Source organism: Heterodontus francisci, chromosome 22 (assembly GCF_036365525.1).
Source record: "Heterodontus francisci isolate sHetFra1 chromosome 22, sHetFra1.hap1, whole genome shotgun sequence".
NCBI lineage: Eukaryota > Metazoa > Chordata > Chondrichthyes > Heterodontiformes > Heterodontidae > Heterodontus > Heterodontus francisci.
This window is the reverse complement of record NC_090392.1, coordinates 7,670,324-7,814,502: the sequence shown is the minus strand read 5'-3', so window position 1 is coordinate 7,814,502 and position 144,179 is coordinate 7,670,324.

Genomic DNA, 144,179 nt, shown 5'->3' with positions numbered 1-144,179 from the left:
TACCAGGTGAACAGTATAAGTGAGGAGAGTGTGTTCCCCTGATTGTTTAATACACACGGGACATGTTACCAGGTGAACAGTATAAGTGAGGAGAGTGTGTTCCCCTGATTGTTTAATACACACGGGACATGTCACCAGGTGAACAGTATAAGTGAGCAGAATGTTATCCCCTGATGGTTAAATATGCAAAGGACATGCCACCAGGTGAACAGTATAAGTGAGGAGAGTGTGTTCCCCTGATGGTTTAATACTGACGGGACATGTTACCAGATGTACAGTATAAGTGAGGAGAGTGTTTTCCCCTGATTGTTTAATACACACGGGACATGTCACCAGGTGAACAGTATAAGTGAGCAGAATGTTTTACCCTGATGGCTAAATATACACGGGACATGTTACCAGGTGAACAGTATAATTGAGGAGAGTGAGTTCCCATGATTGTTTAATATACACGGGACATGTCACCAGGTGAACAGTATAAGTGAGGAGAGTGTGTTCCCATGATTGTTTAATATACACAGAACATGATACCAGGTGGACAGTATAAGTGAGGAGAGTGTGTTCCCCTGATGGTTTAATATACAAGGGACATGTTCCCAGGTGAACAGTATAAGTGAGGAGAGTGTGTTCCCCTGATGGTTTAATATACACTGGGCATATTACCAGGTGAACAGTATAAGTGAGGAGAGTGTGTTCCCCTTATGGTTTAATGCACACAGGACATTTTACCAGGTGAACAGTGTAAGTGAGGAGAGTGTGTTCCCCAGATGGTTTAATATACACGGGATATGTTACCAGGTGAACAGTATAAGCGAGGAGATTGTGTTCCCCTGATGGTTTAATATACACAGGACATGTTACCAGGTGAACAGTATAAGTGAGGAGAATGTGTTCCCCTGATGGTTTAATATACACGGGACATTTCATCAAGTGAACAGTATAAGTGAGGAGAGTGTGTTCCCCTGATGTTTTAATATACACAGGACATGTTACCAGGTGAACAGTATAAGTGAGGAGATTGTATTCCCTTTGATGATTTAATACACACGGAAAATGTTACCACGTGAACAGTATAAGTGAAGAGAATGTGTTCCCCTGATGGTTTAATATACACGGGACATGTTTCCAGGTAAACAGTATAAGTGAGGAGAGTGTGTTCCCCTGATGGTTTAATATACACAGGGCATGTTACCAGGTGAACAGTATAAGTGTGGAGATTGTGTTCCCCTGATGGTTTAATATACACAGAACATGATACCAGGTGGACAGTATAAGTGAGGAGAGTGTGTTCCCCTGATGGTTTAATATACACGGGACATGTTCCCAGGTGAACAGTATAAGTGAGGAGAGTGTGTTCCCCTGATGGTTTAATATACACTGGGCATATTACCAGGTGAACAGTATAAGTGAGGAGAGTGTGTTCCCCTTATGGTTTAATACACACGGGACATGTTATCAGGTGAACAGTATAAGTGAGGAGAGTGTGTTTCCCTGATTGTTTAATGCACATGGGACATGTTACCAGCTGAACAGTATAAGTGAGGAGAGTGTGTTCCCCTGATGGTTTAACACGCACGGGACATGTTACCAGGTGAACAGTATAAGTGAGGAGAGTGTTTTCCCCTGATTGATTAATATACCCAGGACATGTTACCAGGTGAACAGTATAAGTGAGGAGAGTGTGTTCCCCTGATTGATTAATATACACAGGACATGTTACCAGGTGAACAGTATAAGTGAGGAGAGTGTGTTCCCCTGATGGTTTAATATACACAGGACATGTTACCAGGTGAACAGTATAAGTGAGGAGAGTGTGTTCCCCTGATTGTTTAATACACACGGGACATGTTACCAGGTGAACAGTATAAGTGAGGAGAGTGTGTTCCCCTGATTGTTTAATACACACGGGACATGTCACCAGGTGAACAGTATAAGTGAGCAGAATGTTATCCCCTGATGGTTAAATATGCAAAGGACATGTCACCAGGTGAACAGTATAAGTGAGGAGAGTGTGTTCCCCTGATGGTTTAATACTGACGGGACATGTTACCAGATGTACAGTATAAGTGAGGAGAGTGTGTTCCCCTGATTGTTTAATACACACGGGACATGTCACCAGGTGAACAGTATAAGTGAGCAGAATGTTTTACCCTGATGGTTAAATATGCAAAGGACATGTTAGCAGGTGAACAGTATAAGTGAGGAGAGTGTGTTCCCCTGATGGTTTAATGCACACAGGACATGTTACCAGGTGAACAGTATCAGTGAGGAGAATGTGTTCCCCTGATGGTTTAATATGCACAGGATATGTTACCAGGTGAACAGTATAAGTGAGGAGAGTGTGTTCCCCTGATGGTTTAATTTACACGGGACATGTTACCAGGTGAACAGTATAAGTGAGGAGAATGTGTTCCCCTGATGGTTTAATATACACGGGACAGGTGACTAGGTGAACAGTATAAGTGAGGAGAGTGTGTTCCCCTGATGGTTTAATATACACGGGACATGTTACCAGGTTTGCAGTATAAGTGAGGAGAGTGTGTTCCCCTGATGGTTTAATATACATGGGACATGTCACCAGGTGAACAGTATAAGTGAGGAGATTGTGTTCCCCTGATGTTTTAATACACACGGGACATGTTATCAGGTGAATGGTATAAGTGAGGAGAGTGTGTTCCCCTGATTGTTTAATGCACACAGGGCATGTTACCAGGTGAACAGTATAAGTGTGGAGATTGTGTTCCCCTGATTGTTTAATATACACAGAACATGATACCAGGTGGACAGTATAAGTGAGGAGAGTGTGTTCCCCTGATGGTTTAATATACACGGGACATGTTCCCAGGTGAACAGTATAAGTGAGGAGAGTGTGTTCCCCTGATGGTTTAATATACACTGGGCATATTACCAGGTGAACAGTATAAGTGAGGAGAGTGTGTTCCCCTTATGGTTTAATACAGACGGGACATGTTATCAGGTGAACAGTATAAGTGAGGAGAGTGTGTTCCCCTGATGGTTTAACACGCACGGGACATGTTACCAGGTGAACAGTATAAGTGAGGAGAGTGTTTTCCCCTGATTGATTAATATACCCGGGACATGTTACCAGGTGAACAGTATAAGTGAGGAGAGTGTGTTCCCCTGATGGTTTAATATACACAGGACATGTTACCAGGTGAACAGTATAAGTGAGGAGAGTGTGTTCCCCTGATTGTTTAATACACACGGGACATGTTACCAGGTGAACAGTATAAGTGAGGAGAGTGTGTTCCCCTGATTGTTTAATACACACGGGACATGTCACCAGGTGAACAGTATAAGTGAGCAGAATGTTATCCCCTGATGGTTAAATATGCAAAGGACATGTCACCAGGTGAACAGTATAAGTGAGGAGAGTGTGTTCCCCTGATGGTTTAATACTGACGGGACATGTTACCAGATGTACAGTATAAGTGAGGAGATTGTGTTCCCCTGATTGTTTAATACACACGGGACATGTCACCAGGTGAACAGTATAAGTGAGCAGAATGTTTTACCCTGATGGTTAAATATGCAAAGGACATGTTAGCAGGTGAACAGTATAAGTGAGGAGAGTGTGTTCCCCTGATGGTTTAATGCACACAGGACATGTTACCAGGTGAACAGTATCAGTGAGGAGAATGTGTTCCCCTGATGGTTTAATATACACGGGACATGTTACCAGGTGAACAGTATAAGTGAGGAGAGTGTGTTCCCATGATTGTTTAATATACACGGGACATGTCACCAGGTGAACAGTATAAGTGAGGAGAGTGTGTTCCCCTGATGGTTTAATATACACGGGACATGTTACCAGATGAACAGTATAAATGAGTCGAGTGTGTTCACCTGATGGTTTAATACGCACGGGACATGTTACCAGGTGAACAGTATAAGTGAGGAGAATGTGTTCCCCTGATGGTTTAATATACACGGGACAGGTGACTAGGTGAACAGTATAAGTGAGGAGAGTGTGTTCCCCTGATGGTTTAATATACACGGGACATGTTACCAGGTTAGCAGTATAAGTGAGGAGAGTGTGTTCCCCTGATGGTTTAATATACACAGGGCATGTTACCAGGTGAACAGTATAAGTGAGGAGATTGTGTTCCCCTGATGTTTTAATACACACGGGACATGTTATCAGGTGAATGGTATAAGTGAGGAGAGTGTGTTCCCCTGATTGTTTAATGCACACGGGCCATGTTACCAGGTGAACAGTATAAGTGAGGAGAGTGAGTTCCCATGATGTTTTAATATACACAGGACATGTTACCAGGTGAACAGTATAAGTGAGGAGATTGTATTCCCCTGATGGTTTAATATACACGGGACATGTTTCCAGGTAAACAGTATAAGTGAGGAGAGTGTGTTCCCCTGATGGTTTAATATACACAGGGCATGTTACCAGGTGAACAGTATAAGTGTGGAGATTGTGTTCCACTGATTGTTTAATATACACAGAACATTATACCAGGTGAACAGTATAAGTGAGGAGAGTGTGTTCCCCTGATGGTTTAATATACACGGGACATGTTCCCAGGTGAACAGTATAAGTGAGGAGAGTGTGTTCCCCTGATGGTTTAATATACACTGGGCATATTACCAGGTGAACAGTATAAGTGAGGAGAGTGTGTTCCCCTTATGGTTTAATACACACGGGACATGTTATCAGGTGAACAGTATAAGTGAGGAGAGTGTGTTCCCCTGATGGTTTAACACGCACGGGACATGTTACCAGGTGAACAGTATAAGTGAGGAGAGTGTTTTCCCCTGATTGATTAATATACCCGGGACATGGCACCAGGTGAACAGTATAAGTGAGGAGAGTGTGTTCCCCTGATGGTTTAATATACACAGGACATGTTACCAGGTGAACAGTATAAGTGAGGAGAGTGTGTTCCCCTGATTGTTTAATACACACGGGACATGTTACCAGGTGAACAGTATAAGTGAGGAGAGTGTGTTCCCCTGATTGTTTAATACACACGGGACATGTCACCAGGTGAACAGTATAAGTGAGCAGAATGTTATCCCCTGATGGTTAAATATGCAAAGGACATGCCACCAGGTGAACAGTATAAGTGAGGAGAGTGTGTTCCCCTGATGGTTTAATACTGACGGGACATGTTACCAGATGTACAGTATAAGTGAGGAGAGTGTTTTCCCCTGATTGTTTAATACACACGGGACATGTCACCAGGTGAACAGTATAAGTGAGCAGAATGTTTTACCCTGATGGCTAAATATACACGGGACATGTTACCAGGTGAACAGTATAATTGAGGAGAGTGAGTTCCCATGATTGTTTAATATACACGGGACATGTCACCAGGTGAACAGTATAAGTGAGGAGAGTGTGTTCCCATGATTGTTTAATATACACAGAACATGATACCAGGTGGACAGTATAAGTGAGGAGAGTGTGTTCCCCTGATGGTTTAATATACAAGGGACATGTTCCCAGGTGAACAGTATAAGTGAGGAGAGTGTGTTCCCCTGATGGTTTAATATACACTGGGCATATTACCAGGTGAACAGTATAAGTGAGGAGAGTGTGTTCCCCTTATGGTTTAATGCACACAGGACATTTTACCAGGTGAACAGTGTAAGTGAGGAGAGTGTGTTCCCCAGATGGTTTAATATACACGGGATATGTTACCAGGTGAACAGTATAAGCGAGGAGATTGTGTTCCCCTGATGGTTTAATATACACAGGACATGTTACCAGGTGAACAGTATAAGTGAGGAGAATGTGTTCCCCTGATGGTTTAATATACACGGGACATTTCATCAAGTGAACAGTATAAGTGAGGAGAGTGTGTTCCCCTGATGTTTTAATATACACAGGACATGTTACCAGGTGAACAGTATAAGTGAGGAGATTGTATTCCCTTTGATGATTTAATACACACGGAAAATGTTACCACGTGAACAGTATAAGTGAAGAGAATGTGTTCCCCTGATGGTTTAATATACACGGGACATGTTTCCAGGTAAACAGTATAAGTGAGGAGAGTGTGTTCCCCTGATGGTTTAATATACACAGGGCATGTTACCAGGTGAACAGTATAAGTGTGGAGATTGTGTTCCCCTGATGGTTTAATATACACAGAACATGATACCAGGTGGACAGTATAAGTGAGGAGAGTGTGTTCCCCTGATGGTTTAATATACACGGGACATGTTCCCAGGTGAACAGTATAAGTGAGGAGAGTGTGTTCCCCTGATGGTTTAATATACACTGGGCATATTACCAGGTGAACAGTATAAGTGAGGAGAGTGTGTTCCCCTTATGGTTTAATACACACGGGACATGTTATCAGGTGAACAGTATAAGTGAGGAGAGTGTGTTTCCCTGATTGTTTAATGCACATGGGACATGTTACCAGCTGAACAGTATAAGTGAGGAGAGTGTGTTCCCCTGATGGTTTAACACGCACGGGACATGTTACCAGGTGAACAGTATAAGTGAGGAGAGTGTTTTCCCCTGATTGATTAATATACCCAGGACATGTTACCAGGTGAACAGTATAAGTGAGGAGAGTGTGTTCCCCTGATTGATTAATATACACAGGACATGTTACCAGGTGAACAGTATAAGTGAGGAGAGTGTGTTCCCCTGATGGTTTAATATACACAGGACATGTTACCAGGTGAACAGTATAAGTGAGGAGAGTGTGTTCCCCTGATTGTTTAATACACACGGGACATGTTACCAGGTGAACAGTATAAGTGAGGAGAGTGTGTTCCCCTGATTGTTTAATACACACGGGACATGTCACCAGGTGAACAGTATAAGTGAGCAGAATGTTATCCCCTGATGGTTAAATATGCAAAGGACATGTCACCAGGTGAACAGTATAAGTGAGGAGAGTGTGTTCCCCTGATGGTTTAATACTGACGGGACATGTTACCAGATGTACAGTATAAGTGAGGAGAGTGTGTTCCCCTGATTGTTTAATACACACGGGACATGTCACCAGGTGAACAGTATAAGTGAGCAGAATGTTTTACCCTGATGGTTAAATATGCAAAGGACATGTTAGCAGGTGAACAGTATAAGTGAGGAGAGTGTGTTCCCCTGATGGTTTAATGCACACAGGACATGTTACCAGGTGAACAGTATCAGTGAGGAGAATGTGTTCCCCTGATGGTTTAATATGCACAGGATATGTTACCAGGTGAACAGTATAAGTGAGGAGAGTGTGTTCCCCTGATGGTTTAATTTACACGGGACATGTTACCAGGTGAACAGTATAAGTGAGGAGAATGTGTTCCCCTGATGGTTTAATATACACGGGACAGGTGACTAGGTGAACAGTATAAGTGAGGAGAGTGTGTTCCCCTGATGGTTTAATATACACGGGACATGTTACCAGGTTTGCAGTATAAGTGAGGAGAGTGTGTTCCCCTGATGGTTTAATATACATGGGACATGTCACCAGGTGAACAGTATAAGTGAGGAGATTGTGTTCCCCTGATGTTTTAATACACACGGGACATGTTATCAGGTGAATGGTATAAGTGAGGAGAGTGTGTTCCCCTGATTGTTTAATGCACACAGGGCATGTTACCAGGTGAACAGTATAAGTGTGGAGATTGTGTTCCCCTGATTGTTTAATATACACAGAACATGATACCAGGTGGACAGTATAAGTGAGGAGAGTGTGTTCCCCTGATGGTTTAATATACACTGGGCATATTACCAGGTGAACAGTATAAGTGAGGAGAGTGTGTTCCCCTTATGGTTTAATACACACGGGACATGTTATCAGGTGAACAGTATAAGTGAGGAGAGTGTGTTTCCCTGATTGTTTAATGCACATGGGACATGTTACCAGCTGAACAGTATAAGTGAGGAGAGTGTGTTCCCCTGATGGTTTAACACGCACGGGACATGTTACCAGGTGAACAGTATAAGTGAGGAGAGTGTTTTCCCCTGATTGATTAATATACCCAGGACATGTTACCAGGTGAACAGTATAAGTGAGGAGAGTGTGTTCCCCTGATTGATTAATATACACAGGACATGTTACCAGGTGAACAGTATAAGTGAGGAGAGTGTGTTCCCCTGATGGTTTAATATACACAGGACATGTTACCAGGTGAACAGTATAAGTGAGGAGAGTGTGTTCCCCTGATTGTTTAATACACACGGGACATGTTACCAGGTGAACAGTATAAGTGAGGAGAGTGTGTTCCCCTGATTGTTTAATACACACGGGACATGTCACCAGGTGAACAGTATAAGTGAGCAGAATGTTATCCCCTGATGGTTAAATATGCAAAGGACATGTCACCAGGTGAACAGTATAAGTGAGGAGAGTGTGTTCCCCTGATGGTTTAATACTGACGGGACATGTTACCAGATGTACAGTATAAGTGAGGAGAGTGTGTTCCCCTGATTGTTTAATACACACGGGACATGTCACCAGGTGAACAGTATAAGTGAGCAGAATGTTTTACCCTGATGGTTAAATATGCAAAGGACATGTTAGCAGGTGAACAGTATAAGTGAGGAGAGTGTGTTCCCCTGATGGTTTAATGCACACAGGACATGTTACCAGGTGAACAGTATCAGTGAGGAGAATGTGTTCCCCTGATGGTTTAATATGCACAGGATATGTTACCAGGTGAACAGTATAAGTGAGGAGAGTGTGTTCCCCTGATGGTTTAATTTACACGGGACATGTTACCAGGTGAACAGTATAAGTGAGGAGAATGTGTTCCCCTGATGGTTTAATATACACGGGACAGGTGACTAGGTGAACAGTATAAGTGAGGAGAGTGTGTTCCCCTGATGGTTTAATATACACGGGACATGTTACCAGGTTTGCAGTATAAGTGAGGAGAGTGTGTTCCCCTGATGGTTTAATATACATGGGACATGTCACCAGGTGAACAGTATAAGTGAGGAGATTGTGTTCCCCTGATGTTTTAATACACACGGGACATGTTATCAGGTGAATGGTATAAGTGAGGAGAGTGTGTTCCCCTGATTGTTTAATGCACACAGGGCATGTTACCAGGTGAACAGTATAAGTGTGGAGATTGTGTTCCCCTGATTGTTTAATATACACAGAACATGATACCAGGTGGACAGTATAAGTGAGGAGAGTGTGTTCCCCTGATGGTTTAATATACACGGGACATGTTCCCAGGTGAACAGTATAAGTGAGGAGAGTGTGTTCCCCTGATGGTTTAATATACACTGGGCATATTACCAGGTGAACAGTATAAGTGAGGAGAGTGTGTTCCCCTTATGGTTTAATACAGACGGGACATGTTATCAGGTGAACAGTATAAGTGAGGAGAGTGTGTTCCCCTGATGGTTTAACACGCACGGGACATGTTACCAGGTGAACAGTATAAGTGAGGAGAGTGTTTTCCCCTGATTGATTAATATACCCGGGACATGTTACCAGGTGAACAGTATAAGTGAGGAGAGTGTGTTCCCCTGATGGTTTAATATACACAGGACATGTTACCAGGTGAACAGTATAAGTGAGGAGAGTGTGTTCCCCTGATTGTTTAATACACACGGGACATGTTACCAGGTGAACAGTATAAGTGAGGAGAGTGTGTTCCCCTGATTGTTTAATACACACGGGACATGTCACCAGGTGAACAGTATAAGTGAGCAGAATGTTATCCCCTGATGGTTAAATATGCAAAGGACATGTCACCAGGTGAACAGTATAAGTGAGGAGAGTGTGTTCCCCTGATGGTTTAATACTGACGGGACATGTTACCAGATGTACAGTATAAGTGAGGAGATTGTGTTCCCCTGATTGTTTAATACACACGGGACATGTCACCAGGTGAACAGTATAAGTGAGCAGAATGTTTTACCCTGATGGTTAAATATGCAAAGGACATGTTAGCAGGTGAACAGTATAAGTGAGGAGAGTGTGTTCCCCTGATGGTTTAATGCACACAGGACATGTTACCAGGTGAACAGTATCAGTGAGGAGAATGTGTTCCCCTGATGGTTTAATATACACGGGACATGTTACCAGGTGAACAGTATAAGTGAGGAGAGTGTGTTCCCATGATTGTTTAATATACACGGGACATGTCACCAGGTGAACAGTATAAGTGAGGAGAGTGTGTTCCCCTGATGGTTTAATATACACGGGACATGTTACCAGATGAACAGTATAAATGAGTCGAGTGTGTTCACCTGATGGTTTAATACCACGGGACATGTTGCCAGGTGAACTGTATAAGTGAGGAGATTGTGTTCCCCTGATGGTTTAATATACACGGGACATGTTACCAGGTGAACAGTATAAGTGAGGAGAATGTGTTCCCCTGATGGTTTAATATACACGGGACAGGTGACTCGGTGAACAGTATAAGTGAGGAGAGTGTGTTCCCCTGATGGTTTAATATACACGGGACATTTCATCAAGTGAACAGTATAAGTGAGGAGAGAGTGTTCCACTGATGGTTTAATACTGACGGGACATGTTACCAGATGAACAGTATAAGTGAGGAGAGTGTGTTCCCCTGATGGTTTAATACGCACGGGACATGTTACCAGGAGAAAAGTCTAAGTGAGGAGAGTGTGTTCCCCTGATGGTTTAATACTGACGGGACATGTTACCAGATGAACAGTGTAAGTGAGGAGAGTGTGTTCCCCTGATGGTTTAATACACACAGGATATGTTACCAGGTGAACAGGATAAGTGAGTAGAATGTGTTCCCCTGATGGTTTAATATGCACGGGACATGTTACCAGGTGAACAGTATAAGTGAGGAGAGTGTGTTCCCCTGATGGTTTAATACACACGGGACATGTCACCAGGTGAACAGGATAAGTGAGTAGAATGTGTTCCCCAGATGGTTGAATATACACGGGACATGTTACCAGGTTAGCAGTATAAGTGAGGAGAGTGTGTTCCCCTGATTGTTGAATATACACAGGGCATGTTACCAGGTAATTGGTATAAGTGAGGAGATTGTGTTCCCCTGATGTTTTAATACACACGGGACATGTTACCAGGTGAACAGTATAAGTGAGGAGAGTGTGTTCCCCTCATGTTTTAATATACACAGGACATGTTACCAGGTGAACAGTATAAGTGAGGAGATTGTATTCCCCTGATGATTTAATACACACGGCAAATGTTACCAGGTGAACAGTATAAGTGAAGAGAATGTGTTCCCCTGATGGTTTAATATACACGGGACATGTTTCCAGGTAAACAGTATAAGTGAGGAGAGTGTGTTCCCCTGATGGTTTAATATACACAGGGCATGTTACCAGGTGAACAGTATTAGTGTGGAGATTGTGTTCCCCTGATGGTTTAATATACACAGAACATGATACCAGGTGGACAGTATAAGTGAGGAGAGTGTGTTCCCCTGATGGTTTAATATACACGGGACATGTTCCCAGGTGAACAGTATAAGTGAGGAGAGTGTGTTCCCCTGATGGTTTAATATACACTGGGCATATTACCAGGTGAACAGTATAAGTGAGGAGAGTGTGTTCCCCTTATGGTTTAATACACACGGGACATGTTATCAGGTGAACAGTATAAGTGAGGAGAGTGTGTTTCCCTGATTGTTTAATGCACATGGGACATGTCACCAGGTGAACAGTATAAGTGAGGAGATTGTGTTCCCCTGATGTTTTAATACACACGGGACATGTTATCAGGTGAATGGTATAAGTGAGGAGAGTGTGTTCCCCTGATTGTTTAATGCACACAGGGCATGTTACCAGGTGAACAGTATAAGTGTGGAGATTGTGTTCCCCTGATTGTTTAATATACACAGAACATGATACCAGGTGGACAGTATAAGTGAGGAGAGTGTGTTCCCCTGATGGTTTAATATACACGGGACATGTTCCCAGGTGAACAGTATAAGTGAGGAGAGTGTGTTCCCCTGATGGTTTAATATACACTGGGCATATTACCAGGTGAACAGTATAAGTGAGGAGAGTGTGTTCCCCTTATGGTTTAATACAGACGGGACATGTTATCAGGTGAACAGTATAAGTGAGGAGAGTGTGTTCCCCTGATGGTTTAACACGCACGGGACATGTTACCAGGTGAACAGTATAAGTGAGGAGAGTGTTTTCCCCTGATTGATTAATATACCCGGGACATGTTACCAGGTGAACAGTATAAGTGAGGAGAGTGTGTTCCCCTGATGGTTTAATATACACAGGACATGTTACCAGGTGAACAGTATAAGTGAGGAGAGTGTGTTCCCCTGATTGTTTAATACACACGGGACATGTTACCAGGTGAACAGTATAAGTGAGGAGAGTGTGTTCCCCTGATTGTTTAATACACACGGGACATGTCACCAGGTGAACAGTATAAGTGAGCAGAATGTTATCCCCTGATGGTTAAATATGCAAAGGACATGTCACCAGGTGAACAGTATAAGTGAGGAGAGTGTGTTCCCCTGATGGTTTAATACTGACGGGACATGTTACCAGATGTACAGTATAAGTGAGGAGATTGTGTTCCCCTGATTGTTTAATACACACGGGACATGTCACCAGGTGAACAGTATAAGTGAGCAGAATGTTTTACCCTGATGGTTAAATATGCAAAGGACATGTTAGCAGGTGAACAGTATAAGTGAGGAGAGTGTGTTCCCCTGATGGTTTAATGCACACAGGACATGTTACCAGGTGAACAGTATCAGTGAGGAGAATGTGTTCCCCTGATGGTTTAATATACACGGGACATGTTACCAGGTGAACAGTATAAGTGAGGAGAGTGTGTTCCCATGATTGTTTAATATACACGGGACATGTCACCAGGTGAACAGTATAAGTGAGGAGAGTGTGTTCCCCTGATGGTTTAATATACACGGGACATGTTACCAGATGAACAGTATAAATGAGTCGAGTGTGTTCACCTGATGGTTTAATACCACGGGACATGTTGCCAGGTGAACTGTATAAGTGAGGAGATTGTGTTCCCCTGATGGTTTAATATACACGGGACATGTTACCAGGTGAACAGTATAAGTGAGGAGAATGTGTTCCCCTGATGGTTTAATATACACGGGACAGGTGACTCGGTGAACAGTATAAGTGAGGAGAGTGTGTTCCCCTGATGGTTTAATATACACGGGACATTTCATCAAGTGAACAGTATAAGTGAGGAGAGAGTGTTCCACTGATGGTTTAATACTGACGGGACATGTTACCAGATGAACAGTATAAGTGAGGAGAGTGTGTTCCCCTGATGGTTTAATACGCACGGGACATGTTACCAGGAGAAAAGTCTAAGTGAGGAGAGTGTGTTCCCCTGATGGTTTAATACTGACGGGACATGTTACCAGATGAACAGTGTAAGTGAGGAGAGTGTGTTCCCCTGATGGTTTAATACACACAGGATATGTTACCAGGTGAACAGGATAAGTGAGTAGAATGTGTTCCCCTGATGGTTTAATATGCACGGGACATGTTACCAGGTGAACAGTATAAGTGAGGAGAGTGTGTTCCCCTGATGGTTTAATACACACGGGACATGTCACCAGGTGAACAGGATAAGTGAGTAGAATGTGTTCCCCAGATGGTTGAATATACACGGGACATGTTACCAGGTTAGCAGTATAAGTGAGGAGAGTGTGTTCCCCTGATTGTTGAATATACACAGGGCATGTTACCAGGTAATTGGTATAAGTGAGGAGATTGTGTTCCCCTGATGTTTTAATACACACGGGACATGTTACCAGGTGAACAGTATAAGTGAGGAGAGTGTGTTCCCCTCATGTTTTAATATACACAGGACATGTTACCAGGTGAACAGTATAAGTGAGGAGATTGTATTCCCCTGATGATTTAATACACACGGCAAATGTTACCAGGTGAACAGTATAAGTGAAGAGAATGTGTTCCCCTGATGGTTTAATATACACGGGACATGTTTCCAGGTAAACAGTATAAGTGAGGAGAGTGTGTTCCCCTGATGGTTTAATATACACAGGGCATGTTACCAGGTGAACAGTATTAGTGTGGAGATTGTGTTCCCCTGATGGTTTAATATACACAGAACATGATACCAGGTGGACAGTATAAGTGAGGAGAGTGTGTTCCCCTGATGGTTTAATATACACGGGACATGTTCCCAGGTGAACAGTATAAGTGAGGAGAGTGTGTTCCCCTGATGGTTTAATATACACTGGGCATATTACCAGGTGAACAGTATAAGTGAGGAGAGTGTGTTCCCCTTATGGTTTAATACACACGGGACATGTTATCAGGTGAACAGTATAAGTGAGGAGAGTGTGTTTCCCTGATTGTTTAATGCACATGGGACATGTTACCAGCTGAACAGTATAAGTGAGGAGAGTGTGTTCCCCTGATGGTTTAACACGCACGGGACATGTTACCAGGTGAACAGTATAAGTGAGGAGAGTGTTTTCCCCTGATTGATTAATATACCCGGGACATTGGCACCAGGTGAACAGTATAAGTGATGAGAGTGTGTTCCCCTGATGGTTTAATATACACAGGACATGTTACCAGGTGAACAGTATAAGTGAGGAGAGTGTGTTCCCCTGATTGTTTAATACACACGGGACATGTTACCAGGTGAACAGTATAAGTGAGGAGAGTGTGTTCCCCTGATTGTTTAATACACACGGGACATGTCACCAGGTGAACAGTATAAGTGAGCAGAATGTTATCCCCTGATGGTTAAATATGCAAAGGACATGTCACCAGGTAAACAGTATAAGTGAGGAGAGTGTGTTCCCCTGATGGTTTAATACTGACGGGACATGTTACCAGATGTACAGTATAAGTGAGGAGAGTGTGTTCCCCTGATTGTTTAATACACACGGGACATGTCACCAGGTGAACAGTATAAGTGAGGAGAGTGTGTTCCCCTGATGGTTTAATGCACACAGGACATGTTACCAGGTGAACAGTATCAGTGAGGAGAATGTGTTCCCCTGATGGTTTAATATACACGGGACATGTTACCAGGTGAACAGTATAAGTGAGGAGAGTGTGTTCCCATGATTGTTTAATATACACGGGAAATGACACCAGGTGAACAGTATAACTGAGGAGAGTGTGTTCCCCTGATGGTTTAATGCACACAGGACATGTTACCAGGTGAACAGTATCAGTGAGGAGAATGTGTTCCCCTGATGGTTTAATATACACGGGACATGTTACCAGGTGAACAGTATAAGTGAGGAGAGTGTGTTCCCCTGATTGTTTAATACACACGGGACATGTCACCAGGTGAACAGTATAAGTGAGCAGAATGTTATCCCCTGATGGTTAAATATGCAAAGGACATGTCACCAGGTGAACAGTATAAGTGAGGAGAGTGTGTTCCCCTGATGGTTTAATACTGACGGGACATGTTACCAGATGTACAGTATAAGTGAGGAGATTGTGTTCCCCTGATTGTTTAATACACACGGGACATGTCACCAGGTGAACAGTATAAGTGAGCAGAATGTTTTACCCTGATGGTTAAATATGCAAAGGACATGTTAGCAGGTGAACAGTATAAGTGAGGAGAGTGTGTTCCCCTGATGGTTTAATGCACACAGGACATGTTACCAGGTGAACAGTATCAGTGAGGAGAATGTGTTCCCCTGATGGTTTAATATACACGGGACATGTTACCAGGTGAACAGTATAAGTGAGGAGAGTGTGTTCCCATGATTGTTTAATATACACGGGACATGTCACCAGGTGAACAGTATAAGTGAGGAGAGTGTGTTCCCCTGATGGTTTAATATACACGGGACATGTTACCAGATGAACAGTATAAATGAGTCGAGTGTGTTCACCTGATGGTTTAATACCACGGGACATGTTGCCAGGTGAACTGTATAAGTGAGGAGATTGTGTTCCCCTGATGGTTTAATATACACGGGACATGTTACCAGGTGAACAGTATAAGTGAGGAGAATGTGTTCCCCTGATGGTTTAATATACACGGGACAGGTGACTCGGTGAACAGTATAAGTGAGGAGAGTGTGTTCCCCTGATGGTTTAATATACACGGGACATTTCATCAAGTGAACAGTATAAGTGAGGAGAGAGTGTTCCACTGATGGTTTAATACTGACGGGACATGTTACCAGATGAACAGTATAAGTGAGGAGAGTGTGTTCCCCTGATGGTTTAATACGCACGGGACATGTTACCAGGAGAAAAGTCTAAGTGAGGAGAGTGTGTTCCCCTGATGGTTTAATACTGACGGGACATGTTACCAGATGAACAGTGTAAGTGAGGAGAGTGTGTTCCCCTGATGGTTTAATACACACAGGATATGTTACCAGGTGAACAGGATAAGTGAGTAGAATGTGTTCCCCTGATGGTTTAATATGCACGGGACATGTTACCAGGTGAACAGTATAAGTGAGGAGAGTGTGTTCCCCTGATGGTTTAATACACACGGGACATGTCACCAGGTGAACAGGATAAGTGAGTAGAATGTGTTCCCCAGATGGTTGAATATACACGGGACATGTTACCAGGTTAGCAGTATAAGTGAGGAGAGTGTGTTCCCCTGATTGTTGAATATACACAGGGCATGTTACCAGGTAATTGGTATAAGTGAGGAGATTGTGTTCCCCTGATGTTTTAATACACACGGGACATGTTACCAGGTGAACAGTATAAGTGAGGAGAGTGTGTTCCCCTCATGTTTTAATATACACAGGACATGTTACCAGGTGAACAGTATAAGTGAGGAGATTGTATTCCCCTGATGATTTAATACACACGGCAAATGTTACCAGGTGAACAGTATAAGTGAAGAGAATGTGTTCCCCTGATGGTTTAATATACACGGGACATGTTTCCAGGTAAACAGTATAAGTGAGGAGAGTGTGTTCCCCTGATGGTTTAATATACACAGGGCATGTTACCAGGTGAACAGTATTAGTGTGGAGATTGTGTTCCCCTGATGGTTTAATATACACAGAACATGATACCAGGTGGACAGTATAAGTGAGGAGAGTGTGTTCCCCTGATGGTTTAATATACACGGGACATGTTCCCAGGTGAACAGTATAAGTGAGGAGAGTGTGTTCCCCTGATGGTTTAATATACACTGGGCATATTACCAGGTGAACAGTATAAGTGAGGAGAGTGTGTTCCCCTTATGGTTTAATACACACGGGACATGTTATCAGGTGAACAGTATAAGTGAGGAGAGTGTGTTTCCCTGATTGTTTAATGCACATGGGACATGTTACCAGCTGAACAGTATAAGTGAGGAGAGTGTGTTCCCCTGATGGTTTAACACGCACGGGACATGTTACCAGGTGAACAGTATAAGTGAGGAGAGTGTTTTCCCCTGATTGATTAATATACCCGGGACATTGGCACCAGGTGAACAGTATAAGTGATGAGAGTGTGTTCCCCTGATGGTTTAATATACACAGGACATGTTACCAGGTGAACAGTATAAGTGAGGAGAGTGTGTTCCCCTGATTGTTTAATACACACGGGACATGTTACCAGGTGAACAGTATAAGTGAGGAGAGTGTGTTCCCCTGATTGTTTAATACACACGGGACATGTCACCAGGTGAACAGTATAAGTGAGCAGAATGTTATCCCCTGATGGTTAAATATGCAAAGGACATGTCACCAGGTAAACAGTATAAGTGAGGAGAGTGTGTTCCCCTGATGGTTTAATACTGACGGGACATGTTACCAGATGTACAGTATAAGTGAGGAGAGTGTGTTCCCCTGATTGTTTAATACACACGGGACATGTCACCAGGTGAACAGTATAAGTGAGGAGAGTGTGTTCCCCTGATGGTTTAATGCACACAGGACATGTTACCAGGTGAACAGTATCAGTGAGGAGAATGTGTTCCCCTGATGGTTTAATATACACGGGACATGTTACCAGGTGAACAGTATAAGTGAGGAGAGTGTGTTCCCATGATTGTTTAATATACACGGGAAATGACACCAGGTGAACAGTATAACTGAGGAGAGTGTGTTCCCCTGATGGTTTAATATACACGAGACATGTTACCAGATGAACAGTATAAATGAGTCGAGTGTGTTCACCTGATGGTTTAATACGCAGGGGACATGTTACCAGGTGAACTGTATAAGTCAGGAGAGTGTGTTCCCCTGATGGTTTAATGCACACAGGACATTTTACCAGGTGAACAGTGTAAGTGAGGAGAGTGTGTTCCCCAGATGGTTTAATATACACGGGATATGTTACCAGGTGAACAGTATAAGTGAGGAGATTGTGTTCCCCTGATGGTTTAATATACACGGGACATGTTACCAGGTGAACAGTATAAGTGAGGAGAATGTGTTCCCCTGATGGTTTAATATACACGGGACAGGTGACTCGGTGAACAGTATAAGTGAGGAGAGTGTGTTCCCCTGATGGTTTAATACTGACGGGACATGTTACCAGATGAACAGTATAAGTGAGGAGAGTGTTTTCCCCTGATTGATTAATATACACAGGACATGTTACCAGGTGAACAGTATAAGTGAGGAGAGTGTGTTCCCCTGATTTATTAATATACACAGGACATGTTACCAGGTGAACAGTATAAGTGAGGAGAGTGTGTTCCCCTGATGGTTTAATATACACAGGACATGTTACCAGGTGAACAGTATAAGTGAGGAGAGTGTGTTCCCCTGATTGTTTAATACACACGGGACATGTTACCAGGTGAACAGTATAAGTGAGGAGAGTGTGTTCCCCTGATTGTTTAATACACACGGGACATGTCACCAGGTGAACAGTATAAGTGAGCAGAATGTTATCCCCTGATGGTTAAATATGCAAAGGACATGTCACCAGGTGAACAGTATAAGTGAGCAGAGTGTGTTCCCCTGATGGTTTAATACTGACGGGACATGTTACCAGATGTACAGTATAAGTGAGGAGAGTGTGTTCCCCTGATTGTTTAATACACACGGGACATGTCACCAGGTGAACAGTATAAGTGAGCAGAATGTTTTACCCTGATGGTTAAATATGCAAAGGACATGTTAGCAGGTGAACAGTATAAGTGAGGAGAGTGTGTTCCCCTGATGGTTTAATGCACACAGGACATGTTACCAGGTGAACAGTATCAGTGAGGAGAATGTGTTCCCCTGATGGTTTAATATGCACAGGATATGTTACCAGGTGAACAGTATAAGTGAGGAGAGTGTGTTCCCCTGATGGTTTAATTTACACGGGACATGTTACCAGGTGAACAGTATAAGTGAGGAGAATGTGTTCCCCTGATGGTTTAATATACACGGGACAGGTGACTAGGTGAACAGTATAAGTGAGGAGAGTGTGTTCCCCTGATGGTTTAATATACACGGGACATGTTACCAGGTTAGCAGTATAAGTGAGGAGAGTGTGTTCCCCTGATGGTTTAATATACATGGGACATGTCACCAGGTGAACAGTATAAGTGAGGAGATTGTGTTCCCCTGATGTTTTAATACACACGGGACATGTTATCAGGTGAATGGTATAAGTGAGGAGAGTGTGTTCCCCTGATTGTTTAATGCACACAGGGCATGTTACCAGGTGAACAGTATAAGTGTGGAGATTGTGTTCCCCTGATTGTTTAATATACACAGAACATGATACCAGGTGGACAGTATAAGTGAGGAGAGTGTGTTCCCCTGATGGTTTAATATACACGGGACATGTTCCCAGGTGAACAGTATAAGTGAGGAGAGTGTGTTCCCCTGATGGATAATATACACTGGGCATATTACCAGGTGAACAATATAAGTGAGGAGAGTGTGTTCCCCTTATGGTTTAATACACACGGGACATGTTATCAGGTGAACAGTATAAGTGAGGAGAGTGTGTTCCCCTGATGGTTTAACACGCACGGGACATGTTACCAGGTGAACAGTATAAGTGAGGAGAGTGTTTTCCCCTGATTGATTAATATACCCGGGACATGGCACCAGGTGAACAGTATAAGTGAGGAGAGTGTGTTCCCCTGATGGTTTAATATACACAGGACATGTTACCAGGTGAACAGTATAAGTGAGGAGAGTGTGTTCCCCTGATTGTTTAATACACACGGGACATGTTTACAGGTGAACAGTATAAGTGAGGAGAGTGTGTTCCCCTGATTGTTTAATACACACGGGACATGTCACCAGGTGAACAGTATAAGTGAGCAGAATGTTATCCCCTGATGGTTAAATATGCAAAGGACATGTCACCAGGTGAACAGTATAAGTGAGGAGAGTGTGTTCCCCTGATGGTTTAATACTGACGGGACATGTTACCAGATGTACAGTATAAGTGAGGAGATTGTGTTCCCCTGATTGTTTAATACACACGGGACATGTCACCAGGTGAACAGTATAAGTGAGCAGAATGTTTTACCCTGATGGTTAAATATGCAAAGGACATGTTAGCAGGTGAACAGTATAAGTGAGCAGAGTGTGTTCCCCTGATGGTTTAATACTGACGGGACATGTTACCAGATGTACAGTATAAGTGAGGAGAGTGTGTTCCCCTGATTGTTTAATACACACGGGACATGTCACCAGGTGAACAGTATAAGTGAGCAGAATGTTTTACCCTGATGGTTAAATATGCAAAGGACATGTTAGCAGGTGAACAGTATAAGTGAGGAGAGTGTGTTCCCCTGATGGTTTAATGCACACAGGACATGTTACCAGGTGAACAGTATCAGTGAGGAGAATGTGTTCCCCTGATGGTTTAATATGCACAGGATATGTTACCAGGTGAACAGTATAAGTGAGGAGAGTGTGTTCCCCTGATGGTTTAATTTACACGGGACATGTTACCAGGTGAACAGTATAAGTGAGGAGAATGTGTTCCCCTGATGGTTTAATATACACGGGACAGGTGACTAGGTGAACAGTATAAGTGAGGAGAGTGTGTTCCCCTGATGGTTTAATATACACGGGACATGTTACCAGGTTAGCAGTATAAGTGAGGAGAGTGTGTTCCCCTGATGGTTTAATATACATGGGACATGTCACCAGGTGAACAGTATAAGTGAGGAGATTGTGTTCCCCTGATGTTTTAATACACACGGGACATGTTATCAGGTGAATGGTATAAGTGAGGAGAGTGTGTTCCCCTGATTGTTTAATGCACACAGGGCATGTTACCAGGTGAACAGTATAAGTGTGGAGATTGTGTTCCCCTGATTGTTTAATATACACAGAACATGATACCAGGTGGACAGTATAAGTGAGGAGAGTGTGTTCCCCTGATGGTTTAATATACACGGGACATGTTCCCAGGTGAACAGTATAAGTGAGGAGAGTGTGTTCCCCTGATGGATAATATACACTGGGCATATTACCAGGTGAACAATATAAGTGAGGAGAGTGTGTTCCCCTTATGGTTTAATACACACGGGACATGTTATCAGGTGAACAGTATAAGTGAGGAGAGTGTGTTCCCCTGATGGTTTAACACGCACGGGACATGTTACCAGGTGAACAGTATAAGTGAGGAGAGTGTTTTCCCCTGATTGATTAATATACCCGGGACATGGCACCAGGTGAACAGTATAAGTGAGGAGAGTGTGTTCCCCTGATGGTTTAATATACACAGGACATGTTACCAGGTGAACAGTATAAGTGAGGAGAGTGTGTTCCCCTGATTGTTTAATACACACGGGACATGTTTACAGGTGAACAGTATAAGTGAGGAGAGTGTGTTCCCCTGATTGTTTAATACACACGGGACATGTCACCAGGTGAACAGTATAAGTGAGCAGAATGTTATCCCCTGATGGTTAAATATGCAAAGGACATGTCACCAGGTGAACAGTATAAGTGAGGAGAGTGTGTTCCCCTGATGGTTTAATACTGACGGGACATGTTACCAGATGTACAGTATAAGTGAGGAGATTGTGTTCCCCTGATTGTTTAATACACACGGGACATGTCACCAGGTGAACAGTATAAGTGAGCAGAATGTTTTACCCTGATGGTTAAATATGCAAAGGACATGTTAGCAGGTGAACAGTATAAGTGAGGAGAGTGTGATCCCCTGATGGTTTAATGCACACAGGACATGTTACCAGGTGAACAGTATCAGTGAGGAGAATGTGTTCCCCTGATGGTTTAATATACACGGGACATGTTACCAGGTGAACAGTATAAGTGAGGAGAGTGTGTTCCCATGATTGTTTAATATACACGGGACATGTCACCAGGTGAACAGTATAAGTGAGGAGAGTGTGTTCCCCTGATGGTTTAATATACACGGGACATGTTACCAGATGAACAGTATAAATGAGTCGAGTGTGTTCACCTGATGGTTTAATACGCACGGGACATGTTGCCAGGTGAACTGTATATGTGAGGAGATTGTGTTCCCCTGATGGTTTAATATACACGGGACATGTTACCAGGTGAACAGTATAAGTGAGGAGAATGTGTTCCCCTGATGGTTTAATATACACGGGACAGGTGACTCGGTGAACAGTATAAGTGAGGAGAGTGTGTTCCCCTGATGGTTTAATATACACGGGACATTTCATCAAGTGAACAGTATAAGTGAGGAGAGAGTGTTCCACTGATGGTTTAATACTGACGGGACATGTTACCAGATGAACAGTATAAGTGAGGAGAGTGTGTTCCCCTGATGGTTTAATACGCACGGGACATGTTACCAGGAGAAAAGTCTAAGTGAGGAGAGTGCTTTCCCCTGATGGTTTAATATTCACGGGACATGTTTCCAAGTGAACAGTGGAAGTGAGGAGAGTGTGTTCTCCTGATGGTTTAATATACACGGGATATGTTACCAAGAGAAAAGTCTAAGTGAGGAGAGTGTGTTCCCCTGATGGTTTAATATTCACGGGACATGTTACCAGCTGAACTGTATAAGTGAGGAGAGTGTGTTCCCCTGATGGTTTAATACTGACGGGACATGTTACCAGATGAACAGTGTAAGTGAGGAGAGTGTGTTCCCCTGATGGTTTAATACACACAGGATATGTTACCAGGTGAACAGGATAAGTGAGTAGAATGTGTTCCCCTGATGGTTTAATATGCACGGGACATGTTACCAGGTGAACAGTATAAGTGAGGAGAGTGTGTTCCCCTGATGGTTTAATACACACGGGACATGTCACCAGGTGAACAGGATAAGTGAGTAGAATGTGTTCCCCTGATGGTTTAATATACACGGGACATGTTACCAGGTTAGCAGTATAAGTGAGGAGAGTGTGTTCCCCTGATGGTTGAATATACACAGGGCATGTTACCAGGTGAACAGTATAAGTGAGGAGATTGTGTTCCCCTGATGTTTTAATACACACGGGACATGTTATCAGGTGAATGGTATAAGTGAGGAGATTGTGTTCCCCTGATGTTTTAATACACACGGGACATGTTACCAGGTGAACAGTATAAGTAAGGAGAGTGTGTTCCCCTCATGTTTTAATATAGACAGGACATGTTACCAGGTGAACAGTATAAGTGAGGAGATTGTATTCCCCTGATGATTTAATACACACGGAAAATGTTACCAGGTGAACAGTATAAGTGAAGAGAATGTGTTCCCCTGATGGTTTAATATACACGGGACATGTTTCCAGGTAAACAGTATAAGTGAGGAGAGTGTGTTCCCCTGATGGTTTAATATACACAGGGCATGTTACCAGGTGAACAGTATAAGTGTGGAGATTGTGTTCCCCTGATGGTTTAATATACACAGAACATGATACCAGGTGGACAGTATAAGTGAGGAGAGTGTGTTCCCCTGATGGTTTAATATACACGGGACATGTTCCCAGGTGAACAGTATAAGTGAGGAGAGTGTGTTCCCCTGATGGTTTAATATACACTGGGCATATTACCAGGTGAACAGTATAAGTGAGGAGAGTGTGTTCCCCTTATGGTTTAATATACACGGGACATGTTATCAGGTGAACAGTATAAGTGAGGAGAGTGTGTTTCCCTGATTGTTTAATGCACATGGGACATGTTACCAGCTGAACAGTATAAGTGAGGAGAGTGTGTTCCCCTGATGGTTTAACACGCACGGGACATGTTACCAGGTGAACAGTATAAGTGAGGAGAGTGTTTTCCCCTGATTGATTAATATACCCGGGACATTGGCACCAGGTGAACAGTATAAGTGATGAGAGTGTGTTCCCCTGATGGTTTAATATACACAGGACATGTTACCAGGTGAACAGTATAAGTGAGGAGAGTGTGTTCCCCTGATTGTTTAATACACACGGGACATGTTACCAGGTGAACAGTATAAGTGAGGAGAGTGTGTTCACCTGATTGTTTAATACACACGGGACATGTCACCAGGTGAACAGTATAAGTGAGCAGAATGTTATCCCCTGATGGTTAAATATGCAAAGGTCATGTCACCAGGTGAACAGTATAAGTGAGGAGAGTGTGTTCCCCTGATGGTTTAATACTGACGGGACATGTTACCAGATGTACAGTATAAGTGAGGAGAGTGTGTTCCCCTGATTGTTTAATACACACGGGACATGTCACCAGGTGAACAGTATAAGTGAGCAGAATGTTTTACCCTGATGGTTAAATATGCAAATTACATGTTAGCAGGTGAACAGTATAAGTGAGGAGAGTGTGTTCCCCTGATGGTTTAATGCACACAGGACATGTTACCAGGTGAACAGTATCAGTGAGGAGAATGTGTTCCCCTGATGGTTTAATATACACGGGACATGTTACCAGGTGAACAGTATAAGTGAGGAGAGTGTGTTCCCATGATTGTTTAATATACACGGGACATGACACCAGGTGAACAGTATAACTGAGGAGAGTGTGTTCCCCTGATGGTTTAATATACACGAGACATGTTACCAGATGAACAGTATAAATGAGTCGAGTGTGTTCACCTGATGGTTTAATACGCAGGGGACATGTTACCAGGTGAACTGTATAAGTCAGGAGAGTGTGTTCCCCTGATGGTTTAATGCACACAGGACATTTTACCAGGTGAACAGTGTAAGTGAGGAGAGTGTGTTCCCCAGATGGTTTAATATACACGGGATATGTTACCAGGTGAACAGTATAAGTGAGGAGATTGTGTTCCCCTGATGGTTTAATATACACGGGACATGTTACCAGGTGAACAGTATAAGTGAGGAGAATGTGTTCCCCTGATGGTTTAATATACACGGGACAGGTGACTCGGTGAACAGTATAAGTGAGGAGAGTGTGTTCCCCTGATGGTTTAATACTGACGGGACATGTTACCAGATGAACAGTATAAGTGAGGAGAGTGTGTTCCCCTGATGGTTTAATACGCACGGGACATGTTACCTGGAGAAAAGTCTAAGTGAGGAGAGTGCATTCCCCTGCTGGTTTAATATTCACGGGACATGTTTCCAAGTGAACAGTGTAAGTGAGGAGAGTGTGTTCTCCTGATGGTTAAATATACACGGGATATGTTACCAAGAGAAAAGTCTAAGTGAGGAGAGTGTGTTCCCCTGATGGTTTAATATTCACGGGACATGTTACCAGGTGAACTGCATAAGTGAGGAGAGTGTGTTCCCCTGATGGTTTAATACTGACGGGACATGTTACCAGATGAACAGTGTAAGTGAGGAGAATGTGTTCCCCTGATGGTTTAATACACACAGGATATGTTACAAGCTGAACAGTATAAGTGAGGAGAGAGTGTTCCCCTGATGGTTTAATATGCACGGGACATGTTACCAGGTGAACAGTATAAGTAAGGAGAGTGTGTTCCCCTGATGGTTTAATACACACGGGACATGTCACCAGGTGAACAGGATAAGTGAGTAGAATGTGTTCCCCTGATGGTTTAATATTCACTGGACATGTTACCAGATGAACAGAATAAGTGAGGAGAGTGTGTTCCCCTGATGCTTTAATATGCACGGGACATGTCACCAGGTGAACAGGATAAGTGAGTAGAATGTGTTCCCCTGATGGTTTAATATTCACTGGACATGTTACCAGATGAACAGTATAAGTGAGGGGAGTGTGTTCCCTTGTTGGTTTAATATTCACTGGACATGTTACCAGGTGAACAGTATAAGTGAGGAGAATGTGTTCCCTTGTTGGTTTTATATTCACTGGACATGTTACCAGGTGAACAGTATAAGTGAGGAGAATGTGTTCCCCTGATGGTTTAATATTCACTGGACATGTTACCAGGTGAACAGTATAAGTGAGGAGAGTGTGTTCCCTTGTTGGTTTAATATTCACTGGACATGTTACCAGGTGAACAGTATAAGTGAGGAGAATGTGTTCCCCTGATGGTTTAATATTCACTGGACATGTTACCAGGTGAACAGTATAAGTGAGGAGAGTGTGTTCCCTTGTTGGTTTAATATTCACTGGACATGTTACCAGGTGAACAGTATAAGTGAGGAGAGTGTGTTCCCCTGATGGTTTAATATTCACTGGACATGTTACCAGGTGAACAGTATAAGTGAGGAGAGTGTGTTCCCCTGATGGTTTAATATTCACTGGACATGTTACCAGATGAACAGTATAAGTGAGGAGAATGTGTTCCCTTGATGGTTTAATATTCACTGGACATGTTACCAGGTGAACAGTATAAGTGAGGAGAGTGTGTTCCCCTGATGGTTTAATATTCACTGGACATGTTACCAGATGAACAGTATAAGTGAGGAGAGTGAGTTCCCCTGATATTTTAATATACACGGGACATGTTACCAGGTGAACAGTATAAGTGAGGAGAGTGAGTTCCCCTGATGGTTTAATATACACAGGACATGTTACCAGGTGAACAGTATAAGTGAGGAGAGTGTGATCCCCTGATTGTTTAATACACACGGGACATGTCACCAGGTGAACAGTATAAGTGAGGAGAGTGTGTTCACCTGATTGTTTAATACACACGGGACATGTCACCAGGTGAACAGTATAATTGAAGAGAGTGTGATCCCCTGATTGTTTAATACACATGGGACATGTCACCAGGTGAACAGTATAAGTGAGGAGAGTCTGTTCCCCTGATTGTTTAATACTGACGGGACATGTCACCAGGTGAACAGTATAAGTGAAGAGAGTCTGTTCCCCTGATGGTTTAATGCACACGGGACATGTTACCAGGTGAACAGTATAAGTGAGGAGAGTGTGTTCCCCTGATGGTTTCATATACACGGGACATGTTACCAGGAGAACAGTATTAGTGAGGGGAGTGCTTTCCCCTGATGGTTTAATATTCACGGGACATGTTACCAGGTGAACAGTATAAGTAAGGAGAGTGTGTTCCGCTGATGGTTTAATATACACAGGACATGTCACCAGGTGAACAGTATAAGTGAGGAGAGTGTGTTCCCCTGATTGTATAATACACACGGGACATGTCACCAGGTGAACAGTATAATTGAGGAGAGTGTGTTCCCTGATTGTTTAATACTGACGGGACATGTCACCAGGTGAACAGTATAAGTGAGGAGAGTCTGTTCCCCTGATTCTTTAATACTGACGGGACATGTCACCAGGTGAACAGTATAACTGAGGAGAGTCTGTTCCCCTGATTCTTTAATACACACGGGACATTTCACCAGGTGAACAGTGTAAGTGAGGAGAGTGTGTTCCACTGATTGTTCAATACACACGGGACATGTAACCAGGTGAACAGTATAAGTGAGGAGAGTGTGTTCCCCTGATGGTTTAATGCACACGGGACATGTTACCAGGTGAACAGTATAAGTGAGGAGAGTGTGTTCCCCTGATGGTTTCATATACACGGGACATGTTACCAGGAGAACAGTATAAGTGAGGGGAGTGCTTTCCCCTGATGGTTTAATATTCACGGGACATGTTACCAGGTGAACAGTATAAGTAAGGAGAGTGTGTTCCCCTGATGGTTTAATATACACAGGACATGTTACCAGGTGAACAGAAGAAGTGAGGAGAGTGTGTTCCCCTTGTGGTTTAATAAAAACAGAACATGTTACCAGGTGAACAGTATAAGTGAGGAGAATGTGTTCCCCTGATGGTTTACTATACACTGGACATATTATCTGGTGAACAGTATAAGTGAGGAAAGTGTGTTCCCCTGATTGTTGAATACTCACTGGACATGTTACCAGGTGAACAGTATAAGTGAGGAGAGTGTGTTCCCCTGATGGTTTAACACGCACGGGACATGTTACCAGGTGAACAATATAATTGACGAGAGTGTGTTCCCCTGATTGTTAAATACACACGGGACATGTCACCAGGTGAACAGTATAAGTGAGGAGAGTGTGTACCCCTGATTGTTTAATACACACGGGACATGTCACCAGGTGAACAGTATAAGTGAGGAGAGTGTGTTCCCCTGATTGTTTAATACACACGGGACATGTCATCGGGTGAACAGTATAAGTGAGGAGAGTGTGTTCCCCTGATTGTTTAATACACACGGGACATGTCACCAGGTGAACAGTATAAGTGAGCAGAATGTTTGCCCCTGATGGTTAAATATGCAAAGGACATGTTACCAGGTGAACAGTATAAGTGAGGAGACTGTGTTCTCCTGATGGTTTAATACTGACGGGACATGTTACCAGATTGACAGTATAAGTGAGGAGAGTGTGTTCCTCTGATGGTTTCATGCACACAGGACATGTTACCAGGTGAACAGTATAAGTGAGGAGAGTGTGTTCCCCTGATGGTTTAATGCACACGGGACATGTTACCAGGTGAACAGTATAAGTGAGGAGAGTGTGTTCCCCTGATGGTTTCATATACACGGGACATGTTACCAGGAGAACAGTATAAGTGAGGGGGTGCTTTCCCCTGATGGTTTAATATTCACGGGACATGTTACCAGGTGCACAGTATAAGTAAGGACAGTGTGTTCCCCTGATGGTTTAATATACGAGGGAAATGTTACCAGGTGAACAGTATAAGTGAGGAGAGTGTGTTCCCCTGATGGTTTCATATACACGGGACATGTTACCAGGAGAACAGTATAATTGAGGGGGTGCTTTCCCCTGATGGTTTCATATACACGGGACATGTTACCAGGAGAACAGTATAAGTGAGGGGGTGCTTTCCCCTGATGGTTTAATATACACAGGACATGTTACCAGGTGAACAGCATAAGTGAGGAGAATGTGTTCCCCTGATGGTTTAATATGCACTGGACATATTATCTGGTGAACAGTACAAGTGAGGAGAGTGTGTTCCCCTGATGGTTTAACACGCACGGGACATGTTACCAGGTGAACAGTATAATTGACGAGAGTGTGTTCCCCTGATTGTTAAATACTGACGGGACATGTCACCAGGTGAACAGTATAAGTGAGGAGAGTGTGTTCCCCTGATGGTTTAATACTGACGGGACATGTTACCAGATGAACAGTATAAGTGAGGAGAGTGTGTTCCTCTGATGGTTTCATGCACACAGGACATGTTACCAGGTGAACAGTATAAGTGAGGAGAGTCTGTTCCCCTGATTCTTTAATACACACGGGACATTTCACCAGGTGAACAGTGTAAGTGAGGAGAGTGTGTTCCCCTGATGGTTTAACACGCAGGGGACATGTTACCAGGTGAACAGTATAAGTGAGGAGAGTGTCTTCCCCTGATGGTTTAATATACGAGGGAAATGTTACCAGGTGAACAGTATAAGTGAGGAGAGTGTGTTCCCCTGATGGTTTAATACACACAGGACATGTTACCAGGCAAACAGTATAAGTGAGGAGAGTGTGTTCCCCTGATTGTTCAATACACACGGGACATGTTACCAGGTGAACAGTATAAGTCAGGAGAGTGTGTTCCCCTGATGGTTTAATGCACACGGGACATGTTACCAGGTGAACAGTATCAGTGAGGAGAGTGTGTTCCCCTGATGGTTTCATATACACGGGACATGTTACCAGGAGAACAGGATAAGTGAGGGGAGTGCTTTCCCCTGATGGTTTAATATTCACGGGACATGTTACCAGGTGAACAGTATAAGTAAGGAGAGTGTGTTCCCCTGATGGTTTAATATACACAGGACATGTTACCAGGTGAACAGTATAAGTGAGGAGAGTGTGTTCCCCTTGTGGTTTAATACAAACAGGACATGTTACCAGGTGAACAGTATAAGTGAGGAGAATGTGTTCCCCTGATGGTTTAATATACACTGGACATATTATCTGGTGAACAGTATAAGTGAGGAGAGTGTGTTCCCCTGATTGTTTAATACTCACTGGACATGTTACCAGGTGAACAGTGTAAGTGAGGAGAGTGTGTTCCCCTGATGGTTTAATATACACTGGACATGTTACCAGGTGAACAGTATAAGTGAGGAGAGTGAGTTCCCCTGATTGTTTAATGCACACGGGACATGTTACCAGGTGAACAGTATAAGTGAGGAGAGTGTGTTCCCTTGTTGGTTTAATATTCACTGGACATGTTACCAGGTGAACAGTATAAGTGAGGAGAGTGTGTTCCCCTGATGGTTTAATATTCACTGGACATGTTACCAGGTGAACAGTATAAGTGAGGAGAGTGTGTTCCCCTGATGGTTTAATATTCACTGGACATGTTACCAGATGAACAGTATAAGTGAGGAGAATGTGTTCCCTTGATGGTTTAATATTCACTGGACATGTTACCAGGTGAACAGTATAAGTGAGGAGAGTGTGTTCCCCTGATGGTTTAATATTCACTGGACATGTTACCAGATGAACAGTATAAGTGAGGAGAGTGAGTTCCCCTGATATTTTAATATACACGGGACATGTTACCAGGTGAACAGTATAAGTGAGGAGAGTGAGTTCCCCTGATGGTTTAATATACACAGGACATGTTACCAGGTGAACAGTATAAGTGAGGAGAGTGTGATCCCCTGATTGTTTAATACACACGGGACATGTCACCAGGTGAACAGTATAAGTGAGGAGAGTGTGTTCACCTGATTGTTTAATACACACGGGACATGTCACCAGGTGAACAGTATAATTGAAGAGAGTGTGATCCCCTGATTGTTTAATACACATGGGACATGTCACCAGGTGAACAGTATAAGTGAGGAGAGTCTGTTCCCCTGATTGTTTAATACTGACGGGACATGTCACCAGGTGAACAGTATAAGTGAAGAGAGTCTGTTCCCCTGATGGTTTAATGCACACGGGACATGTTACCAGGTGAACAGTATAAGTGAGGAGAGTGTGTTCCCCTGATGGTTTCATATACACGGGACATGTTACCAGGAGAACAGTATTAGTGAGGGGAGTGCTTTCCCCTGATGGTTTAATATTCACGGGACATGTTACCAGGTGAACAGTATAAGTAAGGAGAGTGTGTTCCGCTGATGGTTTAATATACACAGGACATGTCACCAGGTGAACAGTATAAGTGAGGAGAGTGTGTTCCCCTGATTGTATAATACACACGGGACATGTCACCAGGTGAACAGTATAATTGAGGAGAGTGTGTTCCCTGATTGTTTAATACTGACGGGACATGTCACCAGGTGAACAGTATAAGTGAGGAGAGTCTGTTCCCCTGATTCTTTAATACTGACGGGACATGTCACCAGGTGAACAGTATAACTGAGGAGAGTCTGTTCCCCTGATTCTTTAATACACACGGGACATTTCACCAGGTGAACAGTGTAAGTGAGGAGAGTGTGTTCCACTGATTGTTCAATACACACGGGACATGTAACCAGGTGAACAGTATAAGTGAGGAGAGTGTGTTCCCCTGATGGTTTAATGCACACGGGACATGTTACCAGGTGAACAGTATAAGTGAGGAGAGTGTGTTCCCCTGATGGTTTCATATACACGGGACATGTTACCAGGAGAACAGTATAAGTGAGGGGAGTGCTTTCCCCTGATGGTTTAATATTCACGGGACATGTTACCAGGTGAACAGTATAAGTAAGGAGAGTGTGTTCCCCTGATGGTTTAATATACACAGGACATGTTACCAGGTGAACAGAAGAAGTGAGGAGAGTGTGTTCCCCTTGTGGTTTAATAAAAACAGAACATGTTACCAGGTGAACAGTATAAGTGAGGAGAATGTGTTCCCCTGATGGTTTACTATACACTGGACATATTATCTGGTGAACAGTATAAGTGAGGAAAGTGTGTTCCCCTGATTGTTGAATACTCACTGGACATGTTACCAGGTGAACAGTATAAGTGAGGAGAGTGTGTTCCCCTGATGGTTTAACACGCACGGGACATGTTACCAGGTGAACAATATAATTGACGAGAGTGTGTTCCCCTGATTGTTAAATACACACGGGACATGTCACCAGGTGAACAGTATAAGTGAGGAGAGTGTGTACCCCTGATTGTTTAATACACACGGGACATGTCACCAGGTGAACAGTATAAGTGAGGAGAGTGTGTTCCCCTGATTGTTTAATACACACGGGACATGTCATCGGGTGAACAGTATAAGTGAGGAGAGTGTGTTCCCCTGATTGTTTAATACACACGGGACATGTCACCAGGTGAACAGTATAAGTGAGCAGAATGTTTGCCCCTGATGGTTAAATATGCAAAGGACATGTTACCAGGTGAACAGTATAAGTGAGGAGACTGTGTTCTCCTGATGGTTTAATACTGACGGGACATGTTACCAGATTGACAGTATAAGTGAGGAGAGTGTGTTCCTCTGATGGTTTCATGCACACAGGACATGTTACCAGGTGAACAGTATAAGTGAGGAGAGTGTGTTCCCCTGATGGTTTAATGCACACGGGACATGTTACCAGGTGAACAGTATAAGTGAGGAGAGTGTGTTCCCCTGATGGTTTCATATACACGGGACATGTTACCAGGAGAACAGTATAAGTGAGGGGGTGCTTTCCCCTGATGGTTTAATATTCACGGGACATGTTACCAGGTGCACAGTATAAGTAAGGACAGTGTGTTCCCCTGATGGTTTAATATACGAGGGAAATGTTACCAGGTGAACAGTATAAGTGAGGAGAGTGTGTTCCCCTGATGGTTTCATATACACGGGACATGTTACCAGGAGAACAGTATAATTGAGGGGGTGCTTTCCCCTGATGGTTTCATATACACGGGACATGTTACCAGGAGAACAGTATAAGTGAGGGGGTGCTTTCCCCTGATGGTTTAATATACACAGGACATGTTACCAGGTGAACAGCATAAGTGAGGAGAATGTGTTCCCCTGATGGTTTAATATGCACTGGACATATTATCTGGTGAACAGTACAAGTGAGGAGAGTGTGTTCCCCTGATGGTTTAACACGCACGGGACATGTTACCAGGTGAACAGTATAATTGACGAGAGTGTGTTCCCCTGATTGTTAAATACTGACGGGACATGTCACCAGGTGAACAGTATAAGTGAGGAGAGTGTGTTCCCCTGATGGTTTAATACTGACGGGACATGTTACCAGATGAACAGTATAAGTGAGGAGAGTGTGTTCCTCTGATGGTTTCATGCACACAGGACATGTTACCAGGTGAACAGTATAAGTGAGGAGAGTCTGTTCCCCTGATTCTTTAATACACACGGGACATTTCACCAGGTGAACAGTGTAAGTGAGGAGAGTGTGTTCCCCTGATGGTTTAACACGCAGGGGACATGTTACCAGGTGAACAGTATAAGTGAGGAGAGTGTCTTCCCCTGATGGTTTAATATACGAGGGAAATGTTACCAGGTGAACAGTATAAGTGAGGAGAGTGTGTTCCCCTGATGGTTTAATACACACAGGACATGTTACCAGGCAAACAGTATAAGTGAGGAGAGTGTGTTCCCCTGATTGTTCAATACACACGGGACATGTTACCAGGTGAACAGTATAAGTCAGGAGAGTGTGTTCCCCTGATGGTTTAATGCACACGGGACATGTTACCAGGTGAACAGTATCAGTGAGGAGAGTGTGTTCCCCTGATGGTTTCATATACACGGGACATGTTACCAGGAGAACAGGATAAGTGAGGGGAGTGCTTTCCCCTGATGGTTTAATATTCACGGGACATGTTACCAGGTGAACAGTATAAGTAAGGAGAGTGTGTTCCCCTGATGGTTTAATATACACAGGACATGTTACCAGGTGAACAGTATAAGTGAGGAGAGTGTGTTCCCCTTGTGGTTTAATACAAACAGGACATGTTACCAGGTGAACAGTATAAGTGAGGAGAATGTGTTCCCCTGATGGTTTAATATACACTGGACATATTATCTGGTGAACAGTATAAGTGAGGAGAGTGTGTTCCCCTGATTGTTTAATACTCACTGGACATGTTACCAGGTGAACAGTGTAAGTGAGGAGAGTGTGTTCCCCTGATGGTTTAATATACACTGGACATGTTACCAGGTGAACAGTATAAGTGAGGAGAGTGAGTTCCCTTGATTGTTTAATGCACACGGGACATGTCACCAGGTGAACAGTATAAGTGAGGAGAGTGTGTTCCCCTGATTGTTTAATACACACGGGACATGTCATCGGGTGAACAGTATAAGTGAGGAGAGTGTGTTCCCCTGATTGTTTAATACACACGGGACATGTCACCAGGTGAACAGTATAAGAGAGCAGAATGTTTTCCCCTGATGGTTAAATATGCAAAGGACATGTTACCAGGTGAACAGTATAAGTGAGGAGACTGTGTTCTCCTGATGGTTTAATACTGACGGGACATGTTACCAGATGAACAGTATAAGTGAGGAGAGTGTGTTCCTCTGATGGTTTCATGCACACAGGACATGTTACCAGGTGAACAGTATAAGTGAGGAGAGTGTGTTCCCCTGATGGTTTAATGCACACGGGACATGTTACCAGGTGAACAGTATAAGTGAGGAGAGTGTGTTCCCCTGATTGTTAAATACTGACGGGACATGTCACCAGGTGAACAGTATAAGTGAGGAGAGTGTGTTCCCCTGATGGTTTAATACTGACGGGACATGTTACCAGATGAACAGTATAAGTGAGGAGAGTGTGTTCCTCTGATGGTTTCATGCACACAGGACATGTTACCAGGTGAACAGTATAAGTGAGGAGAGTGTGTTCCCCTGATGGTTTAATATACACGGGACATGTTACCAGGTGAACAGTATAAGCGAGGAGAGTGTGTTCCCCTGATGGTTTAACACGCAGGGGACATGTTACCAGGTGAACAGTATAAGTGAGGAGAGTGTCTTCCCCTGATGGTTTAATATACAAGGGAAATGTTACCAGGTGAACAGTATAATTGAGGAGAGTGTGTTCCCCTGATGGTTTAATACACACAGGACATGTTACCAGGTAAACAGTATAAGTGAGGAGAGTGTGTTCCCCTGATTGTTTAATACACACCGGACATGTTACCAGGTGAACAGTATAAGTGAGGAGACTGTGTTACCCTGATGGTTTAACACGCACGGGACATGTTACCAGGTAAACAGTATAAGTGAGGAGAGTGTGTTCCCCTGATTGTTTAATACACACCGGACATGTTACCAGGTGAACAGTATAAGTGAGGAGAGTGTGTTCCCCTGATGGTTTAATATACGAGGGATATGTTACCAGGTGAACAGTATCAGTGAGGAGAGTGTGTTCCCCTGATTGTTTAATACTCAAGGAACATGTTACCAGGTGAACAGGATAAGTGAGGAGAGTGGGTTACCCTGATGGTTTAACACGCACGGGACATGTTACCAGGTGAACAGTATACGTGAGGAGAATGTGTTCCCCTGATGGTTTAATATGCACTGGACATATTACCAGGTGAACAGTATAAATGAGGAGAGTGTGTTCCCCTGATGGGTTAATATACACGGGACATGTTACCAGATGAACAGTATAAGTGAGGAGAGTGTGTTCCCCTGATGGTTTAACACGCACGGGACATGTTACCAGGTGAACAGTATAAGTGAGGAGAGTGTGTTCCCCTGATGGTTTTATACTCACGGGACATGTTACCAGGTGAACAGTATAAGTGAGGAGAGAGTGTTCCCCTGATGGTTTAACACGCACGGGACATGTCACCAGGTGAACAGTATAAGTGAGGAGAGTGTGTTCCCCTGATTGCTTAATACACACGGGACATGTTACCAGGTGAACAGTATAAGTGAGGAGAGTGTGTTCCCCTGGAGGTTTCATATACACGGGACATGTTACCAGGAGAACAGTATAAGTGAGGGGAGTGCTTTCCCCTGATGGTTTAATATTCACGGGACATGTTACCAGGTGAACAGTATAAGTGAGGAGAGTGTGTTCCCCTGATTGTTTAATACAAACAGGACATGTTACCAGGTAAACAGTATAAGTGAGGAGAATGTGTTCCCCTGATGGTTTAATATACACTGGACATATTATCTGGTGAACAGTATAAGTGAGGAGAGTGTGTTCCCCTGATTGTTTAATACTCACGGGACATGTTACCAGGTGAACAGTATAAGTGAGGAGAGTGTGTTGCCCTGATGGTTTAACACGCACGGGACATGTTACCAGGTGAACAGTATAATTGACGAGAGTGTGTTCCCCTGATTGTTTAATACAGACGGGACATGTCACCAGGTGAACAGTATAAGTGAGGAGAGTGTGTTCCCCTGATGGTTTAATATACACAGGACATGTTACCAGGTGAACAGTATAAGTGAGGAGAGTGTGTTCCTCTGATTGTTTAATACACACGGGACATGTCATCGGGTGAACAGTATAAGTGAGGAGAGTGTGTTCCCCTCATTGTTTAATACACACAGGACATGTTACCAGGTGAACAGTATAAGTGAGGAGAATGTGTTCCCCTGATGGTTTAATATACGAGGGACATGTTACCAGGTGAACAGTATAAGTGAGGAGAGTGTGTTCCCCTGATTGTTTATTACTCACGGGAAATGTTACCAGGTGAATAGTATAAGTGAGGAGAGTGTGTTCCCCTGATGGTTTAACACGCACGGGACATGTTACCAGGTGAATAGTATAAGTGAGGAGAGTGTGTTCCCCTGATTGTTTAATACACACGGGACATGTTACCAGGTGAACAGTATAAGTGAGGCGAGTATGTTCCCCTGATGGTTTAATATACGAGGGAAATGTTAACAGGTGAACAGTATAAGTGAGGAGAGTGTGTTCCCCTGATTGATTAATACACACGGGACATGTTACCAGGTGAACAGTATAAGTGAGGAGAGTGTGTTCCCCTGATGGTTTAACACGCACGGGACATGTTACCAGGTGAACAGTATAAGTGAGGAGAGTGTGTTCCCCTGATTGTTTAATATACCCGGGACATGTCACCAGGTGAAGAGTAGAATTGAGGAGAGTGTGTTCCCCTGATGGTTTAAGGCACACAGGACATGCTACCAGGTGAACAGTATAAGTGAGGAGAGTGTGTTCCTCTGATGGTTTAATGCACACGGGACATGTTACCAGGTGAAGAGTATAAGTGAGGAGAGTGCTTTCCCCTGATGGTTTAATATTCACGGGACATGTCACCAGGTGAACAGTATAAGTGAGGAGAGTGTGTTCCCCTGATTGTTTAATACACACAGGACATGTTACCAGGTGAACAGTATGAGTGAGGAGAGTGTGTTCCCCTGATGGTTTAATATACTCAGGACATGCTTCCAGGAGAACAGTTTTAGTGAGGAGACTGTGTTCCCCTGATGGTTTAATATACACGGGACATGTTACCAGGTGAACAGGAAGGCGAGGAGAGTGTGTTCCCCTGATTGTTCAATTTACACGGGACGTTTTACCAGGTGAACAGTATAAGTGAGGAGATTGTGTTCCCCTGATGGTTTAATATACACGGAACATGTTACCAGGTGAACAGTATCAGTGAGGAGATTGTGTTCCCCTGATGGTTTCAAACACATGGGACATGTCACCAGGCGAACAGTATAAGTGAGGAGATTGTGTTCCCCTGATGGTTTAAGACACACGGGACATGTTAGCAGGCGAACAGTATAAGTGAGGAGAGTGTGTTCCCCTGATGTTTTAATACACACGGGACATGTTACAGGTGACAGTATACGTGAGGAGAGTGTGTTCCCCTAATGTTTTAATAGACACGGGACATGTTACCAGGTGAACAGTATAAGTGAGGAGAGTGTGTTCCCCTGATTGTTTAATACAAACAGGACATGTTACCAGGTGAACAGTATAAGTGAGGAGAATGTGTTCCCCTGATGGTTTAATATGCACTGGACATATTATCTGGTGAACAGTATAAGTGAGGAGAGTGTGTTCCCCTGATTGTTTAATACTCACGGGACATGTTACCAGGTGAACAGTATAAGTGAGGAGAGTGTGTTCCCCTGATGGTTTAACACGCACGGGACATGTTACCAGGTGAACAGTATAATTGACGAGAGTGTGTTCCCCTGATGGTTTAATACTGACGGGACATGTTACCAGATGAACAGTATAAGTGATGAGAGTGTGTTCCTCTGATGGTTTCATGCACACAGGACATGTTACCAGGTGAACAGTATAAGTGAGGAGAGTGTGTTCCCCTGATGGTTTAATATACACGGGACATGTTACCAGGTGAACAGTATAAGCGAGGAGAGTGTGTTCCCCTGATGGTTTAACACGCAGGGGACATGTTACCAGGTGAACAGTATAAGTGAGGAGAGTGTCTTCCCCTGATGGTTTAATATACAAGGGAAATGTTACCAGGTGAACAGTATAATTGAGGAGAGTGTGTTCCCCTGATGCTTTAATACACACAGGACATGTTACCAGGTAAACAGTATAAGTGAGGAGAGTGTGTTCCCCTGATTGTTTAATACACACCGGACATGTTACCAGGTGAACAGTATAAGTGAGGAGAGTGTGTTACCCTGATGGTTTAACACGCACGGGACATGTTACCAGGTAAACAGTATAAGTGAGGAGAGTGTGTTCCCCTGATTGTTTAATACACACCGGACATGTTACCAGGTGAACAGTATAAGTGAGGAGAGTGTGTTCCCCTGATGGTTTAATATACGAGGGATATGTTACCAGGTGAACAGTATCAGTGAGGAGAATGTGTTCCCCTGATTGTTTAATACTCACGGAACATGTTACCAGGTGAACAGTATAAGTGAGGAGAATGTGTTCCCCTGATGGTTTAATATGCACTGGACATACTACCAGGTGAACAGTATAAATGAGGAGAGTGTGTTCCCCTGATGGGTTAATATACACGGGACATGTTAGCAGATGAACAGTATAAGTGAGGAGAGTGTGTTCCCCTGATGGTTTAACACGCACGGGACATGTTACCAGGTGAACAGTATAAGTGAGGAGAGTGTGTTCCCCTGATGGTTTTATACTCACGGGACATGTTACCAGGTGAACAGTATAAGTGAGGAGAGAGTGTTCCCCTGATGGTTTAACACGCACGGGACATGTTACCAGGTGAACAGTATAAGTGAGGAGAGTGTGTTCCCCTGATTGTTTAATGCACACGGGACATGTCACCAGGTGAACAGTATAAGTGAGGAGAGTGTGTTCCCCTGATTGCTTAATACACACGGGACATGTTACCAGGTGAACAGTATAAGTGAGGAGAGTGTGTTCCCCTGGAGGTTTCATATACACGGGACATGTTACCAGGAGAACAGTATAAGTGAGGGGAGTGCTTTCCCCTGATGGTTTAATATTCACGGGACATGTTACCAGGTGAACAGTATAAGTGAGGAGAGTGTGTTCCCCTGATTGTTTAATACAAACAGGACATGTTACCAGGTGAACAGTATAAGTGAGGAGAATGTGTTCCCCTGATGGTTTAATTTACACAGGACATGTTACCAGGTGAACAGTATAAGTGAGGAGAGTGTGTTCCCCTGATGGTTTAACACGCACGGTACATGTTACCAGGTGAACAGTATAATTGACGAGAGTGTGTTCCCCTGATTGTTTAATACTGACGGGACATGTCACCAGGTGAACAGTATAAGTGAGGAGAGTGTGTTCCCCTGATGGTTTAATATACACAGGACATGTTACCAGGTGAACAGTATAAGTGAGGAAAGTGTGTTCCCCTGATTGTTTAATACACACGGGACATGTCATCGGGTGAACAGTATAAGTGAGGAGAGTGTGTTCCCCTGATTGTTTAATACACACAGGACATGTTACCAGGTGAACAGTATAAGTGAGGAGAGTGTGTTCCCCTGATGGTTTAATATACGAGGGAAATGTTACCAGGTGAACAGTATAAGTGAGGAGAGTGTGTTCCCCTGATGGTTTAATATACGAGGGAAATGTTACCAGGTGAACAGTATAAGTGAGGAGAGTGTGTTCCCCTGATTGTTTAATACTCACGGAACATGTTACCAGGTGAACAGTATATGTGAGGAGATTGTGTTCCCCTGATGGTTTAACACGCACGGGACATGTTACCAGGTGAACAGTATAAGTGAGGAGAATGTGTTCCCCTGATGGTTTAATATGCACTGGACATGTTACCAGGTGAACAATATAAGTGAGGAGAGTGTGTTCCCCTGATTGTTTATTACTCACGGGACATGTTACCAGGTGAATAGTATAAGTGAGGAGAGTGTGTTCCCCTGATGGTTTAACACGCACGGGACATGTTACCAGGTGAATAGTATAAGTGAGGAGAGTGTGTTCCCCTGATTGTTTAATACACACGGGACATGTTACCAGGTGAACAGTATAAGTGAGGCGAGTATGTTCCCCTGATGGTTTAATATACGAGGGAAATGTTAACAGGTGAACAGTATAAGTGAGGAGAGTGTGTTCCCCTGATGGTTTAACACGCACGGGACATGTTACCAGCTGAACAGTATAAGTGAGGAGAGTGTGTTCCCCTGATTGTTTAATATACCCGGGACATGTCACCAGGTGAAGAGTAGAATTGAGGAGAGTGTGTTCCCCTGATGGTTTGAGGCACACAGGACATGCTACCAGGTGAACAGTATAAGTGAGGAGAGTGTGTTCCTCTGATGGTTTAATGCACACGGGACATGTTACCAGGTGAAGAGTATAAGTGAGGAGTGTGCTTTCCCCTGATGGTTTAATATTCACGGGACATGTCACCAGATGAACAGTATAAGTGAGGAGAGTGAGTTCCCCTGATTGTTTAATACACACAGGACATGTCACCAGGTGAAGAGTATAAGTGAGGAGAGTGTGTTCCCCTGATTGTTTAATACACACAGGACATGTTACCAGGTGAACAGTATGAGTGAGGAGAGTGTGTTCCCCTGATGGTTTAATATACTCAGGACATGCTTCCAGGAGAACAGTTTTAGTGAGGAGACTGTGTTCCCCTGATGGTTTAATATACACGGGACATGTTACCAGGTGAACAGGAAGGCGAGGAGAGTTTGTTCCCCTGATTGTTCAATTTACACGGGACGTTTTACCAGGTGAACAGGATAAGTGAGGAGAGTGTGTTCCCCTGATGGTTTAATATACACGGAACATGTTACCAGGTGAACAGTATCAGTGAGGAGATTGTGTTCCCCTGATGGTTTCAAACACATGGGACATGTCACCAGGCGAACAGTATAAGTGAGGAGATTCTGTTCCCCTGATGGTTTAAGACACACGGGACATGTTAGCAGGCGAACAGTATAAGTGAGGAGAGTGTGTTCCCCTGATGTTTTAATACACACGGGACATGTTACCAGGTGACAGTATACGTGAGGAGAGTGTGTTCCCCTAATGTTTTAATAGACACGGGACATGTTACCAGGTGAACAGTATAAGTCAGGAGAGTGTGTTTCGCTGATGTTTTAATACACACGGTACATGTTACCAGGTGAACAGTATAAGTGAGCAGAGTGTGTTCCCCTGATTGCTTAATACACACGGGACATGTTACCAGGTGAACAGTATAAGTGAGCAGAGTGTGTTCCCCTGATTGTTTAATACACACTGGACATGTTACCAGGTGAACAGTATAAGTGAGGAGAGTGTTTTCCCCTGATAGTTTAATACACACGGGACATGTTACCAGGTGAACAGTATAAGTGAGGAGAGTGTGTTCCCTGATGGTTTAATACACACGGGACATGTTACCAGGTGAAGAGTATAAGTGAGGAGAGTGTGTTCCCCTGATTGTTTAATACACACAGGACATGTTACCAGGTGAACAGTATAAGTGAGGCGAGTGTGTTCACCTGATGGGTTAATACAGACGGGACATGTCACCAGGTGATCAGTATAAGTGAGGAGAGTATGTTCCCCTGATTGTTTTATACTCACGGGACATGTTACCAGGTGAACAGTATAAGTGAGGAGAGAGTGTTCCCCTGATGGTTTAACACGCACGGGACATGTTACCAGGTGAACAGTATAAGTGAGGAGAGTGTGTTCCCCTGATGGTTTAATGCACACGGGACATGTCACCAGGTGAACAGTATAAGTGAGGAGAGTGTGTTCCCCTGATTGTTTAATGCACACGGGACATGTCACCAGGTGAACAGTATAAGTGAGGAGAGTGTCTTCCCCTGATGGTTTAATATACGAGGGAAATGTTACCAGGTGAACAGTATAAGTGAGGAGAGTGTGTTCCCCTGAAGGTTTCATATACGCGGGACATGTTACCAGGAGAACAGTATAAGTGAGGGGAGTGCTTTCCCCTGATGGTTTAATATTCACGGGACATGTTACCAGGTGAACAGTATAAGTGAGGAGAGTGTGTTCCCCTGATGGTTTAACACGCACGGGACATGTTACCAGGTGAACAATAAAATTGACGAGAGTGTGTTCCCCTGATTGTTTAATACTGACGGGACATGTCACCAGGTGAACAGTATAAGTGAGGAGAATGTGTTCCCCTGATGGTTTAATATACACTGGACATATTATCTGGTGAACAGTATAAGTGAGGAGAGTGTGTTCCCCTGATTGTTTAATACTCACGGGACATGTTACCAGGTGAACAGTATAAGTGAGGAGAGTGTGTTCCCCTGATTGTTTAATACTCACGGGACATGTTACCAGGTGAACAATAAAATTGACGAGAGTGTGTTCCCCTGATTGTTTAATACTGACGGGACATGTCACCAGGTGAACAGTATAAGTGAGGAGAGTGTGTTCCCCTGATTGTTTAATACTGACGGGACACGTCACCAGGTGAACAGTATAAGTGAGGAGAGTGTGTTCCCCTGATGGTTTAATATACACAGGACATGTTACCAGGTGAACAGTATAAGTGAGGAGAGTGTGTTCCCCTGATTGTTTAATACACACGGGACATGTCACCAGGTGAACAGTATAAGTGAGGCGAGTATGTTCCCCTGATGGTTTAATATACGAGGGAAATGTTAACAGGTGAACAGTATAAGTGAGGAGAGTGTGTTCCCCTGATGGTTTAACACGCACGGGACATGTTACCAGCTGAACAGTATAAGTGAGGAGAGTGTGTTCCCCTGATTGTTTAATATACCCGGGACATGTCACCAGGTGAAGAGTAGAATTGAGGGGAGTGTGTTCCCCTGATGTTTTAAGGCACACAGGACATGCTACCAGGTGAACAGTATAAGTGAGGAGAGTGTGTTCCTCTGATGGTTTAATGCACACGGGACATGTTACCAGGTGAAGAGTATAAGTGAGGAGAGTGCTTTCCCCTGATGGTTTAATATTCACGGGACATGTCACCAGGTGAACAGTGTAAGTGAGGAGAGTGAGTTCCCCTGATTGTTTAATACACACAGGACATGTCACCAGGTGAAGAGTATAAGTGAGGAGAGTGTGTTCCCCTGATTGTTTAATACACACAGGACATGTTACCAGGTGAACAGTATGAGTGAGGAGAGTGTGTTCCCCTGATGGTTTAATATACTCAGGACATGCTTCCAGGAGAACAGTTTTAGTGAGGAGACTGTGTTCCCCTGATGGTTTAATATACACGGGACATGTTACCAGGTGAACAGGAAGGCGAGGAGAGTTTGTTCCCCTGATTGTTCAATTTACACGGGACGTTTTACCAGGTGAACAGTATAAGTGAGGAGAGTGTGTTCCCCTGATGGTTTAATATACACGGAACATGTTACCAGGTGAACAGTATCAGTGAGGAGATTGTGTTCCCCTGATGGTTTCAAACACATGGGACATGTCACCAGGCGAACAGTATAAGTGAGGAGAGTGTGTTCCCCTGATGTTTTAATACACACGGGACATGTTACCAGGTGACAGTATACGTGAGGAGAGTGTGTTCCCCTAATGTTTTAATAGACACGGGACATGTTACCAGGTGAACAGTATAAGTCAGGAGAGTGTGTTTCGCTGATGTTTTAATACACACGGTACATGTTACCAGGTGAAGAGTATAAGTGAGGCGAGTGTGTTCCCCAGATTGTTTAATATACACGGGACATGTTACCAGGTGAGCAGTATAAGTGAGCAGAGTGTGTTCCCCTGATTGTTTAATACACACGGGACATGTTACCAGGTGAACAGTATAAGTGAGGCGAGTGTGTTCCCCAGATTGTTTAATATACACGGGACATGTTACCAGGTGAGCAGTATAAGTGAGCAGAGTGTGTTCCCCTGATTGTTTAATACACACTGGACATGTTACCAGGTGAACAGTATAAGTGAGGAGAGTGTTTTCCCCTGATAGTTTAATACACACGGGACATGTTACCAGGTGAACAGTATAAGTGAGGAGAGTGTTTTCCCTGATGGTTTAATACACACGGGACATGTTACCAGGTGAAGAGTATAAGTGAGGAGAGTGTGTTCCCCTGATTGTTTAATACACACAGGACATGTTACCAGGTGAACAGTATAAGTGAGGCGAGTGTGTTCACCTGATGGGTTAATACAGACGGGACATGTCACCAGGTGAACAGTATAAGTGAGGAGAGTATGTTCCCCTGATTGTTTTATACTCACGGGATATGTTACCAGGTGAACAGTATAAGTGAGGAGAGAGTGTTCCCCTGATGGTTTAACACGCACGGGACATGTTACCAGGTGAACAGTATAAGTGAGGAGAGTGTGTTCCCCTGATGGTTTAATGCACACGGGACATGTCACCAGGTGAACAGTATAAGTGAGGAGAGTGTGTTCCCCTGATTGTTTAATGCACACGGGACATGTCACCAGGTGAACAGTATAAGTGAGGAGAGTGTCTTCCCCTGATGGTTTAATATACGAGGGAAATGTTACCAGGTGAACAGTATAAGTGAGGAGAGTGTGTTCCCCTGAAGGTTTCATATACACGGGACATGTTACCAGGAGAACAGTATAAGTGAGGGGAGTGCTTTCCCCTGATGGTTTAATATTCACGGGACATGTTACCAGGTGAACAGTATAAGTCAGGAGAGTGTGTTCCCCTGATTGTTTAATACAAACAGGACATGTTACCAGGTGAACAGTATAAGTGAGGAGAATGTGTTCCCCTGATGGTTTAATATACACTGGACATATTATCTGGTGAACAGTATAAGTGAGGAGAGTGTGTTCCCCTGATTGTTTAATACTCACGGGACATGTTACCAGGTGAACAGTATAAGTGAGGAGAGTGTGTTCCCCTGATTGTTTAATACTCACGGGACATGTCACCAGGTGAACAGTATAAGTGAGGAGAGTGTGTTCCCCTGATGGTTTAATATACACAGGACATGTTACCAGGTGAACAGTATAAGTGAGGAGAGTGTGTTCCCCTGACTGTTTAATACACACGGGACATGTCACCAGGTGAACAGTATAAGTGAGGAGAGTGTGTTCCCCTGATTGTTTAATACACACGGGACATGTCATCGGGTGAACAGTATTAGTGAGGAGAGTCTGTTCCCCTGATTGTTTAATACACACGGGACATGTCACCAGGTGAACAGTATAAGTGAGCAGAATGTTTTCCCCTGATGGTTAAATATGCAAAGGACATGTTACCAGGTGAACAGTATAAGTGAGGAGACTGTGTTCTCCTGATGGTTTAATACTGACGGGACATGTTACCAGATGAACAGTATAAGTGAGGAGAGTGTGTTCCTCTGATGGTTTAATGCACACAGGACATGTTACCAGGTGAACAGTATAATGAGGAGAGTGTCTTCCCCTGATTGTTTAATACACACCGGACATGTTACCAGGTGAACAGTATAAGTGAGGAGAGTGTGTTCCCCTGATTGTTTAATACTCACGGAACATGTTACCAGGTGAACAGGATAAGTGAGGAGAGTGTGTTCCCCTGATGGTTTAACACGCACGGGACATGTTACCAGGTGAACAGTATTAGTGAGGAGAGTCTGTTCCCCTGATTGTTTAATACACACGGGACATGTCACCAGGTGAACAGTATAAGTGAGAAGAATGTGTTCCCCTGATGGTTTAATATACACGGGACATGTTACCAGGTGAACAGTACAAGCGAGGAGAGTGTGTTCCCCTGATGGTTTAATATACACGGGACATGTTACCAGATGAACAGTATAAGTGAGGCGAGTGTGTTCACCTGATGGGTTAATACAGACGGTACATGTCACCAGGTGAACAGTATAAGTGAGGAGAGTATGTTCCTCTGATTGTTTTATACTCACGGGACATGTTGCCAGGTGAACAGTATAAGTGAGGAGAGAGTGTTCCCCTGATGGTTTAACACGCAAGGGACATGTTACCAGGTGAACAGTATAAGTGAGGAGAGTGTGTTCCCCTGATGGTTTAATATACACGGGACATGTCACCAGGTGAACATTATAAGTGAGGAGAGTGAGTTCCCCTGATTGTTTAATACACACAGGCATGTCACCAGGTGAAGAGTATAAGTGAGGAGAGTGTGTTCCCCTGATTGTTTAATACACACAGGACATGTTAACAGGTGAACAGTATGAGTGAGGAGAGTGTGTTCCCCTGATGGTTTAATATACTCAGGGCATGCTTCCAGGAGAACAGTTTTAGTGAGGAGACTGTGTTCCCCTGATGGTTTAATATACACGGGACATGTTACCAGGTGAACAGGAAGGCGAGGAGAGTGTGTTCCCCTGATTGTTTAATACTCACGGAACATGTTACCAGGTGAACAGTATATGTGAGGAGATTGTGTTCCCCTGATGGTTTAACACGCACGGGACATGTTACCAGGTGAACAGTATAAGTGAGGAGAGTGTTTTCCCCTGATTGTTTAATACACACGGGACATGTTACCAGGTGAACAGTATAAGTGAGGAGAGTGTGTTCCCTGATGGTTTAATACACACGGGACATGTTACCAGGTGAAGAGTATAAGTGAGGAGAGTGTGTTCCCCTGATTGTTTAATACACACAGGACATGTTACCAGGTGAACAGTATAAGTGAGGCGAGTGTGTTCACCTGATGGGTTAATACAGACGGGACATGTCACCAGGTGAACAGTATAAGTGAGGAGAGTATGTTCCCCTGATTGTTTTATACTCACGGGACATGTTACCAGGTGAACAGTATAAGTGAGGAGAGAGTGTTCCCCTGATGGTTTAACACGCACGGGACATGTTACCAGGTGAACAGTATAAGTGAGGAGAGTGTGTTCCCCTGATGGTTTAATGCACACGGGACATGTCACCAGGTGAACAGTATAAGTGAGGAGAGTGTGTTCCCCTGATTGTTTAATGCACACGGGACATGTCACCAGGTGAACAGTATAAGTGAGGACAGTGTCTTCCCCTGATGATTTAATATACGAGGGAAATGTTACCAGGTGAACAGTATAAGTGAGGAGAGTGTGTTCCCCTGAAGGTTTCATATACACGGGACATGTTACCAGGAGAACAGTATAAGTGAGGGGAGTGCTTTCCCCTGATGGTTTAATATTCACGGGACATGTTACCAGGTGAACAGTATAAGTGAGGAGAGTGTGTTCCCCTGATTGTTTAATACAAACAGGACATGTTACCAGGTGAACAGTATAAGTGAGGAGAATGTGTTCCCCTGATGGTTTAATATACACTGGACATATTATCTGGTGAACAGTATAAGTGAGGAGAGTGTGTTCCCCTGATTGTTTAATACTCACGGGACATGTTACCAGGTGAACAGTATAAGTGAGGAGAGTGTGTTCCCCTGATTGTTTAATACTCACGGGACATGTCACCAGGTGAACAGTATAAGTGAGGAGAGTGTGTTCCCCTGATGGTTTAATATACACAGGACATGTTACCAGGTGAACAGTATAAGTGAGGAGAGTGTGTTCCCCTGACTGTTTAATACACACGGGACATGTCACCAGGTGAACAGTATAAGTGAGGAGAGTGTGTTCCCCTGATTGTTTAATACACACGGGACATGTCATCGGGTGAACAGTATTAGTGAGGAGAGTCTGTTCCCCTGATTGTTTAATACACACGGGACATGTCACCAGGTGAACAGTATAAGTGAGCAGAATGTTTTCCCCTGATGGTTAAATATGCAAAGGACATGTTACCAGGTGAACAGTATAAGTGAGGAGACTGTGTTCTCCTGATGGTTTAATACTGACGGGACATGTTACCAGATGAACAGTATAAGTGAGGAGAGTGTGTTCCCCTGACTGTTTAATACACACGGGACATGTTACCAGGTGAACAGTATAAGTGAGGAGAGTGTGTTCCCCTGATGGTTTAATATACACAGGACATGTTACCAGGTGAACAGTATAAGTGAGGAGAGTGTGTTCCCCTGACTGTTTAATACACACGGGACATGTCACCAGGTGAACAGTATAAGTGAGGAGAGTGTGTTCCCCTGATTGTTTAATACACACGGGACATGTCATCGGGTGAACAGTATTAGTGAGGAGAGTCTGTTCCCCTGATTGTTTAATACACACGGGACATGTCACCAGGTGAACAGTATAAGTGAGCAGAATGTTTTCCCCTGATGGTTAAATATGCAAAGGACATGTTACCAGGTGAACAGTATAAGTGAGGAGACTGTGTTCTCCTGATGGTTTAATACTGACGGGACATGTTACCAGATGAACAGTATAAGTGAGGAGAGTGTGTTCCTCTGATGGTTTAATGCACACAGGACATGTTACCAGGTGAACAGTATAATGAGGAGAGTGTCTTCCCCTGATTGTTTAATACACACCGGACATGTTACCAGGTGAACAGTATAAGTGAGGAGAGTGTGTTCCCCTGATTGTTTAATACTCACGGAACATGTTACCAGGTGAACAGGATAAGTGAGGAGAGTGCGTTCCCCTGATGGTTTAACACGCACGGGACATGTTACCAGGTGAACAGTATAAGTGAGGAGAGTGTGTTCCCCTGATTGTTTAATACTCACGGGACATGTTACCAGGTGAACAGTATAAGTGAGAAGAATGTGTTCCCCTGATGGTTTAATATACACGGGACATGTTACCAGGTGAACAGTACAAGCGAGGAGAGTGTGTTCCCCTGATGGTTTAATATACACGGGACATGTTACCAGATGAACAGTATAAGTGAGGCGAGTGTGTTCACCTGATGGGTTAATACAGACGGGACATGTCACCAGGTGAACAGTATAAGTGAGGAGAGTATGTTCCTCTGATTGTTTTATACTCACGGGACATGTTGCCAGGTGAACAGTATAAGTGAGGAGAGAGTGTTCCCCTGATGGTTTAACACGCAAGGGACATGTTACCAGGTGAACAGTATAAGTGAGGAGAGTGTGTTCCCCTGATGGTTTAATATACACGGGACATGTCACCAGGTGAACATTATAAGTGAGGAGAGTGAGTTCCCCTGATTGTTTAATACACACAGGCATGTCACCAGGTGAAGAGTATAAGTGAGGAGAGTGTGTTCCCCTGATTGTTTAATACACACAGGACATGTTAACAGGTGAACAGTATGAGTGAGGAGAGTGTGTTCCCCTGATGGTTTAATATACTCAGGGCATGCTTCCAGGAGAACAGTTTTAGTGAGGAGACTGTGTTCCCCTGATGGTTTAATATACACGGGACATGTTACCAGGTGAACAGGAAGGCGAGGAGAGTGTGTTCCCCTGATTGTTTAATACTCACGGAACATGTTACCAGGTGAACAGTATATGTGAGGAGATTGTGTTCCCCTGATGGTTTAACACGCACGGGACATGTTACCAGGTGAACAGTATAAGTGAGGAGAGTGTTTTCCCCTGATTGTTTAATACACACGGGACATGTTACCAGGTGAAGAGTATAAGTGAGGAGAGTGTGTTCCCCTGATTGTTTAATACACACAGGACATGTTACCAGGTGAACAGTATAAGTGAGGCGAGTGTGTTCACCTGATGGGTTAATACAGACGGGACATGTCACCAGGTGAACAGTATAAGTGAGGAGAGTATGTTCCCCTGATTGTTTTATACTCACGGGACATGTTACCAGGTGAACAGTATAAGTGAGGAGAGAGTGTTCCCCTGATGGTTTAACACGCACGGGACATGTTACCAGGTGAACAGTATAAGTGAGGAGAGTGTGTTCCCCTGATGGTTTAATGCACACGGGACATGTCACCAGGTGAACAGTATAAGTGAGGAGAGTGTGTTCCCCTGATTGTTTAATGCACACGGGACATGTCACCAGGTGAACAGTATAAGTGAGGACAGTGTCTTCCCCTGATGATTTAATATACGAGGGAAATGTTACCAGGTGAACAGTATAAGTGAGGAGAGTGTGTTCCCCTGAAGGTTTCATATACACGGGACATGTTACCAGGAGAACAGTATAAGTGAGGGGAGTGCTTTCCCCTGATGGTTTAATATTCACGGGACATGTTACCAGGTGAACAGTATAAGTGAGGAGAGTGTGTTCCCCTGATTGTTTAATACAAACAGGACATGTTACCAGGTGAACAGTATAAGTGAGGAGAATGTGTTCCCCTGATGGTTTAATATACACTGGACATATTATCTGGTGAACAGTATAAGTGAGGAGAGTGTGTTCCCCTGATTGTTTAATACTCACGGGACATGTTACCAGGTGAACAGTATAAGTGAGGAGAGTGTGTTCCCCTGATTGTTTAATACTCACGGGACATGTCACCAGGTGAACAGTATAAGTGAGGAGAGTGTGTTCCCCTGATGGTTTAATATACACAGGACATGTTACCAGGTGAACAGTATAAGTGAGGAGAGTGTGTTCCCCTGACTGTTTAATACACACGGGACATGTCACCAGGTGAACAGTATAAGTGAGGAGAGTCTGTTCCCCTGATTGTTTAATACACACGGGACATGTCATCGGGTGAACAGTATTAGTGAGGAGAGTCTGTTCCCCTGATTGTTTAATACACACGGGACATGTCACCAGGTGAACAGTATAAGTGAGCAGAATGTTTTCCCCTGATGGTTAAATATGCAAAGGACATGTTACCAGGTGAACAGTATAAGTGAGGAGACTGTGTTCTCCTGATGGTTTAATACTGACGGGACATGTTACCAGATGAACAGTATAAGTGAGGAGAGTGTGTTCCTCTGATGGTTTAATGCACACAGGACATGTTACCAGGTGAACAGTATAATGAGGAGAGTGTCTTCCCCTGATTGTTTAATACACACCGGACATGTTACCAGGTGAACAGTATAAGTGAGGAGAGTGTGTTCCCCTGATTGTTTAATACTCACGGAACATGTTACCAGGTGAACAGGATAAGTGAGGAGAGTGTGTTCCCCTGATGGTTTAACACGCACGGGACATGTTACCAGGTGAACAGTATAAGTGAGGAGAGTGTGTTCCCCTGATTGTTTAATACTCACGGGACATGTTACCAGGTGAACAGTATAAGTGAGAAGAATGTGTTCCCCTGATGGTTTAATATACACGGGACATGTTACCAGGTGAACAGTACAAGCGAGGAGAGTGTGTTCCCCTGATGGTTTAATATACACGGGACATGTTACCAGATGAACAGTATAAGTGAGGCGAGTGTGTTCACCTGATGGGTTAATACAGACGGGACATGTCACCAGGTGAACAGTATAAGTGAGGAGAGTATGTTCCTCTGATTGTTTTATACTCACGGGACATGTTGCCAGGTGAACATTATAAGTGAGGAGAGAGTGTTCCCCTGATGGTTTAACACGCAAGGGACATGTTACCAGGTGAACAGTATAAGTGAGGAGAGTGTGTTCCCCTGATGGTTTAATATACACGGGACATGTCACCAGGTGAACATTATAAGTGAGGAGAGTGAGTTCCCCTGATTGTTTAATACAAACAGGCATGTCACCAGGTGAAGAGTATAAGTGAGGAGAGTGTGTTCCCCTGATTGTTTAATACACACAGGACATGTTACCAGGTGAACAGTATGAGTGAGGAGAGTGTGTTCCCCTGATGGTTTAATATACTCAGGACATGCTTCCAGGAGAACAGTTTTAGTGAGGAGACTGTGTTCCCCTGATGGTTTAATATACACGGGACATGTTACCAGGTGAACAGGAAGGCGAGGAGAGTGTGTTCCCCTGATTGTTTAATACTCACGGAACATGTTACCAGGTGAACAGTATATGTGAGGAGATTGTGTTCCCCTGATGGTTTAACACGCACGGGACATGTTACCAGGTGAACAGTATAAGTGAGGAGAATGTGTTCCCCTGATGGTTTAATATGCACTGGACATGTTACCAGGTGAACAATATAAGTGAGGAGAGTGTGTTCCCCTGATTGTTTATTACTCACGGGACATGTTACCAGGTGAATAGTATAAGTGAGGAGAGTGTGTTCCCCTGATGGTTTAACACGCACGGGACATGTTACCAGGTGAATAGTATAAGTGAGGAGAGCGTGTTCCCCTGATTGTTTAATACACACGGGACATGTTACCAGGTGAACAGTATAAGTGAGGCGAGTATGTTCCCCTGATGGTTTAATATACGAGGGAAATGTTAACAGGTGAACAGTATTGGTGAGGAGAGTGTGTTCCCCTGATTGATTAATACACACGGGACATGTTACCAGGTGAACAGTATAAGTGAGGAGAGTGTTTTCCCCTGATGGTTTAATGTACACGGGACATGTTACCAGGTGAACAGTATAAGTGAGGAGTGTGTGTTTCCCTGATGGTTTAATACACACGGGACATCATACCAGGTGAACAGTATAAGTGAGGAGAGTGTCTTCCCCTGATTGTTTAATACTCACGGGACATGTTACCAGGTGAACAGTATAAGTGAGGAGAGTGTGTTCCCCTGATGGTTTAACACGCACGGGACATGTTACCACGTGAACAGTATAAGTGAGGAGAGTGTGTTCCCCTGATTGTTTAATATACCCGGGACATGTCACCAGGTGAAGAGTAGAATTGAGGAGAGTGTGTTCCCCTGATGGTTTAAGGCACACAGGACATGTTACCAGGTGAACATTATGAGTGAGGAGAGTGTGTTCCTCTGATGGTTTAATGCACACGGGACATGTTACCAGGTGAAGAGTATAAGTGAGGAGAGTGCTTTCCCCTGATGGTTTAATATTCACGGGACATGTCACCAGGTGAACAGTATAAGTGAGGAGAGTGAGTTCCCCTGATTGTTTAATACACACAGGACATGTCACCAGGTGAAGAGTATAAGTGAGGAGAGTGTGTTCCCCTGATTGTTTAATACACACAGGACATGTTACCAGGTGAACAGTACTAGTGAGGAGAGTGTGTTCCCCTGATGGTTTAATATACTCAGGACATGTTTCCAGGAGAACAGTTTTAGTGAGGAGACTGTTTTCCCCTGATGGTTTAATATACACGGGACATGTTACCAGGTGAACAGGAAGGCGAGGAGAGTGTGTTCCCCTGATTGTTCAATTTACACGCGACTTTTTACCAGGTGAACAGTATAAGTGAGGAGAGTGTGTTCCCCTGATGGTTTAATATACACGGAACATGTTACCAGGTGAACATTATCAGTGAGGAGATTGTGTTCCCCTGATGGTTTCAAACACATGGGACATGTCACCAGGCGAACAGTATAAGTGAGGAGATTGTGTTCCCCTGATGGTTTAAGACACACGGGACATGTCAAGAGGCGATCAGTATAAGTGAGGAGAGTGTGTTCCCCTGATGTTTTAATACACACGGGACATGTTACCAGGTGAACAGTATACGTGAGGAGAGTGTGTTCCCCTAATGTTTTAATAGACACGGGACATGTTACCAGGTGAACAGTATAAGTCAGGAGAGTGTGTTTCGCTGATGTTTTAATACACACGGTACATGTTACCAGGTGAACAGTATAAGTGAGCAGATTGTGTTCCCCTGATTGTTTAATACACACGGGACATGTTACCAGGTGAACAGTATAAGTGAGGCGAGTGTGTTCCCCAGATTGTTTAATATACACGGGACATGTTACCAGGTGAGCAGTATAAGTGAGGAGAGTGTGTTCCCCTGATTGTTTAATACACACTGGACATGTTACCAGGTGAACAGTATAAGTGAGGAGAGTGTTTTCCCCTGATAGTTTAATACACACGGGACATGTTACCAGGTGAACAGTATAAGTGAGGAGAGTGTGTTCCCTGATGGTTTAATACAAACGGGACATGTTACCAGGTGAAGAGTATAAGTGAGGAGAGTGTGTTCCCCTGATTGTTTAATACACACAGGACATGTTACCAGGTGAACAGTATAAGTGAGGCGAGTGTGTTCACCTGATGGGATAATGCACACGGGACATGTCACCAGGTGAACAGTATAAGTGAGGAGAGTGTGTTCCCCTGATTCTTTAATGCACACGGGACATGTCACCAGGTGAACAGTATAAGTGAGGAGAGTGTGTTCCCCTGATTGTTTAATACACACGGGACATGTTACCAGGTGAACAGTATAAGTGAGGAGAGTGTGTTCCCCTGAAGGTTTCATATACACGGGACATGTTACCAGGAGAACAGTATAAGTGAGGGGAGTGTGTTCCCCTGATTGTTTAATACACACGGGACATGTTACCAGGTGAACAGTATAAGTGAGGAGAGTGTGTTCCCCTGAAGGTTTCATATACACGGGACATGTTACCAGGTGAACAGTATAAGTGAGGAGAGTGTGTTCCCCTGATGGTTTAATATTCACGGGACATGTTACCAGGTGAACAGTATAAGTGAGGAGAGTGTGTTCCCCTGATTGTTTAATACAAACAGGACATGTTACCAGGTGAACAGTACAAGTGAGGAGAATGTGTTCCCCTGATGGTTTAATATACACTGGACATATTATCTGGTGAACAGTATAAGTGAGGAGAGTGTGTTCCCCTGATTGTTTAATACTCACGGGACATGTTACCAGGTGAACAGTATAAGTGAGGAGAGTGTGTTCTCCTGATGGTTTAACACGCACGGGACATGTTACCAGGTGAACAGTATAATTGACGAGAGTGTGTTCCCCTGATTGTTTAATACTGACGGGACATGTCACCAGGTGAACAGTATAAGTGAGGAGAGTGTGTTCCCCTGATGGTTTAATATACACAGGACATGTTACCAGGTGAACAGTATAAGTGAGGAGAGTGTGTTCCCCTGATTGTTTAATACACACGGGACATGTCACCAGGTGAACAGTATAAGTGAGGAGAGTGTGTTCCCCTGATTGTTTAATACACACGGGACATGTCATCGGGTGAACAGTATTAGTGAGGAGAGTGTGTTCCCCTGATTGTTTAATACACACGGGACATGTCACCAGGTGAACAGTATAAGTGAGCAGAATGTTTTCCCCTGATGGTTAAATATGCAAAGGACATGTTACCAGGTGAAAAGTATAAGTGAGGAGACTGTGTTCTCCTGATGGTTTAATACTGACGGGACATGTTACCAGATGAACAGTATAAGTGAGGAGAGTGTGTTCCTCTGATGGTTTAATGCACACAGGACATGTTACCAGGTGAACAGTATAAGTGAGGAGAGTGTCTTCCTCTGATTGCTTAATACACACCGGACATGTTACCAGGTGAACAGTATAAGTGAGGAGAGTGTGTTCCACTGATGTTTTAATATACGAGGGAAATGTTACCAGGTGAACAGTATAAGTGAGGAGAGTGTGTTCCCCTGATTGTTTAATATTCACGGAACATGTTACCAGGTGAACAGGATAAGTGTGAAGAATGTGTTCCCCTGATGGTTTAATATACACGGGACATGTTACCAGGTGAACAGTACAAGCGAGGAGAGTGTGTTCCCCTGATGGTTTAATATACACGGGACATGTTACCAGATGAACAGTATAAGTGAGGCGAGTGTGTTCACCTGATGGGTTCATACAGACGGGACATGTCACCAGGTGAACAGTATAAGTGAGGAGAGTATGTTCCCCTGATTGTTTTATACTCACGGGACATGTTGCCAGGTGAACAGTATAAGTGAGGAGAGAGTGTTCCCCTGATGGTTTAACACGCAAGGGAAATGTTACCAGGTGAACAGTATAAGTGAGGAGAGTGTGTTCCCCTGATGGTTTAATATGCTCTGGACATGTTCCCAGGTGAACAATATAAGTGAGGAGAGTGTGTTCCCCTGATTGTTTATTACTCACGGGACATGTTACCAGGTGAATAGTATAAGTGAGGAGAGTGTGTTCCCCTGATGGTTTAACACGCACGGGTCATGTCACCAGGTGAAGAGTAGAATTGAGGAGAGTGTGTTCCCCTGATGGTTTAAGGCACACAGGACATGCTACCAGGTGAACAGTATAAGTGAGGAGAGTGTGTTCCCCTGATGGTTTAATGCACACGGGACATGTAACCAGGTGAAGAGTATAAGTGAGGAGAGTGCTTTCCCCTGATGGTTTAATATTCACGGGACATGTTACCAGGTGAACAGTATAAGTGAGGAGAGTGTGTTCCCCTGATGGTTTAATATACACGGGACATGTCACCAGGTGAACATTATAAGTGAGGAGAGTGAGTTCCCCTGATTGTTTAATACACACAGGACATGTCACCAGGTGAAGAGTATAAGTGAGGAGAGTGTGTTCCTCTGATGGTTTAATGCACACGGGGCATGTTACCAGGTGAACAGTACTAGTGAGGAGAGTGTGTTCCCCTGATGGTTTAATATACTCAGGACATGTTTCCAGGAGAACAGTTTTAGTGAGGAGACTGTTTTCCCCTGATGGTTTAATATACACGGGACATGTTACCAGGTGAACAGGAAGGCGAGGAGAGTGTGTTCCCCTGATTGTTCAATTTACACGCGACTTTTTACCAGGTGAACAGTATAAGTGAGGAGAGTGTGTTCCCTTGATGGTTTAATATACACGGAACATGTTACCAGGTGAACAGTATCAGTGAGGAGATTGTGTTCCCCTGATGGTTTCAAACACATGGGACATGTCACCAGGCGAACAGTATATGTGAGGAGATTGTGTTCCCCTGATGGTTTAAGACACACGGGACATGTCAAGAGGCGAACAGTATAAGTGAGGAGAGTGTGTTCCCCTGATGTTTTAATACACACGGGACATGTTACCAGGTGAGCAGTATACGTGAGGAGAGTGTGTTCCCCTAATGTTTTAATAGACACGGGACATGTTACCAGGTGAACAGTATAAGTCAGGAGAGTGTGTTTCGCTGATGTTTTAATACACACGGTACATGTTACCAGGTGAACAGTAGAAGTGAGCAGATTGTGTTCCCCTGATTGTTTAATACACACGGGACATGTTACCAGGTGAACAGTATAAGTGAGGCGAGTGTGTTCCCCAGATTGTTTAATATAGACGGGACATGTTACCAGGTGAGCAGTATAAGTGAGGAGAGTGTGTTCCCCTGATTGTTTAATACACACTGGACATGTTACCAGGTGAACAGTATAAGTGAGGAGAGTGTTTTCCCCTGATAGTTTAATACACACGGGACATGTTACCAGGTGAACAGTATAAGTGAGGAGAGTGTGTTCCCTGATGGTTTAATACAAACGGGACATGTTACCAGGTGAAGAGTATAAGAGAGGAGAGTGTGTTCCCCTGATTGTTTAATACACACAGGACATGTTACCAGGTGAACAGTATAAGTGAGGCGAGTGTGTTCACCTGATGGGATAATACAGACGGGACATGTCACCAGGTGAACAGTATAAGTGAGGAGAGTATGTTCCCCTGATTGTTTTATACTCACGGGACATGTTACCAGGTGAACAGTATAAGTGAGGAGAGTGTGTTCCCCTGATGGTTTAATGCACACGGGACATGTCACCAGGTGAACAGAATAAGTGAGGAGAGTGTGTTCCCCTGATTCTTTAATGCACACGGGACATGTCACCAGGTGAACAGTATAAGTGAGGAGAATGTGTTCCCTGATGGTTTAATACACACGGGACATGTTACCAGGTGAAGAGTATAAATGAGGAGAGTGTGTTCCCCTGATTGTTTAATACACACAGGACATGTTACCAGGTGAACAGTATAAGTGAGGCGAGTGTGTTCACCTGATGGGTTAATACAGACGGGACATGTCACCAGGTGAACAGTATAAGTGAGGAGAGAGTGTTCCCCTGATGGTTTAACACGCACGGGACATGTTACCAGGTGAACAGTATAAGTGAGGAGAGTGTGTTCCCCTGATGGTTTAATGCACACGGGACATGTCACCAGGTGAACAGTATAAGTGAGGAGAGTGTGTTCCCCTGATTCTTTAATGCACACGGGACATGTCACCAGGTGAACAGTATAAGTGAGGAGAGTGTGTTCCCCTGATTGTTTAATACACACGGGACATGTTACCAGGTGAACAGTATAAGTGAGGAGAGTGTGTTCCCCTGAAGGTTTCATATACACGGGACATGTTACCAGGAGAACAGTATAAGTGAGGGGAGTGTGTTCCCCTGATTGTTTAATACACACGGGACATGTTACCAGGTGAACAGTATAAGTGAGGAGAGTGTGTTCCCCTGAAGGTTTCATATACACGGGACATGTTACCAGGTGAACAGTATAAGTGAGGAGAGTGTGTTCCCCTGATGGTTTAATATTCACGGGACATGTTACCAGGTGAACAGTATAAGTGAGGAGAGTGTGTTCCCCTGATTGTTTAATACAAACAGGACATGTTACCAGGTGAACAGTACAAGTGAGGAGAATGTGTTCCCCTGATGGTTTAATATACACTGGACATATTATCTGGTGAACAGTATAAGTGAGGAGAGTGTGTTCCCCTGATTGTTTAATACTCACGGGACATGTTACCAGGTGAACAGTATAAGTGAGGAGAGTGTGTTCTCCTGATGGTTTAACACGCACGGGACATGTTACCAGGTGAACAGTATAATTGACGAGAGTGTGTTCCCCTGATTGTTTAATACTGACGGGACATGTCACCAGGTGAACAGTATACGTGAGGAGAGTGTCTTCCCCTAATGTTTTAATAGACACGGGACATGTTACCAGGTGAACAGTATAAGTCAGGAGAGTGTGTTTCGCTGATGTTTTAATACACACGGTACATGTTACCAGGTGAACAGTATAAGTGAGCAGAGTGTGTTCCCCTGATTGTTTAATACACACGGGACATGTTACCAGGTGAACAGTATAAGTGAGGCGAGTGTGTTCCCCAGATTGTTTAATACACACTGGACATGTTACCAGGTGAACAGTATAAGTGAGGAGAGTGTTTTCCCCTGATAGTTTAATACACACGGGACATGTTACCAGGTGAACAGTATAAGTGAGGAGAGTGTGTTCCCTGATGGTTTAATACACACGGGACATGTTACCAGGTGAAGAGTATAAGTGAGGAGAGTGTGTTCCCCTGATTGTTTAATACACACAGGACATGTTACCAGGTGAACAGTATAAGTGAGGCGAGTGTGTTCACCTGATGGGTTAATACAGACGGGACATGTCACCAGGTGAACAGTATAAGTGAGGAGAGTATGTTCCCCTGATTGTTTTATACTCACGGGACATGTTACCAGGTGAACAGTATAAGTGAGGAGAGAGTGTTCCCCTGATGGTTTAACACGCACGGGACATGTTACCAGGTGAACAGTATAAGTGAGGAGAGTGTGTTCCCCTGATGGTTTAATGCACACGGGACATGTCACCAGGTGAACAGTATAAGTGAGGAGAGTGTGTTCCCCTGAAGGTTTCATATACACGGGACATGTTACCAGGTGAACAGTATAAGTGAGGAGAGTGTGGTCCCCTGATGGTTTAATATTCACGGGACATGTTACCAGGTGAACAGTATAAGTGAGGAGAGTGTGTTTCCCTGATGGTTTAATATTCACGGGACATGTCACCAGGTGAACAGTATAAGTGAGGAGAGTGTGTTCCCCTGAAGGTTTCATATACACGGGACATGTTACCAGGTGAACAGTATAAGTGAGGAGAATGTGTTCCCCTGATGGTTTAATATACACTGGACATATTATCTGGTGAACAGTATAAGTGAGGAGAGTGTGTTCCCCTGATTGTTTAATACTCACGGCACATGTTACCAGGTGAACAGTATAAGTGAGGAGAGTGTGTTCCCCTGATGGTTTAACACGCACGGGACATGTTACCAGGTGAACAGTATAAGTGAGGAGAGTGTGTTCCCCTGATTGTTTAATACAAACAGGACATGTTACCAGGTGAACAGTACAAGTGAGGAGAATGTGTTCCCCTGATGGTTTAATATACACTGGACATATTATCTGGTGAACAGTATAAGTGAGGAGAGTGTGTTCCCCTGATTGTTTAATACTCACGGGACATGTTACCAGGTGAACAGTATAAGTGAGGAGAGTGTGTTCTCCTGATGGTTTAACACGCACGGGACATGTTACCAGGTGAACAGTATAATTGACGAGAGTGTGTTCCCCTGATTGTTTAATACTGACGGGACATGTCACCAGGTGAACAGTATACGTGAGGAGAGTGTCTTCCCCTAATGTTTTAATAGACACGGGACATGTTACCAGGTGAACAGTATAAGTCAGGAGAGTGTGTTTCGCTGATGTTTTAATACACACGGTACATGTTACCAGGTGAACAGTATAAGTGAGCAGAGTGTGTTCCCCTGATTGTTTAATACACACGGGACATGTTACCAGGTGAACAGTATAAGTGAGGCGAGTGTGTTCCCCAGATTGTTTAATACACACTGGACATGTTACCAGGTGAACAGTATAAGTGAGGAGAGTGTTTTCCCCTGATAGTTTAATACAAACGGGACATGTTACCAGGTGAACAGTATAAGTGAGGAGAGTGTGTTCCCTGATGGTTTAATACACACGGGACATGTTACCAGGTGAAGAGTATAAGTGAGGAGAGTGTGTTCCCCTGATTGTTTAATACACACAGGACATGTTACCAGGTGAACAGTATAAGTGAGGCGAGTGTGTTCACCTGATGGGTTAATACAGACGGGACATGTCACCAGGTGAACAGTATAAGTGAGGAGAGTATGTTCCCCTGATTGTTTTATACTCACGGGACATGTTACCAGGTGAACAGTATAAGTGAGGAGAGAGTGTTCCCCTGATGGTTTAACACGCACGGGACATGTTACCAGGTGAACAGTATAAGTGAGGAGAGTGTGTTCCCCTGATGGTTTAATGCACACGGGACATGTCACCAGGTGAACAGTATAAGTGAGGAGAGTGTGTTCCCCTGAAGGTTTCATATACACGGGACATGTTACCAGGTGAACAGTATAAGTGAGGAGAGTGTGGTCCCCTGATGGTTTAATATTCACGGGACATGTTACCAGGTGAACAGTATAAGTGAGGAGAGTGTGTTTCCCTGATGGTTTAATATTCACGGGACATGTCACCAGGTGAACAGTATAAGTGAGGAGAGTGTGTTCCCCTGAAGGTTTCATATACACGGGACATGTTACCAGGTGAACAGTATAAGTGAGGAGAATGTGTTCCCCTGATGGTTTAATATACACTGGACATATTATCTGGTGAACAGTATAAGTGAGGAGAGTGTGTTCCCCTGATTGTTTAATACTCACGGCACATGTTACCAGGTGAACAGTATAAGTGAGGAGAGTGTGTTCCCCTGATGGTTTAACACGCACGGGACATGTTACCAGGTGAACAGTATAATTGACGAGAGTGTGTTCCCCTGATTGTTTAATACTGACGGGACATGTCACCAGGTGAACAGTATAAGTGAGGAGAGTGTGTTCCCCTGATGGTTTAATATACACTGGACATGTTACCAGGTGAACAGTATAAATGAGGAGAGTGTGTTCCCCTGATGGTTTAATACACACAGGACATGTTACCAGGTGAACAGTATAAGTGAGGAGAGTGTGTTCCCCTGATTGTTTAATACACACGGGACATGTCACCAGGTGAACAGTATAAGTGAGGAGAGTGTGTTCCCCTGATTGTTTAATACACACGGGACATGTCATCGGGTGAACAGTATAAGTGAGGAGAGTGTGTTCCCCTGATTGTTTAATACACACGGGACATGTCACCAGGTGAACAGTATAAGTGAGCAGAATGTTTTCCCCTGATGCTTAAATATGCAAAGGACATGTTACCAGGTGAACAGTATAAGTGAGGAGACTGTGTTCTCCTGATGGTTTAATACTGACGGGACATGTTACCAGATGAACAGTATAAGTGAGGAGAGTGTGTTCCTCTGATGGTTTAATGCACACCGGACATGTTACCAGGTGAACAGTATAAGTGAGGAGAGTGTCTTCCCCTGATTGTTTAATACACACCGGACATGTTACCAGGTGAACAGTATAAGTGAGGAGAGTGTGTTCCACTGATGGTTTAATATACGAGGGAAATGTTACCAGGTGAACAGTATAAGTGAGGAGAGTGTGTTCCCCTGATTGTTTAATATTCACGGAACATGTTACCAGGTGAACAGGATAAGTGAGAAGAATGTGTTCCCCTGATGGTTTAATATACACGGGACATGTTACCAGGTGAACAGTACTAGCGAGGAGTGTGTGTTCCCCTGATGGTTTAATATACACGGGACATGTTACCAGATGAACAGTATAAGTGAGGCGAGTGTGTTCACCTGATGGGTTAATACAGACGGGACATGTCACCAGGTGAACAGTATAAGTGAGGAGAGTATGTTCCCCTGATTGTTTTATACTCACGGGACATGTTGCCAGGTGAACAGTATAAGTGAGGAGAGAGTGTTCCCCTGATGGTTTAACACGCAAGGGACATGTTACCAGGTGAACAGTATAAGTGAGGAGAGTGTGTTCCCCTGATGGTTTAATATACGAGGGAAATGTTACCAGGTGAACAGTATAAGTGAGGAGAGTGTGTTCCGCTGATGGTTTAATATGCACTGGACATGTTCCCAGGTGAACAATATAAGTGAGGAGAGTGTGTTCCCCTGATTGTTTATTACTCACGGGACATGTTACCAGGTGAATATTATAAGTGAGGAGAGTGTGTTCCCCTGATGGTTTAACACGCACTTGACATGTCACCAGGTGAAGAGTAGAATTGAGGAGAGTGTGTTCCCCTGATGGTTTAAGGCACACAGGACATGCTACCAGGTGAACAGTATAAGTGAGGAGAGTGTGTTCCCCTGATGGTTTAATGCACACGGGACAAGTTACCAGGTGAAGAGTATAAGTGAGGAGAGTGCTTTCCCCTGATGGTTTAATATTCACGGGACATGTTACCAGGTGAACAGTATAAGTGAGGAGAGTGTGTTCCCCTGATGGTTTAATATACACGGGACATGTCACCAGGTGAACATTATAAGTGAGGAGAGTGAGTTCCCCTGATTGTTTAATACACACAGGACATGTCACCAGGTGAAGAGTATAAGTGAGGAGAGTGTGTTCCTCTGATGGTTTAATGCACACGGGACATGTTACCAGGTGAAGAGTATAAGTGAGGAGAGTGCTTTCCCCTGATGGTTTAATATTCACGGGACATGTTACCAAGTGAACAGTATAAGTGAGGAGAGTGTGTTCCCCTGATGGTTTAATATACACGGGACATGTCACCAGGTGAACATTATAAGTGAGGAGAGTGTGTTTCGCTGATGTTTTAATACACACGGTACATGTTACCAGGTGAACAGTATAAGTGGCAGAGTGTGTTCCCCTGATTGTTTAATACACACGGGACATGTTACCAGGTGAACAGTATAAGTGAGGCGAGTGTGTTCCCCAGATTGTTTAATATACACGGGACATGTTACCAGGTGAGCAGTATAAGTGAGGAGAGTGTGTTCCCCTGATTGTTTAATACACACTGGACATGTTACCAGGTGAACAGTATAAGTGAGGAGAGTGTTTTCCCCTGATAGTTTAATACACACGGGACATGTTACCAGGTGAACAGTATAAGTGAGGAGAGTGTGTTCCCTGATGGTTTAATACACACGGGACATGTTACCAGGTGAAGAGTATAAGTGAGGAGAGTGTGTTCCCCTGATTGTTTAATACACACAGGACATGTTACCAGGTGAACAGTATAAGTGAGGCGAGTGTGTTCACCTGATGGGTTAATACAGACGGGACATGTCACCAGGTGAACAGTATAAGTGAGGAGAGTATGTTCCCCTGATTGTTTTATACTCACGGGACATGTTACCAGGTGAACAGTATAAGTGAGGAGAGAGTGTTCCCCTGATGGTTTAACACGCACGGGACATGTTACCAGGTGAACAGTATAAGTGAGGAGAGTGTGTTCCCCTGATGGTTTAATGCACACGGGACATGTCACCAGGTGAACAGTATAAGTGAGGAGAGTGTGTTCCCCTGAAGGTTTCATATACACGGGACATGTTACCAGGTGAACAGTATAAGTGAGGAGAGTGTGGTCCCCTGATGGTTTAATATTCACGGGACATGTTACCAGGTGAACAGTATAAGTGAGGAGAGTGTGTTTCCCTGATGGTTTAATATTCACGGGACATGTCACCAGGTGAACAGTATAAGTGAGGAGAGTGTGTTCCCCTGAAGGTTTCATATACACGGGACATGTTACCAGGTGAACAGTATAAGTGAGGAGAATGTGTTCCCCTGATGGTTTAATATACACTGGACATATTATCTGGTGAACAGTATAAGTGAGGAGAGTGTGTTCCCCTGATTGTTTAATACTCACGGCACATGTTACCAGGTGAACAGTATAAGTGAGGAGAGTATGTTCCCCTGATGGTTTAACACGCACGGGACATGTTACCAGGTGAACAGTATAATTGACGAGAGTGTGTTCCCCTGATTGTTTAATACTGACGGGACATGTCACCAGGTGAACAGTATAAGTGAGGAGAGTGTGTTCCCCTGATGGTTTAATATACACAGGACATGTTACCAGGTGAACAGTATAAGTGAGGAGAGTGTGTTCCCCTGATTGTTTAATACACACGGGACATGTCACCAGGTGAACAGTATAAGTGAGGAGAGTGTGTTCCCCTGATTGTTTAATACACACGGGACATGTCATCGGGTGAACAGTATTAGTGAGGAGAGTGTGTTCCCCTGATTGTTTAATACACACGGGACATGTCACCAGGTGAACAGTATAAGTGAGCAGAATGTTTTCCCCTGATGGTTAAATATGCAAAGGACATGTTACCAGGTGAAAAGTATAAGTGAGGAGACTGTGTTCTCCTGATGGTTTAATACTGACGGGACATGTTACCAGATGAACAGTATAAGTGAGGAGAGTGTGTTCCCCTGATGGTTTAATGCACACGGGACAAGTTACCAGGTGAAGAGTATAAGTGAGGAGAGTGCTTTCCCCTGATGGTTTAATATTCACGGGACATGTTACCAGGTGAACAGTATAAGTGAGGAGAGTGTGTTCCCCTGATGGTTTAATATACACGGGACATGTCACCAGGTGAACATTATAAGTGAGGAGAGTGAGTTCCCCTGATTGTTTAATACACACAGGACATGTCACCAGGTGAAGAGTATAAGTGAGGAGAGTGTGTTCCTCTGATGGTTTAATGCACACGGGACATGTTACCAGGTGAAGAGTATAAGTGAGGAGAGTGCTTTCCCCTGATGGTTTAATACTCACGGGACATGTTACCAAGTGAACAGTATAAGTGAGGAGAGTGTGTTCCCCTGATGGTTTAATATACACGGGACATGTCACCAGGTGAACATTATAAGTGAGGAGAGTGTGTTTCGCTGATGTTTTAATACACACGGTACATGTTACCAGGTGAACAGTATAAGTGGCAGAGTGTGTTCCCCTGATTGTTTAATACACACGGGACATGTTACCAGGTGAACAGTATAAGTGAGGCGAGTGTGTTCCCCAGATTGTTTAATATACACGGGACATGTTACCAGGTGAGCAGTATAAGTGAGGAGAGTGTGTTCCCCTGATTGTTTAATACACACTGGACATGTTACCAGGTGAACAGTATAAGTGAGGAGAGTGTTTTCCCCTGATAGTTTAATACACACGGGACATGTTACCAGGTGAACAGTATAAGTGAGGAGAGTGTGTTCCCTGATGGTTTAATACACACGGGACATGTTACCAGGTGAAGAGTATAAGTGAGGAGAGTGTGTTCCCCTGATTGTTTAATACACACAGGACATGTTACCAGGTGAACAGTATAAGTGAGGCGAGTGTGTTCACCTGATGGGTTAATACAGACGGGACATGTCACCAGGTGAACAGTATAAGTGAGGAGAGTATGTTCCCCTGATTGTTTTATACTCACGGGACATGTTACCAGGTGAACAGTATAAGTGAGGAGAGAGTGTTCCCCTGATGGTTTAACACGCACGGGACATGTTACCAGGTGAACAGTATAAGTGAGGAGAGTGTGTTCCCCTGATGGTTTAATGCACACGGGACATGTCACCAGGTGAACAGTATAAGTGAGGAGAGTGTGTTCCCCTGAAGGTTTCATATACACGGGACATGTTACCAGGTGAACAGTATAAGTGAGGAGAGTGTGGTCCCCTGATGGTTTAATATTCACGGGACATGTTACCAGGTGAACAGTATAAGTGAGGAGAGTGTGTTTCCCTGATGGTTTAATATTCACGGGACATGTCACCAGGTGAACAGTATAAGTGAGGAGAGTGTGTTCCCCTGAAGGTTTCATATACACGGGACATGTTACCAGGTGAACAGTATAAGTGAGGAGAATGTGTTCCCCTGATGGTTTAATATACACTGGACATATTATCTGGTGAACAGTATAAGTGAGGAGAGTGTGTTCCCCTGATTGTTTAATACTCACGGCACATGTTACCAGGTGAACAGTATAAGTGAGGAGAGTATGTTCCCCTGATGGTTTAACACGCACGGGACATGTTACCAGGTGAACAGTATAATTGACGAGAGTGTGTTCCCCTGATTGTTTAATACTGACGGGACATGTCACCAGGTGAACAGTATAAGTGAGGAGAGTGTGTTCCCCTGATGGTTTAATATACACAGGACATGTTACCAGGTGAACAGTATAAGTGAGGAGAGTGTGTTCCCCTGATTGTTTAATACACACGGGACATGTCACCAGGTGAACAGTATAAGTGAGGAGAGTGTGTTCCCCTGATTGTTTAATACACACGGGACATGTCATCGGGTGAACAGTATTAGTGAGGAAGTGTGTTCCCCTGATTGTTTAATACACACGGGACATGTCACCAGGTGAACAGTATAAGTGAGCAGAATGTTTTCCCCTGATGGTTAAATATGCAAAGGACATGTTACCAGGTGAAAAGTATAAGTGAGGAGACTGTGTTCTCCTGATGGTTTAATACTGACGGGACATGTTACCAGATGAACAGTATAAGTGAGGAGAGTGTGTTCCTCTGATGGTTTAATGCACACAGGACATGTTACCAGGTGAACAGTATAAGTGAGGAGAGTGTCTTCCCCTGATTGCTTAATACACACCGGACATGTTACCAGGTGAACAGTATAAGTGAGGAGAGTGTGTTCCACTGATGTTTTAATATACGAGGGAAATGTTACCAGGTGAACAGTATAAGTGAGGAGAGTGTGTTCCCCTGATTGTTTAATATTCACGGAACATGTTACCAGGTGAACAGGATAAGTGAGAAGAATGTGTTCCCCTGATGGTTTAATATACACGGGACATGTTACCAGGTGAACAGTACAAGCGAGGAGAGTGTGTTCCCCTGATGGTTTAATATACACGGGACATGTTACCAGATGAACAGTATAAGTGAGGCGAGTGTGTTCACCTGATGGGTTCATACAGACGGGACATGTCACCAGGTGAACAGTATAAGTGAGGAGAGTATGTTCCCCTGATTGTTTTATACTCACGGGACATGTTGCCAGGTGAACAGTATAAGTGAGGAGAGAGTGTTCCCCTGATGGTTTAACACGCAAGGGAAATGTTACCAGGTGAACAGTATAAGTGAGGAGAGTGTGTTCCCCTGATGGTTTAATATGCACTGGACATGTTCCCAGGTGAACAATATAATTGAGGAGAGTGTGTTCCCCTGATTGTTTATTACTCACGGGACATGTTACCAGGTGAATAGTATAAGTGAGGAGAGTGTGTTCCCCTGATGGTTTAACACGCACGGGTCATGTCACCAGGTGAAGAGTAGAATTGAGGAGAGTGTGTTCCCCTGATGGTTTAAGGCACACAGGACATGCTACCAGGTGAACAGTATAAGTGAGGAGAGTGTGTTCCCCTGATGGTTTAATGCACACGGGACATGTAACCAGGTGAAGAGTATAAGTGAGGAGAGTGCTTTCCCCTGATGGTTTAATATTCACGGGACATGTTACCAGGTGAACAGTATAAGTGAGGAGAGTGTGTTCCCCTGATGGTTTAATATACACGGGACATGTCACCAGGTGAACATTATAAGTGAGGAGAGTGAGTTCCCCTGATTGTTTAATACACACAGGACATGTCACCAGGTGAAGAGTATAAGTGAGGAGAGTGTGTTCCTCTGATGGTTTAATGCACACGGGGCATGTTACCAGGTGAACAGTACTAGTGAGGAGAGTGTGTTCCCCTGATGGTTTAATATACTCAGGACATGTTTCCAGGAGAACAGTTTTAGTGAGGAGACTGTTTTCCCCTGATGGTTTAATATACACGGGACATGTTACCAGGTGAACAGGAAGGCGAGGAGAGTGTGTTCCCCTGATTGTTCAATTTACACGCGACTTTTTACCAGGTGAACAGTATAAGTGAGGAGAGTGTGTTCCCCTGATGGTTTAATATACACGGAACATGTTACCAGGTGAACAGTATCAGTGAGGAGATTGTGTTCCCCTGATGGTTTCAAACACATGGGACATGTCACCAGGCGAACAGTATATGTGAGGAGATTGTGTTCCCCTGATGGTTTAAGACACACGGGACATGTCAAGAGGCGAACAGTATAAGTGAGGAGAGTGTGTTCCCCTGATGTTTTAATACACACGGGACATGTTACCAGGTGAACAGTATACGTGAGGAGAGTGTGTTCCCCTAATGTTTTAATAGACACGGGACATGTTACCAGGTGAACAGTATAAGTCAGGAGAGTGTGTTTCGCTGATGTTTTAATACACACGGTACATGTTACCAGGTGAACAGTAGAAGTGAGCAGATTGTGTTCCCCTGATTGTTTAATACACACGGGACATGTTACCAGGTGAACAGTATAAGTGAGGCGAGTGTGTTCCCCAGATTGTTTAATATACACGGGACATGTTACCAGGTGAGCAGTATAAGTGAGGAGAGTGTGTTCCCCTGATTGTTTAATACACACTGGACATGTTACCAGGTGAACAGTATAAGTGAGGAGAGTGTTTTCCCCTGATAGTTTAATACACACGGGACATGTTACCAGGTGAACAGTATAAGTGAGGAGAGTGTGTTCCCTGATGGTTTAATACAAACGGGACATGTTACCAGGTGAAGAGTATAAGAGAGGAGAGTGTGTTCCCCTGATTGTTTAATACACACAGGACATGTTACCAGGTGAACAGTATAAGTGAGGCGAGTGTGTTCACCTGATGGGATAATACAGACGGGACATGTCACCAGGTGAACAGTATAAGTGAGGAGAGTATGTTCCCCTGATTGTTTTATACTCACGGGACATGTTACCAGGTGAACAGTATAAGTGAGGAGAGTGTGTTCCCCTGATGGTTTAATGCACACGGGACATGTCACCAGGTGAACAGAATAAGTGAGGAGAGTGTGTTCCCCTGATTCTTTAATGCACACGGGACATGTCACCAGGTGAACAGTATAAGTGAGGAGAATGTGTTCCCTGATGGTTTAATACACACGGGACATGTTACCAGGTGAAGAGTATAAATGAGGAGAGTGTGTTCCCCTGATTGTTTAATACACACAGGACATGTTACCAGGTGAACAGTATAAGTGAGGCGAGTGTGTTCACCTGATGGGTTAATACAGACGGGACATGTCACCAGGTGAACAGTATAAGTGAGGAGAGAGTGTTCCCCTGATGGTTTAACACGCACGGGACATGTTACCAGGTGAACAGTATAAGTGAGGAGAGTGTGTTCCCCTGATGGTTTAATGCACACGGGACATGTCACCAGGTGAACAGTATAAGTGAGGAGAGTGTGTTCCCCTGATTCTTTAATGCACACGGGACATGTCACCAGGTGAACAGTATAAGTGAGGAGAGTGTGTTCCCCTGATTGTTTAATACACACGGGACATGTTACCAGGTGAACAGTATAAGTGAGGAGAGTGTGTTCCCCTGAAGGTTTCATATACACGGGACATGTTACCAGGAGAACAGTATAAGTGAGGGGAGTGTGTTCCCCTGATTGTTTAATACACACGGGACATGTTACCAGGTGAACAGTATAAGTGAGGAGAGTGTGTTCCCCTGAAGGTTTCATATACACGGGACATGTTACCAGGTGAACAGTATAAGTGAGGAGAGTGTGTTCCCCTGATGGTTTAATATTCACGGGACATGTTACCAGGTGAACAGTATAAGTGAGGAGAGTGTGTTCCCCTGATTGTTTAATACAAACAGGACATGTTACCAGGTGAACAGTACAAGTGAGGAGAATGTGTTCCCCTGATGGTTTAATATACACTGGACATATTATCTGGTGAACAGTATAAGTGAGGAGAGTGTGTTCCCCTGATTGTTTAATACTCACGGGACATGTTACCAGGTGAACAGTATAAGTGAGGAGAGTGTGTTCTCCTGATGGTTTAACACGCACGGGACATGTTACCAGGTGAACAGTATAATTGACGAGAGTGTGTTCCCCTGATTGTTTAATACTGACGGGACATGTCACCAGGTGAACAGTATACGTGAGGAGAGTGTCTTCCCCTAATGTTTTAATAGACACGGGACATGTTACCAGGTGAACAGTATAAGTCAGGAGAGTGTGTTTCGCTGATGTTTTAATACACACGGTACATGTTACCAGGTGAACAGTATAAGTGAGCAGAGTGTGTTCCCCTGATTGTTTAATACACACGGGACATGTTACCAGGTGAACAGTATAAGTGAGGCGAGTGTGTTCCCCAGATTGTTTAATATACACGGGACATGTTACCAGGTGAGCAGTATAAGTGAGGAGAGTGTGTTCCCCTGATTGTTTAATACACACTGGACATGTTACCAGGTGAACAGTATAAGTGAGGAGAGTGTTTTCCCCTGATAGTTTAATACACACGGGACATGTTACCAGGTGAACAGTATAAGTGAGGAGAGTGTGTTCCCTGATGGTTTAATACACACGGGACATGTTACCAGGTGAAGAGTATAAGTGAGGAGAGTGTGTTCCCCTGATTGTTTAATACACACAGGACATGTTACCAGGTGAACAGTATAAGTGAGGCGAGTGTGTTCACCTGATGGGTTAATACAGACGGGACATGTCACCAGGTGAACAGTATAAGTGAGGAGAGTATGTTCCCCTGATTGTTTTATACTCACGGGACATGTTACCAGGTGAACAGTATAAGTGAGGAGAGAGTGTTCCCCTGATGGTTTAACACGCACGGGACATGTTACCAGGTGAACAGTATAAGTGAGGAGAGTGTGTTCCCCTGATGGTTTAATGCACACGGGACATGTCACCAGGTGAACAGTATAAGTGAGGAGAGTGTGTTCCCCTGAAGGTTTCATATACCCGGGACATGTTACCAGGTGAACAGTATAAGTGAGGAGAGTGTGGTCCCCTGATGGTTTAATATTCACGGGACATGTTACCAGGTGAACAGTATAAGTGAGGAGAGTGTGTTTCCCTGATGGTTTAATATTCACGGGACATGTCACCAGGTGAACAGTATAAGTGAGGAGAGTGTGTTCCCCTGAAGGTTTCATATACACGGGACATGTTACCAGGTGAACAGTATAAGTGAGGAGAATGTGTTCCCCTGATGGTTTAATATACACTGGACATATTATCTGGTGAACAGTATAAGTGAGGAGAGTGTGTTCCCCTGATTGTTTAATACTCACGGCACATGTTACCAGGTGAACAGTATAAGTGAGGAGAGTGTGTTCCCCTGATGGTTTAACACGCACGGGACATGTTACCAGGTGAACAGTATAATTGACGAGAGTGTGTTCCCCTGATTGTTTAATACTGACGGGACATGTCACCAGGTGAACAGTATAAGTGAGGAGAGTGTGTTCCCCTGATGGTTTAATATACACTGGACATGTTACCAGGTGAACAGTATAAATGAGGAGAGTGTGTTCCCCTGATGGTTTAATACACACAGGACATGTTACCAGGTGAACAGTATAAGTGAGGAGAGTGTGTTCCCCTGATTGTTTAATACACACGGGACATGTCACCAGGTGAACAGTATAAGTGAGGAGAGTGTGTTCCCCTGATTGTTTAATACACACGGGACATGTCATCGGGTGAACAGTATAAGTGAGGAGAGTGTGTTCCCCTGATTGTTTAATACACACGGGACATGTCACCAGGTGAACAGTATAAGTGAGCTGAATGTTTTCCCCTGATGCTTAAATATGCAAAGGACATGTTACCAGGTGAACAGTATAAGTGAGGAGACTGTGTTCTCCTGATGGTTTAATACTGACGGGACATGTTACCAGATGAACAGTATAAGTGAGGAGAGTGTGTTCCTCTGATGGTTTAATGCACACCGGACATGTTACCAGGTGAACAGTATAAGTGAGGAGAGTGTCTTCCCCTGATTGTTTAATACACACCGGACATGTTACCAGGTGAACAGTATAAGTGAGGAGAGTGTGTTCCACTGATGGTTTAATATACGAGGGAAATGTTACCAGGTGAACAGTATAAGTGAGGAGAGTGTGTTCCCCTGATTGTTTAATATTCACGGAACATGTTACCAGGTGAACAGGATAAGTGAGAAGAATGTGTTCCCCTGATGGTTTAATATACACGGGACATGTTACCAGGTGAACAGTACTAGCGAGGAGTGTGTGTTCCCCTGATGGTTTAATATACACGGGACATGTTACCAGATGAACAGTATAAGTGAGGCGAGTGTGTTCACCTGATGGGTTAATACAGACGGGACATGTCACCAGGTGAACAGTATAAGTGAGGAGAGTATGTTCCCCTGATTGTTTTATACTCACGGGACATGTTGCCAGGTGAACAGTATAAGTGAGGAGAGAGTGTTCCCCTGATGGTTTAACACGCAAGGGACATGTTACCAGGTGAACAGTATAAGTGAGGAGAGTGTGTTCCCCTGATGGTTTAATATACGAGGGAAATGTTACCAGGTGAACAGTATAAGTGAGGAGAGTGTGTTCCCCTGATGGTTTAATATGCACTGGACATGTTCCCAGGTGAACAATATAAGTGAGGAGAGTGTGTTCCCCTGATTGTTTATTACTCACGGGACATGTTACCAGGTGAATATTATAAGTGAGGAGAGTGTGTTCCCCTGATGGTTTAACTCGCACGGGACATGTCACCAGGTGAAGAGTAGAATTGAGGAGAGTGTGTTCCCCTGATGGTTTAAGGCACACAGGACATGCTACCAGGTGAACAGTATAAGTGAGGAGAGTGTGTTCCCCTGATGGTTTAATGCACACGGGACAAGTTACCAGGTGAAGAGTATAAGTGAGGAGAGTGCTTTCCCCTGATGGTTTAATATTCACGGGACATGTTACCAGGTGAACAGTATAAGTGAGGAGAGTGTGTTCCCCTGATGGTTTAATATACACGGGACATGTCACCAGGTGAACATTATAAGTGAGGAGAGTGAGTTCCCCTGATTGTGTAATACACACAGGACATGTCACCAGGTGAAGAGTATAAGTGAGGAGAGTGTGTTCCTCTGATGGTTTAATGCACACGGGACATGTTACCAGGTGAAGAGTATAAGTGAGGAGAGTGCTTTCCCCTGATGGTTTAATATTCACGGGACATGTTACCAAGTGAACAGTATAAGTGAGGAGAGTGTGTTCCCCTGATGGTTTAATATACACGGGACATGTCACCAGGTGAACATTATAAGTGAGGAGAGTGTGTTTCGCTGATGTTTTAATACACACGGTACATGTTACCAGGTGAACAGTATAAGTGGCAGAGTGTGTTCCCCTGATTGTTTAATACACACGGGACATGTTACCAGGTGAACAGTATAAGTGAGGCGAGTGTGTTCCCCAGATTGTTTAATATACACGGGACATGTTACCAGGTGAGCAGTATAAGTGAGGAGAGTGTGTTCCCCTGATTGTTTAATACACACTGGACATGTTACCAGGTGAACAGTATAAGTGAGGAGAGTGTTTTCCCCTGATAGTTTAATACACACGGGACATGTTACCAGGTGAACAGTATAAGTGAGGAGAGTGTGTTCCCTGATGGTTTAATACACACGGGACATGTTACCAGGTGAAGAGTATAACTGAGGAGAGTGTGTTCCCCTGATTGTTTAATACACACAGGACATGTTACCAGGTGAACAGTATAAGTGAGGCGAGTGTGTTCACCTGATGGGTTAATACAGACGGGACATGTCACCAGGTGAACAGTATAAGTGAGGAGAGTATGTTCCCCTGATTGTTTTATACTCACGGGACATGTTACCAGGTGAACAGTATAAGTGAGGAGAGAGTGTTCCCCTGATGGTTTAACACGCACGGGACATGTTACCAGGTGAACAGTATAAGTGAGGAGAGTGTGTTCCCCTGATGGTTTAATGCACACGGGACATGTCACCAGGTGAACAGTATAAGTGAGGAGAGTGTGTTCCCCTGAAGGTTTCATATACCCGGGACATGTTACCAGGTGAACAGTATAAGTGAGGAGAGTGTGGTCCCCTGATGGTTTAATATTCACGGGACATGTTACCAGGTGAACAGTATAAGTGAGGAGAGTGTGTTTCCCTGATGGTTTAATATTCACGGGACATGTCACCAGGTGAACAGTATAAGTGAGGAGAGTGTGTTCCCCTGAAGGTTTCATATACACGGGACATGTTACCAGGTGAACAGTATAAGTGAGGAGAATGTGTTCCCCTGATGGTTTAATATACACTGGACATATTATCTGGTGAACAGTATAAGTGAGGAGAGTGTGTTCCCCTGATTGTTTAATACTCACGGCACATGTTACCAGGTGAACAGTATAAGTGAGGAGAGTATGTTCCCCTGATGGTTTAACACGCACGGGACATGTTACCAGGTGAACAGTATAATTGACGAGAGTGTGTTCCCCTGATTGTTTAATACTGACGGGACATGTCACCAGGTGAACAGTATAAGTGAGGAGAGTGTGTTCCCCTGATTGTTTAATACTGACGGGACATGTCACCAGGTGAACAGTATAAGTGAGGAGAGTGTGTTCCCCTGATGGTTTAATACACACAGGACATGTTACCAGGTGAACAGTATAAGTGAGGAGAGTGTGTTCCCCTGATTGTTTAATACACACGGGACATGTCACCAGGTGAACAGTATAAGTGAGGAGAGTGTGTTCCCCTGATTGTTTAATACACACGGGACATGTCATCGGGTGAACAGTATAAGTGAGGAGAGTGTGTTCCCCTGATTGTTTAATACACACGGGACATGTCACCAGGTGAACAGTATAAGTGAGCAGAATGTTTTCCCCTGATGGTTAAATATGCAAAGGACATGTTACCAGGTGAACAGTATAAGTGAGGAGACTGTGTTCTCCTGATGGTTTAATACTGACGGGACATGTTACCAGATGAACAGTATAAGTGAGGAGAGTGTGTTCCTCTGATGGTTTAATGCACACCGGACATGTTACCAGGTGAACAGTATAAGTGAGGAGAGAGTCTTCCCCTGATTGTTTAATACACACCGGACATGTTACCAGGTGAACAGTATAAGTGAGGAGAGTGTGTTCCACTGATGGTTTAATATACGAGGGAAATGTTACCAGGTGAACAGTATAAGTGAGGAGAGTGTGTTCCCCTGATTGTTTAATATTCACGGAACATGTTACCAGGTGAACAGGATAAGTGAGAAGAATGTGTTCCCCTGATGGTTTAATATACACGGGACATGTTACCAGGTGAACAGTAATAGCGAGGAGTGTGTGTTCCCCTGATGGTTTAATATACACGGGACATGTTACCAGATGAACAGTATAAGTGAGGCGAGTGTGTTCACCTGATGGGTTAATACAGACGGGACATGTCACCAGGTGAACAGTATAAGTGAGGAGAGTATGTTCCCCTGATTGTTTTATACTCACGGGACATGTTGCCAGGTGAACAGTATAAGTGAGGAGAGAGTGTTCCCCTGATGGTTTAACACGCAAGGGACATGTTACCAGGTGAACAGTATAAGTGAGGAGAGTGTGTTCCCCTGATGGTTTAATATACGAGGGAAATGTTACCAGTTGAACAGTATAAGTGAGGAGAGTGTGTTCCCCTGATGGTTTAATATGCACTGGACATGTTCCCAGGTGAACAATATAAGTGAGGAGAGTGTGTTCCCCTGATTGTTTATTACTCACGGGACATGTTACCAGGTGAATAGTATAAGTGAGGAGAGTGTGTTCCCCTGATGGTTTAACACGCACGGGACATGTCACCAGGTGAAGAGTAGAATTGAGGAGAGTGTGTTCCCCTGATGGTTTAAGGCACACAGGACATGCTACCAGGTGAACAGTATAAGTGAGGAGAGTGTGTTCCCCTGATGGTTTAATGCACACGGGACAAGTTACCAGGTGAAGAGTATAAGTGAGGAGAGTGCTTTCCCCTGATGGTTTAATATTCACGGGACATGTTACCAGGTGAACAGTATAAGTGAGGAGAGTGTGTTCCCCTGATGGTTTAATATACACGGGACATGTCACCAGGTGAACATTATAAGTGAGGAGAGTGAGTTCCCCTGATTGTTTAATACACACAGGACATGTCACCAGGTGAAGAGTATAAGTGAGGAGAGTGTGTTCCTCTGATGGTTTAATGCACACGGGACATGTTACCAGGTGAAGAGTATAAGTGAGGAGAGTGCTTTCCCCTGATGGTTTAATATTCACGGGACATGTTACCAAGTGAACAGTATAAGTGAGGAGAGTGTGTTCCCCTGATGGTTTAATATACACGGGACATGTCACCAGGTGAACATTATAAGTGAGGAGAGTGAGTTCCCCTGATTGTTTAATACACACAGGACATGTCACCAGGTGAAGAGTATAAGTGAGGAGAGTGTGTTCCCCTGATTGTTTAATACACACAGGACATGTTACCAGGTGAACAGTATGAGTGAGGAGAGTGTGTTCCCCTGATGGTTTAATATACTCAGGACGTGCTTCCAGAAGAACAGTTTTAGTGAGGAGACTGTGTTCCCCTGATGGTTTAATATACCCGGGACATGTTACCAGGTGAACAGGAAGGTGAGGAGAGTGTGTTCCCCTGATTGTTCAATTTACACGGGACGTTTTACCAGGTGAACAGTATAAGTGAGGAGAGTGTGTTCCCCTGATGGTTTAATATACACGGAACATGTTACCAGGTGAACAGTATCAGTGAGGAGATTGTGTTCCCCTGATGGTTTCAAACACATGGGACATGTCACCAGGCGAACAGTATAAGTGAGGAGATTGTGTTCCCCTGATGGTTTAAGACACACGGGACTTGTTAGCAGGCAAACAGTATAAGTGAGGAGAGTGTGTTCCCCTGATGTTTTAATACACACGGGACATGTTACCAGGTGAACAGTATACGTGAGGAGAGTGTCTTCCCCTAATGTTTTAATAGACACGGGACATGTTACCAGGTGAACAGTATAAGTCAGGAGAGTGTGTTTCGCTGATGTTTTAATACACACGGTACATGTTACCAGGTGAACAGTATAAGTGAGCAGAGTGTGTTCCCCTGATTGTTTAATACACACGGGACATGTTACCAGGTGAACAGTATAAGTGAGGCGAGTGTGTTCCCCAGATTGTTTAATATACACGGGACATGTTACCAGGTGAGCAGTATAAGTGAGGAGAGTGTGTTCCCCTGATTGTTTAATACACACTGGACATGTTACCAGGTGAACAGTATAAGTGAGGAGAGTGTTTTCCCCTGATAGTTTAGTACACACGGGACATGTTACCAGGTGAACAGTATAAGTGAGGAGAGTGTTTTCCCTGATGGTTTAATACACACGGGACATGTTACCAGGTGAAGAGTATAAGTGAGGAGAGTGTGTTCCCCTGATTGTTTAATACACACAGGACATGTTACCAGGTGAACAGTATAAGTCAGGCGAGTGTGTTCACCTGATGGGTTAATACAGACGGGACATGTCACCAGGTGAACAGTATAAGTGAGGAGAGTATGTTCCCCTGATTGTTTTATACTCACGGGACATGTTACCAGGTGAACAGTATAAGTGAGGAGAGAGTGTTCCCCTGATGGTTTAACACGCACGGGACATGTTACCAGGTGAACAGTATAAGTGAGGAGAGTTTGTTCCCCTGATGCTTTAATGCACACGGGACATGTCACCAGGTGAACAGTATAAGTGAGGAGAGTGTGTTCCCCTGAAGGTTTCATATACACGGGACATGTTACCAGGTGAACAGTATAAGTGAGGAGAGTGTGGTCCCCTGATGGTTTAATATTCACGGGACATGTTACCAGGTGAACAGTATAAGTGAGGAGAGTGTGTTCCCCTGATGGTTTAATATTCACGGGACATGTCACCAGGTGAACAGTATACGTGAGGAGAGTGTGTTCCCCTGAAGGTTTCATATACACGGGACATGTTACCAGGTGAACAGTATAAGTGAGGAGAATGTGTTCCCCTGATGGTTTAATAAACACTGGACATATTATCTGGTGAACAGTATAAGTGAGGAGAGTGTGTTCCCCTGATTGTTTAATACTCACGGGACATGTTACCAGGTGAACAGTATAAGTGAGGAGAGTGTGTTCCCCTGATGGTTTAACACGCACGGGACATGTTACCAGGTGAACAGTATAATTGACGAGAGTGTGTTCCCCTCATTGTTTAATACTGACGGGACATGTCACCAGGTGAACAGTATAAGTGAGGAGAGTGTGTTCCCCTGATTGTTTAATACTGACGGGACATGTCACCAGGTGAACAGTATAAGTGAGGAGAGTGTGTTCCCCTGATGGTTTAATATACACAGGACATGTTACCAGGTGAACAGTATAAGTGAGGAGAGTGTGTTCCCCTGATTGTTTAATACACACGGGACATGTCACCAGGTGAACAGTATAAGTGAGGAGAGTGTGTTCCCCTGATTGTTTAATGCACACGGGACATGTCATCGGGTGAACAGTATAAGTGAGGAGACTGTGTTCCCCTGATTGTTTAATACACACGGGACATGTCACCAGGTGAACAGTATAAGTGAGCAGAATGTTTTCCCCTGATGGTTAAATATGCAAAGGACATGTTACCAGGTGAACAGTATAAGTGAGGAGACTGTGTTCTCCTGATGGTTTAATACTGACGGGACATGTTACCAGATGAACAGTATAAGTGAGGAGAGTGTGTTCCTCTGATGGTTTAATGCACACCGGACATGTTACCAGGTGAACAGTATAAGTGAGGAGAGTGTCTTCCCCTGATTGTTTAATACACACCGGACATGTTACCAGGTGAACAGTATAAGTGAGGAGAGTGTGTTCCCCTGATTGTTTAATATTCACGGAACATGTTACCAGGTGAACAGGATAAGTGAGAAGAATGTGTTCCCCTGATGGTTTAATATACACGGGACATGTTACCAGGTGAACAGTACAAGCGAGGAGAGTGTGTTCCCCTGATGGTTTAATATACACGGGACATGTTACCAGATGAACAGTGTAAGTGAGGCGAGTGTGTTCACCTGATGGGTTAATACAGACGGGACATGTCACCAGGTGAACAGTATAAGTGAGGAGAGTATGTTCCCCTGATTGTTTTATACTCACGGGACATGTTGCCAGGTGAACAGTATAAGTGAGGAGAGAGTGTTCCCCTGATGGTTTAACACGCAAGGGACATGTTACCAGGTGAACAGTATAAGTGAGGAGAGTGTGTTCCTCTGATGGTTTAATATACGAGGGAAATGTTACCAGGTGAACAGTATAAGTGAGGAGAGTGTGTTCCCCTGATGGTTTAATATGCACTGGACATGTTCCCAGGTGAACAATATAAGTGAGGAGAGTGTGTTCCCCTGATTGTTTATTACTCACGGGACATGTTACCAGGTGAATAGTATAAGTGAGGAGAGTGTGTTCCCCTGATGGTTTAACACGCACGGGACATGTTACCAGGTGAATAGTATAAGTGAGGAGAGTGTGTTCCCCTGATTGTTTAATATACCCGGGACATGTCACCAGGTGAAGAGTAGAATTGAGGAGAGTGTGTTCCCCTGATGGTTTAAGGCACACAGGACATGCTACCAGGTGAACAGTATAAGTGAGGAGAGTGTGTTCCTCTGATGGTTTAATGCACACGGGACATGTTACCAGGTGAAGAGTATAAGTGAGGAGAGTGCTTTCCACTGATGGTTTAATATTCACGGGACATGTTACCAGGTGAACAGTATAAGTGAGGAGAGTGTGTTCCCCTGATGGTTTAATATACACGGGACATGTCACCAGGTGAACATTATAAGTGAGGAGAGTGAGTTCCCCTGATTGTTTAATACACACAGGACATGTCACCAGGTGAAGAGTATAAGTGAGGAGAGTGTGTTCCCCTGATTGTTTAATACACACAGGACATGTTACCAGGTGAACAGTATGAGTGAGGAGAGTGTGTTCCCCTGATGGTTTAATATACTCAGGACATGCGTCCAGGAGAATAGTTTTAGTGAGGAGACTGTGTTCCCCTGATGGTTTAATATACCCGGGACATGTTACCAGGTGAACAGGAAGGTGAGGAGAGTGTGTTTCCCTGATTGTTCAATTTACACAGGACGTTTTACCAGGTGAACAGTATAAGTGAGGAGAGTGTGTTCCCCTGATGGTTTAATATACACGGAACATGTTACCAGGTGAACAGTATCAGTGAGGAGATTGTGTTCCCCTGATGGTTTCAAACACATGGGACATGTCACCAGGCAACAGTATAAGTGAGGAGATTGTGTTCCCCTGATGGTTTAAGACACACGGGACATGTTAGCAGGCGAACAGTATAAGTGAGGAGAGTGTGTTCCCCAGATTGTTTAGTACACACGGGACATGTTGCCAGGTGAACAGTACAAGTTAGGAGAGAGTGTTTCCCTGATGTTTTAATAAACACGGGACATGTTCCCAGGTAAACAGTATAAGTGAGGAGAGTGCGTTCCCCAGATTGTTTAATACACACGGGTCATGATACCAGGTAAACAGTACAGGTGAGGAGACTGTGTTCCTTTGATGGTTTAATATACACGGGACATCTTACCAGGTGAACAGTATAAGTGAGCAGAGTGTGTTCCCCTGATGGTTTAAGACACACAGGACATGTTACCAGGTGAAAAGTATGAGTGAGGAGAGTGTGTACCCCTGATGGTTTAATACACACAGGACATGGCTTTAGGTGAACAGTATAAGTGAGGAGAGTGTGCTCCCCTGATGGTTTAATATACATAGGGCATGTTGCCAGGTGAACAGTATAACTGAGGAGAGTGTGTTCCCCTGATGGTTTAAAACACACAGGACATGTTACCAGGTGAACAGTATGAGTGAGGAGAGTGTGTTCTCCTGATGGTTTAATATACTCAGGACATGCTTCCAGGAGAACAGTTTTAGTGAGGAGACTGTGTTCCCCTGATGGTTTAATATACACGGGACATGTTACCAGGTGAACAGGAAGGCGAGGAGAGTGTGTTCCCCTGATTGTTTAATATACACGGGACGTTTTACCAGGTGAACAGTATAAGTGAGGAGAGTGTGTTCCCCTGATGGTTTAATATACACGGAACATGTTACCAGGCGAACAGTATAAGTGAGGAGAGTGTGTTCCCCTGATGGTTTAATATACACGGGACATGTTACCAGGCGAACAGTATAAGTGAGGAGAGTGTGTTCCCCTGATGTTTTAATACACACGGGACATGTTACCAGGTGAACAGTATACGTGAGGAGAGTGTGTTCCCCTAATGTTTTAATAGACACGGGACATGTTACCAGGTGAACAGTATAAGTCAGGAGAGTGTGTTTCGCTGATGTTTTAATACACACGGTACATGTTACCAGGTGAACAGTATAAGTGAGCAGAGTGTGTTCCCCTGATTGTTTAATACACACGGGACATGTTACCAGGTGAACAGTATAAGTGAGGCGAGTGTGTTCCCCAGATTGTTTAATATACGCGGGACATGTTACCAGGTGAGCAGTATAAGTGAGGAGAGTGTGTTCCCCTGATTGTTTAATACACACTGGACATGTTACCAGGTGAAAAGTATAAGTGAGGAGAGTGTGTTCCCCTGATTGCTTAATACACACTGGACATGTTACCAGGTGAACAGTATAAGTGAGGAGAGTGTGTTCCCCTGATGGTTTAATACACACGGGACATGTTACCAGGTGAACAGTATAAGTGAGGAGACTGTGTTCCACTGATGGTTTAATATACACGGGACATCTTCCCAGGTGAACGGTATAAGTGAGGAGAGTGTTTTCCCATGATTGTTTAATACACACGGGACATGTTACCAGATGAACAGTATAAGTGAGGAGAGTGTGTTCCCCTGATTGTTTAATGCACACGGGACATGTTACCAGGTGAACAGTATAAGTGAAGAGAGTGTGTTCCCCTGATGGTTTAATACACACGGGACATGTTACCAGGTGAACAGTATAAGTGAGGAGAGTGTGTTCCCCTGATTGTTGAATACACAAGGGACATGTCACCAGGTGAACAGTATAAGTGAGGAGAGTGTGTTCCCCTGATGGTTTAATATACACGGGACATGTTACCAGATGAACAGTATAAGTGAGGCGAGTGTGTTCACCTGATGGGTTAATACAGACGGGACATGTCACCAGGTGAACAGTATAAGTGAGGAGAGTATGTTCCCCTGATTGTTTTATACTCACGGGACATGTTGCCAGGTGAACAGTATAAGTGAGGAGAGAGTGTTCCCCTGATGGTTTAACACGCAAGGGACATGTTACCAGGTGAACAGTATAAGTGAGGAGAGTGTGTTCCTCTGATGGTTTAATATACGAGGGAAATGTTACCAGGTGAACAGTATAAGTGAGGAGAGTGTGTTCCCCTGATGGTTTAATATGCACTGGACATGTTCCCAGGTGAACAATATAAGTGAGGAGAGTGTGTTCCCCTGATTGTTTATTACTCACGGGACATGTTACCAGGTGAATAGTATAAGTGAGGAGAGTGTGTTCCCCTGATGGTTTAACACGCACGGGACATGTTACCAGGTGAATAGTATAAGTGAGGAGAGTGTGTTCCCCTGATTGTTTAATATACCCGGGACATGTCACCAGGTGAAGAGTAGAATTGAGGAGAGTGTGTTCCCCTGATTGTTTAAGGCACACAGGACATGCTACCAGGTGAACAGTATAAGTGAGGAGAGTGTGTTCCTCTGATGGTTTAATGCACACGGGACATGTTACCAGGTGAAGAGTATAAGTGAGGAGAGTGCTTTCCACTGATGGTTTAATATTCACGGGACATGTTACCAGGTGAACAGTATAAGTGAGGAGAGTGTGTTCCCCTGATGGTTTAATATACACGGGACATGTCACCAGGTGAACATTATAAGTGAGGAGAGTGAGTTCCCCTGATTGTTTAATACACACAGGACATGTCACCAGGTGAAGAGTATAAGTGAGGAGAGTGTGTTCCCCTGATTGTTTAATACACACAGGACATGTTACCAGGTGAACAGTATGAGTGAGGAGAGTGTGTTCCCCTGATGGTTTAATATACTCAGGACATGCGTCCAGGAGAATAGTTTTAGTGAGGAGACTGTGTTCCCCTGATGGTTTAATATACCCGGGACATGTTACCAGGTGAACAGGAAGGTGAGGAGAGTGTGTTCCCCTGATTGTTCAATTTACACAGGACGTTTTACCAGGTGAACAGTATCAGTGAGGAGATTGTTTTCCCCTGATGGTTTCAAACACATGGGACATGTCACCAGGCAACAGTATAAGTGAGGAGATTGTGTTCCCCTGATGGTTTAAGACACACGGGACATGTTAGCAGGCGAACAGTATAAGTGAGGAGAGTGTGTTCCCCAGATTGTTTAGTACACACGGGACATGTTGCCAGGTGAACAGTATAAGTTAGGAGAGAGTGTTTCCCTGATGTTTTAATAAACACGGGACATGTTCCCAGGTAAACAGTATAAGTGAGGAGAGTGCGTTCCCCAGATTGTTTAATACACACGGGTCATGATACCAGGTAAACAGTACAGGTGAGGAGACTGTGTTCCTTTGATGGTTTAATATACACGGGACATGTTACCAGGTGAAGAGTATAAGTGAGGAGAGTGCTTTCCACTGATGGTTTAAACAGTTTAAGTGAGCAGAGTGTGTTCCCCTGATGGTTTAAGACACACAGGACATATTACCAGGTGAAAAGTATGAGTGAGGAGAGTGTGTACCCCTGATGGTTTAATACACACAGGACATGGCTTTAGGTGAACAGTATAAGTGAGGAGAGTGTGTTCCCCTGATGGTTTAATATACATAGGGCATGTTGCCAGGTGAACAGTATAACTGAGGAGAGTGTGTTCCCCTGATGGTTTAAAACACACAGGACATGTTCCCAGGTGAACAGAATGAGTGAGGAGAGTGTGTTCTCCTGATGGTTTAATATACTCAGGACATGCTTCCAGGAGAACAGTTTTAGTGAGGAGACTGTGTTCCCCTGATGGTTTAATATACACGGGACATGTTACCAGGTGAACAGGAAGGCGAGGAGAGTGTGTTCCCCTGATTGTTTAATATACACGGGACGTTTTACCAGGTGAACAGTATAAGTGAGGAGAGTGTGTTCCCCTGATGGTTTCATATACACGGAACATGTTACCAGGCGAACAGTATAAGTGAGGAGAGTGTGTTCCCCTGATGGTTTAATATACACGGGACATGTTACCAGGCGAACAGTATAAGTGAGGAGAGTGTGTTCCCCTGATGTTTTAATACACACGGGACATGTTACCAGGTGAACAGTGTACGTGAGGAGAGTGTGTTCCCCTAATGTTTTAATAGACACGGGACATGTTACCAGGTGAACAGTATAAGTCAGGAGAGTGTGTTTCGCTGATGTTTTAATACACACGGTACATGTTACCAGGTGAACAGTATAAGTGAGCAGAGTGTGTTCCCCTGATTGTTTAATACACACGGGACATGTTACCAGGTGAACAGTATAAGTGAGGCGAGTGTGTTCCCCAGATTGTTTAATATACGCGGGACATGTTACCAGGTGAGCAGTATAAGTGAGGAGAGTGTGTTCCCCTGATTGTTTAATACACACTGGACATGTTACCAGGTGAAAAGTATAAGTGAGGAGAGTGTGTTCCCCTGATTGCTTAATACACACTGGACATGTTACCAGGTGAACAGTATAAGTGAGGAGGGTGTGTTCCCCTGATGGTTTAATACACACGGGACATGTTACCAGGTGAACAGTATAAGTGAGGAGACTGTGTTCCACTGATGGTTTAATATACACGGGACATCTTCCCAGGTGAACGGTATAAGTGAGGAGAGTGTTTTCCCATGATTGTTTAATACACACGGGACATGTTACCAGATGAACAGTATAAGTGAGGAGAGTGTGTTCCCCTGATTGTTTAATGCACACGGGACATGTTACCAGGTGAACAGTATAAGTGAAGAGAGTGTGTTCCCCTGATGGTTTAATACACACGGGACATGTTACCAGGTGAACAGTATAAGTGAGGAGAGTGTGTTCCCCTGATTGTTGAATACACAAGGGACATGTCACCAGGTGAACAGTATAAGTGAGGAGAGTGTGTTCCCCTGATTGTTTAACATACACAGGATATGTTACCATTTGAAAAGTATAAGTGAGGAGAGTGTGTTCCCCTGATGGTTTAATACACACGGGACATGTTACCAGGTGAAGAGTATAACTGAGGAGAGTGTGTTCCCCTGATTGTTTAATGCACACAGGACATGTTACCAGGTGAACAGTATAAGTGAGGAGAATGTGTTTCCTGATGGTTTAATATACACGGGACTTATTACCAGGTGAACAGAATAAGTGAGGAGAGGGCTTTCCCCTGATGGTTTAATACACACGGGACATGTTACCAGGTGAACAGTATAAGTGAGGAGAGTGTGTTCCCCTGATGGTTTAATATACACGAGACATGTCAGCAGGTGAACTGTATAGGTGAGGTGAGGGTGTTCATCTGATGTTTTAATACACACGGGACATGTTACTAGGTGATCAGTATAAGTGAGGAGGGTGTGTTCCCCTGATGGTTTAATATACACAGGGCATGTTACCAGGTGAACAGTATAAGTGTGGAGATTGTGTTCCCCTGATGGTTTAATATACACAGAACATGATCCCAGGTGGACAGTATAAGTGAGGAGAGTGTGTTCCCCTGATGGTTTAATATACACGGGACATGTTCCCAGGTGAACAGTATAAGTGAGGAGAGTGTGTTCCCCTGATGGTTTAATATACACTGGGCATATTACCAGGTGAACAGTATAAGTGAGGAGAGTGTGTTCCCCTTATGGTTTAATACACACGGGACATGTTATCAGGTGAACAGTATAAGTGAGGAGAGTGTGTTCCCCTGATGGTTTAATATAAACTGGGCATATTACCAGGTGAACAGTATAAGTGAGGAGAGTGTGTTCCCCTTATGGTTTAATACACACGGGACATGTTATCAGGTGAACAGTATAAGTGAGGAGAGTGTGTTCCCCTGATGGTTTAATACACACGGGACATGTTACCAGCTGAACAGTATAAGTGAGGAGAGTGTGTTCCCCTGATGGTTTAATATACACTGGGCATATTACCAGGTGAACAGTATAAGTGAGGAGAGTGTGTTCCCCTTATGGTTTAATACACACGGGACATGTTATCAGGTGAACAGTATAAGTGAGGAGAGTGTGTTCCCCTGATGGTTTAATATAAACTGGGCATATTACCAGGTGAACAGTATAAGTGAGGAGAGTGTGTTCCCCTTATGGTTTAATACACACGGGACATGTTATCAGGTGAACAGTATAAGTGAGGAGAGTGTGTTCCCCTGATGGTTTAACACGCACGGGACATGTTACCAGGTGAACAGTATAAGTGAGGAGAGTGTTTTCCCCTGATTGATTAATATACCCGGGACATGGCACCAGGTGAACATTATAAGTGAGGAGAGTGTGTTCCCCTGATGGTTTAATATACACAGGACATGTTACCAGGTGAACAGTATAAGTGAGGAGAGTGTGTTCCCCTGATTGTTTAATACACACGGGACATGTTACCAGGTGAACAGTATAAGTGAGGAGAGTGTGTTCCCCTGATGGTTTAATACACACGGGACATGTTACCAGGTGAAGAGTATAAGTGAGGAGAGTGTGTTCCCCTGATTGTTTAATGCACACAGGACATGTTACCAGGTGAACAGTATAAGTGAGGAGAATGTGTTTCCTGATGGTTTAATATACACGGGACTTATTACCAGGTGAACAGAATAAGTGAGGAGAGGGCTTTCCCCTGATGGTTTAATACACACGGGACATGTTACCAGGTGAACAGTATAAGTGAGGAGAGTGTGTTCCCCTGATGGTTTAATATACACGAGACATGTCAGCAGGTGAACTGTATAGGTGCGGTGAGGGTGTTCATCTGATGTTTTAATACACACGGGACATGTTACCAGGTGATCAGTATAAGTGAGGCGAGTGTGGTCCCCTAATGTTTTAATAGACACGGGACAAGTTACCAGGTGAACAGTATAAGTGAGGAGGGTGTGTTCCCCTGATGGTTTAATATACACAGGGCATGTTACCAGGTGAACAGTATAAGTGTGGAGATTGTGTTCCCCTGATGGTTTAATATACACAGAACATGATCCCAGGTGGACAGTATAAGTGAGGAGAGTGTGTTCCCCTGATGGTTTAATATACACGGGACATGTTCCCAGGTGAACAGTATAAGTGAGGAGAGTGTGTTCCCCTGATGGTTTAATATACACTGGGCATATTACCAGGTGAACAGTATAAGTGAGGAGAGTGTGTTCCCCTTATGGTTTAATACACACGGGACATGTTATCAGGTGAACAGTATAAGTGAGGAGAGTGTGTTCCCCTGATGGTTTAATATAAACTGGGCATATTACCAGGTGAACAGTATAAGTGAGGAGAGTGTGTTCCCCTTATGGTTTAATACACACGGGACATGTTATCAGGTGAACAGTATAAGTGAGGAGAGTGTGTTCCCCTGATGGTTTAATACACACGGGACATGTTACCAGCTGAACAGTATAAGTGAGGAGAGTGTGTTCCCCTGATGGTTTAACACGCACGGGACATGTTACCAGGTGAACAGTATAAGTGAGGAGAGTGTTTTCCCCTGATTGATTAATATACCCGGGACATGGCACCAGGTGAACATTATAAGTGAGGAGAGTGTGTTCCCCTGATGGTTTAATATACACAGGACATGTTACCAGGTGAACAGTATAAGTGAGGAGAGTGTGTTCCCCTGATTGTTTAATACACACGGGACATGTTACCAGGTGAACAGTATAAGTGAGGAGAGTGTGTTCCCCTGATTGTTTAATACACACGGGACATGTCACCAGGTGAACAGTATAAGTGAGCAGAATGTTATCCCCTGATGGTTAATTATGCAAAGGACATGTCACCAGGTGAACAGTATAAGTGAGGAGAGTGTGTTCCCCTGATGGTTTAATACTGACGGGACATGTTACCAGATGTACAGTATAAGTGAGGAGAGTGTGTTCCCCTGATTGTTTAACACACACGGGACATGTCACCAGGTGAACAGTGTAAGTGAGCAGAATGTTTTACCCTGATGGTTAAATATGCAAAGGACATGTTAGCAGGTGAACAGTATAAGTGAGGAGAGTGTGTTCCCCTGATGGTTTAATGCACACAGGACATGTTACCGGGTGAACAGTATCAGTGAGGAGAATGTGTTCCCCTGATGGTTTAATATACACGGGACATGATACCAGGTGAACAGTATAAGTGAGGAGAGTGTGTTCCCATGATTGTTTAATATACACGGGACATGTCACCAGGTGAACAGTATAAGCGAGGAGAGTGTGTTCCCCTGATGGTTTAATATACACGGGACATGTTACCAGATGAACAGTATAAATGAGTCGAGTGTGTTCACCTGATGGTTTAATACGCACGGGACATGTTACCAGGTGAACTGTATAAGTCAGGAGAGTGTGTTCCCCTGATGGTTTAATGCACACAGGACATGTCACCAGGTGAACAGTATAAGTGAGGAGAGTGTGTTCCCCAGATGGTTTAATATATACGGGATATGTTACCAGGTGAACAGTATAAGTGAGGAGATTGTGTTCCCCTGATGGTTTAATATACACGGGACATGTTACCAGGTGAACAGTATAAGTGAGGAGAATGTGTTCCCCTGATGGTTTAATATACACGGGACAGGTGACTCGGTGAACAGTATAAGTGAGGAGAGTGTGTTCCCCTGATGGTTTAATATACACGGGACATTTCATCAAGTGAACAGTATAAGTGAGGAGAATGTGTTCCACTGATGGTTTAATACTGACGGGACATGTTACCAGATGAACAGTATAAGTGAGGAGAGTGTGTTCCCCTGATGGTTTAATACGCACGGGACATGTTACCAGGAGAAAAGTTTAAGTGAGGAGAGTGCTTTCCCCTGATGGTTTAATATACACGGGACATGTTACCAGGTGAACAGTATAAGTGAGGAGAGTGTGTTCCCCTGATGGTTTAATATTCACGGGACATGTTACCAGGTGAACTGTATAAGTGAGGAGAGTGTGTTCCCCTGATGGTTTAATACTGACGGGACATGTTACCAGATGAACAGTGTAAGTGAGGAGAGTGTGTTCCCCTGATGGTTTAATACACACAGGATATGTTACCAGCTGAACAGTATAAGTGAGGAGAGAGTGTTCCCCTGATGGTTTAATATGCACGGGACATGTTACCAGGTGAACAGTATAAGTGAGGAGAGTGTGTTCCCCTGATGGTTTAATACACACGGGACATGTCACCAGGTGAACAGGATACGTGAGTAGAATGTGTTCCCCTGATGGTTTAATATTCACTGGACATGTTACCAGATGAACAGTATAAGGGAGGAGAGTGTGTTCCCTTGTTGGTTTAATATTCACTGGACATGTTACCAGGTGAACAGTATAAGTGAGGAGAATGTGTTCCCCTGATGGTTTAATATTCACTGGACATGTTACCAATTGAACAGTATAAGTGAGGAGAGTGTGTTCCCTTGTTGGTTTAATATTCACTGGACATGTTACCAGGTGAACAGTATAAGTGAGGAGAATGTGTTCCCCTGATGGTTTAATATTCACTGGACATGTTACCAGGTGAACAGTATTAGTGAGGAGAGTGTGTTCCCCTGATGGTTTAATATGCACGGGACATGTTACCAGATGAACAGTATAAGTGATGAGAGTGTGTTCCCCTGATGGTTTAATATTCACTGGACATGTTACCAGATGAACAGTATAAGTGAGGAGAATGTGTTCCCTTGATGGTTTAATATTCACTGGACATGTTAACAGGTGAACAGTATAAGTGAGGAGAGTGTGTTCCCCTGATGGTTTAATATGCACGGGACATGTTACCAGATGAACAGTATAAGTGATGAGAGTGTGTTCCCCTGATGGTTTAATATTCACTGGACATGTTACCAGATGAACAGTATAAGTGAGGAGAGTGAGTTCCCCTGATGGTTTAATATACACGGGACATGTTACCAGGTGAACAGTATCAGTGAGGAGAGTGAGTTCCCCTGATGGTTTAATATACACAGGACATGTTACCAGGTGAACAGTATAAGTGAGGAGAGTGTGATCCCCTGATTGTTTAATACACACGGGACATGTCACCAGGTGAACAGTATAAGTGAGGACAGTGTGTTCCCCTGAATGTTTAATACACACGGGACATGTCACCAGGTGAACAGTATAAGTGAGGAGAGTCTGTTCCCCTGATTGTTTAACACTGACGGGACATGTCACCAGGTGAACAGTATAAGTGAGGAGAGTCTGTTCCCCTGATGGTTTAATGCACACGGGACATGTTACCAGGTGAACAGTATAAGTGAGGAGAGTGTGTTCCCCTGATGGTTTCATATACAAGGGACATGTTACCAGGAGAACAGTATTAGTGAGGGGAGTGCTTTCCCCTGATGGTTTAATATTCACGGGACATGTTGCCAGGTGAACAGTATAAGTAAGGAGAGTGTGTTCCCCTGATGGTTTAATATACACAGGACATGTCACCAGGTGAACAGTATAAGTGAGGAGAGTGTGTTCCCCTGATTGTATAATACACACGGGACATGTCACCAGGTGAACAGTATAATTGAGGAGAGTGTGTTCCCCTGATTGTTTAATACTAACGGGACATGTCACCAGGTGAACAGTATATGTGAGGAGAGTCTGTTCCCCTAATTCTTTAATACTGACGGGACATGTCACCAGGTGAACAGTGTAAGTGAGGAGAGAGTGTTCCCATGATTGTTCAATACACACGGGACATATTACCAGGTGAACAGTATAAGTGAGGAGAGTGTGTTCCCCTGATGGTTTAATGCACACGGGACATGTTACCAGGTGAACAGTATAAGTGAGGAGAGTGTGTTCCCCTGATGGTTTCATATACACGGGACATGTTACCAGGAGAACAGTATAAGTGAGGGGTGTGCTTTCCCCTGATGGTTTAATATTCACGGGACATGTTACCAGGTGAACAGTATAAGTAAGGAGAGTGTGTTCCCCTGATGGTTTAATATACACAGGACATGTTACCAGGTGAACAGTATAAGTGAGGACAGTGTGTTCACCTTGTGGTTTAATACAAACAGGACATGTTACCAGGTGAACAGTATAAGTGAGGAGAATGTGTTCCCCTGATGGTTTAATATACACTGGACATATTATCTGGTGATCAGTATAAGTGAGGAGAGTGTGTTCCCCTGATTGTTTAATACTCACTGGACATGTTACCAGGTGAACAGTATAAGTGAGGAGAGTGTGTTCCCCTGATGGTTTAACACGCACGGGACATGTTACCAGGTGAACGGTATAATTGACGAGAGTGTGTTCCCCTGATTGTTAAATACTGACGGGACATGTCACCAGGTGAACAGTATAAGTGAGGAGAGTGTGTTCCCCTGATGGTTTAATATACACTGGACATGTTACCAGGTGAACAGTATAAGTGAGGAGAGTGAGTTCCCCTGATTGTTTAATACACACGGGACATGTCACCAGGTGAACAGTATAAGTGAGGAGAGTGTGTCCCCTGATTGTTTAATACACACAGGACATGTCACCAGGTGAACAGTATAAGTGAGCAGAATGTTTTCCCCTGATGGTTAAATATGCAAAGGACATGTTACCAGGTGAACAGTATAAGTGAGGAGAGTGTGTTCCCCTGATTGTTTAATACACACGGGACATGTCACCAGGTGAACAGTATAAGTGAGCAGAATGTTTTCCCCTGATGGTTAAATATGCAAAGGACATGTTACCAGGTGAACAGTATAAGTGAGGAGACTGTGTTCTCCTGATGGTTTAATACTGACGGGACATGTTACCAGATGAACAGTATAAGTGAGGAGAGTGTGTTCCTCTGATGGTTTCATGCACACAGGACATGTTACCAGGTGAACAGTATAAGTGAGGAGAGTGTGTTCCCCTGATGGTTTAATGCACACGGGACATGTTACCAGGTGAACAGTATAAGTGAGGAGAGTGTGTTCCCCTGATGGTTTCATATACACGGGACATGTTACCAGGAGAACAGTATAAGTGAGGGGAGTGCTTTCCCCTGATGGTTTAATATTCACGGGACATGTTACCAGGTGAACAGTATAAGTAAGGAGAGTGTGTTCCCCTGATGGTTTAATATTCACAGGACATGTTACCAGGTGAACAGTATAAGTGAGGGTAATATGTTCCCCTGATGGTTTAATATGCACTGGTCATATTATCTGGTGAACAGTATAAGTGAGGAGAGTGTGTTCCCCTGATTGTTTAATACTCACGGGACATGTTACCAGGTGAACAGTATAAGTGAGGAGAGTGTGTTCCCCTGATGGTTTAACACGCACGGGACATGTTACCAGGTGAACAGTATAATTGACGAGAGTGTGTTCCCCTGATTGTTAAATACTGACGGGACATGTCACCAGGTGAACAGTATAAGTGAGGAGAGTGTGTTCCCCTGATGGTTTAATACTGACGGGACATGTTACCAGATGAACAGTATAAGTGAGGAGAGTGTGTTCCTCTGATGGTTTCATGCACACAGGACATGTTACCAGGTGAACAGTATAAGTGAGGAGAGTGTGTTCCCCTGATGGTTTAATATACACGGGACATGTTACCAGTTGAACAGTATAAGCGAGGAGAGTGTGTTCCCCTGATGGTTTAACACGCAGTGGACATGTTACCAGGTGAACAGTATAAGTGAGGAGAGTGTCTTCCCCTGATGGTTTAATATACGAGTGATATGTTACCAGGTGAACAGTATAAGTGAGGAGAGTGTGTTCCCCTGATGGTTTAATACACACAGGACATGTTACCAGGTAAACAGTATAAGTGAGGAGAGTGTGTTCCCCTGATTGTTTAATACACACCGGACATGTTACCAGGTGAACAGCACAAGTGAGGAGAGTTTCTTACCCTGATGGTTTAACACGCACGGGACATGTTACCAGGTAAACATTTTAAGTGAGGAGAGTGTGTTCCCCTGATTGTTTAATACGCACCGGACATGTTACCAGGTGAACAGTATAAGTGAGGAGAGTGTGTTCCCCTTATGGTTTAATATACGAGGGATATGTTACCAGGTGAACAGTATAAGTGAGGAGAGTGTGTTCCCCTGATGGTTTAACACGCACGGGACATGTTACCAGGTGAACAGTATAATTGACGAGAGTGAGTTCCCCTGATTGTTTAATACTGACGGGACATGTCACCAGGTGAACAGTATAAGTGAGGAGAGTGTGTTCCCCTGATGGTTTAATATACACAGGACATGTTACCAGGTGAACAGTATAAGTGAGGAGAGTGTGTTCCCCTGATTGTTTAATACACACGGGACATGTCATCGGGTGAACAGTATAAGTGAGGAGAGTGTGTTCCCCTGATTGTTTAATACACACAGGACATGTTACCAGGTGAACAGTATAAGTGAGGAGAGTGTGTTCCCCTGATGGTTTAATATACGAGGGAAATGTTACCAGGTGAACAGTGTAAGTGAGGAGAGTGTGTTCCCCTGATGGTTTAATATACGAGGGAAATGTTACCAGATGAACAGTATAAGTGAGGAGAGTGTGTTCCCCTGATTGTTTAATACTCACGGAACATGTTACCAGGTGAACAGTATATGTGAGGAGATTGTGTTCCCCTGATGGTTTAACACGCACGGGACATGTTACCAGGTGAACAGTATAAGTGAGGAGAATGTGCTCCCCTGATGGTTTAATATGCACTGGACATGTTACCAGGTGAACAATATAAGTGAGGAGAGTGTGTTCCCCTGATTGTTTATTACTCACGGGACATGATACCAGGTGAATAGTATAAGTGAGGAGAGTGTGTTCCCCTGATGGTTTAACACGCACGGGACATGTTACCAGGTGAATAGTATAAGTGAGGAGAGTGTGTTCCCCTGATTGTTTAATACACACGGGACATGTTACCAGGTGAACAGTGTAAGTGAGGCGAGTATGTTCCCCTGATGGTTTAATATACGAGGGAAATGTTAACAGGTGAACAGTATAAGTGAGGAGAGTGTGTTCCCCTGATTGATTAATACACACGGGACATGTTACCAGGTGAACAGTATAAGTGAGGAGAGTGTGTTCCCCTGATGTTTTAATATACACGGGACATGTTACCAGGTGAACAGTATAATTGAGGAGTGTGTGTTTCCCAGATGGTTTAACACGCACGGGACATGTTACCAGGTGAACAGTATAATTGACGAGAGTGTGTTCCCCTGATTGTTTAATACTGACGGGACATGTCACCAGGTGAACAGTATAAGTGAGGAGAGTGTGTTCCCCTGATGGTTTAATATACACAGGACATGTTACCAGGTGAACAGTATAAGTGAGGAGAGTGTGTTCCCCTGATTGTTTAATACACACGGGACATGTCATCGGGTGAACAGTATAAGTGAGGAGAGTGTGTTCCCCTGATTGTTTAATACACACAGGACATGTTACCAGGTGAACAGTATAAGTGAGGAGAGTGTGTTCCCCTGATGGTTTAATATACGAGGGAAATGTTACCAGGTGAACAGTGTAAGTGAGGAGAGTGTGTTCCCCTGATGGTTTAATATACGAGGGAAATGTTACCAGATGAACAGTATAAGTGAGGAGAGTGTGTTCCCCTGATTGTTTAATACTCACGGAACATGTGACCAGGTGAACAGTATATGTGAGGAGATTGTGTTCCCCTGATGGTTTAACACGCACGGGACATGTTACCAGGTGAACAGTATAAGTGAGGAGAATGTGTTCCCCTGATGGTTTAATATGCACTGGACATGTTACCAGGTGAACAATATAAGTGAGGAGAGTGTGTTCCCCTGATTGTTTATTACTCACGGGACATGTTACCAGGTGAATAGTATAAGTGAGGAGAATGTGTTCCCCTGATGGTTTAACACGCACGGGACATGTTACCAGGTGAATAGTATAAGTGAGGAGAGTGTGTTCCCCTGATTGTTTAATACACACGGGACATGTTACCAGGTGAACAGTGTAAGTGAGGCGAGTATGTTCCCCTGATGGTTTAATATACGAGGGAAATGTTAACAGGTGAACAGTATAAGTGAGGAGAGTGTGTTCCCCTGATTGATTAATACACACGGGACATGTTACCAGGTGAACAGTATCAGTGAGGAGAGTGTGTTCCCCTGATGGTTTAATATACACGGGACATGTTACCAGGTGAACAGTATAATTGAGGAGTGTGTGTTTCCCTGATGGTTTAATACACACGGGACATCGTACCAGGTGAACAGTATAAGTGAGGAGAGTGTGTTCCCCTGATTGTTTAATACTCACGGGACATGTTACCAGGTGAATAGTATAAGTGAGGAGAGTGTGTTCCCCTGATTGTTTAATATACCCGGGACATGTCACCAGGTGAAGAGTAGAATTGAGGAGAGTGTGTTCCCCTGATGGTTTAAGGCACACAGGCCATGCTACCAGGTGAACAGTATAAGTGAGGAGAGTGTGTTCCTCTGATGGTTTAATGCACACGGGACATGTTACCAGGTGAAGAGTATAAGTGAGGAGAGTGCTTTCCCCTGATGGTTTAATATTCACGGGACATGTCACCAGGTGAACAGTATAAGTGAGGAGAGTGACTTCCCCTGATTGTTTAATACACACAGGACATGTTCCCAGGTGAACAGTATGAGTGAGGAGAGTGTGTTCCCCTGATGGTTTAATATACTCAGGACATGCTTCCAGGAGAACAGTTTTAGTGAGGAGACTGTGTTCCCCTGATGGTTTAATATACGAGGGAAATGTTACCAGGTGAACAGTATAAGTGAGGAGAATGTGTTCCCCTGATGATTTAATATGCACGGGACATGTTACCAGGTGAACAATATAAGTGAGGAGAATGTGTTCCCCTGATGGTTTAATATACACGGGACATGTTACCAGGTGAACAATATAAGTGAGGAGAGTGTGTTCCCCTGATTGTTTATTACTCACGGGACATGTTACCAGGTGAATAGTATAAGTGAGGAGAGTGTGTTCCCCTGATGGTTTAACACGCACGGGACATGTTACCAGGTGAATAGTATAAGTGAGGAGAGTGTGTTCCCCTGATTGTTTAATATACCCGGGACATGTCACCAGGTGAAGAGTAGAATTGAGGAGAGTGTGTTCCCCTGATGGTTTAATGCACACGGGACATGTTACCAGGTGAAGAGTATAAGTGAGGAGAGTGTGTTCCCCTGATGGTTTAATATACACGGGACATGTCACCAGGTGAACATTATAAGTGAGGAGAGTGAGTTCCCCTGATTGTTTAATACACACAGGACATGTCACCAGGTGAAGAGTATAAGTGAGGAGAGTGTGTTCCCCTGACTGTTTAATACACACAGGACATGTTACCAGGTGAACAGTATGAGTGAGGAGAGTGTGTTCCCCTGATGGCTTAATATACTCAGGACATGCTTCCAGGAGAACAGTTTTAGTGAGGAGACTGTGTTCCCCTGATGGTTTAATATACACGGGACATGTAACCAGGTGAACAGGAAGGCGAGGAGAGTGTGTTCCCCTGATTGTTCAATTTACACGGGACGTTTTACCAGGTGAACAGTATAAGTGAGGAGAGTGTGTTCCCCTGATGGTTTAATATACACGGAACATGTTACCAGGTGAACAGTATGAGTGAGGAGAGTGTGTTCCCCTGATGGTTTAATATACTCAGGACATGCTTCCAGGAGAACAGTTTTAGTGAGGAGACTGTGTTCCCCTGATGGTTTAATATACACGGGACATGTTACCAGGTGAACAGGAAGGCGAGGAGAGTGTGTTCCCCTGATTGTTAAATTTACACGGGACGTTTTACCAGGTGAACAGTATAAGTGATTAGAGTGTGTTCCCCTGATGGTTTAATATACATGGAACATGTCACCAGGCGAACAGTATAAGTGAGGAGATTGTGTTCCCCTGATGGTTTAAGACACATGGGACATTTTAGCAGGCGAACAGTATAAGTGAGGAGAGTGTGTTCCCCTGATGTTTTAATACACACGGGATATGTTACCAGGTGAACAGTATTCGTGAGGAGAGTGTGTTCCCCTAATGTTTTAATAGACACGGGACATGTTACCAGGTGAACAGTATAAGTCAGGAGAGTGTGTTTCGCTGATGTTTTAATACACACGGTACATGTTACCAGGTGAACAGTATAAGTGAGCAGAGTGTGTTCCCCTGATTGTTTAATACACACGGGACATGTTACCAGGTGAACAGTATAAGTGAGGAGATTGTGTTCCCCTGATTGTTTAATATACACGGGACATGTTACCAGGTGAGCAGTATAAGTGAGGAGAGTGTGTTCCCCTGATTGTTTAATACACACTGGACATGTTACCAGGTGAACAGTATAAGTGAGGAGAGTGTTTTCCCCTGATAGTTTAATACACACGGGACATGTTACCAGGTGAACAGTATAAGTGAGGAGAGTGTGTTCCCTGATGGTTTAATACACACGAGACATGTTACCAGGTGAAGAGTATAAGTGAGGAGAGTGTGTTCCCCTGATTGTTTAATACACACAGGACATGTTACCAGGTGAACAGTATAAGTGAGGAGAGTGTGTTCCCCTGATTGTTTATTACACACAGGACATTTCACCAGGTGAACAGTATAAGTGAGGAGACTGTGTTCCACTGATGGTTGAATACACACGGGACATGTCAGCAGGTGAACAGTATATGTGAGGAGAGTGTGTTCCCCTGATGGTTTAACACGCACGGGACATGTTACTAGGTGAACAGTATAAGTGAGTAGAGTGTGTTCCGCTGATGATTTAATATACCCGGGACATGTCAGCAGGTGAACAGTATAAGTGAGGAGAGTGTGTTCCCCTGATGGTTTAATATACCCGGGACATGTCAGCAGGTGAACAGTATAATTGAGGAGATTGTGTTCCCCTGATTGTTTAATACACACGGGACATGTCACCTGGTGAACAGTATAAGTGAGGAGAGTGTGTTCCCCTGATGGTTTAATACACACGGGACATGTCACCTGGTGAACAGTATAAGTGAGGAGAATGTGTTCCCCTGATTGTTTAATACACACGGGACATGTCACCAGGTGAACAGTATAAGTGAGGAGAGTGTGTTCCCCTGATGGTTTAATACACACGGGACATGTCACCAGGTGAACAGTATAAGTCAGGAGAGTGAGTTCCCCTGATTGCTTAATACACACGGGACATTTCACCAGGTGAACATTATAAGTGAGGAGAGTGTGTTCCCCGGATGGTTTAAAACATACGGGACATGTTACCAGGTGAACAGTATAAGTGAGGAGAGTGTGTTCCCCAGATTGTTTAATACACACGGGTCATGTTACCAGGTTAACATTACAGGTGAGGAGACTGTGTTCCTTTGATGGTTTAATATACAAGGGACATGTTACCAGGTGAACAGTATAAGTGAGGAGAGTGTGTTCCCCAGATTGTTTAGTACACACGGGACATGTTGCCAGGTGAACAGTATAAGTTAGGAGAGTGTGTTCCCCAGATTGTTTAATACACACGGGTCATGTTACCAGGTTAACAGTACAGGTGAGGAGACTGTGTTCCTTTGATGGTTTAATATACAAGGGACATGTTACCAGGTGAACAGTATAAGTGAGCAGAGTGTGTTCCCCTGATGGTTTAAGACACACAGGACATGTTACCAGGTGAAAAGTATGAGTGAGGAGAGTGTGTACCCCTGATGGTTTAATACACACAGGACATGGCTTTAGGTGAACAGTATAAGTGAGGAGAGTGTGTTCCCCTGATGGTTTAATATACACGGGGCATGTTGCCAGGTGAACTGTATAAGTGAGGAGAGTGTGTTCCCCTGATAGTTTAATACACACGGGACATGTTACCAGGTGAACAGTATAAGTGAGGAGAGTGTGTTCCCTGATGGTTTAATAGACACGGGACATCTTCCCAGGTGAACAGTATAAGTGAGCAGAGTGTGTTCCCCTGATTGTTTAATACACAAGGGACAAGTTACCAGGTGAACAGTATAAGTGAGGAGAGTGTTTTCCCCTGATTGTTTAATACACAAGGGACATGTTACCAGGTGAACAGTATAAGTGAGGAGAGTGTGTTCCCCTGATTGTTTTTTATACACAGGACATGTTACCAGGTGAACAGTATAAGGGAGCAGAGTGTGTTCCCCTGATTGTTTAATACACACGGGTCATGTTACCAGGTAAACAGTACAGGTGAGGAGACTGTGTTCCTTTGATGGTTTAATATACACGGGACATCTTACCAGGTGAACAGTATACGTGAGCAGAGTGTGTTCCCCTGATGGTTTAAGACACACGGGACATGTTACCAGGTGAACAGTATGAGTGAGGAGAGTGTGTTCCCCTGATGGTTTAATATAATCAGGACATGCTTCCAGGAGAACAGTTTTAGTGAGGAGACTGTGTTCCCCTGATGGTTTAATATGCACGGGACATGTTACCAGGTGAACAGGAAGGCGAGGAGAGTGTGTTCCGGTGATTGTTTAATATACACGGGACATGTTACCAGGTGAACAGTATAAGTGTGGAGAGTGTGTTCCCCTGATTGTTCAATTTACACGGGACGTTTTACCAGGTGAACAGTATAAGTGAGGAGAGTGTGTTCCCCGGATGGTTTAAAACATACGGGACATGTTACCAGGTGAACAGTATAAGTGAGGAGAGTGTGTTCCCCAGATTGTTTAATACACACGGGTCATGTTACCAGGTAAACAGTACAGGTGAGGAGACTGTGTTGCTTTGATGGTTTAATATACACGGGACATCTTACCAGGTGAACAGTATAAGTGAGGAGAGTGTGTTCCCCAGATTGTTTAATACACACGGGTCATGTTACCAGGTTAACAGTACAGGTGAGGAGACTGTGTTCCTTTGATGGTTTAATATACAAGGGACATGTTACCAGGTGAACAGTATAAGTGAGGAGAGTGTGTTCCCCAGATTGTTTAGTACACACGGGACATGTTGCCAGGTGAACAGTATAAGTTAGGAGAGTGTGTTCCCCAGATTGTTTAATACACACGGGTCATGTTACCAGGTTAACAGTACAGGTGAGGAGACTGTGTTCCTTTGATGGTTTAATATACAAGGGACATGTTACCATGTGAACAGTATAAGTGAGCAGAGTGTGTTCCCCTGATGGTTTAAGACACACAGGACATGTTACCAGGTGAAAAGTATGAGTGAGGAGAGTGTGTACCCCTGATGGTTTAATACACACGGGACATGTTACCAGGTGAACAGTATAAGTGAGGAGATTGTGTTCCCCTGATTGTTTAATATACACGGGACATGTCACCAGGCGAACAGTATAAGTGAGGAGATTGTGTTCCCCTGATGGTTTAAGACACATGGGACATGTTAGCAGGCGAACAGTATAAGTGAGGAGAGTGTGTTCCCCTGATGTTTTAATACACACGGGACATGTTACCAGGTGAACAGTATACGTGAGGAGAGTGTGTTCCCCTAATGTTTTAATAGACACGTGACATGTTACCAGGTGAACAGTATAAGTCAGGAGAGTGTGTTCCCCTGATTGTTTAATACACACGGGACATGTTACCAGGTGAACAGTATAAGTGAGGAGATTGTGTTCCCCTGATTGTTTAATATACACGGGACATGTTACCAGGTGAGCAGTATAAGTGAGAAGAGTGTGTTCCCCTGATTGTTTAATACACACTGGACATGTTACCAGGTGAACAGTATAAGTGAGGAGAGTGTTTTCCCCTAATAGTTTAATACACACGGGACATGTTACCAGGTGAACAGTATAAGTGAGGAGAGTGTGTTCCCTGATGGTTTAATACACACGAGACATGTTACCAGGTGAAGAGTATAAGTGAGGAGAGTGTGTTCCCCTGATTGTTTAATACACACAGGACATGTTACCAGGTGAACAGTATAAGTGAGGAGAGTGTGTTCCCCTGATTGTTTATTACACACAGGACATTTCACCAGGTGAACAGTATAAGTGAGGAGACTGTGTTCCACTGATGGTTGAATACACACGGGACATGTCAGCAGGTGAACAGTATATGTGAGGAGAGTGTGTTCCCCTGATGGTTTAACACGCACGGGACATGTTACTAGGTGAACAGTATAAGTGAGTAGAGTGTGTTCCGCTGATGGTTTAATATACCCGGGACATGTCAGCAGGTGAACAGTATAAGTGAGGAGAGTGCGTTCCCCTGATGGTTTAATATACCCGGGACATGTCAGCAGGTGAACAGTATAATTGAGGAGATTGTGTTCCCCTGATTGTTTAATACACACGGGACATGTCACCTGGTGAACAGTATAAGTGAGGAGAGTGTGTTCCCCTGATGGTTTAATACACACGGGACATGTCACCTGGTGAACAGTATAAGTGAGGAGAATGTGTTCCCCTGATTGTTTAATACACACGGGACATGTCACCAGGTGAACAGTATAAGTGAGGAGAGTGTGCTCCCCTGATGGTTTAATACACACGGGACATGTCACCAGGTGAACAGTATAAGTCAGGAGAGTGAGTTCCCCTGATTGTTTAATACACACGGGACATTTCACCAGGTGAACATTATAAGTGAGGAGAGTGTGTTCCCCGGATGGTTTAAAACATACGGGACATGTTACCAGGTGAACAGTATAAGTGAGGAGAGTGTGTTCCCCAGATTGTTTAATACACACGGGTCATGTTACCAGGTAAACAGTACAGGTGAGGAGACTGTGTTGCTATGATGGTTTAATATACACGGGACATCTTACCAGGTGAACAGTATAAGTGAGGAGAGTGTGTTCCCCAGATTGTTTAATACACACGGGTCATGTTACCAGGTTAACAGTACAGGTGAGGAGACTGTGTTCCTTTGATGGTTTAATATACAAGGGACATGTTACCAGGTGAACAGTATAAGTGAGGAGAGTGTGTTCCCCAGATTGTTTAGTACACACGGGACATGTTGCCAGGTGAACAGTATAAGTTAGGAGAGTGTGTTCCCCAGATTGTTTAATACACACGGGTCATGTTACCAGGTTAACAGTACAGGTGAGGAGACTGTGTTCCTTTGATGGTTTAATATACAAGGGACATGTTACCAGGTGAACAGTATAAGTGAGCAGAGTGTGTTCCCCTGATGGTTTAAGACACACAGGACATGTTACCAGGTGAAAAGTATGAGTGAGGAGAGTGTGTACCCCTGATGGTTTAATACACACAGGACATGGCTTTAGGTGAACAGTATAAGTGAGGAGAGTGTGTTCCCCTGATGGTTTAATATACACGGGGCATGTTGCCAGGTGAACTGTATAAGTGAGGAGAGTGTGTTCCCCTGATAGTTTAATACACACGGGACATGTTACCAGGTGAACAGTATAAGTGAGGAGAGTGTGTTCCCTGATGGTTTAATAGACACGGGACATCTTCCCAGGTGAACAGTATAAGTGAGCAGAGTGTGTTCCCCTGATTGTTTAATACACAAGGGACATGTTACCAGGTGAACAGTATAAGTGAGGAGAGTGTTTTCCCCTGATTGTTTAATACACAAGGGACATGTTACCAGGTGAACAGTATAAGTGAGGAGAGTGTGTTCCCCTGATTGTTTTTTATACACAGGACATGTTACCAGGTGAACAGTATAAGGGAGCAGAGTGTGTTCCCCTGATTGTTTAATACACACGGGTCATGTTACCAGGTAAACAGTACAGGTGAGGAGACTGTGTTCCTTTGATGGTTTAATATACACGGGACATCTTACCAGGTGAACAGTATAAGTGAGCAGAGTGTGTTCCCCTGATGGTTTAAGACACACGGGACATGTTACCAGGTGAACAGTATGAGTGAGGAGAGTGTGTTCCCCTGATGGTTTAATATAATCAGGGCATGCTTCCAGGAGAACAGTTTTAGTGAGGAGACTGTGTTCCCCTGATGGTTTAATATGCACGGGACATGTTACCAGGTGAACAGGAAGGCGAGGAGAGTGTGTTCCGGTGATTGTTTAATATACACGGGACTTGTGACCAGGTGAACAGTATAAGTGTGGAGAGTGTGTTCCCCTGATTGTTCAATTTACACGGGACGTTTTACCAGGTGAACAGTATAAGTGAGGAGAGTGTGTTCCCCGGATGGTTTAAAACATACGGGACATGTTACCAGGTGAACAGTATAAGTGAGGAGAGTGTGTTCCCCAGATTGTTTAATACACACGGGTCATGTTACCAGGTAAACAGTACAGGTGAGGAGACTGTGTTGCTTTGATGGTTTAATATACACGGGACATCTTACCAGGTGAACAGTATAAGTGAGGAGAGTGTGTTCCCCAGATTGTTTAATACACACGGGTCATGTTACCAGGTTAACAGTACAGGTGAGGAGACTGTGTTCCTTTGATGGTTTAATATACAAGGGACATGTTACCAGGTGAAGAGTATAAGTGAGGAGAGTGTGTTCCCCAGATTGTTTAGTACACACGGGACATGTTGCCAGGTGAACAGTATAAGTTAGGAGAGTGTGTTCCCCAGATTGTTTAATACACACGGGTCATGTTACCAGGTTAACAGTACAGGTGAGGAGACTGTGTTCCTTTGATGTTTTAATATACAAGGGACATGTTACCAGGTGAACAGTATAAGTGAGCAGAGTGTGTTCCCCTGATGGTTTAAGACACACAGGACATGTTACCAGGTGAAAAGTATGAGTGAGGAGAGTGTGTACCCCTGATGGTTTAATACACACAGGACATGGCTTTAGGTGAACAGTATAAGTGAGGAGAGTGTGTTCCCCTGATGGTTTAATATACACGAGGCATGTTGCCAGGTGAACTGTATAAGTGAGGAGAGTGTGTTCCCCTGATAGTTTAATACACACGGGACATGTTACCAGGTGAACAGTATAAGTGAGGAGAGTGTGTTCCCTGATGGTTTAATAGACACGGGACATCTTCCCAGGTGAACAGTATAAGTGAGCAGAGTGTGTTCCCCTGATTGTTTAATACACAAGGGACATGTTGCCAGGTGAACAGTATAAGTGAGGAGAGTGTTTTCCCCTGATTGTTTAATACACAAGGGACATGTTACCAGGTGAACAGTATAAGTGAGGAGAGTGTGTTCCTATGATTGTTTTTTATACACAGGACATGTTACCAGGTGAACAGTATAAGGGAGCAGAGTGTGTTCCCCTGATTGTTTAATACACACGGGTCATGTTACCAGGTAAACAGTACAGGTGAGGAGACTGTGTTCCTTTGATGGTTTAATATACACGGGACATCTTACCAGGTGAACAGTATAAGTGAGCAGAGTGTGTTCCCCTGATGGTTTAAGACACACGGGACATGTTACCAGGTGAACAGTATGAGTGAGGAGAGTGTGTTCCCCTGATGGTTTAATATAATCAGGACATGCTTCCAGGAGAACAGTTTTAGTGAGGAGACTGTGTTCCCCTGATGGTTTAATATGCACGGGACATGTTACCAGGTGAACAGGAAGGCGAGGAGAGTGTGTTCCGGTGATTGTTTAATATACACGGGACATGTTACCAGGTGAACAGTATAAGTGTGGAGAGTGTGTTCCCCTGATTGTTCAATTTACACGGGACGTTTTACCAGGTGAACAGTATAAGTGAGGAGAGTGTGTTCCCCTGATGGTTTAATATACACGGAACATGTTACCAGGTGAACAGTATCAGTGAGGAGATTGTGTTCCCCTGATGGTTTCAAACACATGGGAGATGTCACCAGGCGAACAGTATAAGTGAGGAGATTGTGTTCCCCCGATTGTTTAATACACACGGGACATGTCACCAAATGAACTGTATAAGTGAGGAGAGTGTGTTCCCCAGATTGTTTAATACACACGGGTCATGTTACCAGGTTAACAGTACAGGTGAGGAGACTGTGTTCCTTTGATGGTTTAATATACAAGGGACATGTTACCAGGTGAACAGTATAAGTGAGGAGAGTGTGTTCCCCAGATTGTTTAGTACACACGGGACATGTTGCCAGGTGAACAGTATAAGTTAGGAGAGAGTGTTTCCCTGATGTTTTAATAAACACGGGACATGTTCCCAGGTAAACAGTATAAGTGAGGAGAGTGCGTTCCCCAGATTGTTTAATACACACGGGTCATGATACCAGGTAAACAGTACAGGTGAGGAGACTGTGTTCCTTTGATGGTTTAATATACACGGGACATCTTACCAGGTGAACAGTATAAGTGAGCAGAGTGTGTTCCCCTGATTTTTTAAGACACACAGGACATGTTACCAGGTGAAAAGTATGAGTGAGGAGAGTGTGTACCCCTGATGGTTTAATACACACAGGACATGGCTTTAGGTGAACAGTATAAGTGAGGAGAGTGTGTTCCCCTGATGGTTTAATATACACGGGGCATGTTGCCAGGTGAACTGTATAAGTGAGGAGAGTGTGTTCCCCTGATGGTTTAATATACATAGGGCATGTTGCCAGGTGAACAGTATAACTGAGGAGAGTGTGTTCCCCTGATGGTTTAAAACACACAGAACATGTTACCAGGTGAACAGTATGAGTGAGGAGAGTGTGTTCCCCTGATGGTTTAATATACTCAGGACATGCTTCCAGTAGAACAGTTTTAGTGAGGAGACTGTGTTCCCCTGATGGTTTAATATACACGGGACATGTTACCAGGTGAACAGGAAGGCGAGGAGAGTGTGTTCCCCTGATTGTTTAATATGCACGGGACGTTTTACCAGGTGAACAGTATAAGTGATTAGAGTGTGTTCCCCTGATGGTTTAATATACACGGAACATGTTACCAGGTGAACAGTATCAGTGAGGAGATTGTGTTCCCCTGATGGTTTCAAACACATGGGACATGTTACCAGGCGAACAGTATAAGTGAGGAGATTGTGTTCCCCTGATGGTTTAAGACACACGGGACATATTAGCAGGCGAACAGTAAAAGTGAGGAGAGTGTGTTCCCCTGATGTTTTAATACACACGGGACATGTTACCAGCTGAACAGTATACGTGAGGAGAGTGTGTTCCCCTAATGTTTTAATAGACACGGGACATGTTACCAGGTGAACAGTATAAGTCAGGAGAGTGTGTTTCGCTGATGTTTTAATACACACGGTACATGTTACCAGGTGAACAGTATAAGTGAGCAGAGTGTGTTCCCCTGATTGTTTAATACACACGGGACATGTTACCAGGTGAACAGTATAAGTGAGGAGAGTGTGTTCCCCTGATTGTTTAATATACACAGGACATGTTACCAGGTGAAAAGTATAAGTGAGGAGAGTGTGTTCCCCTGATTGCTTAATACACACTGGACATGTTACCAGGTGAACAGTATAAGTGAGGAGAGTGTGTTCCCCTGATGGTTTAATACACACTGGACATGTTACCAGGTGAAAAGTATAAGTGAGGAGAGTGTGTTCCTCTGATTGCTTAATACACACTGGACATGTTACCAGGTGAACAGTATAAGTGAGGAGAGTGTGTTCCCCTGATGGTTTAATACACACGGGACATGTTACCAGGTGAACAGTATAAGTGAGGACATTGTGTTCCCCTGATGGTTTAATACACACGGGACATGTTACCAGTTGAACAGTATAAGTGAGGAGAGTGTGTTCCCCTGATTGTTTAATATACACAGGACATGTTACCAGGTGAACAGCATAAGTGAGGAGATTGTGTTCCCCTGATGGTTTAATACACACGGGACATGTTACCAGGTGAAGAGTATAAGTGAGGAGAGTGTGTTCCCCTGATTGTTTTTATATACACAGGACATGTTACCAGGTGAACAGTATAAGTGAGGAGATTGTGTTCCCCTGATGGTTTAATACACACGGGACATGTTACCAGGTGAACAGTATAAGTGAGGAGACTGTGTTCCACTGATGGTTTAATATACACGGGACATCTTCCCAGGTGAACAGTATAAGTGAGGAGAGTGTTTTCCCCTGATTGTTTAATACACAAGGGACATGTTACCAGGTGAACAGTATAAGTGAGGAGAGTGTGTTCCCCTGATTGTTTAATACACAAGGGACATGTTACCGTGTGAACAGTATAAGTGAGGAGAGTGTGTTCCCCTGATTGTTTTTTATACACAGGACATGTTACCAGGAGAACAGTATCAGTGAGGCGAGTGTGGTCCCCTGATTGTTTAATATACACAGGATATGTTACCATTTGAAAAGTATAAGTGAGGAGAGTGTGTTCCCCTGATGGTTTAATACACACGGGACATGTTACCAGGTGAAGAGTATAAGTGAGGAGAGTGTGTTCCCCTGATTGTTTAATGCACACAGGACATGTTACCAGGTGAACAGTATAAGTGAGGAGAATGTGTTTCCCTGATGGTTTAATATACACGGGACTTATTACCATGTGAACAGAATAAGTGAGGAGAGGGCTTTCCCCTGATGGTTTAATACACACGGGACATGTTACCAGGTGAACAGTATAAGTGAGGAGAGTGTGTTCCCCTGATGGTTTAATATACACGAGACATGTCAGCAGGTGAACGGTATAGGTGAGGTGAGGGTGTTCATCTGATGTTTTAATACACACGGGACATGTTACCAGGTGATCAGTATAAGTGAGGCGAGTGCGGTCCCCTAATGTTTTAATAGACACGGGACAAGTTACCAGGTGAACAGTATAAGTGAGGAGAGTGTGTTCCCCTGATGGTTTAATATACACGAGACATGTTACCAGGTGAACAGTATATGTGAGGAAAGTGTGTTCCCCTGATTGTTTAATACACACGGGACATGTTACCAGGTGAACAGTATAAGTGAGGAGAGTGTGTTCCCCTGATGGTTTAATATACACGAGACATGTTACCAGGTGAACAGTATAAGTGAGCAGAGTGTGTTCCCCTGATTGTTTAATACACACGGGACATGTTGCCAGGTGAACAGTATAAGTGAGGAGAGTGTGTTCCCCAGATTGTTTAATACACACGGGACATGTTACCAGGTGAACAGTCTAAGTGAGGAGAGTGTGTTTCGCTGATGTTTTAATACACACGGGACATGTTACTAGGTGAACAGTATAAGTGAGCAGAGTGTGTTCCCCTGATTGTTTAATACACACGGGACATGTTGCCAGGTGAACAGTATAAGTGAGGAGAGTGTGTTTCGCTGATGTTTTAATACACACGGGACATGTTACCAGGTGAACAGTATAAGTGAGGCGAGTGTGTTCCCCTGATTGTTTAATACACACGGGACATGTTGCCAGGTGAACAGTATAAGTGAGGCGAGTGTGTTCCCCAGATTGTTTAATATACACGGGACATGTTACCAGGTGAACAGTTTAAGTGAGGAGAGTGTGTTCCCCAGATAGTATAATACACACGGGACATGTTGCCAGGTGAGCAGTATAAGTGAGGAGAGTGTGTTCCCCTGATTGTTTAATAAGCACGGGACATGTTACCAGGTGAACAGTGTAAGTGAGGAGAGTGTGTTCCCTTGATGGTTTAATATACACGAGACATGTTACCATGTGAACAGTATAAGTGAGGAGAGTGTGTTCCCCTGATTGTTTAATACACACGGGACATGTTACCAGGTGAACAGTGTAAGTGAGGAGAGTGTGTTCCCCTGATGGTTTAATATACACGAGACATGTTACCAGGTGAACAGTATAAGTGAGGAGAGGGTGTTCCCCTGATGTTTTAATACACACGGGACATGTTACCAGATGAACAGTATAAGTGAGGAGAGTGTGTTCCCCTAATGTTTTAATAGACACGGGACAAGTAACCAGGTGAACAGTATAAGTGAGGCGAGTGTGTTCCCCAGATTGTTTAATATACACAGGACATGTTACCAGGTGAACAGTATAAGTGAGGAGAGTGTTTTTCGCTGATGTTTTAATACACACGGGACATGTTACCAGGTGAACAGTTTAAGTGAGGAGAGTGTGTTTCGCTGATGTTTTAATACACACGGGACATGCTACCAGGTGAACAGTATAAGTGAGGCGAGTGTGTTCCCCAGATTGTTTAATATACACGGGACATGTTACCAGGTGAACCGTATAAGTGAGGAGAGTGTGTTCCCCTGTTTGTTTAATACACACGGGACATGTTACCAGGTGAACAGTGTAAGTGAGCTGAGTGTGTTCCCCTGATGGTTTAATATACACGAGACATTTTACCAGTTGAACAGTATAAGTGAGGAGAGTGTGTTCCCCAGATTGTTTAATACACACGGGACATGTTACCAGGTGAACAGTATAAGTGAGCTGAGTGTGTTCCCCTGATGTTTTAATACACACGGGACATGTTACCAGGTGAACAGCATAAGTGAGGAGACTGTGTTCCACTGATAGTTTAATAGACACGGGACATGTTACCAGGTGAACAGTATAAGTGAGGAAAGGGTGTTCCCCTCATGTTTTAATACACACGGGACATGTTACCAGATGAACAGTATAAGTGAGGAGAGTGTGTTCCCCTAATGTTTTAATAGACACGGGACAAGTTAACAGGTGAACAGTATAAGCGAGGAGAGTGTGTTCCCCTGATGGTTTAATATACACAGGACATGTTCCCAGGTGAGCAGTATAAGTGAAGAGAGTGTGTTCCACTGATTGTTTAATATACACGGGACATGTTACCAGGTGAACAGTTTTAGTGAGGAGAGTGTGTTTCGCTGATGTTTTAATACACACGGGACATGTTACCTGGTGAACAGTGTAAGTGAGGAGAGTGTGTTCCCCTGATGGTTTAATATACACGAGACATGTTACCAGGTGAACAGTATAAGTGAGGAGAGTGTGTTCCTCTGATTGTTTAATATACACGGGACATGTTACCAGGTGAACAGTTTAAGTGAGGAGAGTGTGTTTCGCTGATGTTTTAATACACACGGGACATGTTACCTGGTGAACAGTGTAAGTGAGGAGAGTGTGTTCCCCTGATGGTTTAATATACACGAGACATGTTACCATGTGAACAGTATAAGTGAGGAGAGTGTGTTCCCTGATTGTTTAATACACACGGGACATGTTACCAGGTGAACAGTGTAAGTGAGGAGAGTGTGTTCCCCTGATGGTTTCATATACACGAGACATGTTACCAGGTGAACAGTATAAGTGAGGAGAGTGTGTTCCCCTGATTGTTTAATACACACGGGACATGTTACCAGGTGAACAGTTTAAGTCAGGAGAGTGTGTTCCCCAGATTGTTTAATATACACAGGACATGTTCCCAGGTGAGCAGTATAAGTGAGGAGAGTGTGTTCCTCTGATTGTTTAATATACACGGGACATGTTACCAGGTGAACAGTTTAAGTGAGGAGAGTGTGTTTCGCTGATGTTTTAATACACACGGGACATGTTACCAGGTGAACAGTATAAGTGAGGCGAGTGTGTTCCCCAGATTGTTTAATATACACAGGACATGTTCCCAGGTGAGCAGTATAAGTGAGGAGAGTGTGTTCCTCTGATTGTTTAATATACACGGGACATGTTACCAGGTGAACAGTATAAGTGAGGAGAGTGTGTTTCGCTGATGTTTTAATACACACGGGACATGTTACCAGGTGAAAAGTTTAAGTGAAGAGAGTGTGTTTCGCTGATGTTTTAATACACACGGGACATGTTACCAGGTGAACAGTATAAGTGAGGCGAGCGTGTTCCCCAGATTGTTTAATATACACGGGACATGTTACCAGGTGAACCGTATAAGTGAGGAGAGTGTGTTCCCCTGTTTGTTTAATACACACGGGACATGTTACCAGGTGAACAGTATAAGTGAGCAGAGTGTGTTCCCCTGATGGTTTAATATACACGAGACATGTTACCAGGTGAACAGTATAAGTGAGGAGAGTGTGTTCCCCAGATTGTTTAATACACACGGGACATGTTACCAGGTGAACAGGATAAGTGAGCTGAGTGTGTTCCCCTGATGTTTTAATACACACGGGACATGTTGCCAGGTGAACAGTATAAGTGAGGAGAGTGTGTTCCCCAGATTGTTTAATACACACGGGACATGTTACCAGGTGAACAGTATAGGTGAGGAGACTGTGTTCCACTGATAGTTTAATAGACACGGGACATGTTACCAGGTGAACAGTATAAGTGAGGAGAGTGTGTTTCCCTGATGTTTTAATACACACGGGACATGTTACCAGGTGAACAGGATAAGTGAGGAGAGGGTGCTCCCCTCATGTTTTAATACACACGGGACATGTTACCAGATGAACAGTATAGGTGAGGAGACTGTGTTCCACTGATAGTTTAATAGACACGGGACATGTTACCAGGTGAACAGTACAAGTGAGGAGAGGGTGCTCCCCTCATGTTTTAATACACACGGGACATGTTACCAGGTGAACAGTATAAGTGAGGAGAGTGTGTTGCCCTCATGGTTTAATATACACGAGACATGTTACCAGATGAACAGTATAAGTGAGGAGAGTGTGTTTCCCTGATGTTTTAATACACACGGGACATGTTACCATGTGAACAGTATAAGTGAGGAGAGGGTGTTCCCCTGATGATTTAATACACACGGGACATGTGACCAGATGAACAGTATAAGTGAGGAGAGTGTGTTCCCCTAATGTTTTAATAGACACGGGACATATTACCAGGTTAACAGTATAAGTGAGGAGAGTGTGTTCCCCTGATTGTTTAATACACACGGGACATGTTACCAGGCAAACAGTTTAAGTGAGGAGACTGTGTTCCCCTGATTTTTTAATGCACGCGGGACATTTCACTAGGTGAACTGTATAAGTGAGGAGAGTGTGTTCCCCTGATGGTTTAATATACACGGGACATTTTACCAGGTGAACAGTATAAGTGAGGAGAGTGTGTTCCACTGATGGTTTAATATACACGGGACATGTTACCAGGTGAACAGTAGAAGTGAGGAGAGTTTGTTCCCCTGATTGTTTAATACTGACTGGACATGTTACATGGTGAACAGTATAAGTGAGGAGAGTGTGTTCCCCTGATGGTTTAATATACACGGGACATGTTACCAGGTGAACAGTATAAGTGAGGAGAGTGTGTTCCCCTGATGGTTTAATATGCACAGGGCATGTTACCAGGTGAACAGTGTAAGTGAGGAGAATGTGTTCCCCTGATTGTTTAATACACAAAGGACATGTTACCAGGTGAACAGTATAAGTGAGGAGAGTGTGTTCCCCTGATGGTTTAATATACACAGGGCATGTTACCAGGTGAACAGTGTAAGTGAGGAGAGTGTGTTCCCCTGATTGTTTAATACACAAAGGACATGTTACCAGGTGAAGAGTATAAGTGAGTAGAGTGTGTTCCCCTGATTGTTTAATACTGATGGGACATGTTACCAGGTGAAGTGTATAAGTGAGGAGAGTGTGTTCCCCTGATTGTTTAATACTGACGGGATGGGAGTGGGGGAGGGCAGTGGGGGAGTGGAGTGGGGGAGTGGAGTGGGAGGGGAGTGGGGGAATGGAGTGGGAGGGGAGTGGGGGAGTGCAGTGGGAGGCGAGTGGGAGGGGGAATGGGAGGCGAGTGGGAGGGGTAGTGGGAGGGGAGTGGGAGGGGAGTGGGAGGAGGTAGGGGAGAGGAGGAGGGGAGGGGGGAAGGGGAGGGGTGAGGGTGAGGGGGAGGCGATTGCGATGGGAGGGGGTAGGTGAGCGTTAAGGGGAGTGGGAGAGGGGAGTGAGGGAGTGAGGGAGGGGAGTGGGGAAGTGGCAGGGGTTGGGGAGTGGTAGTGGGAGATGGGTGGCGGACGGGTCTGGGAAGTGGGTGGAGGCGGGGTTGGGAAGGTGAGTGGGGGAGGGGAGTGGGGGAGGGGAGTGGGAAGGGGGTGTTGGAGAGGTTGGGAAGGTTTGTGGGGGAGGGGAGTGGGGAAGGGGGTGGGGGAGGGGAGTGGGGAAGGGGTGGGGGAGGGGAGTGGGGGGGGAGTGGGAGGAGGTAGGGGAGAGGAGGAGGGGAGGGGGGAAGGGGAGGGGTGAGGGTGAGGGGGTGGGGATTGCGATGGGAGGGGGTAGGTGAGCGTTAAGGGGAGTGGGAGAGGGGAGTGAGGGAGTGAGGGAGGGGAGTGGGGAAGTGGCAGGGGTAGGGGAGTGGGAGTGGGAGATGGGTGGCGGACGGGTCTGGGAAGTGGGTGGAGGCGGGGTTGGGAAGGTGAGTGGGGGAGGGGAGTGGGGGAGGGGAGTGGGAAGGGGGTGTTGGAGAGGTTGGGAAGGTTTGTGGGGGAGGGGAGTGGGGAAGGGGGTGGGGCAGGGGAGTGGGGAAGGGGTGGGGGAGGGGAGTGGGGGGGGAGTGGGAGGAGGTAGGGGAGAGGAGGAGGGGAGGGGGGAAGGGGAGGGGTGAGGGTGAGGGGGTGGGGATTGCGATGGGAGGGGGTAGGTGAGCGTTAAGGGGAGTGGGAGAGGGGAGTGAGGGAGTGAGGGAGGGGAGTGGGGAAGTGGCAGGGGTAGGGGAGTGGGAGTGGGAGATGGGTGGCGGACGGGTCTGGGAAGTGGGTGGAGGCGGGGTTAGGAAGGTGAGTGGGGGAGGGGAGTGGGGGAGGGGAGTGGGAAGGGGGTGTTGGAGAGGTTGGGAAGGTTTGTGGGGGAGGGGAGTGGGGAAGGGGGTGGGGGAGGGGGAGTGGGGAAGGGGTGGGGGAGGGGTTGGGAAGGTGATTGGGGGAGGGGAGTGGGGGCGGGTTGTGTGGGAGGGGAGTGGTGGAGGGGTATGCAGGAGGGGATTGGGAGAGGGGAGAGGGGGAGGGAAGTGGGGGATCGGAGTGGGAAGGGGTGGGGGAGGGGTTGGGAAGGTGATTGGGGGAGGGGTCTGGGGGAGGGGTGTGCGGGTGGGGAGGGGGGAATTGATTGGGAAGGGGAGTGGGGGAGGGGAGAGGAGGGGAGTAGGGGTGGCAGTGGGAGAGGGGAGTGGGAAGGGGAGTGGAGTAGGGGAGAGGAGGGTAGGAGGGTAGAGTAGGGGAGGAGGGGGGAGGAGGGTAGAGGAGGGGAGTAGGGGTGGCTGTGGGAGAGGGGAGTGGGAATGGGAGTGGAGGAGGGGAGAGGAGGGGAGGAGGGTAGAGTAGGGGAGGAGGGGAGAGGAGGGGAGTAGGGCGGAGGGGATGGGAGAGGAGAGTGGATAGAGGAGTGGTGGAGGGGAGAGGAGGGGAGTCGGGTAGGCTGTGGGAGAGGGGAATGGGGGAGGGGAGGCTGTGGGAGATTGGAGTGGGAAGGGTAGTGGGGGAGGGAAGAGGTGGGGAGAGGAGGCTGTGAGAGAGGGGAATGGCAAGGGGAGTGTGGAGGGGAGAGGATGGGAATGGGGAGGCTGTGGGAGAGGGGCGTGGTAAGCGGAAGGTGGAGGGGAGCGGAGGGAGGAGAGGGGTAGCGAGTGGGAGTGGCAGAGGGAAGTGTGTGAAGGGAGTGTGGGAGGGTTGAAGGGGAGCGGAGTGGAGGAGGGATGTGGGGGACGGTGAGTGGGTGAGGGGAGTGGGACAGGGGAGTGGGATAGGGTAGTGGGGGAGGGGAGTGGAAGCGGAGTGGGGAGGGGAGTGGAAGGGGAGTGGAAAGGGAGTGGGATAGGGTAGTGGGGGAGAGGAGTGGAAGCGGAGTGGGGAGGGAGTGGAAGGGGAGTGGGGGAGGTGAGTGGAAGGGGAGTGGGGGAGGGAGTGGAAGGGGAGTGGGGGAGGTGAGTGGAAGGGGAGTGGGGGGGAGTGGAGTGGAAGGGGAGTGGGGGAGGGGAGTGGGGGAGGGGAGTGGAAGTGGAGTGGGGAGGGGAGTGGAAGGGGAGTGGGGGAGGTGAGTGGAAGTGGAGTGGGGGAGGGGAGTGGAGGGGAGTGGAGTGGAAGGGGAGTGGGGGGGAGTGGAGTGGAAGGGGAGTGGGGGAGGGGAGTGGGGGAGGGGAGTGGAAGTGGAGTGGGGAGGGGAGTGGAAGGGGAGTGGGGGGGAGTGGAGTGGGAGGGGAGTGGGGGAGGGGAGTGGGGAGGGGAGTGGAAGTGGAGTGGGGAGGGGAGTGGAAGGGGAGTGGGGGGGAGTGGAGTGGAAGGGGAGTGGGGGAGGGGAGGGGAGTGGAAGTGGAGTGGGGAGGGGAGTGGAAGGGGAGTGGGGGAGGGGAGTGGAAGGGGAGTGGGGGGGAGTGGAGTGGAAGGGGAGTGGGGGAGGGGAGTGGGGGAGGGGAGTGGAAGTGGAGTGGGCGAGCAAAGTTGGAAGGACTGTGGGAGGGGAGTTTGAGGGGAGTTGGAAGGGGAGGGGAGTGGGAGAGGGGAGTGGAAGGGGAGTGGGGGAAGGGAGGGGAAGGTGGAGGGGAGGGGTAGAGAGTGGGAGTGGCGGAGGGAAGTGTTTGATGGGAGTGTGGGAGGGTTGAAGGTGAGCGGAGTGGAGGAGGGATGTGGGGGACGGTGAGTGGGTGAGGGGAGTGGGACAGGGGAGTGGAAAGGGAGTGGGAAAGGGTAGTGGGGGAGGGGAGTGGAAGGGGAGTGGGGAGGGAGTGGAAGGGGGGAATGGGAGTGGAGGAGGGGGAGTGGGGGAGGGGGTGTGGGGGAGTGGGGTGGTGGAGGGGAGTGGGGGAGTGGGGGAGGGGAGTGTGGGAGGGGCGTGGGGAGGGGACTGGGGGAGCGAAGTGGAAAGGAGAGTGGGTGAGGGGAGTGGGACAGCAGAGTGGAAGGGGAGTGGGAAAGGGTAGTGGGGGAGGGGAGTGGAAGTGGAGTGGGGAGGGGAGTGGAAGGGGATTTGGGGAGGGGAGTGGAAGGGGATTGGGGGGGAGGGGAATGGAAGGGGAGTGGGGGAGGGGAGTGGAAGGGGATTGGGTGGGAGGGGAATGGAAGGGGAGTGGGGGAGGGGAGTGGGGGAGGGGAGTGGAAGGGGAGTGGGCGAGCAAAGTGGGAAGGAGAGTGGGGGAGGGGAGTGGAGGTGGGATTTTGGGGACTGGAGTGGGGTTGAGGAGTGTGGGAGGGGAGTGATGTAGGGTAGTGGTGGAGGGTGCTTGGGGCAGGGGAGTTGGGGAGGGTCGTGTGTTAGGGGAATGGGGAGGGGGTTTGGGGAGCGGAATGGAGGAGCGAAGTTTGGGAGGCGAGTGGGGAGGGGAGTGGAAGGGGAGTGGGTGAGCGAAGTGGGAAGGAGAGTGGGGGAGGGGTGTGGGAAGGGGAGTGGGGGAGGGGAGTTGGAAGGGGAGTGGGGGAGGGGAGTTGGAAGGGGAGTGGGGGAGGGGAGTGGGGAAGTGGGGGAGCGAAGTGCGAAGGAGAGTGGGGGAGGGGAGTGCGAAGGAGAGTGGGGGAGGGGAATGCGAAGGAGAGTGGGGGAGGGGAGTGCGTAGGGGTGTGGGAAGGGGAGTGAGGGAGGGGAGTGGGAATGGGAGTGGGGGAGGGGAGTGGAAGGGCAGTGGGGTCGGGGAGTGGAGTAGTGGAGAGGAGAGGAGTGCAGAGGAGGAGAGTGGGGTTGTGGAGTTGGGGAGGAGATTGGGAAGGGGAGTGGGGAGGAGAGAGGAGGGGGAGAGGAGAGGGGTAGAGAGTGGGAGTGGTGGAGGGAAGTGGGGGAGGAGAGTGTGGGAGGAGAGAAGGGAAGGGTACTGGGGTAGGGGAGTGGGAGTGGGGTGTGGAGAAGTGGAGTGGGGGTGGGGTGTGGTGCAGGGGCGTGGGTGTGTGGGGGGAGTGGGGTAGGGGAGTTGGTGAGGGGTGTGGAGGAAGGGAGTGGGTGTGTGTAGGGGAGTGGGGTCGGGGAGTGGGTGTGGGGTGTGGAGGAGGGGAGTGGGGGAGGAGATTGGGGAGGGGAGTGGGGGAGGGGAGTGGGGGAGGAGCGTGGAGTAGGGGAGTGGTGGAGGGGAGTGGGGTAGGGGAATGGGGGAGGGGGGTTGGGGAGCGGAGTGCAGTAAGGACGTTTGGGAGGGGAGTGGGGGAGGAGAGTGATTTAGGGGAGTGGTGGAGGGGTGTGGGGTAGGGGAATTGGGGCGGGGAGTGGGCATGGGGAGCTGGGGAGCGCAGTGGTGTAGGGGAGTCGGGGAGTGAGTTTGGGGAGGGGAGTGCGGTAGGGATGTGGGGGTGGAGAGTGGGGGTGAGCGGGGGAGAGGAGAGGGATAGGGGAGTGGGGGATGTGTGTGGGAGGGAGTTGGGCAGGGGAATGGGTGTGGGAAGTTGGGGAGGGGAGTGGGGGATGGGAGTTAGGGAGGGGAGTGGGGGAGGTGAGTGGGAGGGAGTTGGTGGGGGGAGTTGGAAGGGGAGTGGGTGGGGTGTGGGGGAGGGGCGTAGAAGGAATGTGGGGGAGGGGAGTGGAAATGGTGTGGAGGAGGGGAGTGGGGGAGGGGATGTGGGGAGGGGAGTGGGGGAGGGGAGTGCGGGTGGGGAGTGGAAGGGGAGTGGGGGAGGGGAGTAGGAAGGAGAGTGGGGGAGGAGAGTTGGAAGGGGAGAGGGAAGGGGAGTGGAAATGGAGTGGGGTAGGGGGTGGGGGAGGGGTGTGAGTATGGGGAGTAGGGGAGGGGAGTGAAGGAGGAGATTTGGGGACGGGAGTGGGGTTGGGGAGTGGGGGAGGGGTGTGATGTAGAGTAGTGGTGGAGGGGGTTGGGGAGGGGAGTTGGGGAGGGGAGTGGGGTAGGGGAGTGGGGTAGGGGAATGGGGAGGGGGGTTGGGGAGCGGAATGGAGGAGGGAAGTTTATGAGGCGAGTGGGGGAGGGGAGTGGAGAGGAGTGGAGAGGAGGGGAGTGGGGGAGGGGTGTGATGTCGGGTAGTGGTGGAGGGGGGTTGGGGAGGGGAGTTGGGGAGGGGAGTGGGGTAGGGGAATGGGGAGGGGGGTTGGGGAGCGGAATGGAGGAGGGAAGTTTGGGAGGCAAGTGGGGGAGGGGAGTGGAGAGGAGTGGAGAGGAGGGGAGTGGGGGAGGGGATTGGGAAGGGGAGTGGGGAGGAGAGATGAGGGGGAGAGGAGAGGGGTAGAGAGTGGGAGTGGTGGAGGGAAGTGGGGGAGGAGATTGTGGGAGGAGAGAAGGAGAGAGGACTGGGGTAGGCGAGTGGGTGTGGGGAGTCGTGCAGGGGATTGGGTGTGTGGAGGGGAGTGGGGTAGGGGAGTGGGAGTGGAGTGTGGAGGAAGGGAGTGGGTGTGTGGAGGGGAGTGGGGGAGGTGAGTGCGGGAGGGGAGTGGGGGAGGGATTTGGGGGAGGGCAGATGGGGAGGTGAGTGGGGTTGGGGAGTGGGGGAGGGGCATGGGGGAGTGGAGTGGAGGGGAGAGTTTGGGGAGGGGATTTGGGTAGGAGAATGGGGGAGGGTGTTGGGGAGCGGAGTAGGGGAGGGGAGTGGGGGAGGGGAGTGGAGTGGGGGAGGAGATTGGGGGAGGGGAATGAGGGAGGAGTGTGGAGTAGGGGTTTGGGGGAGAGGAGTGGGATAGGGGAAGGGGAGGGGTATTGGAGAACAGGGTGGGGGAGCGGAGTGGAGTAGGGAAGTTTGGGAGGCGAGTGGGGGAGCTGAGTGGGGGAGGGGAGTGATATAGGGGGGTGGGGGAGGGGAGTGGGGTAGGGGAGTTGGGGCGGGGAGTGGGCAAGGGGAGCTGGGGAGCGCAGTGGGGTAGAGGAGTGGGGGTGGAGAGTGGGAGTGAGCGGGGGAGGGGAGTGGTATTGGGGAGTGGGGGAGGTGAGTGGGAGGAAGTTGGTGGGGGGATTTGGGGAGATGAGTGGGGGAGGGAAGTTGGGGAAGTGAGTGGGGTTGGGGTGTGAGGGATGGGAGTTAGGGAGGGGAGTGGGGAGTTGAGTGGGAGGGAGTTAGTGAGGGGAGTTGGGGAGGTGAGGGGGGAGGGGAGTGGGGGAGGGGAGTTAGGGAGGGGAGTTAGGGAGGTGAGTGGGAGGGAGTTAGTGAGGGGAGTTGGGGAGTTGAGTGGGGGAGGGGAGTGGGGGTGCGGAGTTAGGGAGGTGGGTGGGGTAGGGGAGTGGGGTTGGGGAGCGGAATGGAGGAGGGCAGTTTGGGAGGCGAGTGTGGGAGGGGAGTGGAGAGGAGTGGAGAGGAGGGGAGTGGGGGAGGTGAGTGAGAGGGAGTTAGTGAGGGGAGTTGGTGAGGTGAGGGGGAGGGAGTTGGTGAGGGGGATTGGGGAGGTAAGTGGGGTGGGGGAGTGAGGGAGGGGAGTTAGGGAGGGGAGTGGGGTGAGGGAGGGGAGTTAGGGAGGGGAGTGGGGGAGGTGAGTGGGAGGGAGTTAGTGAGGGGAGTTGGGGAGGTGAGGGGGAGGGGAGTGGGGGAGGCGAGTTAGGGAGGGGAGTTAAGGAGGTGAGTGGGAGGGAGTTGGTGAGGGGAGTTGGGGAGGTGAGTAGTGGAGGGGTGTGGGCTTGCGGAGTTAGGGATGTGAGTGGGGTTGGGGTGTGGGGGAGTGGAGTGGGTAAGGGGAGTTGGGGATGGGATTTGGGTAGGGGAATGGGGGAGGGTGTTTGGGGAGCGGAGTGGAGTAGGGAAGTTTGGGAGGCGAGTGGGGGATGGGAGTGGTGTCGGGGAGTGGGGGAGGGGTGTGATATATGCGGGTGGGGGAGGGGAGTGGGGTAGGGGAGTTGGGGCGGGGAGTGGGCAAGGGGAGCTGGGGAGCGCAGTGGGGTGGGGAGTGGGGGTGGAGAATGGGGGTGAGCGGGGGAGGGGAGTGGGATAGGGGAGTGGGTACCATGAGTGGGAGGGAGTTGGGCAGGGGAGTGAGTGAGGGGAGTTGGGGAGGGGTGTGAGGGAGGGGAGTTAGGGAGAGGAGTGGGGGAGGTGAGTGGGAGGGAGTTGGTGGGGAGAGTTGGGGAGATGAGTGGGGGAGGGGAATGGGGGAGGGAAGTTGGTGATCTGAGAGGGGTAGGGGAGTGAGGGAGGGGAGTTAGGGAGGGGAGTGGGGGAGGTGAGTGGGAGGGAGTTAGTGAGTGGAGTTATGGAGGTGAGTGGGAGGGAGTTGGGAAGGTGAATGGGGGAGGGGAGTTGGGGTAGGGGAGTGGGGGAGGGGAGTGGGTAAGGGGTGCTGGGGAGGGGATTTGGGTAGGGGAATGGGGGCGTGTGTTTGGGGAGCGGAGTGGAGTATTGAAGTTTGGGAGGCGAGTGGGGAATGGGAGTGGTGTAGGGGAGGGGGGAGGAGAATGACAGAGGGGAGTGGGGGAAGGGATCTGGTGAGGGGAGTGGGGTAGTGGAGTGGGGGAGGGGTGTGATATAGGGGAGTGTGGGAGGGGAGTGGGGTAGGGGAGTTGGGGCGGGGAGTGGGAAATGGGAGCTGGGGAGTGCAGTGGGGTAGGGGAGTGGGGGTGGAGAGTGGGGGTGAGCGGTGGATTGGAGTGGGATAGGGGAGTGGGGGAGGTGAGTGGGAGGGAGTTGGGCAGGTGAGTGGGTAAGGGGAGTTGGGGAGGGGAGTTAGGGAGGGGAGTGGGGGAGGTGAGTAGGAGGGAGTTGTTGGGGGGAGTTGGGGAGATGTGGGGGAGGGGAGTGAAGGAGGGGAGTTAGGGAGGGGAGTGGGGGAGGTGAGTGGGAGGGAGTTAGTGAGTGGAGTTGTGGAGGTGAGGGGGTGGGGTGTGGGGGAGGGGAGTTATGCAGGTGAGTGGGAGGGAGTTGGGAAGGTGAGTTGGGGAGGGGAGTTGGCGTGCAGAGTTAGGGAGGTGAGTTGCGTCGGGGAGTTGGGGAGGGGAGTTAGGGAGGGGAGTGGGGGAGGTGAGTGGGAGGGAGTTGTTGGGGGGAGTTGGGGAGATGAGTGGGGGAGGGGAGTGGGGGAGGGAAGTTGGTGACGTGAGTGGGGTAGGGGAGTGAGGGAGGGGATTTAGGGAGGGGAGTGGGGGAGGTGAGTGGGAGGACTTAGTGAGGGGAGTTGGGGAGGTGAGGGGGAGAGGAGTGGGGGAGGGGAGTTAGGGATGTGAGTGGGGCAGAGGAGTGGGGGAGGGGAGTGGGTAAGGGGAGCTGGGGAGGGGATATGGGTAGGGGAATAGGGGAGGGGGTTTGGGGAGCGGAGTGGAGTAGGGAAGTTTGGGAGGCGAGTGGGGGAAGGGAGTGGTGTAGGGGAGTGGGGGAGGGGATTGACATAGGGGAGTGGGGGAGGGGAGCTGGAGAGGGGAGTGGGGAGGGGTGTGAGGGAGGGGAATGGTTCAGGGGAGTGGGGGTGGGGAGTGCGGGAGGGGTGTTGGGGAAGGGAGTGGGGGAGGGGAAGAGGGATTGGAGTGGGGGATGTGAGTAGGGGAGGGGAGTTGGGTAGGGGTGTTGGGGATGGGAGTGGGGGAGGGGAGTGATATAGTGATGTGGGGAAGTGGAGTGGGGGAGGGTAGTGGAGGAGAGGAGTGGGGAGGGGAGTGGGGGAGGGGAGTGGGGGAGGTGAGTGGGGGAGGTGAGTGGGGTAGGGGTGTTGGGGAGGGGAGTGGGGGAGGGGAGTGGGGGAGGGAAGATGGTGACGTGAGTGGGGTAGGGGAGTGAGGGATGGGATTTAGGGAGGGGAGTGGGGGAGGTGAGAGGGAGGACTTTGTGAGGGGAGTTGGGGAGTTGAGGGCCAGGGGAGTGGGGGAGGGGAGTGGGGGAGGGGAGTGGGGGAGGTGAGTGGGGTAGGGGTGTTGGGGAGGGGAGTGGGGGAGGGGAGTGGGGGAGGGAAGATGGTGACGTGAGTGGGGTAGGGGAGTGAGGGAGGGGATTTAGGGAGGGGAGTGGGGGAGGTGAGAGGGAGGACTTTGTGAGGGGAGTTGGGGAGTTGAGGGCGAGGGGAGTGAGGGAGGGGATTTAGGGAGGGGAGTGGGGGAGGTGAGTGGGAGGACTTAGTGAGGGGAGTTGGGGAGGTGAGGGGGAGGGGAGTGGGGGAGGGGAGTTAGGGATGTGAGTGGGGCAGGGGAGTGGGGGAGGGGAGTGGGTAACGGGAGCTGGGGAGGGGTTATGGGTAGGGGAATAGGGGAGGGGGTTTGGGGAGCGGAGTGGAGTAGGGAAGTTTGGGAGGCGAGTAGGGGATGGGAGTGGTGTAGGGGAGTGGGGGAGGGGATTGACATAGGGGAGTGGGGGAGGGGAGTGGGTAAGGGGAGCTGGGGAGGGGATATGGGTAGGGGAATAGGGGAGGGGGTTTGGGGAGCGGAGTGGAGTCGGGAAGTTTGGGAGGCGAGTAGGGGACGGGAGTGGTGTAGGGGAGTGGGGGATGGGATTGACATAGGGGAGTGGGGGAGGGGAGCTGGAGAGGGGAGTGGAGTAAGGGAGTGGGGGAGGGGTGTGATGGAGGGAGTTTGGGGAGGGGTGTGGGGGAGGGGAGCGGGGGAGGGCTGTGGGGTAGGGGAGTGGTGATGGGGAATGGGGGATTGGAGTGGGGGAGGGGAGTGGGGGAGGGGAGTGGGGTAGGGGTGTTGGGAGTGGGGGAGGGGAGTGGGGGAGAGGAGTGGGGGAGGGGAGTGGGGTAGGGGTGTTGGGGAGGGGAGTGGGGGAGGGGAGTGGGGGAGGGGAGTGAGGGAGGGGAGTGGGGAGGGGAGTGGGGTAGGGGTGTTGGGGAGGGGAGTGGGGGAGGGGAGTGGGGGAGGGAGTTTGGGGAGGGGAGTGGGGGAGGTGAGTGGGGGAGGGGAGTGGGGTAGGGGTGTTGGGGAGGGGAGTGGGGGAGAGGAGTGGGGGAGGGGAGTGGGGGAGGAAGTTTGGGGAGGGGAGTGGGGGAGGGGAGTGGGGGAGGGAGTTTGGGGAGGGGAGTGGGGGAGGGGAGTGGGGTAGGGGTGTTGGGGAGGGGAGTGGGGGAGGGGAGTGGGGGAGGGGAGTGAGGGAGGGGAGTGGGGGAGGGGAGTCGGGTAGGGGTGTTGGGAAGGGGAGTGGGGGAGGGGAGTGGGGGAGGGAGTTTGGGGAGGGGAGTGGGGGAGGGGAGTGGGGGAGGGAGTTTGGGGAGGGGAGTGGGGGAGGGGAGTGGGGGAGGGGAGTGGGGTAGGGGTGTTGGGGAGGGGAGTGGGGGAGGGGAGTGGTGGCGGAGAGTGGGGGAGGGGAGTGGGGGAGGGAGTTTGGGGAGGGGAGTGGGGGAGGGAGTTTGGGGAGGGGAGTGGGGGAGGGGAGTGGGGGAGGGGAGTGGGGTAGGGGTGTTGGGGAGGGGAGTGGGGGAGGGGAGTGGTGGAGAGGAGTGGGGGAAGGGAGTGGGGGAGGGGAGTGGGGTAGGGGTGTTGGGGAGGGGAGTAGGGGAGGGGAGTGGGGGAGGGGAGTGGGGGAGGGGAGTTTGGGGAGGGGAGTGGGGGAGGGGAGTGGGGGAGGGGTGTTGGGGAGGGGAGTGGTGGAAAGGTGTGCCTTGGAACATGTACTGACATTAATGGTGCTATATAAATACAAGTTGTTGTTGTGTTGGACATATATCACCTTTCCTTCATCATGACTGGGTGAAAATGCTGTAACTCCTTCTCCAACACCATTGTGAGATGACCTTCACCACACAGACTGCAGAGGTTCAAGGTAATGGACCAGCATCACCTTCTCAATGGACAACTGGGGATGGACAATATCTGCTGGTCTAGTGACAGACACATCCTAACAATGAAGACAAATATCTGTCTGTGTAAAATGGATGAAAAGTCTTTACACAAAGAGAATCATAGAGAGATACTGCACTGAAACAGACCCTTTGGCCCATCGAGTATGTGCTGACCAACAGCCACCCATTTATATATCCGACATTAATCCCATATTTCCTACCACATCCCCACCATCCTCCAACCACCTAACGAGACTAGGGACATTTACAATGGCCAATTTATCAATCAAACTGCAAGTCTTTGTCTGTGGGAGGAAACCAGAGCACCCGGCAGAAACCCACATGGTCACAGGGAAAACTTGCAAACTCCACACAGGCAGCACCCAGAACAGAACCCGGGACACTGGAGCTGTGAGACTGTGGCAGTAAACAGAACTGAACCCGGGACACTGGAGCTGTGAGACTGTGGCAGTCCCCAGAACCGAACCCAGGACACTGGAGCTGTGAGACTGTGGCAGTACGCAGAACCGAACCCAGGTCACTGGAGCTGTGAGACTGTGGCAGTAAACAGAACCGAACCCAGGTCACTGGAGCTGTGAGGCTGTGGCAGTAAACAGAACCGAACCCGGGTCACTGGAGCTGTGAGACTGTGGCAGTAAACAGAACCGAACCCAGGTCACTGGAGCAGTGAGACTGTGGCAGTAAACAGAACCGAACCCAGGTCACTGGAGCAGTGAGACTGTGGCAGTAAACAGAACCGAACCCAGGTTACTGGAGCTGTGAGGCTGTGGCAGTGAACAGAACCGAACCCGGGACACTGGAGCTGTGAGGCTGTGGCAGTAAACAGAACCGAACCCGGGTCACTGGAGCAGTGAGACTGTGGCAGTAAACAGAACCGAACCCGGGTCACTGGAGCAGTGAGACTGTGGCAGTAAACAGAACCGAACCCGGGTCACTGGAGCAGTGAGACTGTGGCAGTAAACAGAACCGAACCCGGGTCACTGGAGCAGTGAGACTGTGGCAGTAAACAGAACCGAACCCGGGTCACTGGAGCTGTGAGACTGTGGCAGTAAACAGAACCGAACCCGGGTCACTGGAGCTGTGAGGCTGTGGCAGTACGCAGAACCGAACCCAGGTCACTGAAGCTGTGAGACTGTGGCAGTAAACAGAACCGAACCCAGGTCACTGGAGCTGTGAGACTGGCAGTAAACAGAACCGAACCCAGGTCACTGGAGCTGTGAGACTGGCAGTAAACAGAACCGAACCCAGGTCACTGGAGCTGTGAGACTGTGGCAGTAAACAGAACCGAACCTGGGACACTGGAGCTGTGAGACTGTGGCAGTAAACAGAACCGAACCCAGGTCACTGGAGCTGTGAGGCTGTGGCAGTAAACAGAACCGAACCCAGGTCACTGGAGCTGTGAGACTGTGGCAGTAAACTGAACCGAACCCGGGTCACTGGAGCTGTGAGACTGTGGCAGTAAACAGAACCGAACCCAGGTCACTGGAGCTGTGAGACTGTGGCAGTAAACAGAACCGAACCCGGGTCACTGGAGCTGTGAGACTGTGGCAGTAAACAGAACCGGACCCGGGTCACTGGAGCTGTGAGACTGTGGCAGTAAACAGAACCGAACCCGGGTCACTGGAGCGGTGAGGCTGTGGCAGTAAACAGAACCGAACCCGGGACACTGGAGCTGTGAGACTGTGACAGTAAACAGAACCGAACCCAGGTCACTGGAGCTGTGAGACTGTGGCAGTAAACAGAACCGAACCCGGGTCACTGGAGCTGTGAGACTGTGGCACTAATACTTGTTACAAAAACAATACTCTGTTACATTGAGAGGCTGATTGACAGCGTCTCCAGACAGAGTTCATAAAAACAGAGAGTGCTGGAAATATTCAGCAGGTCGGGCAACATCTGTGGAGAGAAAAACAGAGTTAATAAAAACAGAGAGTGCTGGAAATATTCAGCAGGTCGGGCAACATCTGTGGAGAGAGAAACAGAGTTAATAAAAACAGCGAGTGCTGGAAATACTCAGCAGGTCGGGCAACATCTGTGGAGAGAGAAACAGAGTTAATAAAAACAGAGTGCTGGAAATATTCAGCAGGTCGGGCAACATCTGTGGAGAGAGAAACAGAGTTAATAAAAACAGAGAGTGCTGGAAATATTCAGCAGGTCGGGTAACATCTGTGGAGAGAGAAACAGAGTTAATAAAAACAGAGAGTGCTGGAAATACTCAGCAGGTCGGGCAACATCTGTGGAGAGAGAAACAGAGTTTTTAAAAACAGAGAGTGCTGGAAATACTCAGCAGGTCGGGCAACATCTGTGGAGAGAGAAACAGAGTTAATAAAAACAGCGAGTGCTGGAAATATTCAGCAGGTCGGGCAACATCTGTGGAGAGAGAAACAGAGTTAATAAAAACAGCGAGTGCTGGAAATATTCAGCAGGTCGGGCAACATCTGTGGAGAGAGAAACAGAGTTTTTAAAAACAGAGAGTGCTGGAAATATTCAGCAGGTCGGGCAACATCTGTGGAGAGAAAAACAGAGTTAATAAAAACAGAGAGTGCTGGAAATACTCAGCAGGTCGGGCAACATCTGTGGAGAGAGAAACGGAGTTAATAAAAACAGAGAGTGCTGGAAATACTCAGCAGGTCGGGCAGCATCTGTGGAGAGAAAAACAGAGTTAATAAAAACAGAGAGTGCTGGAAATACTCAGCAGGTCGGGCAACATCTGTGGAGAGAGAAACGGAGTTAACGTTTCAGGTCTGTGACCCTTCATCAGAACTAACAGATATAAGAAATGTAAAAGATTTTAAGCAAGTAAAGCGGGGGTGGGGTAAGAGATAACAAAAGAGAAGGTGTTGATAGGACAAGGTCACAGACTAACAGACCAGAAGGTCATGGAGCAAAGACAAACAATATGTTAATGTTTTGCTGAAAGACACTTTAATGTAAAGCTCTGTTATCTTGTACCTCCTGGAAGCAGACACTCTGCTCTCTGACCCATGGTGACTGCACTGTGACCCAGAATATGGTGACTTCACATCTTCTTTCTTTCAGTAGGAGATATTCAATTCAGGAATGTTTTAGCATGGTATAGGATGTGTTCATTTGACACCTGTTAGCTTTGACCATTTGTCCTTTGTCCTTGTCAGACAGTTTCAACACACAAAGACCAAGATTTGTTTTCTTTCAATGCCATTTTGGATACATTGTTCATTTTGTAAATTAAAGGCTGATTTTTTTTTCCTTAAAGACAAAGATGGTTTCTGGAGCTCTTTGGAGTTATTTTCACGATTGTTGTATTATCACAGCTGTGGTTTGTGTGACAACTCCATGTGGATGTTAAACTGCAAGGATGATTGCACTGTCAAAGGCCTCTCCAGTCCTTAAACTGTCATTGTATCCTGCATTGCAAGGTGCTGTCACCGTGCAAGAGGTGATTGAATTACAAAGGACTATTAAACTGTCAGTGTATCCTGCATTGCAAGGTGCTGTCACCGTGCAAGAGGTGATTGAATTACAAAGGACTATTAAACTGTCATTGTATCCTGCATTGCAAGGTGCTGTCACCGTGCAAGAGGTGATTGAATTACAAAGGACTATTAAACTGTCAGTGTATCCTGCATTGCAAGGTGCTGTCACCGTGCAAGAGGTGATTGAATTACAAAGGACTATTAAACTGTCAGTGTATCCTGCATTGCAAGGTGCTGTCACCGTGCAAGAGGTGATTGAATTACAAAGGACTATTAAACTGTCAGTGTATCCTGCATTGCAAGGTGCTGTCACCGTGCAAGAGGTGATTGAATTACAAAGGACTATTAAACTGTCATTGTATCCTGCATTGCAAGGTGCTGTCACCGTGGAAGAGGTGATTGAATTACAAAGGACTATTAAACTGTCAGTGTATCCTGCATTGCAAGGTGCTGTCACCGTGGAAGAGGTGATTGAATTACAAAGGACTATTAAACTGTCAGTGTATCCTGCATTGCAAGGTGCTGTCACCGTGCAAGAGGTGATTGAATTACAAAGGACTATTAAACTGTCAGTGTATCCTGCATTGCAAGGTGCTGTCACCGTGCAAGAGGTGATTGAATTACAAAGGACTATTAAACTGTCATTGTATCCTGCATTGCAAGGCGCTGTCACCGTGCAAGAGGTGATTGAATTACAAAGGACTATTAAACTGTCAGTGTATCCTGCATTGCAAGGTGCTGTCACCGTGCAAGAGGTGATTGAATTATAAAGGACTATTAAACTGTCAGTGTATCCTGCATTGCAAGGTGCTGTCACCGTGCAAGAGGTGATTGAATTATAAAGGACTATTAAACTGTCAGTGTATCCTGCATTGCAAGGTGCTGTCACCGTGCAAGAGGTGATTGAATTACAAAGGACTATTAAACTGTCAGTGTATCCTGCATTGCAAGGTGCTGTCACCGTGCAAGAGGTGATTGAATTACAAAGGACTATTAAACTGTCAGTGTATCCTGCATTGCAAGGTGCTGTCACCGTGCAAGAGGTGATTGAATTACAAAGGACTATTAAACTGTCAGTGTATCCTGCATTGCAAGGTGCTGTCACCGTGCAAGAGGTGATTGAATTACAAAGGACTATTAAACTGTCAGTGTATCCTGCATTGCAAGGTGCTGTCACCGTGCAAGAGGTGATTGAATTACAAAGGACTATTAAACTGTCAGTGTATCCTGCATTGCAAGGTGCTGTCACCGTGCAAGAGGTGATTGAATTACAAAGGACTATTAAACTGTCAGTGTATCCTGCATTGCAAGGTGCTGTCACCGTGCAAGAGGTGATTGAATTATAAAGGACTATTAAACTGTCAGTGTATCCTGCATTGCAAGGTGCTGTCACCGTGCAAGAGGTGATTGAATTATAAAGGACTATTAAACTGTCAGTGTATCCTGCATTGCAAGGTGCTGTCACCGTGCAAGAGGTGATTGAATTACAAAGGGTATTTCTTTGCAAGAGGCTTCTGCTTTCCAGCACGTAGCTATTGAACTGCAAGAGTGTTCACACTACAAGAAGATATTACAGTGTAAGAGGCCATTGTAATGCAAAGTGTTATTGTATTAATTATGGATACTGTATTGTAAGCCCCCAATGTACTGCTTCAGGTTATTGCATTGCAAAGGGCAATTGCACTCCGATGAGCTATTGCTCTGTAAAAGTCCATTACTTTGCCAGTGTGCAATGTTATCAATGGGCGATTGCATGACTTAGCCCTATTGCATTGCAAGTAGTTGTTTCAGTGCATTGCCAAACATTCTTGGTTTTCTTGCGTTGCATGTGGATGTTGTATTGAAAGGGGCCATTGCATTGAAAGGGGCTCTGACATTGCAAGGATAATAGTCTGCAAGGGAGGGACTGTTGGACTGCAAGCGCTATTGCAATGAAATGCGTGTTGCATTGCTGGAGTTTTTGCTCTGCAAATAGTTCTTGTATTGCAAGGTGCCTTTGCATTTTCATTGCAAGTGGATGTTGCACACCATGCTCCATTGCAAACTCAAAGACCTTTGCATTGGAAGGAGTTATTGCACTACCAAAGGTCCCTGCATTGCAAGCTACTATTGCACTGCAAGAGGCTATTGCAATGCAAGGATCATACACACTAATGGTTCCATTACATTGCAACTGGATGTTACATGGCAAGTGTCTATTGTATTGAAAGTCACAATTGCAAACCAAATAGCTATTGCACTGCCGGGAAATTTTGTATTGCGAGATGGTTTCCATTGTGAGAGAATATTATATTTCAATAGGGTATCAAAAGGCAATTTGCTCTTGGACTGCACCTGGCTTTTGTACCATAAGCATGTTATGCAAAGCATAGAACTGTTGCACTGTAAGGGGAAAATACATTTTCAGGGTCTATTGCACACCAAAGAGCTTTTGCACTGCAAGAGGCTATTGAATTATCATGGTCTGTTGTGTTCAAAAGGCTAGAGCATTTCTTCACGTTATTGCTATGTCACTCTTAGAGACTATTACATTGCATGTTGTTTCTACACTGTGAGTGGAGATTGCACTGCATGGGGCTATTGCTTTGTTAGTGGATGTTGTACTGCAAAGGCTATTGTACCACAAGTTTTTGTGTTGCATTGTAAGGGTCTAGTGCACCATAACTTCAATGGGATTTCAAATGCTTGCTGCATTGCAACATTCTATGACATCTCAAGGTGCTTTTTGCACTACAAGGGGCTGCAGCACTGCATGGGAAATTTGCATTACAATTGGATTTTACATAGCAAGTCCCATTGCATTACATGGGCAAATGCACAGGAAAGGCCTCTGCATTGCAAGATGCTATTGTGCTGCTAGAGGTTCCTGCACTGCGAGGGACAATTACCCTGTCAGAGGTTCCTGCACTGCGAGGTACAATTACCCTGTCAGAGGTTCCTGTACTGCGAGGTACAATTACCCTGTCAGAGGTTCCTGCACTGCGAGGTACAATTACCCTGTCAGAGGTTCCTGCACTGCGAGGGACAATTACCCTGTCAGAGGTTCCTGCACTGCGAGGTACAATTACCCTGTCAGAGGTTCCTGTACTGCGAGGTACAATTACCCTGTCAGAGGTTCCTGCACTGCGAGGTACAATTACCCTGTCAGAGGTTCCTGCACTGCGAGGTACAATTACCCTGTCAGAGGTTCCTGTACTGCGAGGTACAATTACCCTGTCAGAGGTTCCTGTACTGCGAGGTACAATTACCCTGTCAGAGGTTCCTGTACTGCGAGGTACAATTACCCTGTCAGAGGTTCCTGTACTGCGAGGTACAATTACCCTGTCAGAGGTTCCTGTACTGCGAGGTACAATTACCCTGTCAGAGGTTCCTGTACTGTGAGGTACAATTACCCTGTCAGAAGTTCCTGTACTGCGAGGTACAATTACCCTGTCAGAGGTTCCTGCACTGCGAGGTACAATTACCCTGTCAGAGGTTCCTGTACTGCGAGGTACAATTACCCTGTCAGAGGTTCCTGCACTGCGAGGTACAATTACCCTGTCAGAGGTTCCTGTACTGCGAGGTACTATTATCCTGTCAGAGGTTCCTGTACTGCGAGGTACAATTACCCTGTCAGAGGTTCCTGTACTGCGAGGTACAATTACCCTGTCAGAGGTTCCTGCACTGCGAGGTACAATTACCCTGTCAGAGGTTCCTGTACTGCGAGGTACAATTACCCTGTCAGAGGTTCCTGTACTGCGAGGTACAATTACCCTGTCAGAGGTTCCTGCACTGCGAGGTACAATTGCCCTGTCAGAGGCTCCTGCTCTGCGAGGTACAATTACCCTGTCAGAGGTTCCTGCACTGCGAGGTACAATTACCCTGTCAGAGGTTCCTGCACTGCGAGGTACAATTACACTGTCAGAGGTTCCTGCACTGCGAGTTACAATTACCCTGTCAGAGGTTCCTGTACTGCGAGGTACAATTACCCTGTCAGAGGTTCCTGTACTGCGAGGTACAATTACCCTGTCAGAGGTTCCTGTACTGTGAGGTACAATTACCCTGTCAGAGGTTCCTGTACTGCGAGGTACAATTACCCTGTCAGAGGTTCCTGTACTGCGAGGTACAATTACCCTGTCAGAGGTTCCTGTACTGCGAGGTACAATTACCCTGTCAGAGGTTCCTGTACTGCGAGGTACAATTACCCTGTCAGAGGTTCCTGCACTGCGAGGTACAATTACCCTGTCAGAGGTTCCTGTACTGCGAGGGACAATTACCCTGTCAGAGGTTCCTGTACTGCGAGGTACAATTACCCTGTCAGAGGTTCCTGTACTGCGAGGTACAATTACCCTGTCAGAGGTTCCTGCACTGCGAGGTACAATTACCCTGTCAGAGGTTCCTGTACTGCGAGGTACAATTACCCTGTCAGAGGTTCCTGTACTGCGAGGTACAATTACCCTGTCAGAGGTTCCTGTACTGCGAGGTACAATTGCCCTGTCAGAGGTTCCTGTACTGCGAGGTACAATTACCCTGTCAGAGGTTCCTGCACTGCGAGGTACAATTACCCGGTCAGAGGTTCCTGTACTGCGAGGTACAATTACCCTGTCAGAGGTTCCTGTACTGCGAGGTACAATTACCCTGTCAGAGGTTCCTGTACTGCGAGGTACAATTACCCTGTCAGAGGTTCCTGTACTGTGAGGTACAATTACCCTGTCAGAGGTTCCTGTACTGCGAGGTACAATTACCCTGTCAGAGGATCCTGTACTGTGAGGTACAATTACCCTGTCAGAGGTTCCTGCACTGCGAGGTACTATTACCCTGTCAGAGGTTCCTGTACTGCGAGGTACAATTACCCTGTCAGAGGTTCCTGTACTGCGAGGTACAATTACCCTGTCAGAGGTTCCTGCACTGCGAGGTACAATTACCCTGTCAGAGGTTCCTGTACTGCGAGGTACAATTACCCTGTCAGAGGTTCCTGTACTGCGAGGTACAATTACCCTGTCAGAGGTTCCTGCACTGCGAGGTACAATTGCCCTGTCAGAGGCTCCTGCTCTGCGAGGTACAATTACCCTGTCAGAGGTTCCTGCACTGCGAGGTACAATTACCCTGTCAGAGGTTCCTGCACTGCGAGGTACAATTACACTGTCAGAGGTTCCTGCACTGCGAGTTACAATTACCCTGTCAGAGGTTCCTGTACTGCGAGGTACAATTACCCTGTCAGAGGTTCCTGTACTGCGAGGTACAATTACCCTGTCAGAGGTTCCTGTACTGTGAGGTACAATTACCCTGTCAGAGGTTCCTGTACTGCGAGGTACAATTACCCTGTCAGAGATTCCTGTACTGCGAGGTACAATTACCCTGTCAGAGGTTCCTGTACTGCGAGGTACAATTACCCTGTCAGAGGTTCCTGTACTGCGAGGTACAATTACCCTGTCAGAGGTTCCTGCACTGCGAGGTACAATTACCCTGTCAGAGGTTCCTGTACTGCGAGGTACAATTACCCTGTCAGAGGTTCCTGTACTGCGAGGTACAATTACCCTGTCAGAGGTTCCTGTACTGCGAGGTACAATTACCCTGTCAGAGGTTCCTGCACTGCGAGGTACAATTACCCTGTCAGAGGTTCCTGTACTGCGAGGTACAATTACCCTGTCAGAGGTTCCTGTAAAGCGAGGTACAATTACACTGTCAGAGGTTCCTGTACTGCGAGGTACAATTACCCTGTCAGAGGTTCCTGTACTGCGAGGTACAATTACCCTGTCAGAAGTTCCTGTACTGCGAGGTACAATTACCCGGTCAGAGGTTCCTGTACTGCGAGGTACAATTACCCTGTCAGAGGTTCCTGTACTGCGAGGTACAATTACCCTGTCAGAGGTTCCTGTACTGCGAGGTACAATTACCCTGTCAGAGGTTCCTGTACTGTGAGGTACAATTACCCTGTCAGAGGTTCCTGTACTGCGAGGTACAATTACCCTGTCAGAGGATCCTGTACTCTGAGGTACAATTACCCTGTCAGAGGTTCCTGCACTGCGAGGTACAATTACCGTGTCAGAGGTTCCTGCACTGCGAGGTACAATTACCCTGTCAGAGGTGCCTGTACTGCGAGGTACAATTACCCTGTCAGAGGTTCCTGTACTGCGAGGTACAATTACCCTGTCAGAGGTTCCTGTACTGCGAGGTACAATTACCCTGTCAGAGGTTCCTGTACTGCGAGGTACAATTACCCTGTCAGAGGTTCCTGCACTGCGAGGTACAATTACCCTGTCAGAGGTTCCTGTACTGCGAGGTACAATTACCCTGTCAGAGGTTCCTGTACTGCGAGGTACAATTACCCTGTCAGAGGTTCCTGTACTGCGAGGTACAATTACCCTGTCAGAGGTTCCTGTACTGCGAGGTACAATTACCCTGTCAGAGGTTCCTGCACTGCGAGGTACAATTACCCGGTCAGAGGTTCCTGTACTGCGAGGTACAATTACCCTGTCAGAGGTTCCTGTACTGCGAGGTACAATTACCCTGTCAGAGGTTCCTGTACTGTGAGGTACAATTACCCTGTCAGAGGTTCCTGTACTGCGAGGTACAATTACCCTGTCAGAGGTTCCTGTACTGCGAGGTACAATTACCCTGTCAGACGTTCCTGCACTGCGAGGTACAATTACCCTGTCAGAGGTTCCTGCACTGCGAGGTACAATTACCCTGTCAGAGGTTCCTGTACTGCGAGGTACAATTACCCTGTCAGAGGTTCCTGTACTGCGACGTACAATTACCCTGTCAGAGGTTCCTGTACTGCGAGGTACAATTACACTGTCAGAGGTTCCTGTACTGCGAGGTACAATTACCCTGTCAGAGGTTCCTGTACTGCGAGGTACAATTACCCTGTCAGAGGTTCCTGCACTGCGAGGTACAATTACCCTGTCAGAGGTTCCTGTACTGCGAGGTACAATTACCCTGTCAGAGGTTCCTGTACTGCGAGGTACAATTACCCTGTCAGAGGTTCCTGCACTGCGAGGTACAATTACCCTGTCAGAGGTTCCTGTACTGCGAGGGACAATTACCCTGTCAGAGGTTCCTGTACTGCGAGGTACAATTACACTGCAATAGGCCTTTGCATTCCAATAGTCAAGCATGCTAAAAAGGTCCACGGCATTGTAAGTGAATGGTGTGTTAAACGTTTCTATTACTTTGCACTTATAAATGTCGATGGCACTGCCAGAGTGAGCGTGTTAACATTAATCTGTGTTCTCTGTCAGTGTGTTAATATTATTGAGGACAGTGGGGGTGTTTTACACTTCACAGGGTGTATCTGACTGTGGGTCATGATATACACAGTGTGTCAGTGAGTGTGTTAATATTAATCTGTGTTCTCTGTCAGTGTGTTAAGATTACTGAGGACAGTGGGGGTGTTTTACACTTCACAGGGTGTATCTGACTGTGGGTCATGATATACACAGTGTGTCAGTGAGTGTGTTAATATTAATCTGTGTTCTCTGTCAGTGTGTTAATATTACTGAGGACAGTGGGGGTGTTTTACACTTCACAGGGTTTATCTGACTGTGGGTCATGATGTACACAGTGTGTCAGTGACTGTGTTAATATTAATCTGTGTTCTCTGTCAGTGTGTTAATATTACTGAGGAAAGTGGGGGTGTTTTACACTTCACAGGGTGTATCTGACTGTGGGTCATGATGTACACAGTGTGTCAGTGAGTGTGTTAATATTAATCTGTGTTCTCTGTCAATGTGTTAATATTACTGAGGACAGTGGGATGTTTTACACTTCACAGGGTGTATCTGACTGTGGGTCATGATATACACAGTGTGTCAGTGAGTGTGTTAATATTAATCTGTGTTCTCTGTCAGTGTGTTAATATTACTGAGGACAGTGGGGGTGTTTTACACTTCACCGGGTGTATCTGACTGTGGGTCATGATATACACAGTGTGTCAGTGAGTGTGTTAATATTAATCTGTGTTCTCTGTCAGTGTGTTAATATTCCTGAGGACAGTGGGGGTGTTTTACACTTCACAGGGTTTATCTGACTGTGGGTCATGATATACACAGTGTGTCAGTGAGTGTGTTAATATTAATCTGTGTTCTCTGTCAGTGTGTTAATATTACTGAGGACAGTGGGGGTGTTTTACACTTCACAGGGTGTATCTGACTGTGGGTCATGATATACACAGTGTGTCAGTGTGTGTGTCAATATTAATCTGTGTTCTCTGTCAGTGTGTTAATATTCCTGAGGACAGTGGGGGTGTTTTACACTTCACAGGGTGTATCTGACTGTGGGTCATGATATACACAGTGTGTCAGTGAGTGTGTCAATATTAATCTGTGTTCTCTGTCAGTGTGTTAATATTACTGAGGACAGTGGGGGTGTTTTACACTTCACAGGGTGTATCTGACTGTGGGTCATGATATACACAGTGTGTCAGTGAATGTGTTAATATTAATCTGTGTTCTCTAGCAGTGTGTTAATATTCCTGAGGACAGTGGGGGTGTTTTACACTTCACAGGGTGTATCTGACTGTGGGTCATGATATACACAGTGTGTCAGTGAGTGTGTTAATATTAATCTGTGTTCTCTGTCAGTGTGCTAATATTACTGAGGACAGTGGCAATGTTTTACACTTCACAGGGTGTATCTGACTGTGGGTCATGATATACACAGTGTGTCAGTGAGTGTGTTAATATTAATCTGTGTTCTCTGTCAGTGTGTTAATATTACAGAGGACAGTGGGGGTGTTTTACACTTCACCGGGTGTATCTGACTGTGGGTCATGATATACACAGTGTGTCAGTGAGTGTGTTAATATTAATCTGTGTTCTCTGTCAGTGTGTTAATATTACTGAGGACAGTGGGGGTGTTTTACACTTCACAGGGTTTATCTGACTGTGGGTCATGATATACACAGTGTGTCAGTGAGTGTGTTAATATTAATCTGTGTTCTCTGTCAGTGTGTTAATATTACTGAGGACAGTGGGGGTGTTTTACACTTCACAGGGTGTATCTGACTGTGGGTCATGATATACACAGTGTGTCAGTGAGTGTGTTAATATTAATCTGTGTTCTCTGTCAGTGTGTTAATATTCCTGAGGACAGTTTGGGTGTTTTACACTTCACAGGGTGTATCTGACTGTGGGTCATGATATACACAGTGTGTCAGTGAGTGTGTTAATATTAATCTGTGTTCTCTGTCAGTGTGTTAATATTACTGAGGACAGTGGGGGTGTTTTACACTTCACAGGGTTTATCTGACTGTGGGTCATGATATACACAGTGTGTCAGTGAGTGTTTTAATATTAATCTGTGTTCTCTGTCAGTGTGTTAATATTACTGAGGACAGTGGGGGTGTTTTACACTTCACAGGGTGTATCTGACTGTCGGTCATGATATACACAGTGTGTCAGTGAGTGTGTTAATATTAATCTGTGTTCTCTGTCAGTGTGTTAATATTACTGAGGACAGTGGGGATGTTTTACACTTCACAGGGTGTATCTGACTGTGGGTCATGATATACACAGTGTGTCAGTGAGTGTGTTAATATTAATCTGTGTTCTCTGTCAGTGTGTTAATATTACTGAGGACAGTGGGGGTGTTTTACACTTCACAGGGTGTATCTGACTGTGGGTCATGATATACACAGTGTGTCAGTGAGTGTGTTAATATTAATCTGTGTTCTCTGTCAGTGTGTTAATATTCCTGAGGACAGTGGGGGTGTTTTACACTTCACAGGGTGTATCTGACTGTGGGTCATGATGTACACAGTGTGTCAGTGAGTGTGTTAATATTAATCTGTGTTCTCTGTCAGTGTGCTAATATTACTGAGGACAGTGGGGGTGTTTTACACTTCACAGGGTGTATCTGACTGTGGGTCATGATGTACACAGTGTGTCAGTGAGTGTGTTAATATTAGTCTGTGATCTCTGTCAGTGTGTTAATATTACTGAGGACAGTGGGCGTGTTTTACACTTCACAGGGTTTATCTGACTGTGGGTCATGATATACATAGTGTGTCAGTGAGTGTGTTAATATTAATCTGTGTTCTCTGTCAGTGTGTTAATATTCCTGAGGACAGTGGGGGTGTTTTACACTTCACAGGGTGTATCTGACTGTGGGTCATGATGTACACAGTGTGTCAGTGAGTGTGTTAATATTAATCTGTGTTCTCTGTCAGTGTGTTAATATTACTGAGGACAGTGGGGGTGTTTTACACTTCACAGGGTTTATCTGACTGTGGGTCATGATACACACAGTGTGTCAGTGAGTGTTTTAATATTAATCTGTGTTCTCTGTCAGTGTGTTAATATTACTGAGCACAGTGGGGGTGTTTTACACTTCACAGGGTGTATCTGACTGTGGGTCATGATGTACACAGTGTGTCAGTGAGTGTGTTAATATTAATCTGTGTTCTCTAGCAGTGTGCTAATATTCCTGAGGACAGTGGGGGTGTTTTACACTTCACAGGGTGTATCTGACTGTGGGTCATGATATACACAGTGTGTCAGTGAGTGTGTTAACATTAATCTGTGTTCTCTGTCAGTGTGCTAATATTACTGAGGACAGTGGGAATGTTTTACACTTCACAGGGTGTATCTGACTGTGGGTCATGATATACACAGTGTGTCAGTGAGTGTGTTAATATTAATCTGTGTTCTCTGTCAGTGTGTTAATATTACTGAGGACAGTGGGGGTGTTTTACACTTCACCGGGTGTATCTGACTGTGGGTCATGATATACACAGTGTGTCAGTGAGAGTGTTAATATTAATCTGTGTTCTCTGTCAGTGTGTTAATATTACTGAGGACAGTGGGGGTGTTTTACACTTCACCGGGTGTAACTGACTGTGGGTCATGATATACACAGTATGTCAGTGAGTGTGTTAATATTAATCTGTGTTCTCTGTCAGTGTGTTAATATTACTGAGGACAGTGGGGGTGTTTTACACTTCACAGGGTGTATCTGACTCTGGGTCATGATATACACAGTGTGTCAGTGAGTGTGTTAATATTAATCTGTGTTCTCTGTCAGTGTGTTAATATTACTGAGGACAGTGGGGGTGTTTTACACTTCACAGGGTTTATCTGACTGTGGGTCATGATATACACAGTGTGTCAGTGAGTGTTTTAATATTAATCTGTGTTCTCTGTCAGTGTGTTAATATTACTGAGGACAGTGGGGGTGTTTTACACTTCACAGGGTGTATCTGACTGTGGGTCATGATATACACAGTGTGTCAGTGAGTGTGTTAATATTAATCTGTGTTCTCTGTCAGTGTGTTAATATTACTGAGGACAGTGGGGATGTTTTACACTTCACAGGGTGTATCTGACTGTGGGTCATGATATACACAGTGTGTCAGTGAGTGTGTTAATATTAATCTGTGTTCTCTGTCAGTGTGTTAATATTACTGAGGACAGTGGGGGTGTTTTACACTTCACAGGGTGTATCTGACTGTGGGTCATGATATACACAGTGTGTCAGTGAGTGTGTTAATATTAATCTGTGTTCTCTGTCAGTGTGTTAATATTCCTGAGGACAGTGGGGGTGTTTTACACTTCACAGGGTGTATCTGACTGTGGGTCATGATGTACACAGTGTGTCAGTGAGTGTGCTAATATTAATCTGTGTTCTCTGTCAGTGTGCTAATATTACTGAGGACAGTGGGGGTGTTTTACACTTGACAGGGTGTATCTGACTGTGGGTCATGATGTACACAGTGTGTCAGTGAGTGTGTTAATATTAATCTGTGTTCTCTGTCAGTGTGTTAATATTACTGAGGACAGTGGGGGTGTTTTACACTTCACAGGGTGTATCTGACTGTGGGTCATGATATACACAGTGTGTCAGTGAGTGTGTTAATATTAGTCTGTGTTCTCTGTCAGTGTGTTAATATTACTGAGGACAGTGGGCGTGTTTTACACTTCACAGGGTTTATCTGACTGTGGGTCATGATATACATAGTGTGTCAGTGAGTGTGTTAATATTAATCTGTGTTCTCTGTCAGTGTGTTAATATTCCTGAGGACAGTGGGGGTGTTTTACACTTCACAGGGTGTATCTGACTGTGGGTCATGATGTACACAGTGTGTCAGTGAGTGTGTTAATATTAATCTGTGTTCTCTGTCAGTGTGTTAATATTACTGAGGACAGTGGGGGTGTTTTACACTTCACAGGGTTTATCTGACTGTGGGTCATGATACACACAGTGTGTCAGTGAGTGTGTTAATATTAATCTGTGTTCTCTGTCAGTGTGTTAATATTACTGAGCACAGTGGGGGTGTTTTACACTTCACAGGGTGTATCTGACTGTGGGTCATGATGTACACAGTGTGTCAGTGAGTGTGTTAATATTAATCTGTGTTCTCTGTCAGTGTGTTAATATTCCTGAGGACAGTGGGGGCGTTTTACACTTCACAGGGTGTATCTGACTGTGGGTCATGATATACACAGTGTGTCAGTGAGTGTGTTAATATTAATCTGTGTTCTCTGTCAGTGTGTTAATATTCCTGAGGAGAGTGGGGGTGTTTTACACTTCACAGGGTGTATCTGACTGTGGGTCATGATATACACAGTGTGTCAGTGAGTGTGTTAATATTAATCTGTGTTCTCTGTCAGTGTGTTAATATTCCTGAGGACAGTGGGGGTGTTTTACACTTCACAGGGTTTATCTGACTGTGGGTCATGATATACACAGTGTGTCAGTGAGTGTGTTAATATTAATCTGTGTTCTCTGTCAGTGTGTTAATATTACTGAGGACAGTGGGGGTGTTTTACACTTCACAGGGTGTATCTGACTGTGGGTCATGATATACACAGTGTGTCAGTGAGTGTGTCAATATTAATCTGTGTTCTCTGTCAGTGTGTTAATATTACTGAGGACAGTGGGGGTGTTTTACACTTCACAGGGTGTATCTGACTGTGGGTCATGATATACACAGTGTGTCAGTGAGTGTGTCAATATTAATCTGTGTTCTCTGTCAGTGTGTTAACATTACTGAGGACAGTGGGGGTGTTTTACACTTCACAGGGTGTATCTGACTGTGGGTCATGATATACACAGTGTGTCAGTGAATGTGTTAATATTAATCTGTGTTCTCTAGCAGTGTGTTAATATTCCTGAGGACAGTGGGGGTGTTTTACACTTCACAGGGTGTATCTGACTGTGGGTCATGATATACACAGTGTGTCAGTGAGTGTGTTAATATTAATCTGTGTTCTGTGTCAGTGTGCTAATATTACTGAGGACAGTGGGAATGTTTTACACCACACAGGGTGTATCTGACTGTGGGTCATGATATACACAGTGTGTCAGTGAGTGTGTTAATATTAATCTGTGTTCTCTGTCAGTGTGTTAATATTACTGAGGACAGTGGGGGTGTTTTACACATCACCGGGTGTATCTGACTGTGGGTCATGATATACACAGTGTGTCATTGAGAGTGTTAACATTAATCTGTGTTCTCTGTCAGTGTGTTAATATTACTGAGGACAGTGGGGGTGTTTTACACTTCACAGGGTTTATCTGACTGTGGGTCATGATACACACAGTGTGTCAGTGAGTGTGTTAATATTAATCTGTGTTCTCTGTCAGTGTGTTAATATTCCTGAGGACAGTGGGGGTGTTTTACACTTCACAGGGTGTATCTGACTGTGGGTCATGATATACACAGTGTGTCAGTGAGTGTGTTAATATTAATCTGTGTTCTCTGTCAGTGTGTTAATATTACTGAGGACAGTGGGGGTGTTTTACACTTCACAGGGTGTATCTGACTGTGGGTCATGATATACACAGTGTGTCAGTGAGTGTGTTAATATTAATCTGTGTTCTCTGTCAGTGTGTTAATATTACTGAGGACAGTGGGGGTGTTTTACACTTCACAGGGTGTATCTGACTGTGGGTCATGATATACACAGTGTGTCAGTGAGTGTGTTAATATTAATCTGTGTTCTCTGTCAGTGTGTTAATATTCCTGAGGACAGTTTGGGTGTTTTACACTTCACAGGGTGTATCTGACTGTGGGTCATGATATACACAGTGTGTCAGTGAGTGTGTTAATATTAATCTGTGTTCTCTGTCAGTGTGTTAATATTACTGAGGACAGTGGGGGTGTTTTACACTTCACAGGGTTTATCTGACTGTGGGTCATGATATACACAGTGTGTCAGTGAGTGTTTTAATATTAATCTGTGTTCTCTGTCAGTGTGTTAATATTACTGAGGACAGTGGGGGTGTTTTACACTTCACAGGGTGTATCTGACTGTCGGTCATGATATACACAGTGTGTCAGTGAGTGTGTTAATATTAATCTGTTTTCTCTGTCAGTGTGTTAATATTCCTGAGGACAGTGGGGGTGTTTTACACTTCACAGGGTGTATCTGACTGTGGGTCATGATATACACAGTGTGTCAGTGAGTGTGTTAATATTAATCTGTGTTCTCTGTCAGTGTGTTAATATTACTGAGGACAGTGGGGGTGTTTTACACTTCACAGGGTTTATCTGACTGTGGGTCATGATATACACAGTGTGTCAGTGAGTGTGTTAATATTAATCTGTGTTCTCTGTCAGTGTGTTAATATTACTGAGGACAGTGGGGGTGTTTTACACTTCACAGGGTGTATCTGACTGTGGGTCATGATATACACAGTGTGTCAGTGAGTGTGTTAATATTAATCTGTGTTCTCTGTCAGTGTGTTAATATTCCTGAGGACAGTTTGGGTGTTTTACACTTCACAGGGTGTATCTGACTGTGGGTCATGATATACACAGTGTGTCAGTGAGTGTGTTAATATTAATCTGTGTTCTCTGTCAGTGTGTTAATATTACTGAGGACAGTGGGGGTGTTTTACACTTCACAGGGTTTATCTGACTGTGGGTCATGATATACACAGTGTGTCAGTGAGTGTTTTAATATTAATCTGTGTTCTCTGTCAGTGTGTTAATATTACTGAGGACAGTGGGGGTGTTTTACACTTCACAGGGTGTATCTGACTGTCGGTCATGATATACACAGTGTGTCAGTGAGTGTGTTAATATTAATCTGTGTTCTCTGTCAGTGTGTTAATATTACTGAGGACAGTGGGGATGTTTTACACTTCACAGGGTGTATCTGACTGTGGGTCATGATATACACAGTGTGTCAGTGAGTGTGTTAATATTAATCTGTGTTCTCTGTCAGTGTGTTAATATTACTGAGGACAGTGGGGGTGTTTTACACTTCACAGGGTGTATCTGACTGTGGGTCATGATATACACAGTGTGTCAGTGAGTGTGTTAATATTAATCTGTGTTCTCTGTCAGTGTGTTAATATTCCTGAGGACAGTGGGGGTGTTTTACACTTCACAGGGTGTATCTGACTGTGGGTCATGATGTACACAGTGTGTCAGTGAGTGTGTTAATATTAATCTGTGTTCTCTGTCAGTGTGCTAATATTACTGAGGACAGTGGGGGTGTTTTACACTTCACAGGGTGTATCTGACTGTGGGTCATGATGTACACAGTGTGTCAGTGAGTGTGTTAATATTAGTCTGTGTTCTCTGTCAGTGTGTTAATATTACTGAGGACAGTGGGCGTGTTTTACACTTCACAGGGTTTATCTGACTGTGGGTCATGATATACATAGTGTGTCAGTGAGTGTGTTAATATTAATCTGTGTTCTCTGTCAGTGTGTTAATATTCCTGAGGACAGTGGGGGTGTTTTACACTTCACAGGGTGTATCTGACTGTGGGTCATGATGTACACAGTGTGTCAGTGAGTGTGTTAATATTAATCTGTGTTCTCTGTCAGTGTGTTAATATTACTGAGGACAGTGGGGGTGTTTTACACTTCACAGGGTTTATCTGACTGTGGGTCATGATACACACAGTGTGTCAGTGAGTGTTTTAATATTAATCTGTGTTCTCTGTCAGTGTGGTAATATTACTGAGCACAGTGGGGGTGTTTTACACTTCACAGGGTGTATCTGACTGTGGGTCATGATGTACACAGTGTGTCAGTGAGTGTGTTAATATTAATCTGTGTTCTCTAGCAGTGTGCTAATATTCCTGAGGACAGTGGGGGTGTTTTACACTTCACAGGGTGTATCTGACTGTGGGTCATGATATACACAGTGTGTCAGTGAGTGTGTTAACATTAATCTGTGTTCTCTGTCAGTGTGCTAATATTACTGAGGACAGTGGGAATGTTTTACACTTCACAGGGTGTATCTGACTGTGGGTCATGATATACACAGTGTGTCAGTGAGTGTGTTAATATTAATCTGTGTTCTCTGTCAGTGTGTTAATATTACTGAGGACAGTGGGGGTGTTTTACACTTCACCGGGTGTATCTGACTGTGGTTCATGATATACACAGTGTGTCAGTGAGAGTGTTAATATTAATCTG